The sequence below is a fragment of the Rhinolophus hipposideros genome, assembly GCF_964194185.1.
Source record: "Rhinolophus hipposideros genome assembly, chromosome: 24".
Classification (NCBI taxonomy): domain Eukaryota; kingdom Metazoa; phylum Chordata; class Mammalia; order Chiroptera; family Rhinolophidae; genus Rhinolophus; species Rhinolophus hipposideros.
Genome location: NC_138070.1, coordinates 30,027,982 through 30,172,160, shown reverse-complemented (window position 1 = coordinate 30,172,160; position 144,179 = coordinate 30,027,982). Strand labels below are relative to the sequence as shown.

The following is a 144,179-nucleotide window of genomic DNA, read 5'->3' as shown; positions in this document are numbered from 1 at the left end:
ACAATTCTCTATTCTACAGCTGAAATAACTTAACATAAGAAATAGCTGTTCACTCAATGTAAAACTTGCAAACCTGGTTCCACAAGGCATATTTCTAAAAAAATAATGAACCTGAAAAGGCTGTTGGGTAAGACGCTCCATCCATCTCGGTGCAATGGAAATGCCCAAGTCCACCGGAGCACTTTCCTCCCCCATTCTAGGCTCTGGAGAAACATCTCAGTGGGCCAATCTTTTTACTTCCCTCTTCATTACCATCATTATAATTGTTGTCGTTTCCTCATAAACATTCACGATTCATCATCTTCCCTCTTTAAACCTGATGTGTTGATGACACCCAAATGGCCCTGAATGTGAAAACTTCAATGACTGAAATATCGAGAAAAATTAGAAATAATGATAAAATTTTTCATTTCACCCCTGACAGCTACAGAAGACAAACCTGAGCTGCAGGCTTTGTGTGGATGACGGACTGGGGAGGAGACTCCTGGGAACCCTGTTGATAGCCAGCGTGTGCCTTGTGTGTTCCGTGTTTGTCCTGGGGCTGAACAGCAAATCTCTGTTTGGAAGGCTTTTTACTTCTTCACCAAAGCACACCCCCCACCTGTTCCTCTCCAACTCTCCACCCTAACAAGGGAGAGTTTGAAAATATAAAGTGTGTCCAAGAGACTGAAAAATGTTGTCCGGTAAAAAAACGAATTTTAACTTCTCATGAAAAATAATAGCAAATATTTACATATTATATAGCACTTACTATGTACAGATTCTAAAGTATTTTATAGATACTAATTGTTTAGCATTCAATACAATCCTAGGTATTAATAGTAAATGTTATCAATATCCCCATATAAGAAAACTGAGGTTTGGTGGCCTGACCAAAGGCACAAAGTTTTCAAATCATGGCACTGAAATTGGATCTCAGGTACCTGCCCCAGAGCTTATGCTCTTAACCAGCACCCTGTGTCCTCTCTCAAAATTGCACATTACTGACATTTTCTGAGAATTGGGTTTCCTGGCAATGATTTCGGTGAGGTTCTGTCTAAAGATAGAAGACAAAAACTTCACAATTCCTCTTCCAGCTTCAGTATACCTATAGACATTTAAAGCTGTTTTCAAAATACTACAAAAAAAAACGAAAAAACAAGCAAAAGACTAGTCCTTTCTTTTCTAGTATGCTTGTGTTCTTTCTTCCTCTTTGGGTAAAATTAAGGGAGAAATGAGAGGGGCCAGGGGAGACTGTTAAAGGCCAACATATAAGAAAAGAGTCAGACAGGGGAGCATCATGCATGTTAGGAATACAGTGAGGAGGGAAGTCTCTGCAGGACGGAATTCATGCTGGGAAATATAAGAAATGTGCTTAGGTGGAAAGATGAACTGGAAAAAGCTACATAGGGCCCTGTGCATCAGAGTAAAGTTAGGCAAGGTTTATCTATGGGACCAATGGAACAAGCAGAAGGAATGGACAAGAACCACATCAGAGCTATGTTCAGTCCTCCTTCCCTGACACTCTGAAACTGTTCTACCATGCCCTTGCACTTTGTTCTTAGAGACCTTGTCATTTCTTCTGCTTCCCAGAGAAACCCAGAACTCTCCAGGTTTCCCTCTTCCAAGCCCAGGCTGCTCATTAAAGAAATTTCCCAGAGCTGTTTGTCTGGGCTCAGCCATCACCAGCATACAGACCCTAAACAGAACCATGGTCCACAGCCTCTTGTCTGTCTGTCATCAGACTCCGATCCCTCATAAAGAATTTACTTCCACAGGTCCTCTCTCACTTCCCAAGGAACACAAGTGTAAGTGCTGGGCATGTTCACAAGTCTCTCTCTCTCTCTCTCTCTCTCTCTCTCTCTCTCTCTCTCTCTCTCTCTCTCTCTCTCTCTCTCTGTCACTCACTTTAGGCTCCAAAGTAATCTTTTTTCCACTCACTGATTAGTTAACAGACTGCTAAGGAGGATACATTTCAATTCATCTCTTTGCTAAGTCTACCTCTCTATTTCTGTACATTTAATCCCTTTTCAGTGGTAATCAGCTGCCATGAAGGTCTAGTGCAATGGGACAGAGAAGGAAGGGGACTCATTGTCACTCTTATTCACCCAGGATTTCGGCCATTGATAGTTTGGCCAGGTAAGGGAAGACAGAATGAAATCAGGCAAAAAGATGGGGTAAGTGTATGATAATCTTTTTTGTTTACCCACACTTATGGGATGGGAAAATAATGGGCATATCACTACCTGCCAAAGCCAAAGATAATAACGTCTCAATCAACCAGAAGTATATTAACCTAAATCCTCAATTAATTAGATGTTTTTCTTTTCCCCATTTTTGGCATATAAAGGCAAATAGATTGATATTAAAGATGTTTAAAAAAAAATCCCATGTCAAGTCATTGAGAAGATAAGACACAGATTGGGAGAAAATATTTCAAAAGATATATCTGATAAAGGACTGCTATTCAAAATGTACAAATGACTCATAAAACTCAACAATAAGAAAATGAACAACCCAATTAAAAATGAGCAAAGACCTGAACAGATACCTCACCAAAGATGGAAAATAATGCAATGGGAAGATGTTCTGCATCATGTGATGTCATCAGGGAAATGCAAATTAATGCAACAATGAGATGCCATGACATGCTGTCATGCAGGGGACCCTGCTCGCTGTGCCATGTGTCATGCAGGGTGGCTTGCGGGGTCTCAGCTCCCACTCCCCACATAAGAACGCAGGACACGGTGAGGCCAAAAAGAAACACCCACGGAGCCATAAATAGGGGAGTCAAACCAATATATTCTCGCTGGCGGCTGGGCTGGAGACACAGGAAGCAGGATCTACATAATCTTCAACCCGCCATCCTAACTGCATTCCGCGCTTGCCAGCCGCCATCTTCTTGCTAGCCCCCATTTTTCTGCTAGCGTAGCCACGGCAGTTATATTAGTGGCCAATGGCTTACGGGTTACAGCTGACAGCCAACTAGCCACAGCTGATTGCCATCTGATCACAGTTGATGGCCATTTACTACCCGAGCCAGCGCCTTTCTATGTGAGGCCGAGAGCCTGGAAACTGCTTTTTGGGGCTTTGTCCCCACACATGCCTATTACAATGGCCAAACTCCAGAACACTGACAACACTGAATGCTAGCCAGGATGTGTTGCTACAGGAACTCTTATTCATTGCCCGTTGGAATGCAAAGTGGCACAGCCACTTTGGAAGACAGTTTGGCAGTTTTTTACAAAAATAAACATACTTTTACCATACAATCCAGCGATTGAACGCCTTGGCATTTACCCAAAGAAACTGAAAACTTATGTTCATACAAAAACCTGCACACAGATGTTTGTAGCAGTTTTATTCATAATTACAAAAACTTAGAAGCAACCAGGATGTCCTACAATAGGTGAAGGGGTAAATAAACCATGGTACATCCAAACAATGGAGCACTAAAAATGCATGAGCTATCAAGCCATGAAAAGACATACAGCACACTTAACTATTATTACTAAGTGAAAGAAACCAATCTGGAAAGTCTACATGCCGTATGATTCCAACTATATGACATTCTCAAAAAAGCAAAACTATGAAGAAAATGAAAAGGTCAGTGATTGCCAGGGGGATAAATGGGTGCAGCAGAGAGGATTTGGAGGGCATTGAAACAATCCATATGGTGTATCCATGTCGTTACACCTTTGTCCAAACCGTAGAAAGCACAACACAAAGAGTGAACCCTGGTGTAAACTATGGACTTTGGGTGACAATGATGTGTCACCGTAGGGTCAGCAATTATAACAAAGGTAACACTGCAGGATGTTGATAGGTGGGGAGACTATGTATGTGGGGGAGCAGGGAGTATATGGGAACTCTCTGTACTTTCTGCTCAATTTTTCTGTGGACCTGAAACTACTCTAAAATATTAAGTCTACTTTCTGCAGAGCTTGAATAGCAAGGTTGAATAGCAAGCTCTGCAGAAAATAGAGATGATGCTTCTGAAGTACTGACTCCTGAATGATTAAATTATGACCAGGAATGAAGCAGCAAAGGTCACAATACACTGTAGAAAACTTTTTAAAAAGCAGTTATCTACTACTTTCCTAAACAGTTACTGAGGCACTGGAATAAGCTGTAAGGATCTTAAAATAATACATTCCTGACCCTGGCCTTGAGGTGGGAGAGATGGACCTGAAAACAATTATACTGAGAAGTAGTAGCAATGCCTCAATGCAGTAAATGTAAATTGCTGTGGGGGCCCTGAGGAGAGATGAAAATTAGCCTGGAGGAGACTTTTGGTTAATACTCAGTGAACCAGAGCTCAGTGAATCATTATTCATTGGTACCTTCATATATGTATGGGCATTAAGTGACAACTCTGCTGAGCATTGTACCAAATAATGGAAACAATAGTGAGTCAGATGATATAAATCTAACTGGTCAGGAAGATTACAGTTTAAAGGTCCTATATTAATTACTGAAGAACATGATATTTAAGCTGAACTAGAAATCCCTTTCCAAGAAGTCCAATCAATAATAAATAAAAAAAATTTGTATGCTGAAATCCCAGATAATTAGCATTAAGAGGAACTTTAGAGGTACTCTGTTACAGTGGTTCTCAAACCTAGTTACACATTAGCACCATATAGCAATCTTTTAGTAAACACCAATATCACACACTAAATTTCAGCCAGACCAGTGTTATCTGAATATCTGGCAATTGAAAGTGGGTATTGGTGTGTGTTTTTTTCAATCTGTCCAAGTGATTCTGGTATACACTGAGAATTGGAAAATGCCTACTGACCTAATCCTGTCTTCTTACTGATTACAAATCAATGTCAAAAGGTTGAAGTCAATATTTCAGAGATAGTCTTTTTAACAAAATCCATGACCCATCATGCAATTTAAGAACATTAATATTAGTAACATAACATTACTAATACCTGGCATCTACCTAACATACCCCTCCCAGCCCTGCTCCATCAAACAGTAACCACTATCCTGAATTTTATTATTGCCTTTTTTGTTAGTTTATGACATATGTACGTACTGTTTACCTAAATAACACACTGTTTGGTGTAGCTTCATTTTGAACTCCATAAAGAATGTATTTACCATATGTAGTTTTAGGACCTTGCTAATCAAAATGTGACCTGTGGACCAAGAATAGTAGCATCATCCAAAAGCTTGTTAGAAATGAACAATCTGGGGGACTAGCCAAGATTCATTAAATGAGAATCTTCATTTTAACAACATGCCTGCATATTAAAAGTTGATAAGCACTGTTCAAAAGACTTGTTTGTCGCTGAGATTTATCCAAATTGTTATACCTAGGGGCAGTCCTGTGAATGAGTACTTAGGATGTTTCCATTTTTTTATATTATGAAACATACTTCTAAAAAAAAAAAAAAAAAAAAAAAACTTCTGTGAACAATCTTATATGTCTCCTAGTGCATAGGTGAAGAGTATTTGTAGGATATATACCTAGGAGTGGGATTGAAATAAACTACATAAAAGGACATAAACTACATAAAAGTTCAATTTCACAATGACAAATTATTTCCTAACGTACTTTAAGTTTCACATACCCACCACAATGTGTAAGTTTCTATTAATTCACATCTTATCTAACATTAAGTATTACCAATTTCTTGATTTTTGCCTACCTGATAGAGATCATTATTATTATTATTATTATTATTATTATTATTATTATTATTATTTTCCCCCTTCTTCTGCCTCAGCAGGCCACAGCAGCCCACGGCAGCCCACGCCTACCTCCAGGGAGAGCCGTTGTTCACAATCTTAGCTTAGAGAGTGCAACTCACTGGCCCTTGTAGAAATAGAACCAGTAACCTCCATATTAGAAGCATGGTGCTCCAACCACCTGAGCCACCAGGCTGGCCCATAGATATCCTTATTTTGTCTTGATTTAATTTCTTTGATTTACTAATAAATTTAAAAATAATTTTTAATGATTTCTCACCATTCATATTTTCTCTTCTGTAGAATGCCTGTTCACTTATTTTGCTAGATTTGTTTATTGGGTTTATTAATGGTTTATAGTTTTTTATGTTTATAGATATGAATGTTTTTTCAATTACATGTGTTGCAAATAATTTCTGCTAGTATGTAGCTTTCTAATTTCTTCATCATGACTTTGATGTACACAAATTCTAAGTTCTACTGGAAAAAAATTCATTAATTGTTCTATCTTGGTTAGTGATTTTTATCTATTTTAAGAGCTATCTCTCTACCCTGAGGTCTGAAATATACTTGCCCACATTTTCTTCTAACAGTTTTAAAGTTTTGCTTTAATATTTAAGTCCTTAATCCAACTGAAATTGATTTTTTGTGTTCTTTGTACATTACAGTTCTTATGTCATTTTTTTGGTGTGGAAAACCAATTGTCCCAGAACTATTAGTGAATAGTCCCTCCTTTCCTCCAGTTTCTCTGAAAGCTTCTTGAGTTATATATATTCATCAATCTGATTCAGGATTCTCTGTCTTATTTCATTGGATAATTTGTCTACCATGGCACCAATACCACAAAGCCCTAATCACCACAATTTTATAATAAAACTTGATATCTGAAAGGGCAAGTCCTTTCACCTGATTCTTTTTCTTTAGTATTTTGGCTATCCTTGACCCATTTAATTTCCAAATAAATTATAAAATCAATCTGTCATGTTATACTCAAAACACAGTCAGGATTTTTATTGGAATTATATTATAAATCACTTTGAGTAGAATTGATATTTTTGTAGTATCAAGGATTTCTTTCCATGAATGTTGAACATTAATGTCTTTTAATCAAATTTTGTAATCTTCTCAACAAAGTTCTTACACATTTGGTTAGACTTATACCTAAGTGTGTGTTTTTTTAATTTTTGCTGACGTAAATTTTTTTTTTACTATTGTTTTCTAATGTTTTGTTGATAACATATAGAAATGCAAATAATTTCTATGTATTGTTCTTTCATCAGTCACTTAGATAAATCTTCTCATTCTTTCTAATAATTTGTCAATAAATTATTTAAGTTTCTATATACATGAGTCATTGTATATGAAAAATATAATTGTATTTCAGTTTTTCTAATCCATATGTGTGGCAGAGACTGCTAACTATAACATGTATGTAAATATATGTATTCATATGCATATATTTTCATATATGTTTTTTCATATAAACTTTCATATATTTTTTCACATATATTTTTCCATATATATATTTTCATATATGTTTTTCGTATTTTTTTCTCTCCCCTTCTTTTTAGTATTAGAACACTGAACTTTAGCTGGGATCACTGATACCTTGCAGCTAGATATGACCAAATGACCAAGTTCAGGGCATTAAGTTGTAAGCGGAAAGGGTACGTGAAACTTCTACATCATGACCTTAAAGACTGGGTGCAATCTAATTGACTGAGACTAGAATTTAGGGTGTGGCTGCATTAGAAGAGTCAACTGATTCTGCATCCCCAGACAATAGGCAATGAGACTGATACTAGTCTTTCTCAAGAATCTGCCATTAACTGTTCTTGCCAAGTAGAGAATGGGAGATAATACAGCAACAAAGATCAAATTAAGAGAGGTGCCTTCCAGGTGGCCAGTTGGCTCAGCTGGTTAGAGGGCAGTGCTCATAACACCCAGATCACAGGTTTGATTCCCACATGGGCCAGTTAGCTGCGCCCTCCACATCTACAGTGAGCTACACTCTCTACAACTAGATTGAAAACAACTACTTGACTTGGAGATGAGCTGAGCCCTCCATAACAAAGTTAACAAAAAGAAAAAGACTTGACTTGAAGCTGGTGGATCCTGGAAAAACACACTGTTCCCCAATATTCCCCAATTTAAAAAAATAATTAGACGTCATCAAAATGGCGGCGTGAAGTGGGCCTCTGTAAACCTCCCCTGGAATTTACAACTAATCGAACAACTATAACTCCCCAAAGGACTCCCTGCATAGCAGACAAGCAAGACGAAGAGGCCCACTACTGAATTCACCTAAAGGTGGGCGAATTGCACGGGCGGGGGAGGAGGGAAGGGAGAAGACACAGAGCGGTGGGGATGCAGGACGCAGACCTAGCTCAGTGCTCCGAGCTCTCTGCATCCTGGAACTACTGCAGCTGTGGGAGAGGGAAGAACTCTGACTGCTAGGGCTCCACTTATGGCCCACAGGGCTGAGGGGGCAGCATATAACACGGCTGAACCCAATGCTCACGTCAGAGACCTCAGAGAACAGACTGAGGGAAGAAGGCTGAAAACGGTGGTTTAAGCTCTCACTGCCAATCAGAGAATGAAAGCCTTAGGCACTGAGACTAGACGCCCCCTCCGTACCCTCCCAGAGCTCACCCCGCCCCCACCTGCCCGGTGCTAGAAGCAGAATAGTAGCAGCGTCAGATCAAAAGAACAGAATATTTGCTGTTCTGAGAACTGTGGACCTCAGACACAGATTCACAGGCTAACTAGTTCCAGCAAAGGGGAGGGAGCTGTGGAAGCAGGACCAGCTGTGGTGGTGTTCGACACCATTGCTCTGGGCCACCTCTCACAACTCATGCCGCCTATCTGGGCAGATCCTTGCAGGAGTAAACAGACTGCTGAAAAATACAGGCTCTGAATCTGGTGCAGGAAGAGCTTTGGAACTTCAAAAGTTCTCTGCATACCCACACAGACACTGCGCCCTGTGACCCAGGCGAACTATTAACAGAGGAGAAGCCCATCTCCCAGGGAATCCCCATATAGTGTGAGAAGCTGAAATAGTGCAGAGAAAACATAGCACTACCATGTGTGAGAGAGAAAAAAGCTGCAGTTGGAGAGAAAATAAAACATTCTACCAACAAGCACTGGAAAACAAAAGAAAGACCTCGTCCTATCAACCTGTTGCAGACGCCACTCCTGTAGATGTCTAGGAAGAGAAATAATAAATCAGTAATTGCCATGAATAACCAAGGCAACAAGACAGCTCAGAAAAAAAGTGAAAAGTCTTCAGAAAAGGAACTTAAAGATATGGAAATAGGTGACTTAAATGACAGAGAATTCAAGATTGCAGTTCTGAAAAAACTCAACGAGATGCAAGAAAACACAGAAAGGAAGTTTAATGAACTCAGAAACACAATCAAAAAACAACATGAGCATTTTACAAAATTGATTGAAATGTTAAAAAAAGAACCAAATAGAATTTCTGGAGATTAAGAACTCAGTAGAAGAAATTAAGAATGAAATAACCAGCTTAGGTAGTAGAGTTGACCAGATGGAGGAAAGAATCAGTGACATTGAAGATAGAAACCTGAAAATTACACAGATGGAAGAAGAAAGAGACTTGACACTTAAAAGAAATGAAAGAACTCTACAAGAACTTTCTGACTCCATCAGAAAAAGCAATATAAGAATAATGGGCATATCAGAAGAAGAAGAAACAGAGAGGGGAACAGAGAATATTTTCAAACAAATTGTTGATGAGAACCTCTCAAACTTGTGGACATAACTGGATCCTTGAATCCAAGAAGCAAATAGAACAGCTAATTACCTCAATCCCACAGGCCTTCTTCAAGGCACATTGTATTGAAGGTGTCTAAAATCAATGACAAAGAAAGAATCCTCAAGGCAGCCAGGGATACATCAGGATATACATTCTTTTCTAGTGTATATGGAACATTCTCAAGGATAGACCATATATTGGGACGTAAAATCAGCCTCACCAAATTTAAGAAGATTGAAATCATACCAAGCATATTCTCTGATCACAAGGCTTTGAAATTGGATATCAACTGCAAAAAGAAAGCAGGAAAAAACACAAATACATGGAGATTAAACAACATACTTTTAAAGAACGACTGAGTCAAAGAAGAAATTAGAGGAGAGATCAAAAGATACATAGAAACAAATGAGAATGTAAATACATCCTACCGAAATTTTTGGGATGCAGCGAAAGCAGTTTTATGAGGGAAATTTATATCACTACAGGCCTATCTCAAGAAACAAGAAAAATTCCAAATAAACAGCCTCATGTTGCACCTTAAAGAACTAGAAAAAGAAGAACAAGTGAAACCCAAGGTCAACAGAAGAAAGGAAATAACAAAAATCAAAGCAGAACTAAATGAAATAGAGAACAAAAAGACAATAGAAAAAAATTGCGTGACAAAGAGCTGGTTCTTTGAAAAGATTAACAAAATTGACAAACCCTTGGCTAGACTCACTAAGATAAAAAGAGAGAAGACACTAATTAACAAAATCAGAAATGAGAAAGGGGAAGTCATCACAGACACCACAGAAATACAAAGGATGATCCAAGAATACTATGAAGGACTATATGTCACAAAATTCAATAACCTAGAAAAAAATGGACAAGTTCTTAGAAACATATAGCCTTCCAAGGCTGAACCATGAAGAACTGGAAAATCTAAACAGACTGATCACCAGTAACAAAATTGAATCAGTCATCCAAAACCTTCCCAAAAGCAAAAGTCTGGGTGGGACCACATGGCTTCACTAGTGAATTCTACCAAACCTTCAAACAGGATCTAATACCAATCCTGCTCAAACTCTTCCAAAAAATTGAAGAAGAGAGTACTTCCTAACTCATTTTAGGAGGCCAACATTACCCTGATACTAAAACCTGGTAAGGACAACACACACAAAAAAAGAAAACTACAGACCAATACCTCTGATGAATACAGATGCAAAAATCCTCAACAAAATTCTAGCAAATCGAATACAACAATGCATTAGAAAGATTATTCATCATGACCAAGTGGGGTCTATGCCAGGGGACAAGGATGCTTCTACATCCGCAAATCCATCAATGTGATACATCACATAAACAGAATAAAGGACAAAAATCATATGATTCTATCAATTGATGCAGAAAAAGCATTTGACAAGATACAACATCCATTTATGATTAAAACACTTAATAAAATAGGTATAGAAGGAAAATACCTTAACATGATAAAAGCCATATATGACAAGCCCTCAGCTAATCTCATAATTAGTGGTGATAAACTGAGCCCTTTGCTCTACGTTCAGGAACACGACAGGGCTGTCCCCTATCACCTCTGCTTTTCAATATAGTGTTGGAAATCCTTGCCAGAGCCATCAGGCAAGAGAAAGAAATAAAAGGCATCCAAATTGGGAATGAAGAAGTTAAATTATCACTCTTTGTAGATGGCATGATGCTATATATAGAAAACCCTAAAGACTCCACCAAAAAGCTGTTAGAAACAATCAACGAATACAGTAAAGTTGCTGGCTACAAAATCAATGTACAAAAGTCCATTGCATTCCTCTATTCTAACAATGAAATTTCAGAAATGCAGATTGGGAATGCAGACTGGTGCAGCTGTTATGGAAGGCAGTGTGGAGGTTCCTCAAAAAATTACGAATAGAATTACCATATGACCCAGCAATCCCTCTCTTGGGTATCTACCAAAAAAATCTGAAAACATTTATACATAAAGACACCTGTGCTCCAATGTTCATTGCAGCTTTGTTTATGGTGGCCAAGACATGGCAACAACCAAAATGTCCTTCGATAGATGAATGAATGGATAAAGAAGTTGTGGTATATGTACACACGAATACTATTCGGCGGTAAGAAAAGATGATATAAGAACATTTGTGACAACATGGATGGATCTTGAGTGTATGATGCTAAGCAAAATAAGTCAGACCGAAAAAGCAGAGAACCATGATTTCACTGATATGTGGTGGTAAACCAAAAACAACAAAAGAACAAGACAAACAAATGAGAAACAAAAATTCATAGACAGACAATAGTTTAGTGTTACCAGAGGGTAAGAGGGGTGGGAAGTGGGAGATGAGGGTATGGGGGATCAAATATATGGTGATGGAAGGAAAACTGTCTCTGGGTGGTTAACACACAATGGTATTTATAGATGATGTAATACAGAATTGTATACCTGAAATATATGTAATTTCACTAACAATTGTCACCCCAATAAATTTTTTTTTAAAAGTATAAAAATTTAAAAATTAAAAAAATAATAAAAAAATGTTAAAGGAAAGGAAACAAAGTATCATCAAACCCCAAAAAAATTTTTTAAAAGATAAATAGCTTTAAAAGAAAAAAGAGTGTTGCCTTCCCACACCAGACTTTCTTTGTAAATAGCATCAATATAGCTATCACCAAGTTAATTGAGAGAGTTATAAACTGAGAGATTAATAATAAGGGATTTGACAGATGTAAAAACTACAATCTGAAGAGATTATTGAATGTGTTTATTTTTACATGGAACTGATTAGAAACTCAAAGATTGAAAGCTATTTAGTGTGTTAGTCATTATATTAATACAAAAACCAAAACCCTTGCCTTTAGAAATGTAAGGCTGTTCAATCCTTAAAGCCACATTTGGGCCTTAAGTCTGTACTAACAGGAATTGGGCTTGTGAAGATTGTGCAGTTCTAGAAAAAAGAAAAGGCATATTTTTAATACATATTCTAGAAACATCTATGAATAGCAGTGGAAAAAAAGGAAAAAGAGGGCAAAAGCAAGGAACAATAGACAATGAACTTACTTCCAGAGAGCAGAACCAAGGATAGCCAGCTGTGCTAAACAAGGAACCTGCTATACCACCAGGTAGGGATACTTCATCATTCATGGCCAGCAAGATTTGACCTTTTGTGTTCCTTATTCTTTGCTTTCCACGTAGGAGTTTTTATTCTAATTATCTTTTTCTTATTTGTATTAGTAAAGATATAGGCTAAGCTATTAGAGAAAAAAATACCAAAATTACGTTGATTTTGTTCTGATATAATATTCCAAAGAAAGTGGACTCTAAAAGGCAATGCAAGGTCTTAGGCTGGCAGGGTAGAGCTGTTATCATTAATACAAGATTGTGGTCTCTTTTCCTGAGTCTAAGTTGTTGTCAATTCTTTGCTAGCTAGAAGTCCAGAGTGAGCATCCTGTCTCTAAGGAGGTAACTCAGAAAAGATACACATATCACTTTTACATACATTGCATTGACCCATATTTGGCCACATATCCATGCCTAGCTGCAGGGGAGTTTAGAAAATGTGGTTTATAGCTGAGCTGTCATGTGCCCACATAAAACTCTACTATTAAAAGGAATAAAGGGAGAATGAACTCCTGGAGACATTAGTAGTCACATGAATACATTATTTTACTTTGCATGTGAGCTATTGGGATGAAGGTACTTTGCCTTTTATTTTTTCCATCAGTAAACTTCAAATCGCTAAAATAAGATTTGATAAAGAGGAACTGTCATTCAGATGATCTGAATTTTAAATGAGATGCATTAACTGTATGGGATTTTGGGTTATTAGAGAAGAGTTTTGCTCTGTGTGTAGAAAGTAGAGAACATGTGAATACTTAGCTGCCATAAGGGGGAAACTGTGGCAGTGTTCTCACTCAAGTCTATCAGGGAAAATGTACAAATACATTCATCCTAGCATTATTTGATGATATGATGTGGAAAGCAATTTCAGTATTCTACTCTGGGAGAGGAAATATATAAATATGATAGGTGCATAAAATACTATGTAGCAGAGAGCAGTAGTACATTATACACACATAAGAAATGTTCAATGTTCAATTTCAAATGTTCAATTTCTTACGTTGTTGACATAAGAAATGTTCAAAGCTATAGAAAAATTTTATATGAATTTATTTGAGCCAAACTGACAACACTGCTGGGGAGCAAAATCTCAAATGCTCTGGAGAAAAAAGTTTTACAGCTTCTTTTATGCATTTGGAAGGAAGATTACACGGAGGTGGGGGAAAGCAAGGTGGGAATTGGATTACAGAATAGTTAACAAGATTATGCGCTCTCTTGAGGGTGGTTATGACATATTTCAAAGGTATGTTAACCTAGATGCCCAGAAACAATGAACAGGGCTTACTTAAGGCAAAGTAAACCTTTTACTAAAGAAGTTATATACCTGGGGAGGGAGACCCAAGATGGTGGAGTAGATAAACACTGTGCCTGCTTCTTTCCATGAACAAATTAAAATTACAACTAAATTATAGAACAATCAACCTGGAGAAACATCTGAAGTCTGGCTGAACAGAAGTTTCATAACCAAGGATATAAAGAAGCCATATCAAGACTGATAGGAGGGGCAGAGATGCAGAACTGGCTAAGCCCAAATCTCCACGTAGTGGTTGAGAACTAGAAAGGATATCTCAGCTGCAGGTGTTCCTCCCAAGGGAGTGAGAGATCCCAGCCTCAAATCAGCCTCCCCAATCTGAAGTACTGGTGCCTGGCTGTGAAAAACAGTGGGGATTCTGACCATCTGGCTGGGATAGAAGGCGGCAGGAAACCCAGATGTCCTCTTAAAGGGCTTGCACACAGACTCCTTTCTTCCCTGGCACTCACCTTGGGCTCCAGCAGAGGGATAGTGCCCGGAGGATGTCAGAGACATGTGGGGGAAAGACTGAGTTTTGTGGCTTTGGGAGAAGGGCTGAGTTCGGTTGGCATTTTTCCTATGACAGGCCCTCCTCCCATGCAGCTGGCAGGCTGGTTCCATCTTTCCTGTGTTGAGACCTCCCGCTATGCTTACAGCCAAATCTGAATCTGATTGGTCTGTTGAGCTCTGAAGCTCCACCCTGCTGACTCACTGGGACCCCAACTCACCCAAAGGCCCCAATGCTGAAGGCACTTTCTCCAAGAGCAACCAGCCCCACCCACATTGTACTTTTTCTTGGAAAACTATCAGAGTCCGACAGAGCCCAGGTGGGCGGCAACTGTCCTTGTTGTGCTCTGAGACTTGCTGAGTAGCTCTAGGCTCAGCACTGGCACCAAACCAGAATTTACATTAACCTGGTGACCACAACTCTTCTCACTCCAGGGACTCCCTGGGACTCTGCCTCACCCAACGTGAATAGTGAACCAGGCTTTATCAGTGGCTGAACCTTAAGGAAGCTGACAGGTGGCAGCAGGGCTCAGGGTTTCCTGGCATTTTGCAGAGCTACCCTAGGCCTGGTACTGGTGGCAGACATCCTCGGTTTGCAGCATGCCCTCTCCCACATGCCTTCAGGGTTGAAATAGACAGCCAACAACTGCAGATCACTTTGTAGCTCTTACCAGGTAGTCCTCGGCTAGTCATGGGGATGCAAAGTAAAACATAGGGAATACAGTCAATAATATAGTTATAACTATGTATAGTGCCAGGTGAGTACTAGACTAGTGAGGGGGATCATTTCTTAAATTATGCAAAAATCTAACCACTATGCTATACAGCTGAAATTAATATAAAATAATGTTGAATGTCAATTGTAATTGAAATATTTAAAAAGAGAGGGAAAGGTGACGGGGAATAAAAGGTTGAAATCTCCAGATATAAATCAAATAAGTCATGGGGATGTAACATACAGCATAGAGAATATATTCAATAATATTTTGATAGCATAGTATGGCATCAGGTGATTGCTGGACTTATGGTGATCACTTATTTAGGTATGTAAATGTTGAGTAACTATGGTATATAACTGAAAGTAATATAATATTGTATCTTAGCTATATGTTTAATAAAAATCTTTAAAAAAATAAAATACATTTTTGAAAAGTTATATACCTAGGATGTGCCTACCATCACGACCTGCTCAGTCAGGAATTTATCATCAGATCACCCTGTGAGGTTACTGTCCATAGAACCCCTTTTTTTTTTCATGAAAACTGTGGTGGGGGAAAGAAATGACAGTCGGAGTCAAAAGAAAAATGTGGAAAATTAAAACAAGAGTACGATCCTTATGTATAGCAATGTAACCTGCTGTGAACTGCAAAGAATGATTAACTACCCTCTGCATCTGAGTTCTGAAAAGAAAAAAAACAGTGATTTATGAAAGAGGTATGGGAAACAAGTAAAAGTTCCACTGCAGAAAAAGATGGAGTGTGAAGAATCACAGCTACCCTCCGTCCTAAAATAAGACCAGAAAAATATATATGAAACAAACCTTACTGAGACATTGAACATTAGACAACAAAACAAAGTGATTCCTGAGAAACAAGAACAAACAAGGTGAATTCCACAATTGCCCTTTTAATGGCCTGAGGAGAGTTTACAAGCCAAACTGAAGGCAAAAACAGGTGATCTCCCTGAGTTGAGAAGATATAAATGGAAATCTGAAGGTCAAGATGGCTATAATTTGCAGGAAAGAGTACTGAAGAAGAGTAAGCTGGACAGAGAACTCCAAATATCCTCAGAGGATTCCTCTAAAATCTTCAACTGAGTACACATCAGCTCATGGAAGGGAGGCTACTACCCACCCAAGACCAGGGAGAAAAAACACACTTGAAAGGATTAAGGAAATAGTATCCAGCACTGACACAGGATGAGAATAGTACCTGCTGCCACTAACCAGACTAGAAAACCAAATAATTCAAAAGACGTTGGGCAGAGTACGCAAAAGGGTTTTGCCTATGTAGTAGGACAAAATTAGCCCTAAACCAAATATTGCTCAGGTCCCACCCCAAAGTGCTGAAACATTAGACACAAAAGGATCAATTGTTTCCAAGTAACTTACCTGTATCCTACAACATAGTTCAAGAATATTTGTAAGAATAAAAACTATCTAGCATATAAAGTAAAATTTATAATTGATGACATCCAATAAAAAATTACCAGCCATGCCAAGAAGCAGAGAAATATGCTAAATATATAACTTTTTAAAATCTCAATAAAAACAAACCCAGAAATAATGCAGATGATAGGGTCAGTAGACAAGGGCATTATTATAACTATATTCAACATGTTCCAGGAACTAGAGGAAATATTTAACATGTTAGAGACGGGAAAAAACATCTTTTAATTCCCAAATTAAACTTCAAGAGATGATAACTACACTATCTGAGATAGAAAATACCATTGGTAGGATTAATATTATGTTAGATATTGCAAAAGAAAATGTTAGTGAATTTGAAGACATAGCAACAGAAACTACCCAACACAAAACATGAGGAGGGAAAACATAAAAAGAAGAGCAGAGTATCACAGTGAGCTGTCTGGCAATTTCAAGGGAACGTATATAGTCTGAAAAAAAGGATGAAGGACAGAAATATATAAAAAATAATAGCCAAAAATTTTCCAAAGCTGATGAAAACTATAAATCCATAGATCCAAGAACCTCAATAAACCCCAAGCACAAGAAACATAAAGAAACTACAAGAAAGTACATCATATTCAAATTACTTAAAACCAGAGCTTAAGAGAAAATTTCAAAGCAGCAAGAGATATAAAGCATATTTTATACAGATGAACAAAGGTAAGGATGACAGCAGATTTCTCATCAGAAAAAATGAAAGCCAAAAGAAAGTGAAGCAATATCTTTACAATACTGGGGGGGGGGGCGGGGGGGGAGTGGGAAACTGTCAACAACCTTGAATTCCATACCCAGATGATATATCTTTCAAAAATGAAATAAAGTCTTTTTCAGGCATAAAAAATGTGAAAGATTTTAATACCAACAGAATGGTCACACACACACACACACACACACACACACACACACACACAAACACAGACACCAAATGTTAAGGAAGTCCTTTGGGCAGAAAAAGAATGATGCCAGAAGGAAATATAAATCTACACAATGAAATGAAGAGCACCAGATATGGTAACTACATGGGTATGTATAAAATATATTTTTATTACTTAAATCTCTTTAAAGGCAGTTCATTCCTTAAAGCAAAAATAATAAAATGTATTTTGGGGTTTACAAAATGTGCTGAAGTTAAATGTATGACAACAATACCACAATAGTCAGTATATTGTTGTAACATTCTCACTATATGTAAAGTGGTATAATGTTACCTGAAAGTAGATTGTTTACATTAAAGATGTACACTATAAACCTTAAATGAAACACACACAAAAAAATATAGCAAATGAGGCAACAAAAAAAAAATATGGTATCATTAAAATGTTCAATTAATCCAAAACAAGAAAGAAAACAACAGGAAAAGGGAAACAAAGAATAGATGGGCCAAACGAAAAACATAGCAAAACTGAAACTTGACAACATAAACAGTCACATTAAATATAACAAGAATATTTGGATATCCACATGGATAAATAAAGCAAGAACTAACTACAAGCTGCCTGCAAGACACCCATTTTAAACATCACACAAATCTGTTAGAAGTAAATGCATGAAAACTATATACCATTCTGTCATGCATGGTGTCATGTGGGGTCTCTGGTTCAGCTCCCCACAGAACGCAAGACATGCTGAGGCCAAAAAGGAACACCCACGAAGCCACAGATAGGGGAGTCACACCACCACACTCTCTGGGTTGGAGACACAGGAAGCAGGAGCCACACTATCCGCAACCTGTCGTCCATTTCTCTCTGCCAACCAACCACACTTGGGTGGGGACAGAGCCAGGAGTGCAGTTTCCAGGCTCTCAACTTCACATGAAAAGGTGCTCACTCAGGTAGTAAATGGCCATCAACTGTGATTGGATGGCCATCAGTTGTGGCTAGTTGGCCATCAGCTGTAACCAGTGAGCCATTGGCCACTAATATAACTGCCGTGGCTACGCTAGCAGAAAGTGGGGAGCTAGCAAGAAGATGGTGGCTGAGCTAGAAGAGCAGATTGCAGAGAGGTGGATGCTGCCAGAATATACTGGTATGACTCCCCTACCTATGGCTCCGTGGGTGTTCCTTTTTGGCCTCACCATGTCCTGCGTTCTTATGTGGGGAGTGGGACCAGAGACCCTGCGTGACTCCCTGCATGACAGCACCTTTCCACGTGAGGGCGAGAGCCTGGAAACTGCACTCATGGCTCTGTCCCCACACATTCTAACACTAATCAACAAAAAAAGCTGGAACACAGCTTGTTGTGTGGGAGACCCTGTTCACTCTACCATGTGTCATGCAGGGCTGCAGGTGGGGTCTCTGGTCCCGCTCCCTGCATAAGAATGCAGCATATGGCTAGGCCAAAAAGGAACACCCACAGAGCCATAGGTAGGGGAGTCATACCACTATAGTCTCACTGGAGGCTGGAGTCACACGACGTGTGACCTGCTGTCCGCTTTTCTCCCTGCCAACCAACCGACTCCAACCAGTGCAGCCACGGCAGTTATATCAGAGGCTAATTGGCTAACTGGTAACAGCTGACGGCCAACTAGCCACAGCTGACGGCCATCTACTACCCGAGCCAACACTTTTCCACGTGAGGCTGAGAGCCTGGAAACTGCTCTCTGGGACTTTGTCCCCACATATATGGTGATGGAAGGAGAACTGACTCTGGGTGGTGAACACACAATGGGATTTATAGACGATGTAATACAGAATTGTACACCTGAAATCTATGTAAATTTACTAACAAATGTCACCCCAATAAAATTAATTAAAAAAAAAAAAAAAAGAAAGGGATCTCATTACTCAAATTTGCAGCAGAGCATAAAAAAGAATAATGGCATAAAAATGGAAAATGAAGAACTGTGGGGACAGAGCCAGGAGTGTGGTTTCCAGGCTCTCGCCCTCATGTGGAAAGGTGATAGCTCAGATAGTAAATGGCCATCAACTGTGATTGGATGGCCTTCAGCTGTGGCTAGTTGGCCGTCAGCTGTAACCAGTGAACCATTGGCCACTAATATAACTGCAGTGTCTATGCTAGTAGAAAAATGGGGGATAGCAAGGGCGGAGTCTGGATTGCGGATCATGTGCTTCCTGTGTCTGCAACCCAGCCACCAGCGAGACAATAGTGGTATGACTCCCCTATCTATGGCTCCATAGGTATTCCTTTTTGGCCTCGCCATATCCGGCTTTCTTATGTGGGGACTGGGAGCTGAGCCCCCGCATGCCACCCTGCATGACAAGAACTTCTTCCCACGTCATTTTATAAGGCCACCATTTCACTGATATCCAAACCTAAGACCTTAAAAGAAAAGCAAACTATGACTATATATACTCGTATATCCCTCATAAATATAGCTGCAAAAATTCTTAACATAATTTTAGCCAATCAAACCTAATTATGTAAAAAAGAATAATACATTCCAATCAAATGGAGCTTGTCCCAAGAATTCAAGGTTGGATTAGCATTAGAACATTAGTCAATGAAACTTATCATATTAACAGACCATTTAATTATCTCGGCAGATATAGAGAAGTATTTGATTATGTGAATGTTTCTTTTATGAATCAACTGGATAGGCTATAACACTCAGATATTTAATCAAACACTAATCTAGGTGTTACTGTGAAGGTATTTTGTAGGTGTGGTTAACATCTACAATCAATTAATTTTAAGTAAAGGAGATTGCCCTTGATAATGCAGGTGGACCTCATCCAATCGGTTGAAAGGTCTGCAGAGAGAAAACTGAGATTTTCCAGATAAGAAATTCTGCCTGAGGACTACAGCATCAATTCCTGCCCGAGATTTGCCCTACAGATTTTGGACATGGCAGCCTCTATAGTTAAATGAGATAATTCCTTAAAATAAATCTCTTGATAGAAGATAGATGATAGATAGATACTAGATAGCTAATTTATGCATATAAATCTATTTATTATTCTATTCAGTTAACATATATTCATACATATATATTTATAATAATGTAATAAATCTGTATATATTTATTATTAAAATTATGTATGTGTTGGATATTTATATATATATATATATATATATATATATATATATAGAGAGAGAGAGAGAGAGAGAGAGAGAGAGAGAGAGAGAGAGAAACATAATCTTAAGGATAAGTTTTCTGAATTGGTCAGGGGGGTTCTAGAATTGGTTCTCTAAATCTGACTGTATTTAAGGGTATTAATGACTATTTCCAGACGTAAAGAAGACACTGATAATCTGTCACATGATATGGCTAGAGATATACAAATTATCATTTTTGGATACTCTTAATCAAATACTTATAAAAGGCAAGATTCTGTGGGACCATGTATTTGATACAAATTTAATTAAAATAGCAAGTATAATGAGGTTGGCTGACTGCTGCTAAATTCACTGGCAAAAGTAGAAAAGAAAATGATGAGTTCAGGGCTTCAAGTTCCCAGCTCAAGCTCAGCATAAATTAACTGAAAATGTCTATGTCATCCCTGAAAGAAAACTGTATCTCCTAGAGCTGCAGAGCTGAGATTTCTGAAAAGTACTCAGACTCTTATCCTGCAAGCAGCTGAATTACAAAGCAAATTGGATTCTTAACTTCATATGGCATATTGTGTTAAACTGAGGACATTGTCTGAAAATTGGAATGGAGACATATGGGCAGGTCCTGATGAAGCTGAGGATATTGAACACTTAAATTCTGTTGAGTCTCCTTTGCCAGTAGAAGCAGCCCTTCTACCCCCATGTCTGAAGAGTTTAACCTGCTTTGCCTGAGAAAACTATAATGACCTTTCCTGAGGTACATAGTTGCCTTGCAAAACTGCTGAGTTTCCTCAGGACCTACGCCCACGTGACCCCTCTTTGCTTCTAGACCTATAGCAAGATTCAAATACTACCATGCCCTGAATGGTGAGATACAAAGTATGACACGTTAGGAAGTATACTACACTCTAAAAGGACTACATGATTTTTCCAATTTATACACACAAATCTACGGAGCGTGTGTGGAAATAGATAGTAGGGATGTGGGAAAATGGTAGAAGGAACATAAAATTGGGTCAAGTCAAATTTATTGATATGGGCCACCTAAGCAGGGATCCTGAATTCAATGTCATAGCACCAGAGATTAGAAAGGGCTCTAAAGTTTGTTTGGTAGGCTGGCTGAAACATGAACCAAAAGTTGGTCAACACTAAATGAAACTGAAATGCCAGAACTGCCTTGGCATACCGTAAATGTAAGAATCCAAAGGCTTAACGAGATTAGAATGTTACAGTGAATTTACCATGTAAGGCCTGCTCAACCTCTGTGGGATGGTTCAAGTGACATGCCTTTCACCACATGGAAGGGAAATAAATTGTGAGGAGAGTCCTAGCATCCTTGCCAGTGGTCACTCTTCTCTTTAGACCCAAGCAGTGGGATCTACTGCCTCTGAATTAGAATACTTAAATGCAATGTAGATAATTGGATGCCAAGATAACAGGGGGTCAAGTGGTGACAAGGTGAGTATGGGTACCATAATGGACAGCAAGGTTAAAGTAGTAATCAGAATAATCTGACTCACAGAGACCTAGTTGATTATTGTCTCTAGAAGAGAAATAGATGGACAATCTACTAAATTAAGTGGAAGAGTTCTAAGTCAAGTGATCAGAAATCTAACTTGAATCACCAAAACAGAAAGTCATGCCCCTTTAATCAATTCCCAGACTCGAACAAGTGTTACCAGGGTGACTGCACACTAGGGCAAAGTAAAATAATCCAACTTTTGGGGATTATTTAGCATTGGCTCTAAACTGTCACTAATTCCACAGGACCGAAAATGTCATTGTGGCCCACCAGTCCGAACAGGAGCTTATGGAGGTCAGATTATCAATGAGGTTTTAGTTCAAGTCCATCGCACAATGGGGACAGTGAGTCACCAAACCCATCCCGTGGTTATTTCCACAGTTGCAGAATGGAATAGACGTGCTGAGTAAACAGCAAAACACCCACATTGTTTCCCTAACTTGTAGAATTAGAGCTATTATGGTAGGAAAGACCAAGTGGAAGCCACTAAAATAGCTTCTACCTAGGAAAATAGTCAACCAAAAGCAATACCACATTCTAGATGGACTTCAGAAATTGGTACAACCATCAAGGACCTAATGGGCATGGTGGTTCCTACCACATCCCCATTTGACTTTCCTATTTGGCCTATACAGAAAACAGATGGATTTTGGAGACTGACAGTGGATTATTGTAAACTAACTCAGGTGGTGACTCCAATTACACCTGCTGTTCCAGATGTTATTTTATTGCTTGAGCAAATTAACACATCCCTCATACCTAGTATGCAGCTATTGATCTGGAAAATGCTTCTTTCTTGATAACCGTTAACAAAGACCACTAGAAGCAGTTTATTTTCAGTTGGCAATATACCTTCGCTGTCCCTTAGGAGTATATCAAAGCTCTAACCTTTTGTCATAATTTAGTCCGCAGAAACTTGATTACCTTTCCCTTCCACAGGATATCACACTGTCCCATTATATTGAAGATGTTGATGAGCTAGTGAGCTAGAACTGACAATTATTCTAAATTTATTAGTAAGAAACTTATATGTCAGATGGTGGGATAATAAATACAATGAAAATTCAGATGCCTTCCACCTCAGCAATATTTCTAGAAGTCCAGCGGTACGGCGCTTGTCGAGATATCCCTATATATCCTAGGCACAATGCCTAGTGGCTCTCTTTGGATAGTGCAGATAACATAGTTCTTATTTGGGTATGTTACTCTGATTCATTTACCGAGTGACCCAAAAAGCTGCTACTTTTGAGTGGGCCCAGTACAAAAGAAGGCTCTGCAACAGGTCCACTTCAGCCATATGATCCATCAGATCGATGGTGCTTGAAGTATGAGTGGCAGATAGGAATGCTGTTTAGAGCCTTTGGGAGGCCCCTATAGGCATTTTCCCAAGAAAAATGAAATAACTCCATACAAAGACTTGCACACAAAAGTTCACACCAGTCATAAACACAAAACAATCCAATGCCCATCAATAGATGAATGAATACACACATTATCGTACATCCATACAATGGAACACTATTCAGCTGTAAAATAAAGGAATACACAATGGATCCACGAAACAATATGGATGAACCTCAAAATAATTATGCTGAATAAGAGAAGCCAGACACAAAAAAGTATGTTGTCTGTGATTTTATTTATGTAAAACTTGGGAAAATGCAAATGAAATCAGTGGTTGTAAGTGGGAGGGGCCTGGGCAATGCTGAGAGGGCAAAAGGAAACTTTTGAAGATGGTGGATGTTTTAGTTATTATTGTGGTGGTAGTTTCATGGGTGTTTACATGTGTATAAACTTATCAACTTGTGCACTTTAAGTATGTGCCATTTATTTTATGTCAGTTATACCTCAATAGAGCTGTTAAAAAATATTTAAGTATAAGAAAATAATTACATGGGAAAATGCTTCTATGTTTCCCATTCAGAGTAATATTGTAAGTTAAGGAAATACCCTCCTATCATAGTTTGTTATGAGGTTTTTTGCTTTATTTTTATTTTGAAATAACAAATGGGTATTGAATATTATTGAATGCTTTTTCTGCATCTACTGAGCTAACATGTAGATTTTCTCCTTTAACTGTTAATGTCATAGCTGATGTCTATGGAGTTTTTAATGTTAACCACTCTCACATTACCATTTACGGGTTCAGACAATTAAGTTCAAGAACTTGTTGCAGCGATGTTGCTAAACTTTTTTAACATCAGAGCGATTATTCATTATGAATTTGTACCAACTGGGCAAGAAGTTAACCAAGTTTACTATTTGGAAGTGCTGAAGAGGTTGCGTGAAAAAGTTAGACGACCTGAACTTTTCACCAACAATTCATGACTCTTGCATCAGGACACTGCACCATCTTACATGGCACTGTCTGTGAGGGAGTTTTTAGCCAGTAAACTAATAACTGTATTGGAACACCGTCCCTATTCATCTGATCTGGCCCCCAGTGACTTCTTTCTTTACCCAGAGATAAAGGAAATATTGAAAGAAAGACATTTTGATGACATTCAGGATATCAAGGGTAATATGACGATAGCTCTGATGGCCGTTCCAGAAAAAGAATTCCAAAATTGCTTTGAAGGGTGAATTAGGTGCTGGCATTGGTGCATAGCTTCCCAAGGGGAGTATTTTGAAGGTGATTGTAGTGATATTCAGCAGTAAGGTACGTAGCACTTTTTCTAGGATGCGTTCGCGAACTTAATTGTCAGTCCTTGCGCATGGTGCTGCATTTAGTTTACTAATACTTTAGGACATTTTTGCATCTATGTCAATGGTAGAGGCTACCCATAAATTTTCTTTCTTTCTCTGTTTTGTCCAAGATTGATTTCAAGTCTATATCATACTCATGAGTTACAAAGTATACATTTTTTATCCTCGTAAGGGCTTTATATAAGATTATATAAATTTGAAATTACCATAGTCCATTTGGAATGGGTTTGAGAGAACTGGCTGGTAAAACTACCCACATTTTTCTTCCTGCTCAACTTTTAAAATATTTAATTTTTTAATAGATATAGACATTGTATTTCTTCTTGAGATTATTTCATAATTTACATTTAAATTTTTTCATTTTATCTTAGAGTTTAAATTTGCTGTCATAAAACTATTTTATCTTCAGTCTCTCCTATATCTGTACTTATGTCTTCATTTTCCAACTTAATATTTTATTGTTTCTCTCCTTTTTATTCTCAATCAATTTCACTTGATTTTTTTTCCTTTCCTATTAGTCTTTTTGAACAATCAACTTTTTGCTTTGTTGATATACTTTATCTTATTAATACTTCTTGAATCTGTGGATTTGTGTTTTTATTCCAGTTTTAGAAAATTCTCTTGCAAAACACTCTTTATATGTTTCCTCTTCTTCATTCTCTCTATTATTATCCCTGGGACTCTAATTAGATAAATATTAACATTTTTATTCTATCCACACTTCTCTTAATTTCTCTTTCACATATTCTATCCCTTTGCTCTCTGAGCAGTTTAAGCAATTTCTTTAAACATATATTCCAGGTAATTAATTTCTCTTTGACTATATATAATCAACTATTAAATATAGTTATTAAGATTTTTATTTCAGTGGTGTAAGGGAGAAAAATTTTTTTCTCTATCCTCCTTTGTTATCTGGATGGTTTAAGAATTAAATTGACATTAAAAAGACTAACAAGGGAAAAAAAACATTTTAATTATGTACATATGCACAGGAGTTTCACAAAACCCTGAGACTCAAAGAGACAGCCAGATAATTGAGAGTTATATATAGTCCTGAGCTGAAGAAAGGAATAGGGGTTTCAGGCTTCTGGATGAGAGGAGGCAAATTCCGGGAAGCCAAGGGGAGGAAATGTACGGTAAATAAAGGTTGCCTTGTTATGCAGTTAAGAGCCTCTGTGGAAAAATGATTGACTCTGGGAATAGCTCTCTTCCTGGTATAGGTACATCTACTAATGGAAATGTCCTTTATAAGTGTAAATTTTCTTTACGAAATGAGAAATTTATACTTTATTTTATACAGTTATTTTACCTTTAGCTCAAAGTAATTCATATGCCAATGTGACATATTTTGGGGTGGCATGGTCTGAACCCTTTTAGTAGTATATTTTTCATTTATAAAAATTTTTCCTGGCTCTTTTTGGAATGTGTACGGCCATATTTGATAAACTGTAATTCCTAAGTCATATTTGCATTTCCTTTCTTTGGAGTTCATACATACATCTTCCATATTAAGCATCAAACAATTCCCATATCTATAGTCCTGACAGTCTAAATGTTGTTTGTCATTTCTTCCTATGCTCAGTTGGTTGGCTTGCCTTCCCATATACTTGATGACTTTTAACTTAGAGTTCATATTTACTCTATACTAAATTCATGGTAATTTGGAGCTTAAAATGAGAATATGTTCTTCCGAAAAGGATTTGCATCTTTGTCTTCTAGGAGCTAGGGAAAGCCACTAACCTGGAAACACTTCAAAATCCCCCTCAAGGATGGTGGGTAACAGGGGAGTCAAGGACTCAGTTCCACCTCCTTCCACTGGAACAAAGCTTAGTACCTGGGTTACTGCTAAAGACATCTGTCCTTACGGCCACCCTGCCTTTTCATCTGCCCACTACCCACTACTACCAGTTCCACCCTAATCTCTGTTTTCTGTTTTGTTTGGGGAGTCAGATAAGATTGTGTACCTTCAACTCATCACCTACTTCTTATCCTTTTATGAGCCTATTAGCTCACCGAAAAGGGTTTTCTATTCAGGATCTAGTTGTTTTGCAGTGGGAGGGTCTGTTAGAGCACTTAGTATCCTGTATAGCCAGACATGGAATTTAAGTCTAAATCTCTTTAACTTGCAATTCAGTGTTATTTCCATTTTTACATACCATGAAAACAAATCTTGAGAACTATTAAAACTATCATCCTTTTTTTCGGTATCCTGATTATCAAAATGTGACCTTTCAGATGACCTACCGATAGAAAAGACCTGTTATGGTCTTAATTGTTAAGACCTGTTATGGACTTAATTCATATGTTGAAGTCCTAACACCCAGTACACCTCAGAATGTGGCTGTATTTAGAAATAGGGCCTTGTGATGCCTAAGTTTATGTGTCAACTTGGTTGGCTACAGGGTGCCCAGATTAAACATTTACTGGACGTGTCTGTAAGGGTGTTTGTGGAAGAGTTAACATTTGAATCAGTAGACTGAGTAAAGCAGATTGCCTCCCAAATGTGGGTGGGCATCATCTAATCCATTGAGGGCCTGAATAGAACAAGAGGTAGAAGGAGGAAGGAGGAATTCACCTCTTTGTTCTTTGCCTCACTGATTGAGCTGGGACATCTCATCTCATCTTCTCTGGCTCTTGGACTGGTACTTTCACCATTGACTCCCCGGTTCTCAGGCCTTCAGACTCAGACTAAATTATACCATCAGCTTTCTTGGTTATGCAGGTTTCCATGGCAGATCATGGGATTTCGCAGCCTCACTGGCGTGAGCCGATTCCTCATAATAAATCCACATCTACATATGTACATATGTGTAGATATACATCATTATATATGTAATTCCCCATCCTACTGGTTTCTCTGCAGAACTCTGACTAATACAGGCCTTTAAAAAGATGGTTAAAGTTAAATGAGGTTAGATAGGTGGGGCCTAATCCAATAAGAATGCTATCTTTAAAGAAGGGGGAGAGACACCTGGGAGGCACACACACAAAGGCAAGGGCATATGAAAACACAGCAAGGAGACTGGCCATCTGCAAGCCAATGAGATGCCTCAGAAGGAACTAAACATGCCAACACCTACATTTTGAACCTCTGGACTTCAGATCCATGAGGAAATAAATTTCTGTTGTTTAAGCCACCAAGGCTATATTATTTTGTTATAACAGTCCAGAAAACTAATACAGGAATTTACTCAGTATTCCTCATATTTTTCTTAGTCCTCAAGTGATTTGTTTTTCTTGTCTTCATGGGAAATTTAACCCATCCTTCAAGGCCAACTCAAATGTCACTTCTGTGAAACTTTCCCTAATTCTCTGCATTCCCATATTTTGACATATTTCTTTTATAGCACTTTTTACATTGTGCTAGTGTCTGTTTCTTGTACTAGATTGCAAATCCTTTAAAAAGAGCAACCAAATCAACCCCATCTTTGAATTTCCAATTTCTAGCTTAATGCTTGCTGGATGAATGAATGGATGAGTGAATGAGTAAATGAGATACAACTTCTCCTTAAGATGCCATACTCCCTGCTGTCCTCTAGTGGCCATATGTTCTCCAGCAGAGTGTGGAGATGCTCCTGGCAACATTCAAGCTCTTCACAGCTTTTTTCCGATGATTTATTTTCCAATTTAGGCCAAATTTCCTCCTCTTATTTTGTATTACCATACTCTTCTCATTACATCATCTATCAAACTCCTGGTCTGTCTTCTCATTTACTAAGAACTTTTTTACCAAGACCACAGGCCTTCTCCCTTCCCTAACATCAGTAACTTCCAATCCCATGTACATCATCCTTCTCAAAAATGGATTCAAATTTTTTCCTCAATCGTAACATGTGATCCATGCCCTACGTCAGGAACTTCTTACTTGGCCACACCCAGATTTCATCATCACAAATATGTTTTCATCTCTAAATACTTAGGCTCTGTAGTAAGCTGAATAATGCCCCCGCACCCCAAGATGTCCACATCCTAATACCCAGAACCTGTGACTATGTTACCTTATACGGGAAAAGACTTTGCAGATGTGATTAAGTTATGACTCTTGAGATGGGAAGATTATCCTGCATTATCTAGGAGGGTTCAATGTAATCACAAGGGTCCTTATAAGAGGAAGGCAGGAGAGTCAGAGTGAGAGAAAGGGATGTGACAGCAGAGCAGAGATCACTGTAATGTGGGGTCACAAGCAAGGGAATGCAAGCGCTGGGAAGGGCAAGAAAACAGGCTATGCCATAGAGCCTCCAACCCCTCTTAGACTTCTGACTTCCAGAACTATAAGAGAATAAATTTATGTTGCTGTAAGCCAGTAAGTTTATGGTGATTTGGCTAGAGCAGCAATAGGAAACCAACACAGTCTGCAGTAGATGAATCTATAACCACAAACTGTTTTTCTGACTCATTCACTCTTCCAGAACACCTAACTCTCTTCTCACAATTGATTATATCTCTCCTGGTCATTTGTTTTCCTAGATACCAAGACATCATGATTTTAAGTTTCAACAGCTCTGTTCTCAGAATCTCAAGGTCCTAACCACTTATCCTTTTATTTCATCTACTCTGAAACATCAAATGTTGCAAAGGACCGACTTGCTGCTTTCTTCTCTCCTATACTGAAAATGCTAAATGTCACAGGAGAAAATAACTCAATATGTTTTGGTGTCTCTAAAAACTCATATTTAACCTCAGATACTCCCTCAGTCCCTCTTTATTCTTTTACATGATTTTCAATAGTTTCTTCTTTTAATTCTCATAGCAGTAATTCCAAACCCTCAATCTTCTCAAGTCACCTACCCCATCAGTAACCCTCTCTTTAGGCAAGTTACTTTGACTTCTGTTTGAGAGAAAATCGAGGTGTGGCATGAGCTGTCTCCAGCATGGCCTCTTGCTGCAGTCCCCCTTATTTTTATTGTCCCTGCTTGTTTTGTCACTGCTGCCTCTGCCTAAATGTCCTTCTTTACCTCCTCCCCTTGCTCTCGCTAACCTACATTCACTTGAAATAACTTTCTTCTTTTTCTTTTTCCAATTTAATGTTAATCTTTATTGGCACCACCCAATTCTCCAGCTGACCACCCCTGCTTTGTGTTCCCATTGTATTGTATAAACGTCTATTGCAACTATCATACCACACATGATAATGTTCAATTATATTTATCCATTTGTGTGTCTCTCTCCTTTAACCAGACTGAGAATCCCTTGAGATGAGTTACAGTGTCTTATTTGTCTTGTTATTCCCAGGCTTCTAGCACTATGACTATAATATTTTGAGAAAAAATAAGAAGGAAAGACCTATCGAGATACTACTGAGTGATGTGGCCAAATAGCCTCCCCCACCACATATGAGATGTGATCAAAAGATATGGTGTTTAAATTTTTAAAATGTATTACAGTAAAAAACACATTGTTATTAATCCCCTTCAAAATACTCCCCTTCGCTTCGAATATACTTATCCCATCGTTCTTGCCACTTTCTGGAGCAGCTCTGGAAGTCCTCTTTCATGCGTGTCCTTACATCATCCTCCATCATGACAATGCTCCGTGTCACACATTGCTTCTGGTACGGCAATTTCTGTCAAATAAAAACTTGACGGTGTGTCCTCATCCACCTTATTCACCAGATCTGGCCCCGTGTGACTTCTGGCTCTTCCCCGAAGTCAAAATGACCATAAAAGGTAAATGTTTTGAATCGATTCAGGACATTGAGGCAGGCAGCACAACTGAAGACTCTCATGAAAGAGGACTTCAAACTGCTTCAGAAAGTGGATAAGTGTGTTTGAAGTGAGGGGGATTAATGACAATGTCTTTTACTGTGATATTTTTTTAATTTAAATATTCACTATATTTCTTGATCATACTGTGTACAAACCATCACCACCACTAAACATCAGGCCTATCTCTCACCTCTTCCTAATGATCAAGCTGCTTGAAGACTGGGGTTTGACCCAGACCCCTAGGCAGAAATCCACACCAATCAAAATGGCAAGGGCACTGGCATGTTCATCTGAGATTCCTGCTGCATCAAATCCACTTCAGAATCAGGAAGGCACTCTTGGCTACCTTGGTGCTTCAGACCATCTGGTCAGGTGGCACAGTGCCCACTTACAAGGTCAGTTTCTTACTTTCTTGAACATTCGAGATTATGATGCAGAGCTTTTTGTAAAGAGCTTTTTTTTCTCTGAACTGTCATGGCAAGTCTTCAGAATCATTGTCAGTCCCTCCTTTATCCACTTCTTTATTTCAGTTCTCAATTAGGTAGCAGGAATATTTCTCCAGAACATCATTATGATCTTCTAACTGCCCCTGGGCACCATGGAATGGTCTGGGAATACCAATACAGGTAGTACCCACTTCTTATGTTCATTTTCTGTGGGAAGGAGAGCAGCAGTGAAGTGACCAGCGTTCTGCAATCTCAGAAATGCTGGAAATACTGACAAGCATTCTGGAATCTCAGGGATGTGCCCAGTCTGCTTCGTGGACACTTTGATCCTAAATCAAACTTTTTGCTTTAGTAATGACAGTCATTAATTATGTCCCACATCTAAATGATGGTTCTTTCTGCATTAAATTATATATATATATATATATATATATATAATTTACCCCAACAGTAGAAATAGAGATGAAAGTAGAAGCCGAAATATGCTTTTTGTTGGTACAATTTTTGGTTGGAATTTGCCTGAAGATCCCTTAAAGTATCTGGGACTAATACTATAATGATGAAAGGCTGCTAACAACATGGAGAATACTGAAAATGGGCAACCATAAGCAGCTCTATACAAATGAAGTAGGTCCAGTGCCAAAATAAAAAGTATAGCCACGTTGCAGACAGAACTCCTAGGTACCAAAGTGGGGAAAGAAGCCGGCTTCCAGGAAACCAAAGCAAACACAGTTACGCGTGGTCAGATATTTAATGTTCCTATAGGTAATTTAGTCTGTGTAGACACTAAAGGAAAATTTATTAAAATCAAAGACAATCAAATATAGGTCACATTCCAAAGGAAATATGAGAGGATTTTCTGAAAAGACATCCCTACCTCTGCCTTCTTTTCCTATATATTTGGGGAGGAAGGGGGGAAAAGAGGTGGAGGGGAATAGAAAGAAACTCTCACCCTTGAAGGTTAAGCATAAAAGCTTTCTCTATGAAGTCCCCCTTAACCACTGCAATCCACAGTGATCTTTCATTCCCCTGAATACCTGTAAGATTTTGCATTTTACTATATTTCATAGTGACTTACATTGTTAGCTAACCACTCACCATCCGAAAACTCCTCTCCCCCATTAGCTGCAAGGTCCTTGAGGACAAGGTGTGCTGCTCCACACTACCTATCACAGTGACTGAATACAGCATATTCTCAAAATATTTGGTTGCTTGGGTAATGCCACCAGCAAATAATTCCAAATCACAAATATGATGTTGCTATAGAGTATATGAAAATTAAGAAATCAATACATCTCTGTATGAACGTTTCATGCCTTGTATTCTGCAATTCCTGAGAAGTTCAGAGAGCTGAGTGTTGAGTACGGCGGGGGGTGGGGGTGGGGGACTGACGCCGTCGGGGGAAGAGGGATGAATACTAAAATGTGTCAGGCCATTGAAAAAATGCCCACGAGGGATGAAAATATACTGAATTATTGAGAGTTTTTCCTACGCAGTAAAAGGTGTTTTCTGGCTTCATTTAATAATTAGATCTGGAACTCTGAGTTTCTGCGAGTTCCCTACTTTGGAAATTTGGGCACACTCTTGGCGACCCGGCGCTCTGCACTCCATTCAGGTTCTGAGGCCCATTTGCGATAGTGCTGTAACGGCGGCTCCTCAACACCAGGGGGCGCCAGGCAGCACGGAGATCAGGCGCTGGGCCGCTCTCCCAGCACACCTTGCGTTCGCCCACCGCGACCCGGAAGTTGTCGCCGCGGGCCGCCGGCCGGCAGCCCTGACGGAATCCGGGCCGCGGAGCGCGGTTGCCCGCCGGGGCTGCCCCCGCCCGGCGGAGGGCTTCTGCGAGGCCAGCGGAGAGGACACGGTGGAATACACTGCATGCCGGGTCTCAATCAGGGCGCGCCGCCCCGGCGATGCGGGACGCGGCCCTTCCCGTCGCCGTGAGTGCTCGGGGACGGGTCCCTGAGAGACCCGCGCCGCCCTCCTGAGGCCGCGTGGAAGCTCTCCCGCGCGGGCGTGATGAAGGCCGCGGAGCTTTCCGCGAGCGCAGCGTGTCCTGCGGGAGGGGCTGGCGCGAGAGCCACGAGCGGCGCTGCTGCCGTCGCTTCGCGGTGACCGTGGGACGCGGAGCGCAGAGCCGCGGACGAAGAGCGCCCCAGGTCGTCTCGTTACGCCCTGTCCCCTGGCTCCGAGGTGAACTAGGACGAGGGCTGTCGTGCGGGGCCGCGCCTGGTCCTTGCAGCCATGAAGGCAGAGGCGTCCTCCTCGTCACAAACGCCCCCCGGCGCGCCCCGCTGTGGCCTCGGTAGCCGACAGCTGATGGCTCTGGGGTTTGTGGTCGGCTGGCTCTCCGCCGTCTACTTCCTGGCCCACGTGTGGCTCCTGTGCCTTCTGTGTGCGCTGCTGCTGGTGCTGGGAGGGTGGCTGGGCGCGGACGCCGTCGTGGGGGCGTCGGGCCGCCTGCACCTGGAACGCTTCGTCCCCATGGCCGTCTGCCCTCCAGACCCCGAAGCGGAGGCGCAGCTGGAACAGGAGATCAGCCGCACCATCCAGATGGTGATGCGGGACTTTGTGTCGTCCTGGTACCGCTCGGTGAGCCAGGAGCCAGCCTTCGAGGAAGAAATGGAGGCCGCCATGAGAGGGCTGGCCCATGAGTTGCGCAGGAGGATGGGCCTGGTGGACAGCCGTGCGCTTGCCCAAAGGGTCCTCACTCTGTGTGGCTGTCACCTGCAGAGCTACATGCAGGCAAAGGAGGCCACAGCAGGGAAGCAGAGTGGTACAGCTGAGCCCTCCCATCTCTGGGAGGCTTACTGCCAGGCTACTGCCCCCCATCCTGCTGTAGAAAGCCCCAGCGCGGAGGTCACCTATACGCGTGGCATAGTGAATTTGTTGCTACAAGGACTAGTTCCAAAGCCCCACTTGGAGACTCGGACAGGACGCCACGTAGTGGGCGAACTCATTACTTGCAATGTGATCTTACCACTGATCAGCAAGCTGTCAGATCCTGACTGGATCCACCTTGTACTCGTGGGCATCTTTTCCAAGGCCAGAAGTAATCCAGCACTCTGCCCAGCCAGCGCCCCAGAACAACCCTCAGTGCCCACATCTTTGCCACTGATTGTTGAGGTACAGAGTCTGCCAGAAGTGAGAGCCCCTTCTCCAGCAGCAGCCCCAGTGCTGCTAAACTGTAATGAGCCAGAGGGACCTTCACGCCCCTCCCCAGACGTGGAAGAAGGCCATGAAGCTATACAGGGAGATTTGGGTGCAGTGCCAGAAGAAAGAAAAGTAGGAAACAATTCATCTCATTTCCTACAGCCAGATATCCGAGGCCCTCTGTTCTTATGTGAAGACACAGAGCTGGAGTCTCCATTGTCTGAACTGGGCAAAGAAACCATCATGCTCATGACCCCAGACAACTTCCTCTCTGATGGGATCCAGGACGCCCTGTGTGCCCTAGGGGGTTCCCAATCTCTGGAGTGTAAGGATGGTGAGGGATCTGAAGGAATTGAAGGAGCAGAGGCTGAGGAAGGTCCAGGAACAGAAACAGAGACAGGCTTGCTGGTCTCCATGCTGAATTCCTGCCCAGAGATCCAGATTGACACAGCAGACAAGGAGGTACAGCCAGGGGATGTCACCTCTCTTACAACTTTACTGGCGAGTCCAGAAAGGACCTGCCCACCACGACCCTCATGCTTACAGAAGGACCTTACCAATGGTGTCAGCTCCCTAGATCCTAGTCTACCACAGGTTCTGCTGTCTTCCTCTCCAACTGGTCCTCTCAGCTCAGCCACCTTCAGCTTTGAGCCCCTGAGCAGCCCAGATGGCCCAGTTGTCATCCAGAATCTGCGCATCACTGGCACCATTACTGCTCGAGAGCACAGTGGCACTGGATTTCACCCCTACACACTCTACACAGTGAAGGTAACAGGTTTAGAACTGTGCTCACCCACTCTGAGCTTGGAATTGGTTTGGAAAGCAGAGTCAGTGAAGCTAGAGTAAGGGAGAGAGGCTACTTTTACTTTGTTTGCTATGAGTCTGAAGCTCATTTGTGAAGCAGAGTAGACTTCTAGCCAATACTCACACAAATCCTAGAACCTTAGGGTGGTCAGGATATTGAGGGTCATATTTTTCAGTGGTTCCCAATGTATGGAGCCTTGTCCAGAAATTCTCTTTCCAAACTTCTTCCTTGCTAATTTCTTTCTTTTTTAAAATACTGCTATCTTTTTTACTTTGTTTTAGGAAGGAAGGTTGTTTTTTCCCATACATATACTTGGAAGATGGAAAGTTCCTCATTCCTAGAGATGTTTAAGCACAGAAGTGGGAACTATTTTGTAGAAATGATGGATGTAAATGGGATTCATGTATCAGATGGCTGTTTTGATTAGAGCAGCAATTCCCTAAAATGGGCTTTAGAACAGGCTGCCTCCAAGTCTCCTGGAGAGTTTTGTGTTTTTTTTTAATCCTGGGACCCTGTTTTGGAAACTCTCATTTAGAATCCGTCGGACTCTGATCGGAATCTGCATATTTAAAAAGAAACCCAAGTGACTTTGAAGTGCAGCCAGATTTGGGAATTAATCAGTATCAGAGAGTGTCCTTCAAGGAGTAGAATATTCTACAGAAAGTGTTATAACTCCAAGATGCTCCAAGTTTGAGAGCCCCACCTGGAATTCCACCTGTCTATTACCTAGGCCTTTTACTGGTCTACTTTGCTCGTGTCAGCTCGTACCGAATATGTCTCTCTTTCTTTCTGGCTCTAGAAAATTTTAAAACATCAGCCTCAAGTCCCACCAACAAGGAGATTTTTTCTTCCATCACTTGCCCACAGTATAATGACCTCAACCAAATAATGGTAACGTGCTCCTAATGAGAACAAGAACATACATAGTTCTTCCACGGTATTTCATTGTATTTTAACTACTCAGTCAAAAAGTCTTACCCTGTACAAAGTTGCAGTTTTCATGCTGTTCAGGGTGTAGTCTCTGGGGGAGCATACAGTACAAGTTGTCTTTTACCACATACTGACCCTCCAAGCTATGAAGACAGCAAACCTTGACCCCCTACAACATCTCCAGTCTTCACATGACTTCTAATCATACAGATGATACGTACTTAGGGGGAAAAAAATTCAGTTTAGCTCCAAGAATAATAATTAATCTGCCCTGAGCAGAACAAAAACACGTGTCCTTTTAATGCATTACAGGCAAACAAATTATTTTTGTTCATCAGCTGTTTTGAATAATTTGTTCTGTCCCCAACTAATATAGATAATTACGGGTTGAATATAATGGCAAAATGGTTATCCCCTTATAACGTACAACCCCATAATTGAGGGGTGAAAGGGAGTATCATTTTTATCAGTGTTGTACCTTCTGTTTTGTTCCCTCTTTTTAGAATTCGAAAAACAGTTATGCAGCCATTTTTATAAGTGAAAATAAAGTACGGGAAGGAGCTTTGATATGGAAGGAGTGGAGAACAGTAACATTCAGTTTCTACTTTCTGGGCCATGTATGTTGGGAAATGCATCTCATTCCTTAATTCACCCACCCTTGGAATTTGAGTTGTTCATTACAATTTAGAGCAGCATTCAGATCTAGTACATTCGGGAACAGAATAAGAACATCTCCCTTCCTTTACCCCTGCTCGTCTCTTACTGTGTGGCCATTGAGTTGATGCAGTAAACAAATTTGTTCATTCAACAGTATGAGACAGCCCTTGATGGTGAGAACAGCAGCGGCCTGCAACAGCTGGCTTACCACACTGTGAATCGCCGCTATCGCGAGTTCCTGAATCTGCAGACCCGTCTGGAGGAGAAATCAGATCTACGAAAGTTCATCAAAAGTCAGGAGTTTCCCCAGCCCTGAACTGCCTGCTTGCTTTTCACATCTAGCCACCCTTATCTGAGAGGCTGGTGGCCTGTTGTTTTGTGGGGAGGGATGGAGGAGAAGAGTGCAGCATCAGGGGTCCTTTGTGCTCCCCCCATTTTACGTACATGTGTTTTAGGTTTTAGTGCTAGACAGCAGTGGTCACATTCTGAGGTATTCCTTTGCCACTGAATGCTTTGTTCTGGGGTCCCCTTTAGTTTGAGCTTAAGAAAGAAACTCACATTTCCACCTATGTCTATGAGATAGCATGAAGAGTTAAACTAACTTTTCCAGATTCATAGATTGATTTCTCTTAAATATTAGAATATTATCCAGAAATCCTTGCCTATTTTCCTTTAACAACCAGGCTTTTTTGTGTGTACCATAAACACATTGACAATAAGATATATAATAAAACTTAACTCTAAATATAAGCTAGTAAGCAGCTACTTTGTTTTTTTTTAAAGCTTATGGTCACCCAGATAAACATTTTAATGTCTAGCATAAATTGTGGATTTCAGTTAATGCATTTTTTAAATAACAATAGCTAATACTGATCAAAGCTTGAAATATATGCCAGGGTCTCTTCTAAGCACTTTACACATGTTAGCTCATTGAATTCTCATCACAGCTTATGACATAAATACTGTTATCCTCATTTTACAGACAAGAAAAGTCAAAGAAAGGTTAAGCAACTTGTCTAAGGTCATTACTATAGGATAATTAAAGCCTCAATGTAAACTTGGGCAACTAGACTTCAGGGCCCTCCTTTGTTTGGTGTCTTACAACTTGATATTAACAATAATGAGAGTAAGTTGTATTATATCCCTGGAGTATATTTGAAACTCCTGAAATAAAATCCTAGGGAAATATCTTCTTATAGTTCTTTTTTTCTTTTTACATAGATGACATGTTTTATGTGGAATAGCTCTCAGTGAATGTTAAGTGAATGAACTTTTGTTGTTTTTTTTAAAGATGTGAAGGGTCCTAAAAAGCTCTTTCCAGATCTTCCATTTGGAAACATGGACAGTGACAGAGTAGAAGCCCGTAAGAACCTCTTGGAATCATTCCTAAAGGTCAGCATCCTTCTGTTGGGGCTTTGCTTTCATTCTATCCACATACTTCCAAGCCAAGGTATAGAGATCCGGGGACTGGAATTTCTTTTTGAAGTCTTTCTTGTGTCTTTTGCAGCAACTCTGTGCCATTCCTGAGATTGCTAACAGTGAGGAGGTACAGGAATTCCTTGCTCTGAACACAGATGCTCGTATTGCCTTTGTCAAGAAACCATTCATGGTCTCCAGAATAGACAAGGTAACAGCAGGGCCACCATGCTCAGCCTTAGTTTGTCATCAGAGTGGAGGCAGTGCTTGAAAATTAAGGGCGGGGGTGGGGAGGGGCGGGGGCGTGAGGTAGCACAGAGGAGTCAGTAGAACATGGACTACAATTTTCAGCTAGACCTGTTCCCAAATATTGATCGGATCATCGATTTGCTGAGTGATAATGAGCAACTCTGAGGATACAGTACCGCTGACACTATAAGTATACATACATCCCCTGTGGATATCATGACATAGTTATTCTAGTGGAGGTATATAAGGATAGATCTATACCTCCATAGATAGGTGGGGGCCGGAAGGTCTGTTCTGGAGCTGAAGGTCATTCCCAGTATTGGTCACTCAGGAAAGAGCCCTAAGACAGGACACTAAGCTGGATTTAGATCGATGTAGTGATTCTCTGTTGGAGAACAGTATGGGAAGACTTGCATCTTCTTCAAGAGGCTATCTTAGGACCTTTGGAGATGGTAGGAGAACATTTGTGTAACTCATTGAAGCCTACAGGCAATGATTACCAACTGATTTTATAGTCCCTAAGGCAGACATCTGAGTTTTCTGTTTATCAAAAGATGGCATACACGTATGTTTTAAAAGGTTAGAAAACACTGACTCATTGGCAGAAGAGGGGTCTCTGTCTTCTCGTCTAGACTTCAGGAGATAAAATGATAACGTGGAATTTCACGTGGTAAGAGTTAGGAGACATTCAATGCTATGAGGAAACTAGAAAGTGATGCACAAGGTAAAATCGCAGAGTTCAGGCAGATGTGTTCTTTCATTGATTTTTCAGCATCTGCTTACTGATTGCCTGTTTAGAGACGTGTCCGGTACTAGTTGCTTATGATATAACAGTGAGCAAGACAGAATAGGACCCTCCCTACAGACTACAGTATTGTGAGCCTAGAAAGCAACTTATTTTCTAAGCTACGTTATGCACATTCATGCTACCTTCTGTGTTCTTTCCCTGGTTTGTTGTGCCTAGTCTTTTGTGTATTCTTACTCCACCACTCCAGCTGTGACTTAGCTGAGCTAGCTGTACTCCTTGTAGAGGGTTAACACAAGAGGAAGTTAAAGACATCATGGTGCTGCTCTGAGCCAGCAGCATTAATTAGTGAGAGACACCAAAGGAAAAGTAAGTGTTTCTTCAATATTTTAGGGTTTCATTTGTTTGTACAAATTTTCTTTTTTTAGCAGATATCTGTATGTCATTTTCCCATTTTGAAAAATAGAGATAATTCTTACTTTTCATTGAGGATTGTTTTAGTCTTTATGAGTAGAGAAGTTTATGTCAACTTCATATTTCTTAATCTTGACCCAAGTGAGTTTTGTTTTTCTTTCTATACTTAAAGAAGAGAAATTATTTAAATTAACTGGAAAAGCCAGTTTTTTATTCTGTGTGAATTACTGAGAATGTTTACATTATATATGCCTCTAGCCTGTATTTCTTATTTTGATAATCTTCACTCTCCATATATTCCTGCCTATATTACTTCTCCTTATTCACATCACGGTGAAAGGATCATCAGTTTGGAAACAAAATCATTCTTTTATGTACAAAGAAAGAAATTGAAAATGAAAAGCATTTCACTAGCTTGCAGAACTCCCAGGTTTTTATTTATCCTATTGTTTATTTCGGTTTCTTTTTCTATGGCATTGTTTGTCTTAACTCTGTGAGAAAAAAGATTTTTATGGCCGTAGAGAAAAGGGCGGATAGCTGGTGTCTTACTATACTGATGGCCAAGACTCCACTAGATAGCCTGGCTGTCTGCCCAACCTGACTGCATGAAGCACCATGACAAAACTGCTCATTCAGTGCTTTCTGTCTGACCCTGCACCTCTGACCCCTGCAGATGGTGGTGAGTGCTATCGTGGACACCTTGAAGACAGCATTTCCTCGCTCTGAACCCCAGAGCCCCACAGAGGAGCTGAGTGAGGCCGAGACAGAAAGCAAGCCCCAGACAGAAGGCAAGAAGGCTAGCAAGTGAGAAGCCCATCAGTTACCCTTTCCCATCTCTCAGGTTGATCCCCAATCCTCAGCTAAAGCCTGTCCCCAACCCTCAAGCCCCAGAAGACAGGAAGTGGATCATACTACTAGTTTTTATGCAATGCCCGACCTCAGACTCCTCAGTGCTCATCCAAAACCGGCCTGAGATCCTGCACAGGCAGCCCTGCTAAATGTTTGTCTTGCCATGGGAACCAAGAACCCAGACTGACCAGGATTTTTGACTAGAAGGAAAACTCTATAATATGTATATTTTCTATTTTCCTGGAAAATTGAGATGTTTCTCTCATATTAATAATTAAGTCTTACAACTGATCTCTGTTTGCCATCATTTCTGGAAATTTTGGTTTAGAAGTTGCATATACTAGTAATAAACAAGAAAGGACTAGGATGGGTACCTGCATGGCCCATTTTAGTAACTGGCATTGCTGCTACTCTCCAGCACCAGGGTCCCAGATGTTCCCTGGTAGTACTCAAAGCTAACACGTGGAAGGGAAGGCACCATACTTACCCTTACTGGAAACGTCGTATCTGTATCTGGACCATTATGGAGAGAGAGAGAATGTGGGGGCATGAGGGATGAAGAATGTATGTGTTTGTCTGACAGATTAACTGTCTGTGTTCATGTTTCACGAGCTAGCAATAACAGACTCACCGTTCTTAGCCTTTTCGGGTTGTGTGTGTCTGTCCGTCTGGCTGCCTATCTTTGTTTCTATGTTCATGTTTCACAGGCCAGCAATAACACAGTTCTTAGCCTTTTTTTACTGGGCCCATACATTGAAGGCGGACCGTGGGCCTGTGCTTATAAAGAACCCTATACCTTGAAACACTGAGGTTAGCTCTTGTAGTTCCTTCCCTGCTTTTATTTGGAACACAAGGGGAATAAGTGAATATGCAAAAAGGGTACTGACAACAACAAAAACCTTAGTCTATGCTACTTCTATTTAATCTTCAACATGTTTTTTACTGAGTGTGTAATATGTGCTAGCTATTCTTCTAGCCTATTGGAATATAAGAACGGTGACAGACTGGTTCCTATTTTACATTAGCAAACGCCCTCACAAATGCACTGTAGACATTGCTTAGTGCAAGATTTGTGCTATATGTTAAGAATTGCCAGAATATATATTTTCGGGGGGATTTCAGGGCCAGGTCTCTTCTGGCGACTCTGACCACAGTAAGCTCCCAGAGAAAGTATAGGTGTTCTTGTTTTGAGATACTAATGCTTGTCAGCCCTTTGTATGGGAATCTAGATCATGAATTACATTGTTTCTTTGTTGTTGTTGTTGTTTTCTATGCAAGGTCCAGACTGAGGTTCTCATCCAGTAAAATTGCTCCAACACTGAATATAACTGAAGCACATGAGAAGATACTCTACTGTCTTCAGGAAGGCAATGTGGTAAGAAGTTCCTATAGAACTCCTGGAATTAACAACTGGAACGTTGATCTTGCATTTAAGCACCTGAGACATCCTCCAAAGTCAGGAAGGACTTACGTGCCTAGTTGAAGGACTTACCAACATCTGGATCTCTCGTTTTTATTCTAAAAGTATTTTCTCCGAGTAATTTGTGATTCCTACTAGTTCTGGGTTGGTAGATTGGCTTCTCAAGGATTATGGGTATGGGATAATGGATGACAGAATGAGAACGAAAAACAGTTCCTGGAAGAGGTAATGCAAAAGTGTTTGCAGCAAGTGACAATACAAAGGCATTGTTTTACTTGCAATTTCAGTAAAAAATGAAAACTTTCCTAAGTTTTGGTCACAAAGTCATGTGGTTTCTATACTCATGATACTTTTACAGGGAAGGAACATGGAAAGCCTAAGTGCTTTGGTTGCTCTCCTACTTCCACATTTTTTTTGTGATGTACAGCTGGCTCTTTTTTCAGGAGTCAGAGATCCTGTCCATGTCTGGGATGGAATCCTTTATTGAAAAACAGACAAAGTTATTAGAAATGCAGCCAGAAGAAGATCCTGAACAAATCCCCAAAGAATGTGTGGATGGTTACCTGTCAGATGCAGCCATGCCAGCCCAAGACCTCAGCAACAGTGATCCAGGTAAGTGACAAGATCTCTGCTCCCACAGAGAAGGGAGCCAGGACACAGTCCACTTGGTACTTATAATAGTTAGGATTTGTCACTTTAATTTCTCTTCTGTTTAGCTAAGCAAGCCATGTTTTAAATACCAGAGTTTGATGTACTGTGCTGAGTGCTGGGATGCAAAGAAGTCCCCAGAGCTGAGTCAAGCAGAGGAACAGGACATGAAAACAGGGAGTCCCAATCCAGCAAGATAAGATCCGTGCTTATAATGTCATTATCTTGTTGAAGTTCTTTTTTTGGCATGCATTGGCATATCCTTGAACTACTCCCTTTATGCCTGTGGTACCGCTTTCCTAGTCACTCCCTTCTCAGTCCCTTTTGTTGGCTCCATTATTAGCCTTCCAGAGCTTTATTTTTGGTTTTGTTATTACTCCTCACACCGTGGGTGATTTCTTTCATATTATTGGCTTCAACTCTAATACATATGCTATGATATCTAATATTAGGTATTGTATTTCCAATTGCCTACTGGCAATCTCCATTGAGATATACCATAGGGCAACTGAAATACAACATGTGCAAAATGGAATTCATCTTTTTTCCTGAATCTATTCCTTCTGTTTTATTTATTGTCATAGCAAGTGACACTACCTAGTTACCCATGGTAGAGCAGGAAAGGAGAAGAGGTGAGGACACTGCTCTGTCCTTATAAGCATTTGAGGCAGGGCAGGTTTGCTTCCCAGAAGAATGCAAAGGAAAATTTAGGAACCCTGGATATTAGTACGTTTGCCGAGCTAGAATTTATAAGAAGAAAAAATTTTAATTCCACGAAGACATAGGTTTCTGCTGAAAATAAAGATCATAAAATCTTGGGTTCAGAAGGAAAATAAAAAGGCTTATTTCATCATTGTACTTCAACTTAACTATGTGAGAAATGGTGTTTGCAACCCCATCTCTTCACACATATCTCACTTGTTAAGTAAATGAAGTGTTTTCACACCAAAAGCATCAAAAAACCATGGAAATTATAAGAGGGAATGAGTAAAACAATATAATTCTAGCCCAAGTCAAGCCTGTAAATTTTGAACCTCATATCTCTATAGAGGAATAGTTTATACCTGAGCCTTTCTTCTAGCCGTGAGACTCAAGATGCTCATTGATAGAAAATTTACCATTTTCTTTAAGAGGACTTGGTGCCTTCTCTGCTCTTTATTTTTTAACTGTTATAACTAATTGTCACCACATGGTGGCAGCTCTATGTATGTTAAACCTGAGAAAATAATAGAATTGAGGAGAGTGACTGAGGTTGAGGATGGTGCTATTTCCCAAGGAATTAAATATCCCATTTCTGAGTAAATTACTAGAAAGCAAACATACCAACTCTGTGCCCCCTTGAAATACTGTGTAGAAAAAAGAAAATATATATTGGATGGGATTAAAGAAGAAAGTAGGTTACATTTTGAGCAGATGTATACAAGTCTGCTCATTCATGTTCTAAAGAATCCTTAAGGGAGGAGAGCTTGGGCAGGCCAACCAAGAGAATACACATTGGTCCTACTAACAGAATTATTTTGTTGATTAATGATAACATTAAACACAGCAGTAGCACCAGATAGCTAAGATTCATTCTAGAACATTGTGTATTCCTGGGAAAGTCTCCTGGGAGCCAGATCAGAAGTGACACAGGACACCCTGAGCAGAGGTAGAAAACAGATGCTTGCATCCATAAAATACATCTATTTAGGATACTTTAGCTTAGTGTGATTGTGAGCTTATTTGTGGCCATTCCAGTCTTGAAACAGGAAATAAATCAGAAATTGTCATGGCATTTTACGAAAGATGTAGTACTTTCCCTAAAACCGTATGTTATCTCAAGATCAAACTAAAGCTTCCTGGATCCCAACTCAACAGCTCTGTGTAATGGAGATGCTTTCAAAGCACTTTTTAAACAGGAGAATGAATCCCAAATCCTTTCCCAAATCTGCTGCCCACAACATTTCCATGATGCTTTGTAGAGGCGAGTAGAATACAAGTATGGAAGACTGGGCCTTGCCAGTTCCAGTTACTCACAAGTTCTGAGCACTTACTTGGAACAAAATATATTCAGCTCCTTGGGAGAAATACAAAAGAAACAGGAGCCAGGTAGGCAAAATAATTAAATGGAAAGTCTTTTACAAAGGTAAAAAATATTTAGTAAGTGATTAAGGAACATAAAAGAATTTTAAAGAAATACAGAGCCTATCACCGAACTTTTTAGACACAGAATAAACATCTCTTAACTTGATTTAAGAACTGAAGGATTACAAAAATATGCGATGAGATAAACAAGGAGCAAACCCAGTGCGTCGAAATATATTCCTCAACTCTGGGTCTCTTCTGAGTTCCTTCTGATGCCTTTTCATTCCCCAGGAACAGAGACAGAGTTAGCTGACACAGCCCTGGATCTGCTCCGCTTGCTGCTAATGGAACAGTGGAGATGGCTATGTACAGAAAACATGCAGAAAGTTCTTCATCTTATCTTTGGGACCCTAATTCAGAGGTAAGACTGGTGAGTTCTTCACATTGGACAGGTGTTGGCTGTGGTGCTGAATTATCCACTAGAAAGTGTAAGGGGAGAGTCCAGGAAACCCATGGCCATAAGGGAAGATAGAGTCTCTGTTATATGGGTCCAGGGATGAAGACTGTCTGGAGAGTATCAGAAAGCTTTGTTTAATCACCTTGTTGTCTAAAGTTTGCATGAGTTTGCTTCTGCAAGACTTCTGGTGTAATCTCCTAAGTTACAGGCACTGCCTGTGATCTCAAAATACTTCAGCTAAACTCTTCCTAACTCCAGGATCGATTCTCCACCTGTTATGCTCCCAAGCTCCTTCGCCTTGTTTCAGTGGACATTTCTTTTAAGTGACAAAATACAGTCACTATGACAATAAAAATAATAAAGAGAAGGAGAAAACAGGTGCTCTCAAAGATTATTTTCTCCAAAAGGGGTGTAAATATTCACAACTGAAGAAGTACTTACTGACTTCTTCAGTAAGGATGCTAAGGAATAGATGGATACTTGGATTTAAAACTTGGATTTTATAATTCAGGCTTTGTGAGTCCCAATACCACATGAATCTCCTGAAAGATTTGTACACAGATGGAGTTTTTAGCTGCTGACTTCCTAGTAAGCATGAAATTGATGCAAACTTGGCTCAACTGAAGAATGCCAGAGACACTGGCTCTGAACCAGACAGACACACATAGTGCTTGAGCTTTGGCCACTCTTTTTTTAATTTCTTTCTCATGAGACATCCTGTCAGATCACAAATTAGGAAGCCAAATCCTGACCTCTTCTGTTAGCATGTGGCTCATGCTAATAGGCACTCCAAAAATAAAAACTTATTTAAAAAAAAAAGAATTATGTATCTAGTCTACAACCTGTAGAAAACCCATTAACAACAAGCAGTTAAATCTCCTCTTCCGTACTCAAAGTTACATAGAACCAGAGAGGCTTAATCTTGAATCATAAAAAGACCAAGTAAAAGAAGAGGTTACATTTATATTTTCTGAGTGCTTATCATATGCCAGCACCTGACCTCTGTTTATATATATTTTCTTACAGCAGCCAAGTGAGGTAGGCTACTGCCACTTCTCTAATTATCTTGAACACACTGCAGTTATCAGGGATAGTACACCCATCTAGATTTAGATGCAACTCCTCCTTAAAATGTTACTATTTTCTAACCTCCAGCATTATCATCTCCAAGAAGATAAATTAATTTCTTCTGCTTCCAGCTTTGTTTACTCTCCTTGCTTCCTTAAAAGATCTGTATACATAACTGCCTTGAACACCAGGGACTGCTGCCAAATCATAAGTGTTCATTCTCTCCCCACCTCAGCCGCCTCCACCCCCCCACACGCCCCAACCCCCGCCCCCCAGAGTTTGCCTTGAGATATAACCAATGTCAGACAGGGGGAAAAAAAGGAGAGAGAGTAAATTCAACCTCATGACCCCTGCTAAGCCAGGGTTGGGAGAGTTCTGATCTGAGCCAGGCTTAATAAATCTCCCTTGATTGTTGATGGTGAGGAGAAAGTGGGGGAGGGGAGCTGAAGAGAAGTTAGATACCCAAAAAAGGCATTAAGTCAAAGGGTAGTCTTGCATGCATGCGCGCCTGACCTCGTATGTCAGCTTCTGTGCTGGGAACATCCAATTATGTAAGAAGGAACACTCCTTATTTGGAGTTAGAGACAAAGGGAGGGGAAGAAAGTGGAGGTAGCTGTGTAAGCAAAGGAGTAAATCCAACTTGTGCTCATATCGGGAAACAGAAGAAACTTGACAGTACCCCTGCATGCATCAGAATCAGGTTCAGTAAATTGGACAAGAACACAGACATAGATTAGGTTGGAGGGAAAGAGGAGAAATGCACTGTGCTCCATTGATGGTAGAAGGTTTTGAGCAGGAAGATCCAGCCAAGGTAAGAGGTAAGATTACTATGGAGTCCTGATACAGAGTCAAGGAATGAAAAGAAGCTGGACTAGTTCCCTCCCTGGATACCCAGAGCAGTGCCGTGATAAAAATATGAGCCAGGCCAGCAGTAGAGTAGTTGAATGCCACGTCCCGTGGCTCTGCCCTCCCCATGGCCCCAAGATGGCATCAGAGTCTGTGTCAAAAGGGCAGCAGACACATTCCTGGCATCTGCGTCAGGATTTCTTAGTTAGAGAGAGAGTAAGAGAGAGAGAGAGTATGTATGTGTGTGTTCGGGGCACGTGGAGATGGAATGTTTGACAAAAAGTAGGACAAAAAGAAGAAGTTTCTATGATCTATGGGCACAGTTAGAGTAGAAAAGTATGTTCAAGTCAGGGTGTATACAGAGAGGAAGAAGAAAAGAATGTGTCAGGATTAAGAAGTCCAACAAGCAGTGGACCCAGGAGAAGATTAAATGGCTAGCTCTGGACCTTATGCCAGGCCATGGAATCGTTTTCTTACAAAAGAGATCTCTCTACAAACCCTCTCCCAGGAAAGGTTTGTGGACAGAGTATGGGACCATTGGAGAGTGCTGTGCTACCAGGTGGGACTGTTCATCCTCCTTAAGGACAATTATGAGTGGATGACCATGAACTCTTGCCTCCACTATTCCCTTAGGTTACTCCAGAATTGTAGGTGTTCTCTGAGTGGACACCATTCAGGGGCCTTTTTTCTCTGGGCATATCTCTGTAGTAGGTGGATAAAAAGGGTCTTTTTGATATCGGTTGTATCTGAAGGGAAACTCCAGGCCTACCACCAAAACGGCACAAGCAATTGCAACAGGAGCTGACATTTATTAAATACTAACTATATCAGGTAAGCAGCTGTGCACTTTATATACTAATGTGCAATGCATTTCTGTGAGAGAAACATATGTCTCTCATTTTACAGGCAAGGAAAATGATATTCAGATTAAATAAGTGTCCCAGAATCATAGAACTAGTAAGTTCCACACCCAAGATTCCTCTTAAGTCATCCTGACCTCAAAACCTGTGTACTTGCTACTACTCCATACTGCCTCCTCGCTGTGCAAGCTTTCTCACTAAGCAGTGGCCACGACAATCAGCCTCACCTGAAAGTCCCTGTGCCTTATTCCCATCTAATCTCTCTTGCTTTCCATCGAACTGGCCTCGGGGATACATATATATGATGGTAGCATATAAATTCATTTCCATCTGCATATTCTGATTTCATTCTTAAAGTACTCCCAGGTCAGAGATTGTATAGTCTTCCTTGGGTATCTCTTCTGCATCCTATTCCCATTCAGAAAAAGATAATCCCTCTTGTCCTTTGGTAACCACTAAACTATTGTCTGTGTCTATAAGGGGGATAAGGGGAGTGGGGGGAGGGACATGAGGGTAAGGGGGATCAAATATATGGTGATGGAAGGAGAACTGACTCTGGGTGGTGAACACACAGTGGGATTTATAGATGATGTAATACAGAATTGTACACCTGAAATCTATGTAATTTCACTATCAGTTGTCACCCCCAATAAATTTAAAAAAAAAGAAAAAAATAATCAGAGTTAACATTCATAGTTTCTCAGGAAACACAGATTACAGTTTTTTTCCTTTGCTCCATAAACTTCTCTTTCTTTCAGTTTAGCTCTGGTACCTTGTAGTATCTTACATCTGATCTCTCTCTATGCCCAGCTTCTGTAGAAAACTGTACCTTTGCAAGAGCCCCAGATACAAAATTATCTCAAACTAAATCTTCAGTTTTTCCTGTCAGATTATTTCCTGGCCCTCTAATTATTGACTTCGCCTATTTTAATAGATGCTGAAAGTAATTTTTTTGTAGTGATGACTTTGCTCTGGTTGTATTGTGCTTCCTGGATAAAAGGAATGCTGCTCGTCCCATGTGTCTTGCACTAAAATTTGACAAAGGGAAGCTCTTGACTTCTATAAACTGGGCCAGGATGGGTCCTTACAGTCTCGCCTATTATATGACTGGCCTTCTATTATATTTTTGGGGTGTCACATAGTCTACACCCATCTTAGGATAAAGACATCATGTGTTCCCGCGTGTACTGACAGTTTCTGCTTGAATACATCTTTAACCCTTTTGCCGCAACAGTCGGATATATCAGAATGAATATATCCAAAATTTTTATACACAAACATAATGTCATTTATATACAAAGCAGCTCAAATTGTTAACTAAATGCATAAAATAGTCAAAATATCAACTTCTTGTTTTTTGTGGATTTCTGACACATTTTGCGGGGGGAAAACAACTGGAAATCAATTAACGCAGTGAAAGAGTTAAGGCTGTAACAGCTGGTGTTAGCTGACTGGTTGTGTGCCTGTGCATGTGTGTTTTGCACTTCTGTGTGTGGTGCCTGGCTTAAATTCTCATACACTCAGAGATACAGAATTGGTCATTGTAACAGTTAAGAAAAAACAATTATCATGAGGTATTTAAACCTCAGAAACTTTTTTTCCAAGTCAAGTTATTGGTGTCTCTTGCGCATCTGCAACTACTAATAGAAACTCAAGACAGTTTTTGAGCAGTTTCAGATTATGCACATCTTGAGAGCAGGGACTATGTCTTATTCCCCATTCTATGGCAAGCACCTAGCTGTATGCTTGGAAGGCACTTAATAAATTTGTGTCAAAGGAATGAACTTTACATGCCATTTCAATGGATTCAGTCCCTCTGCTCATCACTACTGAGAATCTCAGGGATTCTTAACAGTTCTTGAGGATAAGAAACTCAAATGTAAACTGAATCTCTCTTACATCCCTCCCCCACAGCTCTTCAATGGGATAGCTCCAATTTCCAGAGCCATGTTTGGGCCTGAGCAAAGAGGTATTTCCTTTGGGCCCTTCAGGCCATCTCCCATTCTTGTGGCACTCTCCCAAAGAACACAGTGCCCTCTTTCATCACGGGCCTCCTGCTTGAAGGCTCCATTTAAACATGTCCTCTCTGGAAGAATCTCCTGCTCTTGTGCCTTCTTGATCTCTTTCTTTCCAGATAGGGAAATAAGAACATGAGTTTTAAAGTCAGACAGACCCGAGTTCAAATTTTGCTTTGAGGCTACTATCTGTGTAACTTGGATCGAATCACTTAACCTCTCTTTGCCTTAAGTTACTCTCCAAGTGTGCCTAGCTCATGAAGTTGTTTGGAAGATAAGACATAATAAATGGAAGCCTTTTGGTGTATGCCTGGTGCATGATAGCACTCAATAAATATGAGTTCCCGTCCATCTTCACAAGCTCCATATTCCATTCCCTTGGAGACTCCTATTTGCTGGGGCAGTAACACATCTGATGTAGAGTAGATAATATGTTTATGTTTTAATGGGTTTTGGGAGTAATCTTTATAGTGAACTTGTTTTGGGATCTGTTAATAGCAAAGACCCTATGAGACAGAAAGTCTTTTCTGCATCCTTCAGATCACAGTGTCTCCCTTCATATTATCTATCTATGCACTTCAGCCTCTCTTACACACTTCTATAAAATCTCCCCCAGTCATATCCACAGCAGAAACGCAGAGTTTCTTCTGAACCAGGGAACTACCCCTTAACCCAGCTACTCCCAACCCTCTTGCTTTTCTTTCTAGGAAATTAACTATTTAGTTCTGGTTATGGTAGCCTCTTTACAAATATTTTTTGAAAAAATGTAAAATTTGATGCCTATGTGTACTTATTAAGTACCTGCTGTGTGCTAACTCTTCAGACCTAGTGTAACATTTTTTTTCTACTTTAAGGCCCTTTCAGCCTGAGAAGAGATAACCCATAGAATCAGTTAGAAATATTGAACAATATGAGGTTAAATGACACTGTATAGACCATAAACACAGTAAAAAAAAAATAGAAGGATTCTTTTATACATGTCATTTAGACTGGTTTAGGGTAAAGAATATTTCAGGCACTGACACATACTTAAAGAGAGGGATGGGCCATTTTTTCTACTTTTAAAATAAAAGTACCTAACCTTTAAATATATTTTGAACATTTTCAGTCAGCTTCTTTCTGAGTTTGTATATGCTTATAAGACAGATAAGGAGAGAGAGATCCTTTTGTTGTGTTAAATACATTACGAAAAGTCCACTAGGCTATTATTGCTGCTTGGGGGAGTTAAGATAAGAATAATTCTCTCTGGGCACCAGGAGGCGCTGCAGGATAAACAGTACCCACTCACCTTGGAGGGAGCTGAGTTTATTTTGTAATTAATAGGTCCTTGCCTTGGGGGGTGATAGTAATTAAAACCATTAATTCTCTTGCTCCAGGATTCAAAGGCTACTAGTCTGTCCTCTCTAGCGGTGCCACTGACTTTTAGAAAAGCCCAGTTTCTTTCATCTTTCACCCTTCTCCCCCTGTTCTGAACGGTCTTCAATACACACTTGCTTCTCTGAGTAAAGTGTACTGCCAGAAAGTCCCCTCTTTGAGTGTATTCCTATAGATTCCCGCTTTAGTTAGGAATTTTGTTTTAAAGATTTTATTGGGGAAGGGGAACGGGACTTTATTGGGGAACAGTGTGTACTTCCAGGACTTTTTCCCAAGTCAAGTTGTTGTCCTTTCAGTCTTAGTTGTGGAGGGCGCAGCTCAGCTCCAGGTCCAGTTGCCATTGCTAGTTGCAGGGGGCACAGCCCACCATCCCTTGCGGAAGTCGAACCGGCAACCTTGTGGTTGAGAGGACCTGCTCCAACCAACTGAGCCATTCGGGAGGCAGCTCAGCTCAAGGTGCCGTGTTCTATCTTAGTTGCAGGGGGCGCTGCCCACTATCCTTTGCGGGGCTCAAGGAATTGAACCGGCAACCTAGTGGTTGAGAGCCCATTGGCCCATGTGGGGATCAAACCAGCAGCCTTCGGAGTTAGGAGCAAGGAGCTCTAACCACCTGAGCCACAGGGCTTGCCCCCTAGTTAGGAATTTTTAAGTTCATACCATCCTGTGTGGTTACTTTGGTCTCTGAGTTTATAAAGCCCTCCATGTGGGCCTCCCCTGAGCTTGTCAAGTTTTGTATGTGGCCCCTTTTTCATCCACCAGGATAAGCCCCTCACCGCCACCTCCTCTCTCCCCTTGTTTTCTAACCACAGGTAGTTCCCCTAAAGTCCCCAAGATGTGGCTGCTCATGTTGTGTCCTTAGGATCAGGATAGATGTTCTTGTATTTGGAAAGCTTTCAAAATTCAGCTTGTAGACAGGAAACTGGAAACAAATGTGTTCAGGTAGTTCTTCTGCCCCACCTGTCCTTCATTTCCATGCTCCTCCCAATGTGTTTCCTGCTTTCTTACCTTCCATGTCTGCTTCTTATGTTTATCCTTTGTTCTCTTCCAGGCTAGTCTTTTCCAGCGTACTTTCGCCATTTTCACAGCATAGTTGTGAATTCTACCATGTGCGTATTGAAATACAATCCTTAATTCTTCTCCTCCAAATCATGGTTGAGCCTACTTTAAATCTGTGATCAGTACTAGTTGTAGAAGTTGGGGGACTGCCCATTCCAGTACAGCACATACTTATCACCTGTCCCTCCTCTCCTGTAGTGGTAGCTTTTGCCCAGAGATTGGAGAGCTTCCTGTGAGGTAAGTTGACGAGGAACAACAGGGGGTCTAGCTGTCAAGACAACCACTAAATCCCTGCCTCCTGCCCTCTTTTGTGTCTTGCTTTTCTTCCCAGTGCTGCAGCTTTAAGCAGTTCTCTGCCTCTCCCTGCCCTTTCCCCTCCTCCAGACTCTATACTCTTCTGAATGGGTGGCCATTTTAATTAGCAGAATAACTACCTGGTGACTGAGAATGAGCCAGGCTTGCACTTCACATGGGACCAAGCAAAGAAGGAAAGATTCATTTTTGATCCTGCAGTCCTTGCAGTGAAAGTTTGATTGTTTAATATATAAAGATCTAGTTTTCGGAAGGTTTTCAAAACAGTCTTCAAATTACCCATAACCCTATGGGATCGGTCCCTTGCCAGTCTTTTTAAACACTCATTACAAAAATGATTCACTGCTCTAATATTTACATCCTTGAGCCTGCTAGCAGTAGAGCAAGTTTTACAAAAGGGGAAACCGAGGCATGAAATGCAAAACTTGCTCAGGATTTTGCCATTGTTTAGGTCCATGAATCTGGAAGGATTAAGGGATCTTCCTCCTCTGACACGTCCACAAACACACAAGCACTCTGAAAATTGCCTTCATTTTTCTCATTTGATCTTGATAACTTGTGAAGATGACAAGGCAAGAATGAGCCCGTTTCATTAGAAAGTCAGAACTCAGAGAGTTCATTTCAGCTTTTAAGTGGTCAAGCCAGGTTCAAACGTGTTTGTGTTTTTTCAGTGTTGGTTTCACTTACTACAACACACTGCCTGTGAGAAACCTTTGTCGCTCTTGTGGATACCAAGTTTGTCTTTTTCCCAGACAGGTGTGAACCTGTTTTATGCTCAGTATTGGCGTGAAAACTGTGGTGGTCGCTTCCTGACAGAGGAATCTCTTGGGCTTGGAGCAGAGACATTGGCTATTCCGGAGACTCTGAGGAATTTGTTGGTTGTGAGAAAGACGTCCTGCTGCTACTTTCACTTGGATCAAACGAATAGCAGGCAGTCATCCAAAAAGTACTACTTTGATGCTGATTCGGCTAGCTTTAAAGTCTGTCAGCCCTGATTTTTCAGAGCTGGATTATGGTGCCTTGATAGCAGCATAGTATGGGGCCGAGAAAAGTTGACCTGAAGGTCTTTAGAGGCACGCTATATTTGCATAGTAAACTTTCAAATTGGAATCCTAAGGTTGTGACAATACTCAAATCTAAAACAAATTTCTAGCAATCTTCCTTTGTGATCAGTCTTATTTGTCTCATGAACACAGAACCCCCAAGTGTCTCCCTCTCTGTTTGTACTTGTTGGACTGGTAGCCGAACCTTTCCTTTTGGTCATTTTTTGCCCAAACATTCTGCTGCCTCCTTTTCTTCTTAATAATTTCAAGTAATGAGTTGGAATCAGTTTGAATGTGCTTCATCCATCAGGGGCACTTCCCAGAATACATGTGTGATTCATAGTCCTGATAACCTCTTTGCTTTTGTTTAACTTTCAATCTCTTCTATTCTGTGGGCCTATTTGCCAGGAAAACTGATGAAAACATAGGCTGCTGGCAGCTATCTCTCTTTTCTAGGATTTATGGAGTGTGCCAGACATGAAGCATGGCTGACCCACTCCCTTGCTTTCCACCTTTTTTCCTTTCCAGGGGTATGCATAACCAGGTGTGAATTGTAAGGATTATTCATGATGAATTCTTAGTTCTAGTTCAGCTGACTTATTACCCAGTGTACTTCTTGCAACATCCACCCACTGGTGTATTGGCAAACAGTTGAATTTTAATACTGGCCTGAACAAAAAACTATTAGGAAAATAACTCTGACAAATGTTTATATAAATACATATAAAATGCTAAATACAAAGGATATCTAGGTTGTTCACTGTTTCTTTAATCTATTATTGTCCTCTTTCGAAAGCACAAATATTATAATTAAGAGCTCACTATTCTGCTGCTGCGTTAAGAAAGCTTATTTTGAACTGTGTGTCATGCTTTAAGACCAGTGTTTGTCCCACATACAGCATTAATTCACTTAGTAACTAATGTTTATTGCTTACCTACTCTGTGGCAGACACTATGTTAAGTGATCAAAATACAAAAGAAAAAGACCCCAAATTCCTACCCTAGGAAATTTAATATTCTGTTGGACGTGCAGTCTTGTAAATAAGGACTTACAGTGTAAGTTAGAACTTTAAAAAGAACTTGATACGATTCAGAGAAGGGGCTAAGTAATCAATTATGAGGGGCCCAGGCAAAGCTTACAGAGGACAAGACATCCGAGATAGGATTTAAAGGCTGAAGGGAAGTTGAGAGCAGACATTGGAGAACAGAGCATTAAAGGCAGAGCAGTAAAATAATATGGTATTTGTGGTACTCAAAGAAGTCCGGTGTGATTAGAATCCATGATGAGCAGCAAAGTGGCTAGAGATTACTTTACACCAAAGAGGTTCCGAAGCACCAACTCATGCAGAGCCCTGTGAGCCATTCAGAGAACACAGAGTGTTCCCCATTGGGTGGGAAACCATTTGCAACATTTAAACAGGTGATGACATGACCACCTTTGTAACTGAAATAGTGCTGTAGAGGATTAATCGAAGGAAGCAAGGTTAGGACCCGGGAGACAAATTAGGAAAGAATTGAACTGATAGAAACGAAGAGGGATGAGGACCTAAGCTAAGATCATTGCTACAGAGATGGTAAAGGGATGGTGAATTCATGAGATATTGAGGAAGAAGGATCAACCAGATTTAATGATTGCTTTAAAATTATGTGGTGTTGCTGGTGGGGCATGTGGATTTGGATTAGGCACAAGGAAAAGGAGAAATCAAGAATGACCCAGTTTTCTATCTTGGATTAAGAAGCATAACTAATAAGATAGTGTAATATGTTCCTGAACAGTATATCTGAGTTGTGATTTAAAGTCTGCTGTTGCTCATTAAATCAAAAGATGATGATCTGCTTTTGTGTAAAAATAAATAATGACACATGAGGAAGCATGGGCTATATCTCTAATAATTTTGAGATTTTTGACAGAAAACTTAAGGAACTAGAGGCCCAGACTATATTTTCATCTTCTAGATAGAAGAAAGATCTGTCTTGGGAAGAAAAAGGAAAATGTGGAATGAATAATTAACCATGTAACTGGTACAAAGGGAAGGTTTTTTAAATTTCTGTACCTTGGCACATGATACTCACACAGTATACTCCCAACTACAGATAGAGCAAAACTCAAGGATAGTAGAAAATGTATACTTGGCAAGCGGCCCACCAACTCAGTGAAGAGGAAGAAGCTGAAAAAAAAATTGAGATAAAGCTAAAACTGGATATTATGGAAAACAGTTGAGAGAGAAGAAAACGGAGGTGGACAAGAGGTACTCGAATTCACAGGATAACATAACACAGTAGGAGATAAATAATAATACTGCTTTAATAAATAAATGAAGTAATAAATGAACTTAAAATTTTATAACACTTGAAGTTATCACTGAGAGTTGCGGAGTAAGACTTATTCATTCAGTAAATATTTGATAGCTTATTGCATGAATGGCACTATAATGGTAAATGCTGAGGAAGACATCAAAATGAACTAAATAAGATCCCTGCTCTCAAAACCTTGTAATCTTATTCTTTTGTTACAAGAAGCTCAACCAGTATGTGTTGAGTAAATGGAGTAAACAAACACATGATTTCAATGAGGAAAGAAAAGAATCAGCATCAAATGAAAATAGGGTAGTTAACAGATCAGATTGTAGATAAACATATATAAAAAATATAGAGAAGGGACATATACTGAGTAATACCAAACAATAGCAATAGAATAAGAATGGTGTCCAGTAAGCTTAAACTCAGAAGAAGCTGAAGTGGATAAATGTTAAGAGAAAAAAACTAAAACACTAACAAACAAAAACCTTAAAAACAAGAAGAACAAAGAAAATATAGGTAAATTGTTTGGAATAGATGATGTAGTATTAACTGGTTACACTGAGAAAACACTTTTTCATTTATTCAACAATGAATTGGTCTATTTTTTGCTAAGCTATTTAATTTCTCTTTCTTCCATCAAGGAAAATGATCTAACAAGAAGAATTGAACAAACATGATTAAACTAGAATTGAAAACTAAAATAGGAATGAAAATAAGAGAGCATTTAACCTGTTTTAAAGCTCATGTTCCTGATCCAGATGAATTATATTGCATGGAACTGAAAAAATTTATATTTATCATAAAGACATATGATCATTAAGAAAATAGCCATATGAGACGTGTTGGGTTAGAGATGGACAAATGTCATGCGGGTTGTTGGAAATTTCAGTAGCAGTTTATTAAATAGCTGTTTTGTGAACACTCGGGGAGGTAAATGGCGAGCTCTAGAAACAGTATGTGTTCAATGGGAACATGTCCTGCCTGATAAACATTGTTTTCTAAATTTTTGTAGCAGGATTATTAGATCATTATACAAAAGGAATGTATTGGTTGTTATACTATATATGGATTTCAACAAGTTTTTGCCATATTTTCATAATATCCATATGGACAAAATGGATATACAAGGTGTGATCAGAAAATATGGTGAATGTTAAAATTTTAAAAAGTTTATTATAGTAAAAGACACATTGCCATTAATCCCCCTCAAAATACTCCTCATCTCTTCAAACGCACTTATCCCATCATTCTTGCCACTTTCTGAAGCAGTCTGGAAGTCCTCTTTCGTGCATGTCTTTAGTTGCATTGTTGTGGCTGCTTCCATGTCCTGAATCGATTCAAAACATTTACCTTTCACGGTCCTTTTGACTTTGAGGAAGAGCCAGAAGTTGCACGGTGCCAGATTTGGTAAATAAGGTGGATGAGGACACACCGTAATGTTTTTATTTGACAGAAGTTGCCGTGCCAGAAGCAATGTGTGACACGGAGCCTTGTCATGATGGAGGCTGAAACCATTTGCCCATTTCACGTTAATGCATTGTTCGTGATCCATGATTTATAGAACATTTTAAAACACACCTTTTCTCAACCATAGTTCACATTGACTGCACCGAACAAGTTGAAACTTGTCACACACTGTTGTTAAGGTTTGATGCGCCACTTCCTGTGTTGAAGATCCCTGCCTTTCTGTCAGATGGCACTCGGCAGTAGCATTCACCATAGTTTTTAATCACACCTCGTATGTGGCCTAGACTATAGTACTTTTAAGTTATTTGTAGTTAGTTGAGTGTCTTTACCTCATAAGTATTTAATTTATGTCAATCTGGAGGGAAATTTCTAGTAATAGAGCATTGTTCTTGTTAATCTGTTAAATTCTTTCATCAGTAAATTTGCAACTAACTCTAATCTTAATACTCGGGATGACAGAAATCAAGATTTCAAAGATTTAGAAAGGCTAGAATGATAGTCTAAAACCAACAAGATGGAATTTAGTAGAAATAAATGTTATAAATCAGAATTTAAATTTTTAAAAAATTGCACAAGTACAGAAGGGCAAGACTAGGCTGAACAGAGGGGCATATGATTTTGTGTTAAAGTGTGTATATAGACTTAGGGTTCTAGTTGACTGCAAACTACGTATGAGTCGGTGCTTTGTTGTGTATGCCCAGAAAGCCAACAAAACCTTCGACTATATCAATAGAAGTATAGTGTCTGGATCAAGGAAGGCACTAATCCTCTGCATTCTTTGCTGGTTAGGGAATATCTGGAGGTTGTGTTTGCTTCTGGGCACTCTGTTTTAAGAGAGAGTAACAAAGCAACACACAACCAGGATGACGAATGGTTTATTTCTTTCCTTCATTCATCACACATTTATTGAGTGTCTTTTGTGCACTCAACTTTGACGTTGGTGGAATCGAGGTTATATAGATAGGGTATATAGAGGGAAGAAAGAATAGATGTGTTTAAAAACACAAAGTGTGGTCTGATGAAAGTGAGATTTGACTTGGTAACTTCAATACATCCTGTTAGCTCCAGCTAGGATTTCTGGGCAGGAATTCCTGCCCTTTCTCAGGAATTGTTTTCGCTTTCTGGTTCCCAAATCCCGAGATATAAACTGTTTTCTGTTCTCCACGATGAATCGTTTCCACAAAGTGACGGCCAATACTACCAACCACCTGGATTCAAGGAGCCGATTTTCCCAATTTCCTGACCAACTTTTCTCAGGATTCGGGAATGGAAAAGCGAAGAAAATTCCCGAGAACGGGCTGGAATTCCCACCCAGAAACCCTAGTGATAAATTGGAAAAATGTCTAAGAGATACATTGTGAGTAGTACGTTTATTTCCCATTGTGGGTATTACTGGGTTCAAGAAGCCGATTTTCCCAATTTCCTGACCAACTTTTCTCAGAATTTGGGAACGGGAAAGCGAAGGAAAAAAATCATGAGAATGGGCGGGAATTCCCACCCAGAAACCCTAACTCCAGTGGACAGAAGTATGAGCAATGACAGGAGTTACAAAAGGGAGATTTTGGTTGTCAGTATTTAAGAAGTATCACTAATGAATTGAAATTATCTGTTTCAGGAATTAAGCAGCTTCCCCAAAGTCACATTCCTAATTGGTAGTAGAGCTAAGATAAAGAGCCCGGTTTTCTAGGTTCAGAGGCCAGAACGCTAGGCTACACCATATTATACAGGGGATTTCTTTGTGAGGAGGTTACATAAGGATAACCTCTACATTTTCTTCCAACTCTAAAATAAAGTAGCCTCTTGCTATGAAATGCTCCTTTTTGGTTCTCAATGTTTTCATGTGTGAATTAATGAGATAGGAATGGATACCCTCTAAGATTCAACAAATGATTTCTTTTTTAAAAGATATTCATTAAAATATAGCTAGCATGCACTATTATATTAGTTTCAGGCATACACAATAGTTATTCAACATTTATATACCTAAAAGAAGTGATCACCATAAGTCCAGCAACCATCTGACACCGTACCACATTATCACAATATTATTGACTATATTCCCTATGCTACTACATTCCCATGAGTATATTGTAAATACCAATTTCTACTTCTTAATGCCTTAAACTTTTTCACCCTCAATTCCCCTCCCATCTATCACCCCAATAAATCTAGTATCCATCTGACACCATACATAGTTAATACAATATTATTGACTATATTCCTTATGTTATACCCTACATCCCCATGGCTTCTGTGTAACAACAAATTGTATGTCTTAATCCCTTGCCCTTTTTTACTAACCTCCAATCCCCCTCCTGGCAACCATCAAAATGTTCTCTGTATCTATGAGTTTGTTTCTGTTTCATTTGTTTATTCTGTTCTTTAGATTCCACATATAAGCAAAATCACATTGCATCTGTCTTTCTCTGTGTGACACTCTATGCAGCACAACATCAGGTCCTTCCATGCCACTGCAGATGGCAAAAACCCATTCCTTTCCCTGGACGAGCAATACTCCATTGTATATATGTACCATTTTCCCATTGATGGACACCAGGCTGCCTCCACATCTTGGCCATTGTAAATAATGGTGCAATGAACATATGGATGCACACATCCCTTCGAAATAGCACGTAGCATTTTGGGTTTCTTTGGATAAATACCTAGAAGTGGGTTTAATGGGTACTTCTTAGTCTCTTGTTATAGCCGTTGTTTTAAAGTCTGTTTTGTCTGATACAAGGATTGCTACCCCAGCTTTTCTTTTTTTTCATGAAATAACTTTCCATCTCTTTACTTTCAGTCTGTATGTGTCTTTCAATCTGAAGTGAATCTCTTGTAGGCAACATATGTCAGGGTCTTGTTTTTTTGTCCATTCAACCACCTGATCTTTTTTTTTTTTAATTAAAGTTTATTGGGGTGATAATTGTTAGTAAAGTTACATAGATTTCAGGTGTACAATTCTGTATTACATCATCTAAAAATCACATTTTGTATTCACCATCCAGTCAGTTCTCCAACCACCTGATCTTTTGATTGGAGTATTTAATCCATTTACATTGAAAGTAATTATTGATAGATATGTAGTTTTTGTTTTTTGGGTTTTTTTCGTTTTAACAAAGTCTCTTTAAGATTCGTTGTAATTCTGTTTTGGGGTTGATGAACTCCTTTAGCTTTTTTTTTTTTTTTTTGGTCTGGGAAGCTCTTTATCTGTACTTTGATTCTAAATGATAGCTTTGCTGGGTAGAGTAATCTTGCTTTTCATCACTTTGAATGTTTCAATCCAGTCCTTTCTGACCTGCAAAGCTTCTGTTGAGAAATCAGCTGACGGTCTAATGGGAGCTCCTTTGTAGGTCACTGCTTTTCTCTTGCTGCTTTTAAGATTTTCTTTGTTTTTAAACTTTGGCATTTTAATTGTGATGTGTCTTGGTCTTGGCCTCTTTGGGTTCATCTTGTTTGGGACTCTCAGTGCTTCCTGGGCTTATATATTTATTTATTTCGCCAGGTTAGAGAAGTTTTGAGTCATTATTTCTTCAAATAGGTTTTCAATTCATTGTTCTCTCTCTCCTCCTTCTGGTACCCCTCTGATGAGAATGTTGTTATACTTGACGTTGTCCCAGAGGTCCCTTAAACTATCCTCATTTTTCTTGGATTCTTTTTTCTTTTTGCTGTTCTGAATGGGTGTTTTCTTCTACCTGATCTTCTGAATTGCTGATTTGGTACTCTGCTTCATCTAATCTGTTGATTCCCTCTAGAGTATTCTTTATTTCTGTCACTGTATTCTTTATTTCTAACTGGTTCTCTTTTATGTTTTCTATCTCCATTTTTATGTTTCCTATATCTTCTTTGTAGAAGTTCTCCCTGAGATCACTGAGCATCCTTATAACCAGTGTTTTGAATTCTGTGTCTGGTAAATTGTTTGTCTCCATTTTGTTTAGTTCTTTTTCTGGAGCTTTGTTCTGTTCTTTTATTTGGGACATGTTTCTTTGTCTCTCCATTTTGGCTGCCTGCCTATTTGTTTCTAAGTATTAGGTAGGGCTGCTATGTCTTCCGGACTTAGTAGAGTGGCCTCATGTAGTAGGTGTGCTGTGGGGTTCAGTGGCACAGTCTTCCTGGTTACCTGTGTTGGGTACTCGAGGTATGTCCCTTGTGTGGGTTGTGTGTGCCCTCCTATTGTAGTTGAGCCTTCATTGCTGTTTGCATGTCAATGGTTGGGATTGACCCGCAGGCCGATTCTTTGTGAGAACTGGCTGTGAATATAGTGGAGGAGCTGTTGTGCAGGGGCAGACCCTAGGGGCAGGATTTGCTTTAGCAGGGTTTTAGTGCCTGCCCAGTCTGCCCTTAGGGTGTGTCATTTCCAGAGGCAGCTGGGTGATGTTCCAACCCCATCTGAAGCTGGCCACCAGGCGTGCCAGCCCCAGGGCCTCTTGGTAGGGGCCCCACCGAAAGCCAAGTACAGCTGCAGCATATGCCCTACCCACAGCCACCTGACATGAGCCATAAAGCAATCCACAAATGGCGACTGACCATGCTGGGCTTGGAGATGCCTCGAGAGGCCAAGCCGTGAACCAAGGTTGGCTGTCGCTAGTGCTGGGCTTAGTGCAGCTCAGCCAGAGGTCTGGGACATGCTAAAGCCAGGTGCTGCTTGTTTGGGTTTTGTGAACCTTTGAAAAATTTTAGGAAAGTCCTCAGCATGAACCAGGACAAGCCATTTATACAGAAAATCCACTGGAACCAGCTTGGGTAGGCCCGAAAGTTGGGTAAGGTGGGGGCTTAGGGAATCAGGGTGAACAAATTGTGTTAGCTAGGTTGAAGGAGACTCAGATATGGTGGCCACCTGTGTCTGCATGCCAGGAGAGGGGTGGCCCCAATAAAGAAACAATGACTTCCTCCAGTTTCTCCATCAGGTAGAATACTGCTCCTCCAGCCCTTACCCTGAATCCAGACAATTCAGTTCCTCCCTGTTATGTCCCTGGCACCTGTCTAACTGCTGCCCTAGCACTGTAGTTCAGAGCGAGTAACTCCATCAGCAAGTAAGTCCGTGCTGAGTCCCTTTAAGAGGAGTGCCTGGGACTCAAGTCATGCTCCATCTCACTCAGCCACAATCTCCTCTGGTTTTCACAGCCAGAAGTTACGGGTACCTCTCTCCCCAGCACTGAGACCCTGGGTTGGGGAGCCTGCTGTGGGGCTGGGTAGGACCCCTTGTTTTTCTGGAGGGGGTACGTCCACAGCCAAGTTATCCCTCCCGGTTTTAATGGTCACATGGGTGTGGGACCAGCCCGTTCTGTGTCTCCACTCCTTCTACCAGTCTCAAGATGGCTGCATCTGTTTGTCCTTAGTTGTAGGGCTTCGGTTCAGCTAGTCTTCAGGTGATTCTCAATGATGGTTGTTCTATAGTTTAGTTGCAATTTGCAATTTTGATGTCCTGAGAAGAGGTGAGCACAGCATTTACCTATTCTCCTATCTTGACTGGATCAACAAATGATTTCTTTAACTTCCTTCCTTGATTAAGAATGCTTCAATTCTTAACGCATATTTTATATCCATAACTTGTACATTGCTAATCAAAAACAAAAACTCTTTGTGGCTAGGGATAATAAAAGTATGGAACTCAGATTCTTAAATCGTGGTATTTAGGCACTATATAGTCTACCCTTGAAGCTCGTGTTTTAAACGTGGATTTGTGATTTAAAACAGAAATGTAAAAATCAAAGAAGAAATTATGTAGACACCATGAGCCATTTTAGATTTTACAGTAGTCGTTGGGAGAAAGAAAGAAGGGTATCTTGCCCTTGAAGTTCATTGCCTCCTCATTCTTCTCCCAATACAGGCAGGAAAGGATGGTGACCTAGATACACAGAGGACAACAATGCTGCACTTTCTCAGACACAGCTGAGAAACCTGGGTCTGGCTAGTTATAGGACTGAGAAGCCTAGAGCTGAGAGCTGCCGGGGGGGACTGTCTAAACACAGGGGTCTCTGGCAGGAAGGCAGAGGCCTGGAAAAGGAATCTGTTTTATCAGGTATGAAATTGGCAAAAACAACTGGTTTAGTGGAAAATGCCCTGGATCCACACCATCACCCTCCAGATCTCCTTTCTCTCTACCCCATAGATCGAGGCAACTGATTTAATGAGCACATACTCAAAGTAATGTACTAGGAGTGTGGTACAGTGTTCATGGTTTATGCCATTGTAAACATTTTACAGGGTGCTTGGGGGTAGGTGGGATGCAGAGTGTTTCCAGGAGGCTAAAAATGTGGCGTAGGCTTTTTTCCCCCTTTTGTTGTAATTCCTGATTCCCTGTACTATATCAATGCTTTTCAAACTTTTTTTAAACTTCAACCCACTGTAAGAAATACATTTTACACCATGATCCACATAACACCCACACATGGGCACGCACACATACACACACACGTATATCAGATATATATCCATATATACATACATACAAGGTCAGACAATTAAATTTTCGAACTTGTTGCAACAATGTTGCTAACCTTTTTTGATGTCAGAGTGATTATTCATTATGAATTTATACCAACTGGGCAAACAGTTAATCAGGTTTACTATTTGGAAGTGCTGAAAAGGCTGCATGAAAAAGTTAGATGACCTGAACTTTTCACCAGCAATTAATTCATGGCTCTTATATAATTCATGGCTCTTACATCACAACAGTGCACCAGCTCACACGGCACTGTCTGTGAGGGAGTTTTTAGCCAGTAAACAAATAACTGTATTGGAACACCCTCCTACTAGCCTAATCTGGCCCCCAGTGTCTTCTTTCTTAACCCAAAGATAAAGGAAATATTGAAAGGAAGACATTTTGATGGCATTCATGACATCAAGGGTAATACGACGACAGCTCTGATGGTCATTCCAGAAAAAGAGTTCCAAAATTGCTTTGAAGGGTGGACTAGGTGCTGGCATCGGTGCATAGCTTCCTAAGGGGAAGGTGACTAGTGATATTCAGCAATGAGGTATGTATCACTTTTTCTAGGATGAGTTTGCGAATTTGTCAGATCTCGTATATTAAACAGAAGGGTCCCAAAACATGAGATGCACTTTTATGTTTTCTAATCTATTTCTATTTATATATATTTAAATATCACAAACCACAAAGCTGATTATATGGCCTCTAATGCCATTCATCCCACAGTTTGAAAAATATTGTGCCACAACCACCAGTTTTTAAATGACTGTAAAAGTTGCCTGGTACGCTATATACAAAAGACCCTAAGTCTAAGGCAATGATTCTCAACTGAGAACAATTTTGTCCCTCAGAGGACATGTTATAATGTCTGGAGACAACATCATTGATTGTCACAGAACTAGTATGGTGGGGGTAGAGATGCAGCTCAACATTTTACAGTGTGTAGGACAGCCCTCCACAAAAGAATTAGCAGTCCAAGATGTCAGTAGAGCCAAAGTCGGAAAACCCTGCTCTAAGGGTAATAAAATAAATTGATACTTCTAATGTCCTATGTATCTATTTAGAATGATAGAAGCTTTAACCTGATTTTTCTTTTCTGCTTTTCTTTGACCTGTGTTTGGTACGTTAGGATGAGCTTGGAGTGTAATCACACTTGGGTTGTCTACAGAGGTACAGCCCAGTGGATAAAAAGGGTACAAGGAATGAGTCTGTTATTTTATTTCATTGAGACTGCACCAGGCATTTTTGTTAGAATATTTTTATTACTCTTAGGAATTATTTTCTGTGTTATGATTTCGCTGTCCTTTTCCCCCTGCCCTCCCCATTAAGCCATACTTAACTCAGGGCCCTTGCTCATTCAGCCATCGCAACTCTTAGAACAGTGAAGGGAATTTGGCTAATTAGATTAGACATGGTCCCTACAGTTTTCTCCCCTTCTTGTGAGATTTGATTCTGCTGTTTTGATGGATGGAAAGTGACCTTCTGCTAACCTTGAAGTGCCATCTTAAGCCCTAGTATTAAATTTTTATTTTTTAGCCACTGCTTCATTCCTCTATCTGTAGCCATTTCAGACCAAGTTCCTTTGAACATGGACAAGACATGCACTCTACATCCTTCCTCCTTCCACGTCTGGCATCAGAGAAGCTGTTGAATGTGTCAGTGTCAATCTGTTGTTGCCTTTTCTCACTTTATTGGCTATTTCTGGGCCCACTAGTAAGGCTTCCGTTTGCACTGAATCATTCAGAGATGGCCTAACCGAATAGACCTGGTTTGGCTTTTTTCTCTTCTTCTTTTCTTTGGGAAAAAGGTAGGATAGTAGAAAGAAATATATTTAAATCAAATATCAGAACTGGAATAGTAGTAGAAAAGAAAACCAATGCTATTTGAAACTCTTCTCTGCCGTATTTTAGCATATTTACCTCATGTGTCTTATGTCACATAAATAATAGAATTTGTATTTAGTGATTTCGTATACATAATTTATAATACATTTTCAGAACGGTGTGTGTGTGTGTGTGTGTGTGTGTGTGTGTGTGTATCCACCGTGAAACTTGGGATTTCTGTTAGCGTAATTGTAAGTGGCACCCATAGGTTTCAGAAATTGATGCTGGAATAGCTGTTATGCATTGGACTCCGGACACATAAATTTCATTCCTTTTGCTTCAAGAGAGCGGATTTCTTTTTAACCTTCTTATTCCTAGGTTAAGAATAGAAAGGAAACGTGTAGATAGAGAGATGAAGAGAACTAATGAGGAGGAGTTAAGGCATCAGTCTCTCTTTTGATTCTCCAGAGCCTGATCTCTCTGCTTTCTCTGCCCTAGCTCAGTTTCAGAATAAACTGACCAGGACCAAGGGAATTCATCAAGTTAGATAAAGCACTGGTGGTGTGTATGGAGCTTCACTTAGAGCAGGACGAGAGAATAAAAGGAAGGGAACATGGAGGTGTAAAGGGGGGAAGAGATTGTTGGATGAAGAAACCCCTACCCTCTTCATTGTTGTGTTACTGGTTCTGTGCTCAGTGTTAGGCACAGCAAAGGACATGGAATCCCTGAATGTGGCCATTTACAACCTAAGGAAGACATTGTTTGTAATAGTACAGCATGCCTTAGAAATGGTTCTACAGCTCATAGATTTTTTTTTTTGTATTATCTGTGGGGCAGGGCAGTTTGGGCAATGTTAGTAACGGTGGTGGTGATTTTCTTGGTTTGGGCTTTATCATTTTTTCCTTACAGATTGGGAGATTCATCATTCATGAAGAGATGCCGAATCTCACAAGTTCTGTGAACAAGAAAGATTTACTGCCCTAGTCTTCTCCGTGGGCTCGCTGGGGCTAAGAAACAAAACAGGCTAATTTCAGGCTAATGTCTAGGAGAAAGCTTGTTTTCTTAGAGGAGGAGGGAAGAACCTGGGCAGGAGGAGAAACCTGAAAAGAATGAATGTTTAAATCTGTGGTACAAGTGTTTGTGGTTTGTGTCTTTTACCTTCAGGGTATGAAAAATAATAAGAAAAACAAACTAGCAAATAGAAGCCACTTTCTAAACTATATTCCTCTATTTTAAACATGAAGTTTGTTTTATATCTGCCAGTTTGCACAAATTCTATTTCTTATATTCCTGGGACTCCAATCAGTTAGATGAGACCTTAGTACACATCATTCACCCTTAGGAAAAGTCACACAAGTATATGTGGCTTGAGGTAAAGCAGAGAACTAAGGGTAAGAGAATCTGATCACTTGCTTCCCTACAGAAAACTCAGGTCATTGTACCCTCTTTGGTAGCCCTCTTCTATAAACAGAAACAGGAATTCTTGCTACAGGATCCCTTTCATCAGGCGTCTAGGCTCGCTGAATGAACAGCCCTATAAAAAGGCAATGCAGCCCTAATAATACCAAATACTATCATGATGGCTATTTTGGGCAAGGGCAGCTTTGTACTGCTCTTGATCTCCATCGATGTCTGCCATTCTTGCCCTGCCATTACCTTTTAGACTTCCTATTCTTAGAATCATTTGTGAGCCGTGGACTTGGGGGACTGCAGCCCTCAAGGCTGGAATGCCTAGCTTGAGTGGAATGCAGACTGTCTGGCAGAGTGGAGGTTAAATAAAGTTTGCCTTGGCAGCCCCTCTGCTCTTGGATAGGTGACAAGTAATTCGGGTATACCATAGGAGCGACAGCATGAGCTGCCATGTGGTGCTGTACCAGATAGTCTTCCATGCATGGTTACACATGGTTGGTGGTCCATCCATACGGCCACAGCCATGCCAGTCTCAACCATGGTACATACTAAGGAGGCGTCGGTGGTCTTGAACTTCAGCTAGTAGCCATATTGCTCTGAAAAAAATGCAGGGACAAAGAAAGAATAAGGTGGAAACACCATGCAGGAACTGCTGACTTGGTATATCTACCCCTCAGAGTTATTGACTCATTTTTGAAATTTAGACAAAGGGAAATTTTCATTGTAATAAGAACAATTGCCAGTTAATCGACGAACATTTCCTGAGCACCAAGGGCACTGTGGGAATTATTTTTAGAGCTAAAAGACATAAAACTCTTGTGCTTATAATTTAGTTGGAAAAGTAAAGCTGTAAACACATGAGAAAATAATTTATATTCCAAAGTAAAATATTAGTTTCAATCCTGTGCTGTAGAACTAAGTGCCAGTATTAGATCGGAGGGGAGAAAGAGTACTTCTGGCTGGAGTGGTCAAGGATTTGGTGGAGGAGGTGGGCTTTAAACAGGTCTTGCCGGAAGGTGGACTTCTGCTACTACAAAGGAAAGGGCCTTGTCAGTGAGAGGACTATTATGAGCAAAGTGCAGATGTAGGAAATGCTCCAGACAGGTTACGAAGACGTGAAGACCAACTGGATATGGACAAGATGGCAAGGGAGAGGGATTTGTGTAAAATCATCAAACCCTTGACTGTACAGGCTGCATGCATGTGTTACTGAGAAGTTACACTGCTTCCCACTGAAGGAGAGTTGGAAAGGTGCAGCCTTGCCCAGAGACAGAGAGCCCTTTAGACAAAGTGAAATTTCCATTATAATTAGAACAATTGCCAGTTAATCAGCAAACATTTCCTGAGCACCAAGGCACTGTGAGGAATGTTTTTAGAGGTGTGACAGAATTCTTGTGGTGCTTATAAGTGTTGTGTTCTGTAAAACTCTTAATCCGATGAGTGGCTCATAGTGGCCACTCAGTAAATAACAATATCAGTATTATTACTCATCTTCAAGTTCTGTGATCCCAAGTTGTTGAACTGGCCTGGTTTAATTTGTGAGTGTTGGTACTAACTTTGCTTTGCCCTGTTTGGATCGCTCACATAATTTATACCTCGGAGTGCCCTTTCCTTCAGGTTTATCTGACCTGTCTTCTCTCTTCCACCACAGATGGCTAGAGGTGCAAGTAGCTAACCTAACCTGTCCACAGCGCTGGGTGCAGTACCTCCGACTTCTTCAGGAATCTATCTGGCCTGGTGGGGCTTTACCTAAGTATCCGCGGCTGGTAAGGACCCAGGAGCAGAAGCTGACTGCTGAGAAACAAGCTTTGCAGAGCCTCATGGGAGTCCTGCCAGGTAATTGGACAATGAGATTGATTATTCTAATAACTATTTCTTTGTGATCCTGCTTTGCCACCATTGCCCCACACCTTTCCCCATTTTCAAAGGGCCTTAAATGTGGCTAGACTCAAAAACCTGTTGACCCACCAATTCTCAGGCTAATAGGAAAATGATCATGGCTGCAATTTTTTTATCCCTCACCCAGGTGATGCTGAGGGAATGAAAAGGATGACTCTGACCAATCACAGGCACCGTGTTTCCCCGAAAATAAGACCTAACTGGAAAAGAAGCCCTAGCATGATTTTTCAGGTTGACATCCCCTGAACATAAGCCCTAATGCGTCTTTTGGAGCAAAAATTAGTATAAAACCTGGTCTTATTTTCGGGGAAACATGGTAGTAGGTGAGAATCCTGCAGATATTTGGGATTATAATCGTGGGGCAGATCTGGGGAAGCTCTGTCTACACCAGAGAGGCAGGTCTCAGAACCATTCCTACCAGATGGAGACTTCAAGTTCTCTGACAACTCAGAATTTGGACCAGGGAAGGAAATCTATGTCCTGCAGAAGCTCAGCCTAGATAAATTGGGGCCACTGAGTAAGGTGCATGGTCTGTAGCAGTAAATAAAAACAAACTCTGAAGCGGGTTTTTTTTTTATTTGCTTTGCACAGTTTTTTAGAGGACAGTTTGTCTATGACTGCTGTGTTCACCAGGGTACAGTAGTGAAGTCTCGGCTCAGGACAGTGTTATTTACTGTTAGTAACCTCTGTTCTCCAACCTAAGCCATTACATCAGAGGTACCTGCACTTTAGTGACAGGTTACAAAATCATTTCTTGAGGCCCATTCTTATTTAGACACCTAACTTAAGAAACATTTTTCCTTAATTTTTCTGTTTTCTGAGGATTTCTAGTTTGGCTGTATAGTTCAGAGGTATGCCAGAAATACTTATTTGAATACAGAGAGCAGATACCATGAGAAAATCTCCTTAGAATCTAAGCCTTCACTGGTAACACTAAAACCACATCTATATTTTCCTCTTCAGATGTCCTGGTAGAAATCCTTGGGGTGAATAAATGCCGGCTGAGCTGGAGTCTAGTCTTGGAGTCACTACAGCAACCCCTCATCAATAGGTAGGTGTGTCCCCAACATCAGCATAGCTGAAGCCATCTGTGGTCTCAGAGGTGCCCAAGCTTTCCAAGTGAACAACCCACATTGAGAAGAATGGGCCCACAGTCTTTCCTTGCCCTGGGCCCTGACTGCAGAGAGTGATACTCAGGTCCACACACACCAAGTAAAACCCACACACTACTGGCTCCTACAGGTTGTCGTGTGATAGGAAGCTAGTGTTGCACCAGCCTCTTCTGTGTTTGCATTTGGCAGAACTTGGTGCAGGCCCCCACTTGAGCTACTGAAAGTGCGCTATCACCCTGCAGGCTTGTTTCGTGTGCTTAGTGTTTCTTTCCAACATCTGCCAGCCCCTGTGAACATCAAGAACACCCCCTGGCCTGTGCGTTATAGGCCATATAATGATTTTCATCCATAGGTTCATGACCTCACAGCAAAGCTATGATTAGTGTTAGGATCAGGAATGGTCTTTGTTTTATATGAGGTAGACAGATAATGAGGTTGGACTTTGATAAAGCACCAGAAATGCTGGGTGAATACTCTTAGAATAATTCAGAAGAGCTAAGTATTTCCTGGCTGGTACTTTGGGATAGAACGCTTCTGAGAAGTACTGAGCACTTCCACTCTTCTCTCAAACCCTGTCCCAAAGCAGACGGCATCTACCAGCTCCCACTCCTCAAGGATCCTGGCCTTTGCCTCATTGTCTGTAAGGTAACCTGTACATCTATAGTCATGAGAAACAGCAGTAGTCAGAAGCTCTGAAAATTCTTAGTAAGTTGATATCACAGGGATTTTCTCTCCCTCACAGTTCTTCGGAGCAGTGGCAATGTGCTAACATAGCTGTATAAACAAATACAGAATTTTCTAAAATCTAGTCTCAAGTACTATTTGTACCTTCACTGGGATCATAGCCTTTTTTAGTTCAACAAATGTGTGTCATGTCAGTGGCTTCATCAAGCTATATCTGTAGTTGGGGGGTGGGGAGGGAAAATAAATGCCGTAAACAGAATCTGGTGTCTCCTGAGTGAGCCACACCTTCCTCTAAGTTGTGCCCATTTGTTTCAGGCATTTGATTTACTGCCTTTGGGACATCATCCTGGAATTCTTGGATCTCAGTGCTGCAGTTGAGGAGTCTGCCACAACCACCTCTGCCTCAGATACCCCAGACAACCCCAAGAGGATGGGTGTCTCCCTTTAGCCATAGGTTACTCACCCATTCTTCGAAGGTTTGAAAAGGAGTTACTCTGCCACTCCGAGACCAGTCAGGTGATGGGAGAATATATGTACCAATTGCACGCATGTCCATTGCCGTACTTTTTTTGTGGTGGTTAGTGTTGCTGGTGGGTAGATCTTGTTTCCTTTGAAAAAGGAATCTGTGAAGTAGAGGAATGAGCCCGTTTCCCATAAGATTGTTTGCTGATAGCCTGGCCCTGTGCATGCATGTACCTAATCTACCAACACACAAACTCTAGGTAAATCAAGAGAAAAAAGATAGCCAGATTTCCTTGGAGAAGAAGACAATCTTCTGAGCTCTCTGTTCCCACCAGGAAACGGAAAATTCATTCAGGACTGCTCTTGAAAGCCAAACCCCTGGGTCCTATCTAGGTTCCCAACAATTCCAGAAGAGGGAGGGACACATTTCTCAAAGGACTTCTTGCTCTTTGGCTGTTTTCTAGCACATCAGACTTATGAAGGATATCATTGAAGCCTGCTTCCCTGGGTGGCTACACTTTTCCTGTCCAGAAGACTTCAAAGCAGACTGCCAAGGCTGCTGGTTCATCCACCCAACCCTCCATAGCCTTTTCTGAAAGAGAGTTGCCTCACAGATTTTATTTAATTAGCTTTCTTCACAACCCCTCCCCCAAGAACAATTGAGTTTTGGCCTTTGTGACCTTCTCTCTGTCTTCCTTCAACAAAATCATATGACAATTTGCATGTTCAACTCAGTGCTTCCAAAGGGAAGGGAAATACTTGCACCATGGCTGAGAATGCACAAAGAATAGGAACCCCAGGAATGACAGGGTTCTCTCTTCACAAGTCGGGTGGGGAACTTTTAATCGGAACCAATAATATAGGCAAACTTGCAAGGAATTGATTGTCCCCATAAAGCTTTTTACTTCCTATTCCTTAAGGATCTAGTTAGTCTTTAGGAACACCAGTAATGAAGTCAGAGGTACGGTGTCAGGCTGCAGTGTCTATCAGAAAATGGAACAATTAGGATAAAGTGTTGGTAGAGAAGGAGGCAGAGGGAAAGTCACGAGGAAATGCTGCACATTAAATGCATGTGAATATGAGCTGACAAAAAAGGTTTAAAGGGTATCACTGCAAGACCTTTGCTTACCCCTCATGCTTTAGCACTCCCCTGTTAGAGCCTGCTTTCACTGAATTATGGATCTTCCCATTTAGAAGAGGGGCTTGGGGTTAACCTGATAAGAACAAGTGAGTCTAGAACAAGCGTCAACTTTCTCTGAGGCCCTGAAGTAGTTGATGGGCACATCATTAAAGTGGTTTATGGAAGAAAGTCCTGAAATCTTTTTATCCATCCCCACCCCCACCCCCAGACTTTTAACCAGAAAATGTGTGCGGCTGCAATTGAGAGGCTTTAGATATGTTGTTACTGCCTAAAGGTGAGGAGATGAAAGAAATATTGTCTCTTGGACCCTTCTATCTTCAAAATTTGATTGTTACAGTGACTTTATGACTCCAAAGTTCTACAAGCATCTTCCCACCTTAGACCCTCAAGGCAGAAGGATCTCAGCATGCCTGTCTTTGGGGAGTGTTTGCTGGGGTGTGGAACTGCAGAGATCCAGCTGACTTACTGGAGCTGACCCTTTACCTGCTTCCTCTAGGGCCAAGGTGCTCTGCAGGACAGGTGGAGTCCTGTTTTCTGCTACCTTCTCTCCCCATACTTAGCCACCTATTATGCTTTGAATGTCTGCTACTAGTTCTGGCTCAGAAGTGGTATAAAACCAGTATGTATGTTGACACACCAAAAATTCCTGTAGCTATAAATTTTAAGGAATCTGTTGATACTTCCAACCCAAAAGAAAACTTCCTTGTATTTCATGTTATATAAGAAACCCCACCCATAGTCTCTGCCCCCAAAAGATAAGGTGTCCTCATACCCTCCATCTACCCAGAGGGGAAATAATGGATATCGCCAAGGAAATCATCAAAACCCATCTGGCTTTGAAACAACCTGCCAACTTGTTACTTGGCTAACAAGTTCAGACAACAAGGGAGATCTGCATTTGGAAGAGAGCCATTGCTATCAAGAAAAGATACTCCCAGCTGAGAGTGATAAAAGGCAATGAAAAATTGGGCCTGCAGTGACCCAGAACATTTTTTATCTTTTTTTTTTTTTTTTCCTTTGGTCCTACCCAGTCCATTCGTTTTCCAACCACTGCTCTTTCTTTCCTCATCGCACCCAACAACAGTTGTTAGGTCCTGGGTGGAGTAAAAATATGTGTAAACATTGTCCATGGTAATAGGAGTTAGGAAGCTTTGGACTGAAATTAAACTAGGAAAATTTATTTTCTTTCATTAAATTAGTACCTGAGTAGGTAAGCCTCAGGGGTTGATGGATTCAGCAACTCCAACCTCATAAAGGGCCCAGATTTTTTCCATCTTTCTGCTCTGCTATTGTAAACATGTAAGTGTTCTCAGACAATCTCCCTTTATTGTTGCTTCAGTTTGAGGCATCACATTCATACAAAACAATATCTGTGAGAGAATAGGGGCATCTCTTTGATTTTTTTCTTTTAAAGAATGAGGAAACATTTTCCCAGAAATCCATCAAGAAAATTATGACTCATTGGCCAGAACTGCCCTCCCATAAGCCAATCCACTGACATTGAGAATGGCATTATGATTGACTTGCAATAGTACTTACCCCCCAAGAGAGAAGGTCACCCTCCAGGAAGGTTACTTACCTAAAAAAATCATTAGATGTTAGCAAGGAAGAATCAGAGAATGGATGGATGTTAATAGACAGTGTCTGTTACAGGGGTCATTCTGCCAGCATCATCAAATCCCCCATGATAGATAACTCAAAAATACCTGGTACTAGATAGGAGGTAAAGTCTGCCCAAGGTGCCACTTAAAGCAATTCACATATGGTAACCCACACATCAACCCTGTAAGGTAGGTTCTATGTCCCCATTTATACATGAGCCACGAGGCACAGAGAGGGTATGACTTGCCCACAGTCACTTGCAAGGAAGTGGCAGAGCCAGCTGTAAATCTTATTAAGTCTACCCTCAAGCCTACGTCATAACCATTATACTAACCTGTCTTTCTTCTAACAAAACTAAATGAGACCAGGTTTTCACTTTTAAGAAGCCCATAGTCTAGTAGATGAGCCAGCACACTTCTGATAAAGGACCAGAGAATAAATATTTTAGGCTTTATGGCCATATGGTGGTCTCTTGCAACTACTCAGCTCTTCCATTGTAGTGTAAAAGCAGAAACAATACATATCCAAATGATTGGCTGTGTTCCAATAAAACTACAAAAACAGGCAGCGGACCAGATTTGGCTCACGAGTGGTTTGCAAATTGCTTGGTCTAGGGAGAACAGTACTTAATCAAAATTGAGTGTGCATGTGATTACCGTGGGATCTTGTTCAAGTCCTAGTGTGCTACATGTTTAACAAGCTACCAGGTGTATGCCGAGGAGAATGCTGCTTTGCACCACTTTATCAAGGGGTTAGAACATGGACAACTCCAAGTGGGTGTGATTAATGCACTACTAAATATATAGGAAGGGCACTTCATTGAGATTGGGGGACCGTGGAAAGCCTGAGATAATACCTAAATTGATTCCTACAGGATTAATAAGTAGCCAGTGAAAGCATGGGGAGGATATCCAGATGGAGGAAACAATGAGCAATGTTTGTAAAGACAGAAAATAGTCACAAAAAGACTTTGGATGGTTCCACTTGCCTGAGGTACCTAGAATTGTCAAACTCAGAAACAGGTAGAATGGTGGTTGTGGGAGGTTAAAGGGAGGGAGAATGGGGAGTAGTTTTGTAACGGGTACAGAGTTTTGATTGCAAGAGGAAAAAGTTCTGGAGATACAACAGTGTAAGTATACATAACACTGCTGAACTGTACACTGGAAAATGGTTAAGATGGTAAATTTTATGTTATGTATATTATAATCAAGAAATTTAAAAACAAAAAAAGACATGGAGAGCTGCAAGTGGCAGAGCACAGTAGGAACAGCATAAGCAAGAGAGCGCAAGAGAGGCTGGAAAGCTGCGTGGAGTCAGAGGGGAGGGGCTCTGTCTGGCTTGGCGTGCTAAGGAGCCTGGGATTGTTTCACCTCTACACAGTGGAAATCGTTGAAGAATATTCCTGAAGAGGATTTTTCTTCAAGGTTGACAGCTTTTAGGAGCTTATGGGAAACAAGGTAGGGATGATCATACATGTAAATAGCTCAGTCCTACACCTGTGGATTTGACTGCTGTCTTAGTCACATTCTGACCCTTTAATTTCTTCAAGTCTGTTCCCACTGTTTCTTATAGATAAGTTGGCTTCAGGGGTCTATAAAGTAAAATGAACTTGAGATAATTGAGAGTTGATTGAAATCCTTGCTGTGCCACTTCATGGGCTGTGAGGATGTGGTCAGTTAACTTAGCTTCGTTGACAGTTAAATTTCTCTCTGAAAAAGGGACAAATACATTTCAACCACTTTGAGAATGGAATGGAATATAAGAACAAGCTTCATAAAGTACAAGTACTGTGCTCCAGAAATGTCAATGACATGAGCCCAGCCCTCTTCTGTCTGGGAGCAATTGGAGATGCCTTACTTCAGGTACCCATTCAGCCAAGCTGTCCTCTGGCAAGCCTTAAGTTCCACAGCCCCCTTCGACCTGTTTATTCCAGTCTTTCTTTGCACTGCAGCTAGATGTGTTTTCCCAGGATGAGGAAAGGAAGGTTAGCCAATCCTGCTGGATACAAATGGAAATGGGAACCAGGGAAGGAGTGGTAATTGGGGAGGAAAGGAAACCATGATGCCTTTGTAGTGGAAGGCCCAACTGGGCAAGCCCTGCCATAACTTGGCACTGCTGTTTCCTTTCCATTGGGAGTGCCAGAAATCACAGGGCAACAGTTGATTGTACTGCCTTTGCAAACAAGAGAATGAAACCATTGAAGGGTGAATTTCAGCTAGCAAACCTCCATCACTTCTTTGTGGTATAAAGAATGAGACATGCTGCTACAAACAAAATAGTATCTCTTAGGAGAGAGCCAATGAGGAGAAACTGCAACACATATTACTTCCACATCCTAAGACTTGTCTGATATTTTTTATTACACAAAGACAACAGTGGCTGGTCTAAGAAACAAAAAGAGACAATAAGTGAAAAGACAAAAGAAATAAGTGAAAAGTCATCAAAATTTTTTCCTGCTGTGCCCCAATAGCAACAGGGTTTGAAACTGAACAGCTCTGAAGAGGTGGAGGAAATTTGGGCACCAGCAGTCACCTTGGCAGATACACTGTGCTGTCCTCAGATTTGTGACCCTTCTTAGTGCCTCCCTATCACTTCTCACCTGTTTCTGGTCTGAAAGTACATTTGAACTCTGCTTTCTTGGAAGTGAAAGCAAGCATGTGATGAAACAAAGATCTACTGGCTTTGATGTTTCTTCACCAATATGACAAAATCTGGTTTCTCTACATATCCTGATTCTTCAAACCTTACCTGCAGGCACTGCTGTAGGGATGTGGAAGGTTGGAAGGGAACATTTTTTAAAAAAATACTATCAAGATGCAAACTTAGAAAACATTTCTTGAAGTTACATTATCTACTCATTTTGACCCAAAACAGACCTCTTTGTCACCAGTCAGTGTCTGTTTAGAAAATGGAAGCTAATTTTTATTAAGAATGTAAGTTTGGGGCTTATATATAAATCCACACTTTGACTTTTCCCCCCTTTCCCTTATGTTCCATGTCACTGTTGCCTCCTGTTATTATGAGCAATGGAGAATTGGTAATAATTACTCCCAGATACTTGGATTAATCCATGAGGGTAAAGACCAAGCTAGATAAACAGAAAAGTCTGCAATTGCCAATAAAGCCACTAACATGTCTTTAGAAGCTATGACTTCTCTGAACTAAATTGAATTGAATTTGGTGATCTGTAAACCTGGGTAAACAGCCCTTTTGCCTGTGTCCATCTTAAAGAATCATCCTGCCCCTGTACCTATTGAAAAGATTAAATGTTATTTAGCAAAATGTTTGCATTTCATAGACCTTATTAAGAAAAAAAATCCCCTTTATGTTTATAGCCTTTACAAATAACTCGCATGGAATCCAAATTGAGCAAAGTGATGGAAAGCCAGTTCCTTTCCAGTTTTATGTGGTTGTGTCAAAAGTTTACATCTATTAATCTATGAATGCAATAGTTCTTTCAAGAATAGCGAGGGCACCTTTCATTAAGGCTTCATATGTCTCTACGAAATGTAATCACGTGGGCTTGATTGGCAGTAGGACTTTTACTTGGTGACAATTATTATGGATATGGTTTCACAGAAATCTAGGGGCTTGCTCTATCTGCTCTTTCCTGCTTCTATCCTTTGGCCCATACTCTTCTTTGCACCTTCCTTCCTCTAGCTGTGCACAGGTGGACACCCTCTATCTGTCAAGGCCAATTCAAGTTCCATCTTCTCCATGAAGCTTTATCTGATTGTGCCAGTTAAAACTGTCTCCTTCCTCTGAGTTATTTACACTGCCTCTCAGATCAGTGTGCATATATATGAAGTCTTGAGTTAGTACAATTCTTTCAGGGCAGGGAACATGTCTTGTATCTCTTATTACCATTATATTCTTGTTTCTTCAATATAGTTGTATAGTAGGCACAAAATAAATACTGAAACTCATTTAATTAAAGATAATGCTTATTAACTTTGAGGAGGTAAAATATGTGAATAAATTTAGTAAAAAGAATTTGCTAGAGACAAAAAGTTTAGAGAGGGATGAGGGGGAGACAAATATTTTTAGGACCATATATCTCTATTCAATATCAAATGTCAAATGAAAGAAGTTTGTTTTTATACTTCCTATGCCAAAATTCACAGATTTATAACAGTACTGTTTGCAGTCATAAGTAGGTGGACCATAAGGTTGTAAAGTTGTATGCTTTTAAAGAAAATTGGTCCTGATTTCAAAATGGTTTTTAAAATTATTCAGTCACAAAAATACCCAACGTAGATTTCTGGTCAAGATGGTGAAGTTGATAAATGCTCTGCTTGCCTCCTCTCATGACCACATCAAAATTACAGCTAACTATAGAATAATAGGATAGTCATTAAGAATTTCCTGAAGTCTAGCTGAACAGAAGTCCTACAACTAAGGACATACAGAAGAAGCCACTTTGAGACGGGTGGGAAGGGTGGAGACACTGAAGGGGCTGGTCCCACACCTGTGTCTGGCAGTTAAAAATTGGGAGGAATATCTCATCTGTGGAAGTGCCCCTGGAGAAGTGAGGGGTCCCAGCTCTGTATGAGGCTCCCAATTCCAAGGTCTCAGTGCCGGGAAGAGAAGTCCCCACAACTGCTGTGAAAACCAGCAGAGATTGTGGCTGAGTGAGACAGCAGCAGGAGTCCCAGGCTTTTCTCTTAAAGGGCCCCCAACATGGACTTACTTTCTGGTGGACTGACTTGCTCTGAGCTCCAGAGATGGGGCAGCAGCTCAAAAGGCTCCAGGGACATACAGGGAGGAACTAAGTTGTCTGGAGTCAGGGTGAGGGCTGAAGGGGCAGCTTTCTTACAGAAAAAAGTTCTGGCAGAATCCATTGTTTCTTTGTTGAGCCCTCCCTGCTCCCAGTGTGCTGACGCAAGGAGCCATATTTGAGTCTTCATCAACCTGACTAACACCATACCTTTGTCCCACCCTGGTGATTCTCTGGAACCCTGCCCCAGCCAACTGGTGGGCCCACTCAAGCCATTCCAGTGGCTTTCCATCCAAACAGCATGTCTTGGCTCATGCTGCAGACTTCCCTAAGATAGGTCAAAGGTTCACAAAACCTAAATGAGCAGCACTTGGCCTTGATGTGCTCCATATCTCTTGCTAAATGGTCCTAAATCCAGCACTAGCAGCAGCCACCCTTCTTTCATGGCTTGGCCTCTTTCAGGTACCTCCAAGCCCAGCACAGGTGGCTGCTACCTAAGATTACTTTGTGGCTCATGCCAGGTGGCCCCAGGTAGGGATAAGCTGTGGCTGAACTTGGCCTGGGGTGGAGCCTCTTCCAGGAGGCTGCAGGGACGACACACCAGGTGGATGGCTTCAGACCCAGCCGGAGGACCACCCACCTGCCTCCACAGATGACACACCCAAAGGGTAGACTGGGCAGGCATCAGAGCGCTGCTAAAATGAATCCTGCTTCTTAAGGTCAGCTCCTGCACAACGTCTCCTCCACTGTAGTCACAGTCATTTCTCACAACCAATCAGCCCAAAGAACATTCCCTCCCATAAACATGCCAACAGGCACCAAAGCTCAACTATAATAGAAGGGAACACACAATTCACGTAAGGGATACAGCTGGAGCTCCTTGCTCAGGTGACCAGGGAGACTGCACCACTGGGCCTTACAGAAGACCTACTACATAAGGCCACTCTACTAAGACCAGGAAACATAGCAGCCCTACATACTAAACAAAAGCAAACACAGAGAGGCAACCAAAATGGAGAGACAAAGGAACATGCCCAAATGAAAGAACAGAACAAAGCTCAGGAAAAAGAACTAAACAAAATGTACACTAGCACTTTACCAGATGCAGAGTTCAAAACATTGGTTATAAGGATGCCCAGTGAATGTAAGAGTAAATGAATTCAGTGAGAACTTTTGACAAAGAGATAGGAAACATAAAAACGAAGATAGAAAACATCACAAAGAACCATTCAGAAATGAAGAATACAATAACTGAAGTAAAAAATACATTAGCAGGAATCAACAGTAGGTAAGATGAAACAAAGAATCAAGTCGATGAAATAGACATACGAGACCAAGAAGAGCAGAATCCCAAACAAGATGAATCCAAACAGGCCCACACCAAGACTCATCGTAATTAAAATGCTAAAGTTTAAAGACAGAGAATCTTAAATGCAGCAAGAGAAAAGCAGTTAGTTCATACAAAGGAGCTCCCAAAAGACTGTCAGTTGATTTCTCAACAGAAATTTTGCAGATCAGAAGGGACTGACAGAAAATATTCAAAGTGATGAGAAGCAAGGACCTACAACCAAGGCTAGTCTACCCAGCAAAGCTATCATTTGGAATCAAAGGACAGATAAAGAGCTTCCCAGACAAAATGCTACAGGAGTTTATCAAACCAGTATTACAAGAAATGTTAAAGGGAATTCTTTAAGAAGAAGGAAAAAAATATCAGAAATATGAATAATAAAATGGCAATAAGTACATATCTATCAACAATTACTTTATTTTTGAAAAAAATTTATTAAAAATATAGGTAAAATACAATATTATATTAGGGGTACACCATAGTTATTCAACATTTATACACATAAAGAAATGATCATCATGATATGTCTAGCAACCATCTGACACTGTACTGTTATCATAATATTATTGACTGTATTCCCTATGCTACATATTATATCCCCATGACTTATTTGTTTTATACCTGGAAATTTAGACCTCTTATTCCCCTTCACATTTTACCCTTTTAAAATTATTCAATTACAGTTGAAATTCAATATTATTTTATATTAATTTCAGGTATATAGTACAGTGCTTAGACATGTATGTAATTTAAGACAAGACCTCCCCTGATTAGTACCCACCTGGCACTATAAATAGTTGTTGCCATGTTATTGACTATATTCCCTGTGCTTTACTTTACATTCCCATGAGTATTTTGTAACTACCACTGTGTACTTTTTAATCTCTTCACCTTTTTCACCCTGCCCTCAACCCATTCCCATCTATCATCCAAACAAATGTAGTACGCATGTTGACTATATTCCTTATGCTACACCCTACATCCCTATAACTACTTTAATAACATATTTGTACTCTTAATCCCTTCCCCTTTTTTCACCCTCACCCCTAACACTCCTCCCATCTGGCAGCCATCAAAATGTTTTCTGTATTTATGACTTTCTTTCTGTTTTGTTTGTTTTGTTCTTTAGATTCCTTGTATAAGTGAAATCACATTACATCTGTCTTTCTGACACACCACTCAGCACAATACCGTCCAGGTCTATCCATGCTGCCACAAATGGCAAGAACCCATTCTCTTCCATGGTCAAGCAATATTCCACTGTAGATATGTACCACCTCCTATTTATCCATTATTCTATCAATGGACATCCAGGCTGCCTCCACCTGTTGGCCATTGTAAACAATGCTGCAATGAACATATGGATGCACATGTTCCCTCGAAGTAGCATTTGGGTTTCTTCAGATAAATAACCTGAAATGGGCTCACTGGGCCCTTTTTAGTTTCGTTATAGCCTTTGTTTTGAAGTCTGTTTTGTCTGGTTTAAGTATTGTTACCCCAGATTTTTGTTTTTGTTTCCATTTTCATGAACTATCTTTTTCCATCCCTTTACTTTCTGTCTGTGAGTGTCTTTCAACCTGAAGTGAGCCTCTTGTAGGCAGCATATGTAAGGGTCATGGTTTTTTATACATCCAGCCCTCCTGTGTCTTTTGAGAGGATCATTTAATCCATTTAAATTGAAAGTAATTGATATGTAGCTATTGCCATTTATTATTCATAATTTTTATCTTTTTTTTTCCATCATAGAGAAGTCCTTGTAACATTCCTTGTAATACTGGTTTGCTGATGATGAACTCCTTTAGATCTTATTTGGGAAGCTCTTTATCTTTTCTTCAATTCTAAATTGATAGTTTTGTTGGGTAGAGTAATCTTGGTTGTAGGTCCTTGCTTTTCATCATGTTGAATATTTTGTGCCAATCCCTTCTGGCCTGCAAAGTTTCTGTTGAAAAATCAGCTGACAATTTTATGGGAGCTCCCCTATAAGTTACTAGTTGCCTTTCTCTTGCTGCTTTTAGATTCTCTCTTTGTCTTTAACTTTTAGTATTTTAATTATGATGTGTCTTGGCATGGGCCTGTTTGGGTTCATCTTGCTTGGGACTCTGCACTTCCTGGACTTGTATGTTTGTTTCTTTCACCAGCTTAGGAAAGTTTTAAGTCATTATTTCTTCAAGTGGGTTTTCAATCCCTTGCCTTCTCTCTCCTCCTTCTGGTACTCCTACGATGTGAATATTGTTATATTTGATGTTGTCCCAGAGGTCTCTTAAATTGTCCTCATTTTTTTTTGGATTCTTTTTTTCTTTTTGCTGTTCCGATTGGGTGTTTTCTGCTACCTTGTCTTTCACATTGCTGATTCGATTCTCTGCTTCATCTAGTTAGTGTGTGATTCTTTCTAGTGCGTTCTTCATTTCAGTTATTGTATTCTTCACTTCTGACTGGTTCTTTTTTTTGTGGTTTATACACCCTTTTTTATGCTTGCTATCTCTTTGTTGAAGGTCTCACTAAGTTCCTTGAGCATCCTTATAGCTATTGTTTTGAACTCTGTCTCTGGTAGGTTGCTTCCCTCCATTTTGTTTAGTTCTTTTACTGGAGTTTTCTCCTGTTCTTTCATTTCAGATCTATTTCTTTGTTTCCTCATTTTGGCTGCTTCTCAGTATTTGTTTCTGCATATTAAGTTGATCGACTATGTCTCCAAGTCTTGGCTGATGGCCTTATGTAGTAGGTGCCCTGTGGGGCCCTAGCACAGTCTCCCTGTTCACCTGCTCTAGGTGCTCCAGGAGTGTCCCTTGTGTAGGTTATGTGTGTCCTCCTATTCTTCTTGAGCCTTGATTATTATTGGCATGTCAATGGGTGGGATTGACCTTCAGACTGATTGGCTGTGGGATTTGGCCATGTTCACAGCTTATAGGCTGCTATGCAGGGGGCTTACCCCACTGAGTGGGATTCGTCCCAGTGGTCTCTCGTGCCTGTTCCCTTTGCTTGTGCTGCTTGTGGGACTAATTGGGCAGTGCTCTGTTGTGGTCTGAAGTCAACCCCCAAGTATATTGGTTCTGGGGCCTTTTGGGAGGGGCTCCAGTGTAGGCCCAGGTCACCCACTGCCTGTGAGCAGGTGGCAGGAGCTACAAAGCTTCTGCAGTTGTTTACTGCCTGTGCTAAACCTGGAGTCACGTGGAAGAGGCCATGATGTGAATTGAGGACGTCTGCCACCAGTACCTGGCCTGAAGTAGCTCCTTAAAATGCCAGGACACCCCAAGGTCTGCTGCCACCTGCTGGCTCCCTTAAGGTTCAGCCACTGATAAAGCCTCACGTGGTAGGCAAATTGGGTAAGGGAGGGTCTCAGGGAGTCAGTAGAGTGGGAAGAGTTGGGGTTACCAGATTATGTAGATTCAGGTTTTGTGCCAGTGCTGAGCCTGGAGCTACTCAGCAAAAGTCTGAGAGCCCACCAAGACTAGTTGCCACCCACCTGAAGCCTGTGGACTCTGATAGTTTTCCACAAAAGTGTGCAATGCAGTGGGGCAGGCTGCTTGCTGAGAAAGTGTCTCTGGCATTGGGGCTGTTGGTTAGGGTGGGTTCCCAGTGAGTCAGCAAGATGAAACAGTGGAGCTCACCAGACCAATCAGATTCAGATTTAGCCATGTGTGGGAGGGCTCAACACAAGAAAGATGGCGTCCACCTGCTGGCTGCATGGGATGAGGCCTCCTCACAGGGAAAATGGCAACTGTCTTCCAGCCCTCACCCTGAGGCCCCCTAAGTCACTGTCCCTCTACTGGAACCCAGATGAGTGTCTGTGAGTGACTCTGTGTGCAGGTCCCTTAGGAAGACATCTGGGTTTCCCCCAGCTTTCCATCCCACCCAGACAGTTGGAATCCGGCACTGTTTTTCACAGCCAATTTGGGGTCTCCTCATCTCAGTACCAGGACTCCAGATGGGGAGACTGATGTGAGCCTGGGGTCCCTCACTTTTCCAGGGGGAACCTTTGTGGCTGAGATATCCCTTCTGATTCTCAACTGCCACATGGAGGTTTGGGGCCAACCCATTTCATGTCTCTGCCCATCCTACCAGTCTCAATGTGGCTTCATTATATCCTTAGTTATAAAACTTATGTTCAGCTAGCCTTCAGATGATTCTCCATGTTGACTGTTCTATAATTTAGTTGTAATTTTATTGTGTTCATGGAAGGAAGCACACACAATGTTTATCTACTCCATCATCTTGGGTCTCTCATCTATCAACAATGACTTTAAATGTAAATGAATTAAATGCTCTAATAAAAAGGGTGGCTGAATCAATAAGAAAACAAGACCCTTACATATGCTGCCTATAAGAGGCTCAGTTCAGATCAAAAGACACACAGAGACTGAAAATAAAGGGATGGAAAAAGAGATTTCATGAAAATGGAAACAAAAACAAAAATCTGGGGTAACAATACTTAAACCAGACAAAATAGACTTTAAAACAAAGGCTATCATAAGAGACAAAGAAGGACCCAGTAATCCTACTCCTGGGTATTTATCTGAAGAAATTCAAAACACTACATCAAAGAGACATGTGTGTCCATATGTTCATTACAGCATTACTTATAATAGCCAAGATATGGAGGCAACCTGGGTGTCTATCAATGGATGAATGGATAATGGATAAAGAACAGATGGTACATACGTACAATGGAATATTACTCAAAACAAAATCTTGCCATCTGCAACAACATGGATGGACTTAGAGAGTATTGTGCTGAGTGGAGTAAGTCAGACATATTAGGTCTGACAATTAAGGTCGCAAACTCATCCTAGAAAAAGTACTACATAACTCATTGCTGAATATCGCTATGGTCACCTTCAAAGTACTCACCTTGGGAAGTTATGCACCAATACCAGCGCCTAGTACACCCTTCAAAGCAATTTTGGAACTCCTTTTCTGGAACGGCCATCAGAGCTGCTGTCGCATTACTCTTGATGTCCTAAATGTCATCAAAATGTCTTCTTTCAATATTTCCTTTATCTTTGGGTAAAAAAAGAAGTCATTGGGGGTCAGATCAGCTGAGTAGGGAGGGTGTTCCAGTACAGTTATTTGTTTACTGGCTAAAAACTCCCTCACAGACAGTGCTGTGGGAACTGCTGCATTGTCGTGATGCAAGAGCCATGAATTGTTGGTGAAAAGTTCAGGTCGTCTAACTTTTTCATGCAGCCTTTTCAGCACTTCCAAATAGTAAACTTGGTTAACTGTCCATTTGGTACAAATTCATAATGAATAATCCCTCTGATATCAAAAAAGGTTAGCAACATTGTTGCAATAAGTTCACAAACTTAATTGTCTGAACTCGTAGGAAGACAAATGTCATATGCTTTCATTTATATGTGGAATCTAAAGAACAAAATAAACAAAATAGAAACAAACTCATAGATATAGAGAACATTTTGATGAGCGCCAGCTGGGAGGAGGGTTGGGAGGAGAGTGAAAAAGGGAAAGGGATTAAGAAGTACAAATTGGTAATTACAAACAGTCATAGGGATGTAGAGTAGAGTATAAGGAATATAGTTCATAATATTGTAATTGTATATGGTGTCAGGTGGGTACTAGATTTATCGGGATGATCACTTCATAAGTTGTATAAATGTCTAATCACTATGTGGTACACCTGAAAGTAATATAATAATATTGTATGTCAACTATAATTGAAAACTAAAACAATTATTGAAAAAGTAAATAATGATACCCAAGGCTCCTTAGTCCTTGACCTTCACCTACTCTCTCTCACTGGGATCAGAAAATAGAAAAAAAAATCTGCATGCAGAAAGTATTCTCAACTCCTTCCCTACCTAAGACACAAATTCATAAGAAATGCAATTACCATGAAGAGAAGGATTGATTTCTCTTCTGCTTGCTGACTTCTTTAGTTATTTTGGAAATCCTTTTGTCCAAGATTTAAAATTATTTATTTCACACCTTCTCTAATAGTTCATTAAGCCATGTCTAAGATACTACAAGGAAAATTCTTTCAAGAAAAGAAAGGATAGCAAATTCTTCCTTGTTATACAGGTGTTTGCTATCATCCCCACCACATTTGCTGCAGCAACTATTTTCCCAAACACAACAGATCAAAACTAGGCAGCTGCAATAAGAATGAAAACTAATGAATCTAAGACATCTGGATTAGCTGCAGGTCAATGTGTTGGCCATGTAGGGATAAAATCTGCTGTTATGGGGACCTGGATCGAGCCTCCAGGCCACGATTTGAAAGAAGGCAAAAGCAGGTAAAGGAGCAAAGGAGGAAGGAAGTTCAGTCTGAGAATGAAAACTAATGCATTTCAGGAAAAGAAGGAAACTCTAGACAGTTTAATGCTTGGGTCATATATTATCTTAGATAGGCCTGCATAAGAAGGGTCCCATCTGCTGTGGAATGAAGTCCACGCCTTGTGCCAGTGTGTGTTTGCACAATACATGACATGCAATAGTTTCTGGAGCCAAGATTGGTTCTATATCAACCCTGGGGCAGGTTGGTCAGTCTCCAGTGTAAACCTCTTTGGAATCAACCACTTATTCCAAAATAGAGCACCGGATAATTAACACCAGATCTGTTCCAAACAGCTATGTACATCCTACATATGGGTGAGGACCCAAAAAGTTTCCTTTTTGGTGATCTGTTTGGATGAGATAGAGAAAGCTGGTGCTCTAATATTTGAAACAGAAGTTGTCCCCAGGTACAGGTGTGTGTCTTGGTCAGATGTGGGCTTGTGAATGGCATATGGCATTTATAGGGCAAAAGCTTTTCTGGAAAGATAAGGGGGGAGATAAGTGTGTATTTGTGGATATAGTAGTGATAGGTGTGGTCTTAATGCTTGAACAGCAGGCCTATCTACTATGTACCTCCTTTTAGCAGTCTGGAGGGAATTGGGGCAAGAGCTTAGGTTTCAGCAAGCTCCACATACTGAGGTTTTCGATATGGAAGAATGCTCACTGTTGGGCTGGGATGACCTGAGTTCTTTGTAAGATTAGGGTTTCCGTGGGTTTTATCCAAGTGATAGAAATTTTCCTCATCTAGTATCTTTCATAGCAGGAAGCCTTGGACTAGTAGTTTGCCTCATTGAGTTCCTTCTCTATGTTTATTTCTGAAACTCTTTTCTTAAAAACAAAACTAATAACAACAGAAAAAAAGAAAACTTTTGAAAAAACTTCATATGTCTCTCATTTCTCCTTTTCTTGTGTAGCTCAAAATTGCTTTCACTCTGTCCCTAAATTGTTCTCCCCTGTAGTAGGTTACCAATCTTCGTGGGCTGACTTGACTGTGCCACTAGTCTAGTGGTCTTTTGAACCAAATAATATGGAAATCTACTTAAGGTTACATGTAAACCTTAAATATATGATATTTCTTGTCCCTGACTCCATATTTGATAGTCTATGAGGAAGATTGCCCTAGTATTCCCTTCTGTAAAATCAGAATAACCACCAACTCTAAGATTAAACATTTGGATAAATTCTTTACATGTTCCAAACTCTGCACATTATATAATGGACTAAATGTTTGTGCACCCCCCCCCCGCCCCCACCGCAAATTAATATATTGAAACCCTAGCACCTAAGGTGATGGTCTTAGAAGGTGGGCCTTTGGAAGGAATTAGATTTAGATGAGGTCATGAAGGTGGGGTCCCCATGAAGGGATTAGTACCCTTATATGAAGAGGAAGAGACACCCACAGCTTCCTTTTTCCTCACGTGTATTAAGAGGTCATGGGAGCACATGGTGAGAAGGTGGCCACCTACAAACCAATAGAAGAGGCCTTGGAATGAAACCTACCCTGCTGGCACCATGATCTTGGTCTGCTCAGCCTCCGGAACTGTGGGAAAAATATTTCTGTTGTCTAAGCCACCTGTCTATGGTGTTTTGTTATGGCAGCCTGAGCTGAACAAACAAATAGAAAATTTAGCCACGTCAATCTCTTCCCTCAATTTTAAATCCAGATTCTGAGACTCAGAATTTAGTAACTTGTTGAGCTTTCCATGGAAAACCTGTTGTAAAAAACAGTCCAGACATTAAGAAATATAAAACAGTTTCTGGAGATACTGCTAAAGCTTTTCTTTCCCTCAAATTACCTCTACAAGTTCAGCCTCCTAGAGAAACTTCCTAAAAACCGGTGAGAAAATACTGAGTAATTAATTAATGCTCAAGTGGGAAAGATGATGTGTAAAAGCAAAAAAAAAAAAAAAGCACCGTTGCTAATTGCTCCTGTTCATAGTTCTATATGGCTTTTACCTGCCTGCACTGATAAGCAATGTGTAATAAAGAAGTCCCTTTTTAAAAAATAAAATGTACTTAAAAATGATTATCTTAAGTGGGCTGGAGTTAGCACAGCTTGCTTGAAACATACCCAGCTGTCTTCTTGGAGAAGCCCATAGAGTAAAGCGTCTGTCCTAACCTGCCCCTCACAACATGCCTGTCTGTAAACCCCTTGAAGGCAGATTGTCTTGTTTACTATACTTTCTCCAGCATTAAGTACTACACCATGGCACCTTACTGTTTTCTATCACCTCAGGAATTCTCGGAAGCCTTGGTTATTTCCTTTTTCCTCTCCACCTTGGCTCATAACAGACTTTGCCTGCACACAGTTGCTTGATCCATAAACTAAGCTGGCAGCCTTTTTGTGTCGGTGAGTAACATTTTTCTTTCCTTCTGCTGGCTTGGAATCTTTGTCACCATCTAGCAATTTTTTTCCATCTTCCTACACACGCAATAGAGCCCACACCCCTCAAAGTCCCCATAACTAAACCAGATGACAGGAAGAACACCAAGTTCCATGTGAGCAAGGTGAAACGAAGCCTTAGGCTTTCGTCTCCTGCAGACTGCTCCTCTGCTATGAAAATATACCAGCTTCTCAGTCGGATACTGAAGGAGGGCCTCCTGAGCATGTTCCTAGCTGCAGCAGCCTCACCTGAAATTGGTGACGCTCTGAGGGACCTGTTGCCACAGTAACCAGCTCACGGCTTACTCTAATGACTTTGGAAACTTGCTGTCTAATATAAGGAGAACATGTCCCCAGAAGTAGACCCCAGACTGGCCGCTCTTAACCATGACTCATCGCATAAGCACATATTCAGCTGGAAACACTTGGTTGCTGCAGCAAAAAGGGCCTCTTTATCACCACAGGAGGACTCTGATGAATTCTGGCTTCAAAAAATGGTGTTGACCCCCCCCCCCCCAGAGACATACTCTTCAATCTCCAACCTAACCACTGGTGAAAGTTCCCCCCCACACACACACACCTTTTGATTACATTTTGTGTTGTGCATAATGCTAAACTAAAGTGGGAGGGAGCAATAACATCAAAGGATTTGAATTATCTTCCTGTCAGTGGGGGAGAGTCTCTGCCACCAGTTATATGAAGAGGGAAGACAGGGATGGAGGGGAGCAGAAAGTCAGCTTCATGGAGCTTTGTTGATATTTAATGATGCTAATTGACTGTTTAAGCTCACAGGAACACACAACACCCTAAATGGGTGCAGATTTCAGTCTTAAAGGGACGCGCTCCTTGACACAGGAATAGGCACACTTTTTTGCCCCAATTTGTGAGGGAAAAATAAGGATGCGCATTATACGTGGGTAGTACTAATTCCGTATCTATATAAATGTTTTTAATTCTTTTGTTTATGCTTATTAGTTAAATGTGTAACTCTAGAAATCAATAATGATATCCGTATGCAAAATAATACCCTGGGGGGTGGCCGGATGGCTCAGTTGGTTAGAGCATGAGCTCTCAACAACAAGGTTGCTGGTTCAATTCCCGCATGGGATGGTGGGCTGCGCCCCCTGAAACTAAAGATTGAAAATGGCAACTGGACTTGGAGCTGAGCTGCGCCCTCCACAACTAGATTGAAGGACAACAACATGGAGCTGATGGGCCCTGGAGAAACACACTGTTCCCCGATATTCCCCAGTAAAAAAATTTTAAAAAGAAATAATACCCTGGAATATAATAATCAGTTTTATTGAACTTATGATGAACTTGCAACGACAAAGAGTTCTTGGCCTTCTATGATGGGTAAATATCATAAATTTGTTACCGGTACATAAAATTTCTTATACCTTGTATCTAGTCTTGTGTTTTGTAATTATTTGTTACATAAATTTTCTTGTACATTATGTTAAGAAAGAAATGCTAGAATTCCTTTATAAGACAAAAACCAAGTACCTGAATGTAAACAAATAAAAATTTGAATTAAAAAATTAAAATGAAAGAGTTTTTTACTTGAAAGTCTGGGCAAAAAAACGTGGATGCACATTACACACAGGAGTGCATCATACACAGCAAAGTACGGTAATGGTATGCACGATACCCATACAGATTGCACCTACTTAACTCTTCAGGCGATAAAGGCAGAGAAGGAGCCATCTTAAAAATGAGTTTTTTAAAAATCTCCTGACATTCCTTGGAATTGTCACAGGGGCATGATATGGATCTTGAACAAATTCCCACTCACCCCAAACTCTCCCAGTGAAATGGGTCAGAACACACACTTGCCTGGGCATCGGAAAAGCTGTCTTTCAGTGGTGGGTCATAATGATGGTGGACCGATCTCTTCTTTTCCCTGGACTTAGGTTTCTTTCCTTGCAGACAGAGAGGTCCGACTGGATAATAAGTAAGACCTTGTCCAGGTCTGTAACATCAGTTAGAGCGTTAAGACTCTGTCTTTCTGCTCTTGGCCAGTTTCAGGAAGAGCGATGATGCTTTCTGATTGTTTACCATGAAAATGAATGATTAGATTTCATCTTGACTTGTATCTCAATAGAGATTTTCTTCCACTTCATTTGGGGCTCAATTTGAGGAAGGAAGAAAGAAAGCATGATAAAAGTGAAGAAGGAAGAAAAGACTTTGAGTGAGGCTTTCTGAGAAGAATGTCTTGCCTTTGTCTGGGCTCATAGGATAAAAGTCTCCTAAACTGTATTTTTCCTCTTTAAGCCTGACAAAATCAAAACTGATTAAGAACACCATACACCTTGAAGAATAAGCCACATACCCCAAATTTTCATGGAGTCCAAGGACCTATTCACCTCCAATTAGTCTTTCTCAGGATGATGGGTGTATTGATAATCAAAGTATACACCTTTTTTTCTCACTTTCCAGAGTATTTTTCACCAACCGTCTCATTTTATGTTTTCATCATTGCTCTGAAGAATGTAATACTTTATACATGTATAGGACTTTCTAAATCACAAAGTATTTCATATCCAATATCTTATTTAGAGCTTGAGAATCACTTTTTAAGGTAATTTGCAAATTTATTAGTGTCCTGATTTTACTGAAAAGGAAACTGAAATGCAGAGAGCTTGTCTCTTGTCCCAGATCACTCACAAAATTTTTCAAGAGGCAACAGCCCAGGGATTAAGAAATTGGCTTTGCCAACAAACAACCAGGTGAGAATCCCAGCTTTGCCACTGATGAGCTCTGTGTCCTTGGGTAAGTGATCTAAATAAAGTCTCTGTGCCTTAGTTTCCTCATCCGTTATAAATGTGAATAATAATGGTACTCTCCTCATAGAGACTGGGGTGAGGGAAGGAGCTAAAGGAGTTAATATATTTAGGATTCTTAGAACAACTTCCAACACACAATGCATAATAAAAATTTGTTATTATCATTGGCAGAGCCAAGACTGGGACATGAGTCTTCCAACTTCTAGCTCCATGATGTTTCTGCTGCCCTACCAGTATTATCCTTAATATACAGATGAGAACCTAAAGTCCTCAAAGTTTAAGTGAAAAGCTCATCCAAAGCCTTTCTGTTCATTAGATCTAGAACGAAGTTCTCCTGGAACTCCGTTTAGTTCTTTCAGCACTAAACCACGCTTCCCTTCATTGCTCTGGGTAAGGTATCGGCCCTCTTTAAGTTTTTAAAATTTATAAGCCAAACACTCTCATTCAATGTTACTGACAGCCTGAAGGCAGACTCTCCCACTTTTCTGGGGAAAGGGTCTTCTATCTTCAGTCTGAAGAGAGAAAAAGACTTAGGGTGAGTCATTGGGATGGGTGCAGACCTTTTCTTGCTCTTTGTCCACTGGAAGTCTCCCTTCCTATTGCAAATATTATCAGTGCCAGACCAGTCAACGTTGGCCATTTTTTAATGGCTCCCTGAATATAAGCCTTGTTTTCTGTACCTTCGTTATGTACTCCTTGAGAGTACAGACTATGCTGTGTGTAGGTTTGTATTCTCCATTGCATATAGCAAAATGCTCAATAAAAAGTAGGTACATAAAGAGTGTAGATTCGTGAGCTAATTGATTGTTTGATAGACTGATGGTGGGCTCTCCAAGTGGTTGACAATTGTCACTACCTTTTAGTTGCCAGTTCAGGATAGTCAAAGAACTTGCCTAGATGGCATTAGACAACACACTGTGATACCCTGGACAAGGGTAGAAGTTTCAGGAGTTGTCTGCTGTGGGGAGGGGCAGGGGTTGAGGAGGGGAGAAAGTACTCCCTGCACTCCTGCCAAGCCATCTGCCACAAGGCCTCAGAACCTGGTCTATGCTGCCATCTGACTGCATGTTGTGTGCACAGAAAAACACCCACCTGAACGGCTTGCCCTCTTGCCCACAGTCTGTACAATCAACCTCGTAGTGCATCCGAGCCAGACACGACCTTGTTCTCCAGTTAAAAACAAGTGAAAGTCATCCACCAGGGTCACTTGGCACCAAAGTCCTACGACAGAAGGGGCTCCATTTAAAGGGCAGCTCAAATCCAGGGGATTAAAATAAACCTGAAGGGTGTCGTTTTCTGATCCAATGCCTTTCCCTGTCGGGTTTGTGATATTTTAGCAAGAGAATGTCCCCTCACAGCTCAGGTTTCCCTGCTGTCACATTGGTCTTAGGCCTGGAATGTAAGCACTGGCCATTGAGGTCTGATGTAACTATGTCACAATCCCAAAATGGAGAGACATTATCTCATAGATGGTGGCAGCAGGTGGACACCAGTGTGCTGCTGGCAGGCACGGCTCAAAATCTTGCCCTGGGATTCGTCCCCATCCACAGTTCTCATTGGGCAGACAGCCTGAGGCCCCAGACTGCAATCTGTGCCCTAGTAAATTGGGGTCTTGCAAATCTTCACACCAGCAGGAAAATAAAAGCCGAGATGGAGAGAGGCTCGTTTTGGGACAAGTCACGTTGGTTTGCAGAAAGGTGATCCCTGGTGGAGAGACCCTGAAGCATCTGCAGGGTTTGATCAGAATGCAGAGCACAGCAACTCACATGATGAAAGACAAGGCGCTCAAGGCAGAGCTAAGCTGCCATCCTTAGCTGTGCCCATGGGGACAGGATTGCTTTACAGACAGCAGGTGGGGCTCTGTGGCCTGAGGTAACCATCTCTTTCAGCACTTGGAGAGGATGAGACCCCAAGAGGAAACCAGCAACCCTCTCATGGAGTAATAGAGGCATTGGAGTCCTAACCATTTCGATCATAAAGCATTTGGGATGAAGAGATGCACCTTTTCCTCCAGCCTTAGAAAGAGGGGTCCTTTCCTCTTTGGTTAGCCTGTCTACCACTTTTTTTCCTATTTCTCTGTTGTGAGCCGCTTTTGTTACAACCAAGCCGGTTTCCAGTTAGGCCCTGCCCAGTGCCACCTTGTCGCACTACTCACTGCCTCCTTGACTGACAAGCTTCCTCTTTTCAGTTCGCTCTTTCTTCAAGGTCCAGATTTGATTCCCCCCTGCTGGGCTTGGCGCCTTGAGCTTGGAAGCTCCTTCAGAACCGGAGTCTGCACCGTCCTGGATCGCGGCACACAGCTCGTCCCACCGTCCTTTAACGTCGCACATATGGTTCAGGGCGTTTGTTCCGGGTTCGTCAGCCCAGAAACTAGACTGTCTTTTATCCCTCGGTACTCCCAAGTGCCTAGCAACATGCTCACAACACTGACTCTTCCTTCAGAACGTATTAGCTCTCCGGTGGCAACCCTTCACACTTAGCATCAAAACGTAGGATGGAATCAAGTAATGCAAGTAACGGAGCCTCTCAGTCCCAGGTCTCCGTGTCTTCCTCCAACACACCAAGCTTATTTGCATCCAGCCTTCCTTCTTGCTCTTCCCTCTGCCTGGCAATGGTCTTTCCCTGGACTTCCAGGGGCTCACTCCCTCACTCCATTGTCTTTGCCCAAATGCCATCATCTCAGAGAGGACATGCCTGACCACTCTGTCTAAAAAATACCATCCTATAATCCTTATCCTGCTTTGTTTTTCTTCGTAGCATTTACTACCAGCTGCCATGATATTCTATTATACTATACTATATTACACTACACTATACTTGTATATCTTTAATTTGTGTGAGTGTGTGTGTGTGTGACCCCCATCAGACTGCAAGCTCCATGAGGACAAAGACGTCGCTTTATCCACAGCTTGTCCTCTGTTCCTATAGCAGTATCAGGAATGTTGTAGGCCCTCACTATTATTTGAATAAATGGATGAAAAAAATGAATGAGCAAATGAACATTTCTCTGTAAAGTAAGAACCATTATGTGTGACAATGTGACATGCAGTACCCTTGGGATGGTATAAGGTTTCCTTTCAAATAATCAAAGAGCATTAGAACTGTAAATGTCTTTTGAAAGTTCAACCTCCAACTGTACAAAGAAGGCAACTGAGTCCCAGAGAAAATAAATGGAATTAACACTTGGAAAGTTAATATATTTGACTTCTAATAGTTAACTCTTCCTAGCTGTTTTGAAGTGATAATTCATCTGAACAGATTTTTGAGCTCTTAATTTTCTACTGGTTTTAATTTTGAAATAATTTTTAATTAGAATTAAAAAAAAAATAAGAAACAATGCCAATGGCATAAAATTTCCCCCCTCCTTGCCGCCAAGTATTTTGGGAGACATTACTGAAAAGGAAGCATGGAGATGTTACCGGCACAGGGCTCCTTGCCACTCAGGATAGAAATCAAGAGAGTTGGTGAAACAGTTTGCAGAGAGAAAAGTTTATTAAAGTGAAAGCTTATGCACCAAGGGAACCTGCTCCGAAAGAGAATGGATGTGGCTCCCCAAGGCTTACAGGTACACTGGTTTTATAGGTTCTTGGGGTTAGAGGCCACTCTTTTCTCTTTCCCTTCTCCCTCCCCAAGGTATGTTGAGGCGGGTCCTGCACTGCGCCTGTGCAGTGCACCTACATGCTACTTCATGCATCACATGTCTCATTAGCATCTTTAATCTCCAACTAGGAGAGTGTTTTTTATTACGATAATGAGGGAAAGTTAGCCATAGGACAGGTCTTTTAACTAATGCGCAAGTACAACATTAGAAACTTTCCTTGGACCCGTTTATCTCTCCTGCGATTATAGTTCTATCAGCTCATTGTTGCTTACTGGATGGGGATGTGGCTCAAGGTTGGTTTCCCCAGCTGTAGGTTCCAGCTACGTGACTACCTTACATGACCACTGACTACATGTACTGATTTTGTCCAGAGTCCCGTCAGTAGCCTAGACCTGCACAAATATTGGCAAATCGTTTCTTCATTCTTCCCAACCTTTGTGGCTTAGGCAGGACCCTGTTGGACTATCTGCGTTTGGAATAAAGAGGAAGTGCAAGCATATGCCCAAAGCTAAGCTGCCACTGGGGCTCCAGGTCTTCAGTGCCACTAATGAGTGAGTGGTTCAGCTGCACTGTGTATGTTGGTGTTCATTAGATAACAGCCATTCCAGATGTTCCGTTTTTTAAAAAAAATTCTCCTGAGGGTTCTGAGAAAGTCCCACCCACCCAGTCAAAGCCTTTGGTCTCGAGGGTGACTGCCTCTTTGCTCTCTCTGTAAGATTATATTTGACAGCAATGAAAGCCAACAGTTCAACAGCAATAATTTCTTGGCAAGACAGATTGGCATGAGATTTGTCCCAAAACAAAATGAGCCTTTCAGGGAAGTGTATTTCATGTTGGGCTCATGTTCCCAGGACACTGAGATTCTTATATGGCTGCCGGAGGAGTTGAGGCTGAGACCCGCCAGGGCCGTCCATGATTGTCAATAACACAAGAGAGCTGAGTGAATATTAGGGGCTGAGTTGTTACTAACGGTTCAGACAAGGGTAATTGGCAACTCCTGGGGGAAAACTGGGGCCTGCTCTTGTTAAATGACCTTACTAGTGACTTCAGTCTTGGAGGAGGGGCGTGTGGGTCAGAATATCATCTCCTTTCCATTCCTTCCACTGTTTCTTCGCTATCCAATTCCTTTTCATAATTCTCCACAATTCTTTCCTCACCACCTACCACCGTTTTCTCTGCCACCTTGAGGAGCTCTCCGGATATTTTGTCGCCATGGAGCACGCCATGTTATCTATGCTTGAGAACTTATTACATCATATGCATCTGATACTCTGCATTCTAAACTGTTACAAAGCCTTACTTTCTAGTCTTGGTTCCAGTGCACAGGCCCACAGAATGACTCAAACATCAAAGATGGAAATGGCCCCAGGGCCTCTGTAAGTCGTGACCTAAGGATAACCAAGTCGCTTTTGAACTGCATCTTCCGAAAGCCCACAAGAGGGAGCCCAAGACCTCCCGCGGCAAGCCACAACAGGCGGCATCGAAGCCAGGAGGTGGCGCTGTTGCCTTAACCATCAAATTAGAGCGGCTCCAAATTGGGGCGGGCTGTGAACGTCCTTGCTGCGAGACCGAGAGCGCCCTTACGTGAGGAGAGTGATTTCTGGAGGATATGCTGCGCTGTCCCAGCCAAACATCGCCCCCCGCCCCACCCCTACCCCAAAGCAGCGTCAAGCTCCAGGCAGCCTGATTCCATGGAAAAGCTTTAGGTGAGGAGCCCGAACTCTTGGATTATAGTTCTGGCTGCAGGGCCACTTTGCTGGAGACCTTAAAGGAAATCATCTTAGTCTTTCTCCCCAGCAGCTTCCTCGACCTTCCGTGTGTTCAACCAACATAAATTAAGAACATACTCAGTCGGGCAATGTGGACTTGGGATGCAGGAATAAAAATGACAAATGACATCATTGTCCACAGGATGGGGAGAGGTGTGGGTGAACTCACAATCAGAAAGTCCCAGTGAGGAAAGGAGTGAGGGCTGGAACACGGGAGCACCCAGGAGGAGACTTCGTTCAGCCTGGTGGTGGTGGTAAAGGCTTCGTGGTGATCCCAGACATATCTCAGAGCAGGGTAGGAGGGCAGAGGGGCAGCCAGAGCAAAGGCAGCAAGGCAAGAAAGAGCAGGTGGATGATGGGCTCTCACATGAGGGAGTGATGGAAAGAAAGGGAGCCGACGAGGGTGCAGGCCAGATGATGGGGTTGGCAGGCAATGTCCAGATGTCCCTCTCCAGGTTTCATGGTCAGCATGCTCTGAAAAAGGGAGCACTGCAAAGGGTAGTGGGATCGAGAATATGTGTATTTCTTTATAGGTGCATAAATCTGCACTCGTTTGGAGATAAATAAGTAACCCCGAGGGTGGGGGATTGGGGGGGACACTGGGACAACCTGCACTCTGAGCCGAGTTTTCTTACCTGGGGTCCTTCATAGGCGCAGCTGTTCTCTTTCCTCCCCGACCAAGAAACGCAATAAACTCAGTAGGATATGGACTTGCCAAGATCTGAAACTGAACAACCATCTGTCTAGCAAGATAAGTATGCACATTAGTTAGTTATGCAAGATCATAAGTAACAACTTTATAAAGGCACATATTGTCATTTATTCATCAAACCAAAGGTACCCACCCATGATTGATAGATGAGGAACAAGAGACTCAGGTCACAGACTTTGTAAATGGTGGTGCTAGCATTCCCATCTGGGCCCTCTGATCTCCCTTCTTCCCAGACCACTTCTCCCTGGGTCCTTACGGAATTGAGTACTCAGCTGGGGAGGGCAAGTTCAGCATGCCTGCTACCCAGAGCGCTCACTCACTCTGTGACCTGGGGAAGGGGGGCTAACATAGCGGTTGATGATTCAGTGTGTCATTCACAGAAAGAAACATTGATCCCTGGTTTCAGTTTTCATTCTAAACCCCCTGTCCTACTAATCTGAGGGCCCACTGCTCACCAGCTCTAATAGAGTACACAGTGTGCCAGGAGTTCTAGATAGACTGGAGGGATTTTCAAGGGCACTACTCTAAGGGGCACTATGGCCAGGGCAGTAATTAGGCGGCCGAACAATGCTTGGTTGTTGGCATCCGGGTCAACGTTGCAGGGAAGGCCATTTGTGAGTGTGACTTGGTGTCCCCTTAGCTAAAATGGCATCTTTCCCAGACACTTGGTCTCCAGACAGAAGACAGTCTAAAAATTTCATTTTTTAAACTTTCTGGTACAGAGATTCTTTGGCAGTGTATTGAAGTTTATGGAGAGAATGTTTTCAATCAACTAAGTGGACTGAAGTGGTGTGTAAAGTTCTCAGAAGGAATAAAGTCCTCCAGTGACACAGAGGGAGTTGATGTCTAGCAGAAACAAGTGAAGGACCCCATCCTTGACATCTCTGGAAAGAAGTTAAATCCAGCAAGAGGACTGTGGGAGCAGACCATTAAAAAAAAAAAAAAAAAAAAAAAAAAAAAAGCAATTCCTGAGAATGGAACAAATGACAGGAAATGGTCTACAGAATAACATTTAAATTAGCATCAGATTTCCAAAGAGTCTTTGAGTTGAGAGCCTAAAGAGAGAATCTCTCTGAAGCTTGCCATCTGCGAGCGATGGTACTGAACCCAACGGAGGGGAACCCACTTGCTGTAATAGAAATAGCTCATGTCAAACTGGGCTCACAGCGTGTCAGCCGCAGGTTTCAGTGCTGTGTGTGAATCTACTCATGTAATCCTCCCAAATAGGGTATGAAGTATGAGGATTGCCCCAGGTTTACAGATGGGGAAATTGAAGAAAAGAGAGGTTAAAGAACTTGCCCAGCCCATCCAGTTAATAATGGGCAGAGCTGGGACCAAACCCAGGCAGTCTATCCTCCCAACCCATCTTCACAACCACGTTGCTGTTTTGCCAGCTCCAAGAACCAGTGGGAATCAGTAGCAGAACCAGAATGAAAGGCCTGTACCCCAGCTCCTAGTTCCTATTCCTTCCACCATCCCACTCTTTCCTCAAATAGGCCCAGAAAGTTTTCCCCTCAGAACCTTGGCCCTCACTGGTCCCTCTGTCTGGAATGTCCTTCTAGATTCCCACAGAGCCTGCTCACTCAATTCCTTTCCTGACCACCCCAAACAAAATAACAACACCCTCCTGCCCTCTGCAGCCCTGGAGTGTCCAACACCCCATACTTTGCTTTATTCATAGATACAGTTACCAGCATCTGCGACAACCTGTGTTCGTTTTAGGTGTTGTTTACTGTCTTCTCCTACGAAAATGAAAGCTCTGTGAAGGCAGTGTCCTTGCTTTCTTCAATGATATGACCCCAGTGCCTGAAACATATGAGGTCTGACAAGTAAGTTTGCAAACTTGTTGCAACAATGTTTCTAAACTTTTTTGATATTAAAGGGATTATTTATTACGAATTTGCACCAACAGGACAAACAGTTAATCTAGTTTACTATTTGGAAGTGCTGAAAAAGTTACATGACCTGAACTTTTCACCAACAATTCATGGCTCTTGCATCACGACAACGCACCAGCTCACACGGCACTGTCTGTGAGGGAGTTTTTAGCCAGTAAACAAATAACTGTATTGGAACAGCCTCCCTACTCACCTGAGCTGGCCCCCAATGACTTTGTTCTTTACTCAAAGATAAAGGAAATATTGAAAGGAAGACAGTTTGATGACTCAGGACATTGAGGATAATACGATGACAGCTCTGATGGCCATTCCAGAAAAAGAGTTCCAAAATTGCTTTGAAGGGTGAACTAGGCGCTGGCATCAGTGCATAGCTTCCCAAGGGGAGTACTTCGAAGGTGACAGTAGTGATATTCAGCAATGAAGTATGGAGCACTTTTTCTAGGATGAGTTCGCGAACTTAATTGTCAGACCTCATATAATCACAGAGTAAACATTTGATGACAAAGTAAATCAATAAATAAACAAATGAGCAAACGGTAAATAAATTTCCAGGCAAAAAGTAAAGAACTCAGGCGCTCTGTGCCACGTGCCAAAAGTTGTCCTTGGCTGCTTGTTACTGAGATGCTATCCAATTGTTCAGACCCTGCCTCCTCCAGGAAACCCGAATCTTTCCACCACCTAAGTTACTGACAAGATTCAGCCCTTCGGCCTTAATATCATGTTTCCAAAAAACTTCTAATAAACTGGACATACTTCTGAAAGGGAGGACATAATACGTCAATGAATTATCAACCCTTATGACTTTGGAATATTCTAAAATAATACACACACATTTTATATATAATAGATTCAAACCAAAATATAGCTAGCATGAATGGAGCACTTGGAACATGCCCGTCATAGTGCTCGGTACTTTACACATTGCACTAATTGCCAAAGACTTCCAGCTCTCTGCCTTTCTGACACCTGTGGGAATTGTACTTCCCAAACCCTTTGTGGTGGGGGGCACCATGTGACTGGTTCTAGCCAATCAGACGTATGTGGGCCTGTCACCCATTGAAAGTGCTAATGAGAGACCCTTCAGAGCACTCTTTCCTTTTGGCTTAGCCAACTGTCAATCTTAGAGGAAATGGCAGTGCGGTCAGCCCAAGTTCCTGAGTGGCTCTGATGAACAGAGGATCCTCATGTACCCAGTGTCTGCACAGCAGTCTTTTGAGGTAGTCTGTGCTGTCACCATTTTATAGAGAACAAAACAGGCTGTAAATTATTAAACAATGTCCCCAAGATTACACAGCTAGAAAGTGACAAAGCAAGGAGAGGAACATAGGTGTGTTTGATGCTAGAACCCATAACTTTTACCTCTTTCTCCCCAAATCTTCATTGAATACATAAGAAATAGGAAAATGGGAATGCCAGCTGTTTCCTGAAAACAGAAGCTTTTGTAAGGGCACTACAGCTTTAGGGAGACAAGCAAGCACTGGGATCCCAGAAAAATAGTTATAAAAACTGGTGGTTTAAGAGGGGAAGGTCTATTGGCAATATTTTCCATGTTCATATTGTTGCTGGTTGGAGTGTTAGAATCCTTGTTTAGTTTGATTCTCTCTCATTGCAGACTCATTCATCAGCAAGTCAAGAAATACACAGTGAAGTCTTGCTGTGTGCCAGGCACTGCTCTGAAGACCCCTAATGAATCCAGCACTCAGGCCCCTGCTTTAAGGACCTACAGGCTGCCCAGTCAATCCCACTCCCCTGATGTTTCTCCTACAGGAAGTGGTCATCGCTGCTGAGGATAATTGGTCAGCTGTTCTCTCTGAGAAGTATTGAAGGTCAGATTTCAGCCCCTCCCTCCCAGTATTCTTGATGCCATTTGGCACAACTTTTGAAACTTCCGTGTGATCCAATTTCTCATCTGCCCAGAGATCCACTTGCTCATTTTTGATAGGTGAAGAGACAGGAAAATGCATCTGAATGTACAACAAAAATTTGTGTTTGTAAATGTGAAAATGGGGGACTGGGACTAAAGAGACTGTTTCCACTCTCATTTTTAGCTTCTAAAAGAGGCAGGGTATAAATGTATTTCCACCGACACTGAAAATCATTAAGAGGGAGGGATGGAGAATCAGACACTGAAAAAGAGCCACTATAAATACTGTGACCAAACTGAATTCCTGTGGCCTGATGGCTTTTGAAAATGAACTGCTGGGCTGGGTGTAATTTACTTTCTCACAGACATGATTAGCAAATATGGGTGAAGAACTTGGAGTGCTTCTGAAGAAAGCAAGTATTGTGTTGCTGTTGCTGTTATTGTTGTCACTACTATTACTTCTATTCTGTTACATAGTTCCCTCTTGAGATTCTAAATGGACTTGTTTAATTTCCATTTGTTAGGTTAGTTCTTGTACCACTGCACCCAGAACCCAGGAACAACATTCTCTGGATCAGATGACTCCTCTGCTGCTTCTTCACAAAAAGAGTTAGAAGGTATTTGATGCCAAAGAAAGGGAAGGAGGAGGAAGAAAAAAGAAGGGAAAGAGAGGAGAAAAAGAGAAAAGGGGAAAGAGGAACAAAAGGTAATAACATCTCAATTACTTATTTCTGCTTAAGGACTTTGTTGAAGCATTGTATTTGTTTAAAAGAACAAATGAGGTATCATTTGTTAGAGAAAGTGGCCCTTGAAGCTCTCACTATAAATATCCTATAATAAGCAAAATTCTTGCTAGCCCAGAAAAATAGTTACCTTAAAAAGAAAAAGAACATTGACTACATAGAAGAGATTATTATTATGAAAATGGTGAGGACCATTCTCACACTTGGCATATATTTCCCGTGCCTTGGGTGATGGACCATTAGGGTTCACTCAGGAATGTCTTGGTTTTAGCAGTGAAGTCTTGCATGCCAGGAAACCCCTCAGTCCCAGGAAAACCAGGATGGTTTGTCACCCTACCTCTGCCTAAAATACCCTCCTGCCATGCCTCACCTCTTGCCTTACCTCTTGGTGAAAGTGTCACCAAGTGTCACCTCTTGGTGAAAGTGTCATTGCTCCTTCAAAACAATTTCTAGGAAGCCATCCATGACCCCTCAGGCAGAACATACTCTTGTCTCTGTATTGCCATGGTACCTTTTACATTATCCAACAATAGTATTTAATGACATGGACTTTGGTTATTTGTTTACCTCTAAAAGGTGCTTCTTTCTGATAGTCTAAATTACTTAAAGGTAGGACTCTTTCTTACTTTTGAATATCTGGTGCCCAAGTAAATAAATGTTTGAGGATTAGACGGATAATCCTCCGAATAAATTATAACGAATAAACAAAAGAGCAAAGGAATTTTGAGAAAACCATATTTTATACACTGCTAAACTTTGAAATTTCCTTGAGATTTTCCATCCCATACCAAACTACATGGATAGAAAATGCTGAAGGTCCGCATCCCATGAGGACAAACAAGAATGCTTGGAAACCAGAACTCCTGCATAAAAGCTTCCACCTTTGGGTTAAAACAGGTTTCTCCTCTTGCCTAGGATCTGCCCGAACTTGCATAAAATCATATCTCACATGCATCCAAATGAGTGGCCTAAGAACACATGACAATCACCTCAGCATTGAGATCTTGCTAAAATAATCCAAAGAACCAGCAACAGAGGAATGAATGACTGTGCTTCTACATGATAAATACCTCAGTTATGAGGATGAGAGTGTGTCCCAGGGCATCCTCTTATTTATAAGTAGTTTGGTCCCGAAAGAACTCAAGAAGAAGGTTTGTTATTACTGTTTGTTTGCAGTTGGAAGGTCAGGGTCCCATCTTCGGCTGACAGGAATTATTGCTGCAACTGTATCTAGCACAGGCTCTGGGAACTATATGGATTTCCTAAGTGTGGTCTTACATTGTTCTGTGAGAAGCGTGTTTCTTTCTGAGAGTCAGTGGAGGATGGAGGGATGGGAATCATGGTGGGCCCCTTTGTGGAGAGAGACAACTCGGACCTATGAAAGTATGTGTAACGAAAAGATCTGGAAAATGGTACAGTCTGGGAGGGGCGGAGTAAATGAGAGAAAAAGGGGTTTCTTTGTGGTTAGGAGGAGATAAGGCATCAGAGCTCAGAAAGAGAGGTCTTGAAAATAAACACTCAGAACATCACTTTAAATATCAGGGAGATGTTATGAAGACTCCGAGCAGTTCTCAGCTAAGAAGTAGCCATTATAACAATGAATTTATAGACTTAACCATGACATGGAATTGTATAATTTGTGGCCCAATTTCTTTTGCATGTCCCTGCCTTTTTGGTCTCTTTAGTTTATAAACTAAGGCCATCTTGTGCAAGGCTTTGAACCCAGAATTAAATTGAACATGAAACACACCTGAGTGTGAAAGAGAATAACTGTGCACAAATCTGAATGAGAAATAACTTAAAATCATTTCATAAATCTGTAACTGGAATAATACGTGAGAGGGGCAGAACCAACTTTCTGCCCATGTGTGCCCAGCACTGTGCCAGGTAAACAGAGGCATCCTGAAGGAACAACAGATTCCTGCTTTTTGTGTGTTATCCATGTGGCTGACCTAAGACGGGTGCTAGCAGAGATTAGTTTTCTCTAGGTTGTAAATCTTACACATGACAATATGCCAGTGACACAAAGCTGACAGGGACTGATAGTGTATCAGATTACATGTGATGTTGGACTGTGAAGAAAGGGTGAGCTCTGGCATCATACAGACCTGGGCTTGAAGTGTTGTTGTGTCCTTTTACTCCTGTATGATGGGTGTCAACCATTGAACTTTATAGAGCCTCAGTTAGCTATGAATAAAATGAGGATAACCAGACTTCTCACATACACTTTGTATAGGCACATAAGGGAATAATAAGACTCAACTGATAGCAGGCACTCATTTATTCCTTCCCTCTTCTGCAGAGAGGTATGGAATTCACAAAGACATTGAATTGTTTGCTGATTTCTACACCCACTCAGGCCACTGTCCTCTTCCTGTGACAGGAAAAGAGGGTTCTTGGCTTCATCTAGCAAAGAATTCAAAACGTGAGCCAATATAGAGTTTAAAGTAAAAATAAGTTTATTTAGCAGAGAGTAAGTAAGAAAACAAAGGCCACCCACCCCACAGACAGAATGGCAGCTTCTAATCGCTAGTGGAAGAGAGACTGTCCATCCCCAGGCTAGGATTTATGTATTTTCTGCTTCCACAGAAAATTCAATGGTATGGTGGGGAAAGTGAAGGAGGAATATGTCTCTGTGAGTCCCCAAATGATGTAGGGGACTTTTGAGTGAGTGAGTGCCGGGATCATGTCTCGTGAGACCGAGGAATGGAAACACGGACCCAAGAGAGGCAAAGAGTTTTAAAAGAAAATAGTTTATTGAAAGCAAAGGGTCAGAGCTCCCGAGTGGGAGGAGGTCCTGAATGGGGTGCCCAGTGACTGAGGCAAAAGCTCTTACTTTTATACCTTCCCTTGCCTATTTGGGGAAGAGGAGCTGGCCCCTTCTAATGAAATTCGTCTACTAGGTTTGTTCTGCTTGCCCATCCTGAAGGAATTAGCAAAATAATCCAGTCTTATCTATCAGATCTGCTCCATTTGTCAGGCCAAAAGGAATTTTATGATTAACCTTAAGGCATTGTTACATTTGGTCCTGGAGCTAAGGAGTGATTTCAAAACCTGGATTTTAGGATATGGCTGTCTTTGTTTATTCCACCAGGTACTTCCCTGTCTACCTAACACGTGCTAACTAACCTGTCTCAAAAGGAGGATACAAGAACAATGGTAAGTTTATCTTTAACTTCAGTAAGATGCAAGAATAGGTTTGTTTGTATCTCTTGTAAAGCACAGCCTGTTTTCTTTCCCTGGACTTAACTACAGGAATGATCACAATAGAATCTCTGATCTTTCAATAGTTTGCTCTGTGTTAATTGATTAACGTCTGCCTGAGTTCTGTGTCTTAGAGCACGTAGGCAGAGGGCTTGGAATCCAAACCTTTTAGCTTCTTTTTCTGTAAAAAGTGTCCTCATGTCCCTTCCCTATATTATTACCTAGATGATCTCTCAGCCTCTTCCGGTTTCTCTGACCCTGATCTTGTTGCCTCTACTCAGTCAGTCACTCAGCAGCCGAATGGCTTTTATTAAATCTTAAAAACGCTGTTTGAAACGCTTCAATGGCTCCCCATTCCCAAATCCTGAGTAGGGCTTTCAGAGGTCCTGCTTACTGCTCCCCCCTCAGCACTCACTGCCATAAACTGCTCCCTTACTCCTGAGGCCATGCCCCCACCCACCCTTCTGCCTCCAGTACCCTGAGGGCTTACATTCCTCAAAGGAAACACCTGTGCACAATTTGTCCCCTCATTCTGGATGATTTCTCACCTGTGTCTTCCTCTGGCCCTGTTTTTATTTGAATAACTCCTACTCAGTCTTTGGCGCTCAGTTTAGATATTCTAGCTCTCTCCGACCCTCTTATATGCTCTTCCTTGTACATGACTATGTACATACAACTGTCTTAACTTAATGTCTACTAAAAATGCATGGTTACTTTTCTTCAGCAGACCGAGCTCTAAGTGTCTGGGGACCGGGTCTGTGTCCTGTTTACCACTGCCTCCCCAGCCCAGAGACAGGCACAGAACAAATACTCAGTAAACATATTTTTTTTTTAAACTTTTTTTTTAGTTGAAGGGGTACAGGACTTTATTGGGGAACAGTGTGTACTTCCAGGACTTTTTTCCAAGTCAATTTGTTGTCCTTTCAATCTTAGTTGTGGAGGGCACAGCTCAGCTCCAGGTACAGTTGCCGTTGCTAGTTGCAGGGGGCACAACCCACCATCCCTTGCAGGAGTTGAACTGGCAACCTTGTGGTTGAGAGCTCAATGGCCCATGTGGGAATCGAACCGGCAGCCTTCGGAGTTAGGAACATGGAGCTCTAACCGCCTGAGCCACCGGCCGGCCCAGTAAACATATTTTTAACCTTTCTTGTTTGAAATACTGATAGACCTTTAAAAAGTTGCAAAAATAATACAAAGTTCCCGTATATTTTTCACCCAGCTTCCCCTTATGTTAACATTTTATAAAATCATAATAAAATTATTGAAAGCAAGACGTTATCATTGATTCAAACTCTTAACTAAACACATTACTTGAAATTCATCAATTTCCCTCTGTGATATTATAATTTATAATAGGAAATATGTTTTTGGTCTTCCCCCATTCCTAAAACAGAGCTGTAAAACTCTTGGAATTTCCTGTGATGAAACAAAGAAAAAAACGTGTTTTTGTTATGTTAATGAGGTCACTTTTAGAATGCTCCTAAGGATGGGGGAGAGGGGTGTTGGTTGCACCAGGGAACCAATCTTGTGATTAGAGGATTCACACTTTCAGCTACCCTCACCCCTGCCTCATCTCAAGGGAAGAGAGAGGGGTTAGAGATTCAGGTCAGTCACCAAGGGCCAATGATTTAATCAACTCATGTAATGACGCCTCCATATGTAATGCCCATGTAACGAAGTCCCCATCTGTCATGAGTGGGATATGACTATCAAAGTAGCAGTCTCATACACATTTGTGTCTTTCCATAATGTCAGACTTTACTAGAATAAAGCCATGGATCTATTTCTACTGACTCAGTTTACCACGGGTATTAACCAAGGCTCTGTGAGAGGATAGCTTCCAATAATCGAAGTAAAACGGTTTCACACAAGAAGGTCACACAGGTCTGTAAGCAATAGAGTTAGGCAAGGTGAACAGAGTCTTATGAAAGAAGGATGAGAGAGGTAGTCCTGCGTTCAGTGAGAGTCCCTAAGGTGCTAGCTAGGGTGCTTAGTGTCGGGGCGTCAGGCCGGGCTGGTGAGACCATCAGGAAGCAAGGCGTCAAGCGCTCTGTCTGGGAGAGTGCAAATGCGCCTGTCAGCTCATTAGTTGTGACTTGGGCGATGAGCCATTAGAGAGCTCTGATTTTATGCTCAAGACTGGGTGCGGTGCACCCATCTGTAGTCCAATAAAGCCATCCAGATTGTCATACTCCACCCTGCGTCTGTAGTTATCTGATTTGGGTGATCACTGGGTACGCTGTTCAGGGGATGCTCTGGCATGACTGTCACTTGATGACTGACATAACTACCGAAATTATTAGAGTTCATTGTGTGTTCATAATTAATGTCTACACACCATCAAAACCCAAAGGACAGAGTTAGGAGAGCTTCTGGGTTGGTGAACACGAGGAGGTGCTGGGAGGGTGGAGCAGCTGGAGAGGCCAAGGAAGCTCTTCACTATTTCCCCATAGTGCTGTGCATCTCTGCCATCTGATGATTCCTGAGTTACATCCTTTTACGATAAACTGGTAGGTAAGCAAGTGTTCCTCTGAGTTCTGTGAGCCACTTTTGCAAATTAATGGAACCTAAGAAGGGGGTCCTAGGAACCTCTATGGGTCAGAAGCACAGATGACAACTTGGACTTGCAATTTGTGTCTGAAGCAGGGGAGGGAGCAGTCTTGTAGGACTGAGCCCTTCACGTGTGCGATCTGATGCTCGTTCTAGGTAGTGTCAGAATTGAGTTAATGGCTTGGTGGTGTGGAGAAAAACACATCGGAGTTGCTATCAGAATCAGAGCCACTAATGTCCTTTTTCTTGCCTGGGGCCCCATCCGGGATCCCACACTGCAGTTAGCCATAATGTCTTCTAGTTATCTCCAATCTGTGAGATAGTTCCTCAGTCTTTTTTTGTCTTTCATGATTTTGACTCTTTCAAGAGTTCTGGTCAGTTATTTTATAAAATGTTCAGTTTGGGTCTACGATGTTTTCTTGAGGTTAGATGGAGGTCATGTATTTCCTGCAAGAATATGACAACATGCAGTTTTGTCCCCCTCAGTGCATCCTATCGGGTGGTACATGATGTTCGTGTGACTTATCACGGTGATGTTGGCAGTGATCACTTGGAAAGGTGGTGTCTGCTACGTTTCTCCATCTATTTTTCCCTTTGCAGTCAGTAAATGTGTGAGGGATACTTTAAGATCAATAAATCATTTTCAATAAATCAATGAATATTGGAACAAAGGGCTGAATCTGAAGACAATTAAAAGACTTGTAAATGTAAATTCTGTGCTTACTTAAAAAAAATGTAGCATAGAGAATAAAACAAGGAAAATAAGACAACAAATGAACAAATTAAAAGCCACCATCTAAATAATGTTGAGAAGAGAGCAAGCTGAGTTATATGTTTATGCACCCAGCCCATCTTCATCACCTCTTCTTTATCACATACCATGTATTTATATTTTAAGAGCAATTAAATTGGTTTTCAAGGGTGAAGTGATGCATCAGATTTTCACCTTATGGTAGAACAACAGTCTTTGTGGAAGATATGACTCCACTGTGTAAACAAACAAAAGTCAGTTCAGAGAGGTGAACAAACAAATTCTGGTCTATTGGAAAAGGCTAAAGGAGTGGAAGATGCCCAAATTAAAAGGGCAATGCTCAGGAAAGTGCAGAGTAGTTGTCTTAGTCAGCATGGGCTGCCATAACAGAATACTGTAGAGTGGGCAGCTTCAACAACACACATTTATTGTTTTCACAGTTCTGGAGGCTGGAAGTCCAAGGTCAAGGTGCTGGCTAACTTAGTTCTTAGTTCTTGCCAAGGGCTCTCTTCCTGGCTTGCAGATGGCCATCTTCTGGCTGTGTCCTTACATGGCAGAGAGAGAAAAAGAGCTTTCTGGTCTCTTCTTATAAGGACACCAATCCTACAATAAGTGTTAGCATCCCAAATTTAAAGAAAGGTGCTAGGCCAAGAAATTTTTTTCTGCTTGTATTAGCTTATCATCCACCTCCAGATGACAGGAAAGATTAAAAATCCATTGGGGGGAGCAATAATGGTGAGGTGTATGTAGAATAAAAGTTGTATGCTGAAGTGCCCTGCTACTGCTTAGGCCAACTGAGATAGGCTTTAAGAACCTCCCAACGGGTTTGATATGTGTCTCTTGGAATTAGGGAAGATTGTGGAACTGGTATCTGACTCATATTTGGAAGAAAGTCTGAAGGAAAGAGACTATAGCTTGGAGGTGGGGAATGACTGTTTTGGCAGAACTAAAAGAAAGCTGCATTAAAGTGAGCTATAGCAAAGACAGAACAAGAATATGTGTTTTCTAAGGTCCAAATATCAACCCCAAGGGAGAACCTGGCCATGAAACAGCTTGAAAAACTTCTCTATGCAAGGGGGTCACTGAAGTGGGCGGTGCAGGATGTGACCCTAGAAGAAGACTGGTGACCCACCAGCCCTGGGCTGAGAAAGTGTCATCAGCAGCCAGCCAAGGGAGGGAAATGCACCCCATCAGAAAACTGTAGTTAAAGTCCGCAGCGGGAGGTGTTCAAAGAGACCTAGAAAAGTGCCAATGAGACAAAGAGTTGGCACTTGGGCTCTCCACACAGAGGGCACTTAGGCCAGATCACATCTGTATTCGTCAAGAAGAAAGACCTCTTCTGCCTACCGCCTTTCTCCCAGAAGGAGCTAAGGACAACACGAAGAGTGAGGGGTTTGAACGGACCAGCAAGGACGACAAACAGGAGAAGCAGTCTCTGCGGGCTTCCCAGCCCCAACCAAAGAGAGCTTGGTGTTTGATAAAAGATGGCACTAGGCTTATTAATATCTGAAAATGACCAGAATATGCTATAGGATCTGTAGGAAGGAAGAAGGAATTGAAAAAGAATTTAACACTAAGTGGAGAAAAAAATAAAGTTCATTTCTGTTTGTACTCTATCAAGTCCAGTCATTCAGAAACAAAACAAAACGGTTACGCACAGGGGTGCTTACCTGTACATGCGGCCCTGCACCTAGAAGGGTTCCATACTTGGTTTAACATTCTGCTGTCACCATCTTGAGATTCTGTTTTTTAATTTCAATTATAGTTGACGTTCAATATTATATTTTGACATTATTGATAAGTTTTAACAAGGGGTCCCATGTTTTCCTTTTGCACTGGGCCTTGCAAATCATGTAGCCAGTTCTGGTTACATACATAGCAGGGAATTAGGCATGTGCTATGTGACCCCAAGGGCTACTATGGGACCAAGCAATAGAAGGTAGAAAGAAACCGATTTTTCCTCCAAATTAGGAAGAGTTTTTTAAAACTCATGGCTGCCCAAATTGGGATAGGCTGGGTAAACACGTAGAGCTTCTGATCACCAGGATCCTTACAGCAGAGGAGGGTCAGCTACTCGGCAGGAATGTTGGAGACACAATTGAAGCTTTGGACTTTGTGGCCTAAAAATCCCCTCCAATCCTGGGGTTATCTAACTCTGATTAATGAATCTTCTTCAAGATGTCTACTTTACCAGCTTCACCAGGAAATGAACTCACCAGGGCTGAAACCAGGTAAGAGAATTTTCATGTTCAGCCTACAACCCCTCTGCATTTGGGAGTTTCACTGACTCCCTGGATTTCTGTTCAAATTGTGAGCTGTTGTTTTCCTTTATGAGAACATTATTGCTGTTACTCTCTGTAGTTTCGATCCTTCTAAGTTGGATCTTATTATGGCTGGCCCACTATGACTCTTGCTTCTAAGAAAAAGTCCTAAAAAGTCTCAGAACGTATCTTGGGCTTAAAGATGCTTTCACTCATTGTCATTTTGACAAGGAAGCATAAACAGACATGACAAATATTGATTAAATTTAACTTTAAAAATCTACATGTGTGTTTTGATTATTGTCGTCATCATTATTATTGTTATTCCTGGGGAAGATGGTTCTAGGAGAAGAAGAGAAAGTCAGCTGCTTTCTGAGATCTTCCACATATATATAACTGCTTAGGCTGGAAAGTTCATCTTTTCTACTCCATTGTTATGGAGCTAGTCTCTGAAGCCACAACTTGAGGCCTCGAAGCTCCACTACAAAGATCCATCATTAATGACAATTCTGGGACCGGGAATGCATAGGAAGTGGGAATTCTTGGTCATGCTCAGTAAACCCATTTCCCTGCAGACTCACTCCTCCTACACATTGGAAAACTTTGAGCTTCTTTCATACCACATTTTGGCCTTGACCTTTCTAGCACTTAGCCTCCCTACAATGGGGTCTATGTATCTCCACACCCAAGCACAGGCCCTCTAATTATAGCCATCTGTTAAGCTGTCAGGAGAAATTTCCAGCTCAATCACGTCTTTATCAGACTGGCTGCCAATGGGGTCAAGTTAGGCGTCAAGTCTGACCTGCCCAGAGCCCCTGTCATGTGCTGGTCCCCAGGCTCACTGGAGCCTTTGTGACTAGGCAGGCCAGACAGCCACCTGGCTGTGCCCAGCTAAGTTCCCTGTCCCACTGCATCACCCAGACAGGGCGAAGCCAAGAGAGACAGTGGGGCTGACCTAACTCAGGGCCTTCTCTCTGGCTTTATCCTTGGGGAATTTTGTGCATAAAATTTATATGGGGTTGTAAAAATCCTAAATTGGAAATGGAGCCTCTACTGAACAGGGAGGAATCTGGTGTAAGGGGGAAAAAAAAATTCTTCAGTTTGGACCTGCTCTCAGAGACTATAGAAGCATAGAATTTTATCATTGCCAAGGAGTTAGTGATCATCTTTCTAACCCTTTATTTTATACATCAGTGAAAATGTGGCCAAGGGACTTGCGTTTTACTTTTATTGCTGAGTCTGGTTTTCTTGAATTTCAGGTGAGCTCTGTAACAATGAGAGAAACCCACGTTGTTCATCCGTGACCTCCTATTATTCTCTAGTTGTTTCATACAAGTATGGTTTATCTCTCATGCAAGATCATAAAATTATTTCTTCTCTATTCCCCACAGAAAAGTACTAGCAAATAAAGTATTTGCTGAGAGTTAGTTTATGTTCTTTATTCATTTTTCTGTTTGAGTGTGTTTCCGTGTGTCTGTGTCTCCCTGAGTAGATTATAAACACTATGTGCAAATTAAAATAGAACCACCAAATTTTATTGCTAGTTCTGCTAATCCATTTAAAACATGAGAACACTGAGATCAAGAGAAATAAAGTTACTTTCACAAGATTACTCAACTAGAATATGATTTAACTTCAGATCCATTTATCGCTCAGTGTTCTTCCCACAATGCCTACTTGTTACCTACTGGTTACAATGTATTAATAGATAAATGTTGAAGGGCCGAAAGGAAACAAGATATCTGAGCAGGTGAGGTGATTCTGCCCTTAACTGATAACAGTATCACTGTTATTAGCAATACCTTAAATATGCAGAGCTGTTGGAGTATACAAAGATAAACACTATTAAGAGTTCCTTGTATATCCTTCAGTAAACAAAAACCAGAAACAAGGCCCCCCTATATGCAGTTTTGCCTAAATAAAAGGAAGTTTGCCATACCCATTGCTCTGTACTTTGCTTATTTCACGTAACAGTATTACTTAGGGATCTTTCTATATCAGCCCATGAAGATCTATTTTATGCTTTTTAAAAGGCACTTATAGGTTTTGGGGGGAAGGAGAAAAAAAAGACACTTATAGTTGGATCTACCATAACTTATTTAACCAGTCCCCTGCTGATGGACAGTTAAGCTGTTTCCTGATTTATGCTAAGAAATGTGTATTTTTAACAATCTCCCCTAGAGGATTTTAAGGAACTAGTTTGATGTCAGATCAGCATTTTGGAATCACCAATTGTCTTAATACGCTTATTTTAGCAGATGATAAAACTGAATTCCAGAGAAGTTTGGGAACTTCAGTTATTTAGGGGCAAAACCATAACTAGAACCTGGTGTTCCTGGGTCCTCTTCCACTATTTATTACACTGCACTTGGGCCACTTAAGGGTCCTGGGCATCCTTGCTTTGATTATTTGTAGAAGTCAACAGCCACCACCAGCCTCATCTTCAAGGAACACCCAATATCCGGCAACCCTCAAGGCCCAAAATGAGTCTTTGTTAAAAGAACTGATTCATCCAAAGATTCTCACCATGGTTTAGATTTTACTAGCCCAGAGATCACTGAGTTAAACTTCTACTTTCAGTAGATGGACCAAAGTGCCTCGAATAAAGACGTAATTCAATAAAAACATAATACTCTCATAAAATTGAATATTCTCTGGTTCCCCAATGAACTCCAAAACTTATTAGATTTCTTCTGCAGATGATGTGAGATGGGTTGTTTTACCTAAACTAACCCCATTATGCCTTTAAAAATACGTTATTATTTAAATGTTTATATTTCTTTCATCCTGCAAATGTACAAAAGAGCAAGTATGGTGTTTCGGGGAAAGAAAGAGTCTGTGGAGGGAGTCATTGCATTGGGAGATTTAGGTCATTCATTCAAGAATTAAGAACAAAAAGCAGATTGGAATAGCACATGTTTAGCTCAGGAATGGTCCTGGGCAGTGGCTCCTTCTGCAAATTGCCACATGAGGAACTTCCTCACAGAATGAGTGAAAGGGGTTGATTAGGATAAGAACTTAATAGGGGTGAGAATCTGAAAGCTACACTGACTTTTCAGGCTAAGGGCTTTTTGCTTATTTGTTGTGAAGAAGCAAATAGAATGCCTTTATTAAACAGCAAAAACCAAAGTCTCTAGTTTGGTCTCAACAATGAAAATAATGATATCTACCTGCTGAACACTTGTGCTGAGGACACGGTTCTCAGAGCTTTACATGATCATTATTAAACACGTTAGAACAATCTAAGACACAAATAAAACACTCGAAACTTCTGGGTATGAATTTCTTAGTGACTTCCTAACAATTCCCATGTGTCCTCAGGGTGTGTTCCACTGTAGTCTTAGTTTTGGGTGGAGGTCTAGAACTGTGGTCCACCTTGCACCACCTCTCAGCCCCATTGCAGACACTGGGAACTTCTCTTTGTACACCATTTCCAACAATCCTACTGTGGCCCATACTCTGATTATGCATGTCTGTAATCCTTCAATGTGGGGTAGAAAAGGCAAGCAATATGTCAGGACACCAGTGGTTGTCCATTGTTTCTTCTGAATCATCCATGGGAAACCAGAAGGTCATCTAACACAGTCTTTTGGGCCAGGAGACATGCATTCTCATCAAAGGGCTGTGGACTCCTGGCTCAATCCTTGTGTGGCTCCCCAGCACCAGTGAAGGACAGTGCCGGCAGACTGAGGCTGGCCAGAGTCTTGACCCTACCCCTGTCCTTGTGGTCACTCCTGGCCTGGTGTTCCATTTTGAGTCAGACCAACCTATCTTCCTGGGGGGTTCCATTTTGAGTCATACCAACCTATCTTCCTCTCTCTCTTTCCCTTTCCCTCAGCTGATCTTCCCAAGAGCAGCTTTTGTCTAACTTCGAGGTGCTGTTTTCCGGTCCTTTTTCATTCTCTTTCCAACCTGTTTCTAAGTTTTCAACTTTAGCCACTCCTTTCTTCCAAGTGAGTTTTAAGATTGTTTTGTCTCCTATGAGTCTAAAAAGACAATTTTAGAAGACCAGGAATTCCATTGTACTCTGTATTTTCCTGTGTTAACTTTCAGACTTAAAGTAAAACAACAACAACAACAACAAAAGATTCCTGTGAATAAACACCATGTCATTATTCTGTACAAATTCTTCCCTGCTTTGCATGCTCTGTGACCTTCTCCATAGTACATCTCTGAACTCAGAAACAGGAATTTCTATTTTAATAAAATAAGGTATTCTCAAAGGCCAGGGAAATCATTGTTTCCTAACTCATTAGGATTTCTCTGCTTGCTTCTGTGGCTTTTCTTTTAAACTGAAATATTCAGCCTCTGTTCTTTCTCTTTGGGGAGTGTTCAGGTAAAAAGGTTCTACCTTTCTCTCTTAGCCTTTGTTCATCTCTGCCTCTTAATATATTTGGGAACCTATGAGGAAAATATAATATTCTATTGATTTACTGGTTCATTCATCTAGTGTCTTCCAATAAAAACTGTGACTTCCCGATAATTAAAGCTCAAGAAAAGCATAAACACCTTTCCAGATTTTCTTGCTTCTAGATCAGGATTCAGCAAACTTTTTCTGCAAAGGGTTGATAGTAAACATTTTAGGCTTTGCTAGCCATACATTCTCTGTCACAATTACTCAGTTCTGCCCTGGTAGCATGAAAGCTGCCATAGAAAACATGTAAACAAATGGACATGGCTGTGTTCCAATACAATCTTATTTGTAAACACTGGTGGTGGGCCCTAGTTTACCTGTTCTAGATGATGAGGAGTAGGATGAAAAGGAGGATATCGGTGATCAACTACAATTAACATTGATTGCTTTCTCTGTGCAAAATACTGTGCTAAGTATTCTATGAGTAGTATTTTATCTCCATAGTTCCATGGATTATATACAGTTCTCATGCCCGTTTTATAGTTGAAGAAACTAAGCTTTAAAAAGGCTAAACAATTTTTCCTCCCTCAACCAACTAGTAAGTAGCAGAGCCAGAAACTCTGATCTGAGATCAAAGCTCATATTTTCTATCACTCAGCTGTGCTATAAAGCATACGTGCCCACTGTTTAAAGCTTTTTGGTTAACTTTTCTTAGAAACTATTTCTAAACACATTGGGAAAGCTTAGTAAAGTCATAGAATTCAAGATTGATAGAAAGATTGAAAATAATTTGATCTGCTTAATCCAAGTAGAATTTGGGCTGTTGAGATATTGAGTTGAACAAACATTTTTCGTGCCATTGCTATGAGCCCCAAATTGCAATAGTGATTTGAGGAGGAAACAAATAGACTATAGTTGCCTTACCCCAAACACATTTCGAGTCTTTGGGGACAGGAATATTTCCTCCCCTTTTGTCTCTTAGAGTCCATCTTGGTTTGAGAAACCAGACAAACAACTGGCATTGCTTAAGTAAGGCAACCAAAATTTATTTGCAATTGTCTACAGCCACAAATGTGTTTGCCTTTCCAACCTCCTATGTTTAATGTTTTCATATGGATTATTTTTTCACATGGAATTTCAAGCGATCTTAGAAAAAACTCTTCTCCCAAGATTTGAAGCCCTAAGTCCTGACAACCTGTGCCAGAACATCTTAACCAAGATGTTTACCATTAAATATCCACCACAAGCAATCATTGCCAGAGCTGTCCCACACTCTCTAACCCATTGTCTCCAGTTATCCTACGAACAGAACCTCTCCTCTCAACCTCTCTCCTTGTACTTAGCCACGCTTATACAACTACAGGGCTTTTTCATGGTCTAGTGGGGTGGGCTACTTAAACAGTACAGAATCACATGAGGAACAATGAAAGCCTACTCTCATAAAGTTAATGGCTTGTACTAGTTTGTACCTCTTTCAGTTCTAGAAAATGTTCTCTCTGTTGTCATCCATAAAATTTACTTTCTCCTTTATCCCCTCTCCTTACTCCAAATGAAATGCCTTTATAACTTCCTTCCCTTCCAAATACCTCTGTTTAATTGTTTCTATGCCTCATTTGCACTAAATCCAAATGGAAACCAGCCTATGGTGGTGTTGCTTTTCCCCAAAGGTCAAACCTCACACAGATGTTCATCATGAGCTACCTCTAGTTCCCAGCAGCTGCCCAGCATTTATCTTATGTTAGTGATGTTCTCTAGTTACAGAGCCCAAAGAGCTTGCTGTTCAGCCAAAAGAAATCCCAGGGGGAAAGAGTCAGAATGAATGGCTGCACATTACATGCAGGGTTCCAGGGCACCTCCTTTGTATTGCAAGATTGCAAAATTTCCCTTAAAGAAGCTAATGCAAATCAGTGCCGAGTCACCAATAAGACCCATAGCTGTTGGAGAACCCCTGATATCCTGTTTCCTTAACATAGGGAAAGTCATCCTGAGAAGCTCAAGAATGTGCTAAGGACTTTCCTCTGGGATTGAGATATATATATATCTCTGATAATCAGCCGCTAAGAAAACAAGGGGAAAACTTATATAACAGCAGTGGTTTGGAAAAGCATGGGATTGTTTCTGTGTTGTAATAGTACTGAGACTTTTTCTAAATGGAAAAATTGACAAGGAAAAAGGAGAGAAGGGAAAGAGAGAGGAGGCAGAGAAGAGATGAGAGTCTACATTTACACTGTTGAGTTCTGTTTGGTAGAACCACACCTGTACATACTTATGAGGCTGTAGCATGACCCCCACGCTATCAATACCCTTCACCTTGCCCAACCCACACCAGCATCCGCAGTCATGAGAGAGCACTACTTAAGCCAACTCACATCCACCTTGACCAATGTCAGAGTCCACCACTGCTCTACCTACAGTGTAATGCCTCAGAGACAGACAGAAGTCCACTAGACCCAGGAAAGGCAACGTTATGGGGGAGTCGGGGGAGGAGTTAGGGCCCCCAGGGGCAACTCTTTACAACTAATAAATACTCTGGGCTCCCAGCTTTCCTGGGAGTGAATGATTCTGTATTCTTCTCGGGAGGTCTAAGAGAATTAAGCCCCCAATGTCCACAGCAGCAGCATTGATGCAACATTCTTAAATTGGCTTTTTCTTCTGTTTCTCACTCTCTCCCATCCTTCATTTTTGCAACTTGGAATTATCTCCCAAACAAAATACCTGTATAAGTGTCGTGTCTCAGGCTCTACTTTCAGGGAAACTGAGTCTTTTCACAACTGCCTGTCCAGAATGAGATTTTTTGGATCAACCATGGCAAAATCACCACCTGGTCCAGTTGCACTTGGATAGAGCTGCTTAGTATTTGGGAATAGCAGTTGGAATTGGAAGAGCTGTCCTTCACAAAGCCCCTGTCAACATGTGCTCATTCTTAGCTTGTCGCTCCTGAGCAGCATAAATGCGGCTCATGAAAAAAACTCAGCTGTTATTACACATACAAGGAGACATAGTTTTTGACCCTCTTGCCTACCTTCCTTTTAGTCTATCAAGGATGTCCAGCAGCCAAGGGCTACTAAAATAAGTCATAAAAGTGATAATGGAGAGTGACATCAGCAAAATGGCAGACTAGGAACCTCCAAGCCCTTGTTTCCTGTTTTCTCATGCAGACATCAAAAGACAACCAAAACATTGGATAAAATAATGAGTATGAGCTATGGAAAAAACAGCCAAAGGTCTACAGCAACAAAGCAAACACCCAATCAAGAAAAGCCACATCCAAATAGAAAATTTTGCGGTATTTTTGCTGGCCCTTCCCTCACCCTGTGCCTGTGGTGGCACGGTCTTGGTCTGCAGGAGGTAGCAGTTCCCAGCCCTCTCCCTTGAACTGGAAGGAGCAGAGCTGACCTTATTTGTAATGTTTTAACCTATCTGGGGGCTTCCTGACTGACTAGATCCTGTTTGGCCTAAGGCAGAGAAAAGTGGAGTGCTGCTTGGAGAAGCTACAGGGGAAATACAGACCTGCAGATGTCTGACACAAGGCACCGCAGGTAAAGACACACAATGCAGCATCAAAGGTCCCAAGGAGAATCGGAGGTGAGACTCCTTGTGCAACTAAGACATTTATAAGCATCTGTGTACATGGAGGAATTGAAAAGCCACATACAGAGGCCCAGAAAAGATACATGCTAAGAAAAGATCTGAGAAGACTTTCAGCTTTCTCCTTGGGCTGATCCAAAGGCTCAGAACAGACTGGCTAATTACCTAAGGACTTCCCCAGCACAGAGCCAGTCTGCAAAGACTGGAAGAGGTAGTCATTATTTCAAATGCTCAATTTTCTTTTTCTTTCTTTTTTTCTTAATTTTTATTAAATTTATTGGGGTGACATTGGTTAGTAAGATTATATAGGTTTCAAGTGTACAATTCTGTATTACATCATCTGTATATTGCATCGTGTGTTCACCACCCAGAGTCAGTTCTCCTTCCATCACCATATATTTGACCCCTTTTACCCTCTTCTACCATCCCCCTTTACACTCTGGTAACCACTAAACTGTTGTGTGTGTCTATGAGATTTTGTTTCTTTGTTTATTTGTCTTATTCATTTGTCGCTTTCAGTTTTATATTCCACGTATGAGTTAAGTCATATGGCTCTCAACTTTTTCTGTCTGACTTATTTCACTTAGCATGATAATCTCAAGATCCATCCATGTTGTTGCAAATGGCAGCGTTTCATCTTTTCTTAGGGTCGAGTAATATTCCATTGTGTATATATACCACATCTTCTTTATCCAATCATCTATCAAAGGACACTTTGGTTGTTTCCATGTCTTGGTCACCATGAGTGATGCTGCAATAAACATAGGGGTACATATATCGTTGCAGATAAATGTTTCAAGATTTTTGGGGGATAGATACCCAGAAGAAGAATTGCTGGGTCCAATCGTAATTCTATTCTTAAATTTTTGAGGAATCTCCATACTGTTTTCCTCAGTGGCTGTACCAATTTACATTCCTGCCAGCAGTGTATAAGTGTTCCTTTTCTCCACAAACTCTCCAACACTTGTTATTACTTGTCTTGTTAACAATAGAGATTCTAACAAGTGTGAGGTGATATCTCATTGTGGTTTTGATTTTCATTTCCCTGTTAGCTAGTGAAGTTGAGCAGTTTTTCATATATTTGTTGGCCATTTGTATGTCTTCTTGGGAGAAGTGTCTGTTGAGGTCCTCTACCAATTTTTTCATTGGATTGTTTGTTTTTTGTTGTTGTTGAGTTTTATAAGTTCTGAATATATTTTGGATATTAGCCCCTTATCAGAGGTGTTACTTGCAAAAATCTTCTCCCATTCAGTTGGTTGTCTTTTTATTTTGTTGGTGGTTTCTTTTGCTGCACAGAAACTTTTAAGCTTGATATAGTCCCATTCCTTTTTTTTTTTTTTTTAGCTTTTACTTCCCTTGCCTTTGAGGTCAAATTCATAAAATCCTCTCTGAACCCAACGTCCATAGTTTACTACCTATGCTTTCTTCTATACAGTCTATTGTTTCAGGTCTTATGTTTAGGTTTTTGATCCATTTTGAGTTAATTTTGGGATATGGTGACTGATAGCAGTCTAGTTTTATTCTTTTGCACAAGACTTTCCAATTTTTCCAGCACCATTTACTGAAGAGGCTTTCTTTTCTTTATTATGTGTTTTTGATTCTTTTGTCAAAAATTGTTTGCCCTTATATGTGAGGGTTTATTCTGGATTCTCAAATCTATTGCATTGGTCTGTATGTCTGTTTTTCTGCCAATACCATACTGTTTTGATTATCATCACTTTGCATTATAAATTGAAGTCAGGGAGTGTGATACCTCCAGCTTGTTCTTTTTTCTTATGATTGCTTTGGCTATTCAGTGTCTTCTATACAAATTTGGTGATTATTTTGTTCTATTTCTTTTAAAAAAAGCCTTTGGGATTTTGATGGGGATTGCATTAAATCTGTGTATTGCTTTGGGTAATATGGCCAATTTTAACTATGTTGATTCTTCCAATCCATGAGCATGGAATGCCTTTCCATTTCTTTGTGTCTTCTTCAATTTATTTTAAAAATGTCTTACAGTTTTCAGTGTATAGGTTCGTCACATCTTTCATTAAGTTTATTCCTAGGTATTTTATTCTTTTTGTTGCAATTGCAAAAGGAATTGTGTTTTTTTTTTTCATTTCTTTTTCTGAAATTTCATTGTTAGTATATAGGAATGCATTGGATTTTTGTACATTGAATTTGTATCCTGCAACTTTACTGTATTTGTTTATTTCGAATAGTTTCTTTGGTGGAGTCTTTAAGGTTTTCTATATAAAGAATCATGTTTTCTACAAAAGGTAATAATTTGACTTCTTCTTCATTCCAATTTGGGTGCCTGTTATTTCTTTCTCTTGCCTGATTGCTCTGGAGAAGGCTATGTTGAATAAAAGTGATGAGAGGGGTCATCCCTGTCTTGTTCCTGATTGTAGAGGAAAAGCCTCCAGTTTTTGACCATTAAGTATGATAGTAGCTGAAGATTTGTCATAAATGGCCTTTATTATGTTGAGGTATGTTCCTCCTATACCCATTGTTCAAGTGTTTTAATCATAAATGGATGTTGTGTCTTGTCAAATGCTTTTTCTACATCTACTGAGTCAAATGCTTTTCCTGCATCTATTGATATAATCATATGGTTTTTATCTTTAATTTTCTTTAATTTTGTTTATGTGGTATATCACCTTGATTGATTTGTGTATGTTGAACCATCTTGTGCCCCTGGAATGAACCCCACTTGATTGAGATGTACAATCTTTTTAATGTATTGTTGTATTCGATTTGCGAGTATTTCTTTCCCCCTTCCTCCACCGTCCCCGACTCTTCTAGTTCAAGCCATTGTTTCTCGGTCTAATTGGGACACAACTCCCTGGCCCATGCTGGTATTATGAGCCTTGCACTCCCCCCTGCTGAGGCAGTCAGTCACTGGTCGTCCAGTTGGCCACTCACAGCAGCTCACGGCAGCTCACGCTGACTTCAGGCTGCTCACAGCCACCCAGTTCCAGGGAGAGCTGTTGTTCACAATCTTAGCTGTAGAGAGTGCAGCTTACTGGCCCATGTGGGAATTGAACCAGCAACCTTGGCGTTATGAGCACGGCGCTCCAACCACCTGAGCCATTGTGTCAGCCCAATTTGCTGGTATTTTGTTTAGGATTTTTGCATCTGTATTCATCAGAGATATTGGTCTGTAGTTTTGTTTTTTTTTTATCTTATCATTACCAGGTTTTGGTATCAGGGTAATATTAGTCTCATAAAATGAGGAAGTATTACCTCTTCCTCAATTTTTTGGAAGAGTTAGAAGACAGGTATTAAATCATTTGAGTGTTTGGTAGACTTCACTAGTGAAGCCATCTGGCCCTGGGTTTTTGCTTTTGGGGAGGTTTTGGATGATTGTTTCAATTTCTTTTCTGTTGATTGGTCTAGTTAGATTTTCCAGTTCTTCATAATTCAGTCTAGGAATGTTATGTAGTTCTAAGAAATTGTCCATTTCTTCTACGTTATTGAATTTGGTGGCATATAATCCTTCATAGTATTCTTGCATGATCCTTTGTATTTCTGTGGTATCTGTTGTAACTTTTCTTTCATTACTGATTTTGTTTGTGTCTTTTCTCTTTTTTTCTTAGTGAGTCTAGCCAGGGGAGTGTCAATTTTATTAATTTTTCCAAAGAATCAGCTTTTCGTTGCATTATTTTTTCCTATTCTCTTTTCATTCTCTCATTTAATTCTGTTCTAATTTTTATTATTTTCCTTCTTCTGCTGATTTTGGGTTTCATTTGTTCTTTTTCCCCCTAGTTCTTGAAAATGTAATGTTAGATTGTTTATTTGGGATTTTTCTTATGTCTTGAGACAAACCTGTAATGATATAAATTTCCCTGTTAATACTGCTTTTGCAGTATCCCAGTAATTTTGATGCGGTGTATTTTTATTCTCATTTGTTTTTATGTATCTTTTGATCTCTCCTTTTATTTCTTCTTTGACCCAGTCATTCTTTAGTAGCATGTTGCTTAATCTCCACATATTTATGGTTTTTCCCTCTTTCTTTTTGCAGTTGATCTCCAATTTCAAAGAATTGTGGTCAGAGAATATGCTTGGTATGATTTAAATCTTCTTAAATTTGCTGAGGCTAGTTTTGTGTCCCAACGTATAGTCTATCCTTGAGAATGTTCCACATGCACCAGGAAAGAATGTATAGTCTGGATTGTAGGATGAAAGGCTCTGTAAATGTCAATTATGTCCATTTGATCTAAAGTGTCATTTAAGGCTGATATTTCCTTATTGATTTTCTGTTTGTATGATCTACCCATAACTGTCAGTGGAGTATTTAGGTCCCCTACTATAATTGTGTTTTTGTTAGTTTCTCCCTTTAGTTCTGTTAGTCCTTGCTTTATATGAGGTCTGACAATTAAGTTTGTGAACTTGTTGCAACAATGTTGCTAACCTTTTTTGATATCAGAGGGATTATTCATTATGAATTTGTACCAACTGGACAAACAGTTAACCAAGTTTACTATTTGGAAGAGCTGAAAAGGCTGCATGAAAAAGTTAGAGGACCTGAACTTTTCATCAACAATTTATGGTTCTTGCCTCATGACAATGCACCAGCTCACACAGCACTGTCTGTGAGGGAGTTTTTAGCCAGTAAACAAACAACTGTATTGGAACACCCTCCCTACTCATGTGATCTGGCCCCCAATGACTTCTTCCTTTACCCAAAGATAAAGGAAATACTGAAAGGAGGACATTTTGATGACATTCAGGACATCAAGGGTAATACGATGACAGCTCTGATGGCTGTTCCAGAAAAAGAATTCCAAAATTGCTTTGAACGGTGGACTAGGCGCTGGCGTCGGTGCATATCTTCCCAAGGGGAGTACTTGGAAGGTGACTGTAGTGATATTCAGCAATGAAGTACGTAGCACTTTTTCTAGGATGAGTGCACAAACTTCATTCTCCAACCTCATATATTTTTGTGCTCCCTGATTGGAAGCACATATGTTGATAAACATTATGTCTTCTTATTGTATTATCTCCTTTATCATTATGAAATCTTTGTCTCATTACTGTTTTTATCCTGAAGTCTGTTTCATCAGATGTAAGTATGACTACACCCACTTTTCTCCGGATACCATTTGCTTGGAGTATCAATTTCCATCCTTTCACTTTGAGTCTATATTTGTCCTCACAGCTGAGCTGTGTCTCTTGAAGGCAGCATAGTTTTTCCATCCAATCTGCTACCCTGTGCCTTTTTATTGGTGTGAAAGTTCAGTCTATTTACATTTAGGGTGATTATTGATATATAAGGATTTCCTATAGCCATTTTATCTTTTGTTTTCTGGCAGCTTGGTGTCTCCATTGTTTTATTGTCCTTTTGTTTCTGTCTGTTATTTTAGTTTGGTTGTATCCTATAATTTCTCCCTCTGTTTCCTCTTTATTTATATGTCTCAGTTCTGAATTTTTTTTGTGCGTGTAGTTACTATTAAGCTTATGTAAAAGAAAGTTTCATATATTCAGTAGTTCTTTTTATTCAGCATGCATCTTATCTCCATTCCCCTTTGCAAATTCAGAAATTTACCCTCCCTTTTTAGGTTTATGTTGTTATAAATCCCTATTTATGCTGGGAGTTCATTTCTGAGTTGCCATAGCAAATTGTCTTCATCTTCTCTTTTTCTTTTTTTATGTTTTTATCTCCTTTACTTTTATGGTATGTTTCAGTATGTAGTGCCATATTCTGTGTAGAGGTTGCCATTTCCTGCTTCTGCCTCTCTGTTAGTTATCTTACTCATAGTTTTTTATCCTTTTGTCTTTTTGTTTCAGGCAGAATAGCCTCCTTCAGTATTTCCGGTAATGCAGACCTTGTGGTGGGAAATTCCCTCAGTTTCCATATATCTGGAAAGGTCTTTATTTCTCCTTCATATCTAAAGGATAACTTTGCTGGATATGTTATTCTTGACTGGTAATGTCTTTCTTTCAACAGTTTGAATATTTGATTCCACCCCCTCCTAGCTTGTAGAGTTTTTGCTGAAAAATCTGATAGTAATCTAATAACCTTTCATTTGTAGGTTACCATCTTCTTTTTCCTCACTGTCTTGAGAATTCTTTCTTTGTCATTAATTTTTGACAGTTTCAATATAATGTGCCTTGGAGAAGGTCTTTTAGGATTGAGGTAATTAGGTGTTCTTTTTTCTTCTTGGATTCTGCACATGTCCCCCTCATGAGCTATGCTCAGCTTGGTGTCTTTGTCTGTAATCTTTCTCCACTATTATCTGCTTCAAAGCTCTATTTCAATATTCAGGTCAAATGTCATCACCCCTGTTCCCTACCAGATGAAATTGGTAATGCAAATTGGTGATAGTTATTTTTCCCTTCTCTGTACCTATACTTTGTTCCTTTGTTACAGAATCTACACTATTTTCTTGGCCATGGATCCTAGTTAGTTGGGCATCCTAATCCTGTGTCTGCAACCAGTCCTTAGAGGCAACTATCTTTTCCAATTTCTGTTGATATGCTCTAAGACCACAGTGTCTAGCATAGTCACACCTCACTTTCCACATTCAATGCTCTTACATCCAACATCCCATGACTCTGGATGCTGGATCCAAATGGACTTACTTTTTATTTCCTCAAGCCTGTAATCATAGGATGTGGCTTGAGAGAGAGGCAACAGGGTCAGTGTTGACAATAAATCCTTCATTAAATGGGTAAGGACTTTCTTCTTTTCCATTATACTTGATAAACCCTGAAGAGTGGAATAAATTGGAGTTCTGTTGTAGGACTTTGATATTTATCACTACATCTGACCCTGTGCCTTGGGAAACCCTGCTTTTGTCTCAAAAGATTGAACGTGACCAAAGAAGTTGATACATTTGCTGGTCATGGTTTTTGGATGTTGCTCTCCAATTTGCATTAACTTAATATACTCAGAGCAAAAAGAGAAATCTTACCAATCACTTTCAGCTCAGCTTCACTTTCTTACAAAGCCAGATAGAGTTAACTGGATTCATCCTGAATACAAAAAAACCAAACCAACAAAACAAAAACCAAAAAAAACAAAATAAACAGCAACAAAAACCAGGCAGCATTGTGTCCCTTTTTCTGTCTTTATCTTCTTAATATCAAACCATTGTTGAGCACCTCCATGGGTCAGATTCTGCCCAGGGCTTTGGAAATACCAAGATGAGTATCAGTTTACTGGCTTCAAGGAGCTGTCACTTTCATAAAGGGGAAGTCAGGTTATACAAAGAAACAGCTGACGCGGGATGACTCTGACCACAGAGACATGTAGAAGATGTTGCAGGGACACAGAGGAGAAACGGATAGACTGTTCTTGGGGGTTAAGCCTGGTGGATAGGGAAGGCTTTAGAATAGGAAATGTTTGAAGTGAGTCTTGAAGGATTAAATGGAGTTAAGTGGACTAGAAGGATGGCATGTGAAGGAAAGGATAGAGCAATGCATGGGCTTGGCACTGTTTAAAGGAACTTTAGCTAATTCCCTATGACTCATGTTTTTATAACAGCTTCAAATACATTATTCCTACAACAGCCCTGAGGGGCAGGAAGCATGATCATGCCCACTCTACCGATGGAGGATTTGAGGAGAAAACAGATTAAATGATTTGCTCAAGGTTACATTGCTACTTAGAGACTACACTCACTGAGTTTCTAGCCTAGGAGGAAGGGTGTATTGAATACCCGCTCCCAATCCTATGCTCAGAGCAAAAAGAAATCTTTTGACACTTAAACCGAACAGCTCTGCTGAAACATTGCATTTCCTCTTGTGAACCAAAACAAAACTCAGACCTGAAGTTATGTTTCTACCACCACCACCCCCTGTCCCCATGTCTTGACAAGACATGGTATCTTATTTCTAACGGGAAAAGAAATGCTTATAAACAAGACTGCAAAGGCATCTTAAGACAACAAATCACTCATAAAAAGGGGAACATTCTGATGAGTTAAGTGTAAATGAATCAGAAACATATGGATTCAATCTATTTTAAAAGGCTCAGTGGAGTTCTGAGTGAAGGGCAAAACCCTTGGAGGAGATTATATTTGGGGATATTTCCAAACCCAGGGCCATTAGTTCTTTTCAGGCCCAGAGCTAGGCTGGGGTGAATCTCTAAGGAAACCAGAGGACGACAACCTCAGAAGAGGCTAAGGGGCATTTTATACCAAGTCCTTAAACCCAGATTCAGAAATTTTTAAAGTGGCATGCCTCCTAGAAACACCTTTCCTGAACATGTCATTCTGGCCAAGGGCTGAAACACCAAGTCTAGCCAACAATATCTCCTGAGAAACTCAACTTCCACAACTCCAAAAGGGTATAGAGGTTGAACTGAAACCTTTCATCTGTCCCAAAGATTCTCTCCCTTTGGACTGAAGCCTCTGACTTTAAACAACGTCCAGGCCATGGCCTTGGAAGATGAAATAACAACCGTGCTCCTCTTTGGCAGTATCTGATGGGAAATGAATATGCACAGAAATATTGAACATGTTCAACAAAACAGGAAACAACATAAGAAAAAGAGAAAGACCAGACTCATCAGTCTGGTTGGGTTACATCAGCCATGAAAATAAACATAGGCCAGCAGGCCTAGATCCCAAAGAGATCAGGCTGGTTTAATAGAAATCAGGCCACGAGCAGGTGTGTTTCCCTGGGTGTAATAATTTTGGGGGCTCCCCTCTGCTTCATGCCTTTTCTGGGGTCCCACGTGGGACAAAAGGTCAACCACCAGGGAATTTGGGCTCAGAGCCCACTCAGGGTTTGCTGGGCCTCCATTCTTTACCGACCCAAGTGTCTTCTTCCACATGAAAACCCAGCCTGCTCTATGTTGCTGATTTTTCTCTCTCTCACAGAGGTGTTGCTATGGAAACAGGCCTTTCTCACCCACCACTGATTGAATCAAGTTTGGGGAGGGGGGAGGACTAAGAAAAATGAGCAAGTGGAACAGTATTCTCCCCAAATGCTGCCTTAAATTGAAATCATCTGTTCTCACAGCCCAGCCTCCCCAGTCCCCAGGCCACACCCAGGCAGCTGTGAGGGTGGGCGGGGCGGCCCTCCCTCACTGACAGGGTGGAATGGCTGCAGTAAGGTGATATGCTGAGAAGAAATTCACCCTGGGCTGCTTTTGTTCAGCTACCCCTGCACCCCTGTCGTCAGCTTTCACACTCAGCATGGGCCTCACTGGAAACCATGGCCTGGCCTCTGAGTCACTTTCTCCCAGTGCCATAGAGATAACATGGGAAGCTCTGGGCAGGGCTGCTTGGAGAACTGGGGAGCTGGGTCTCATTGGCATTTTCTATGGCCCTGGAAGTCCCCATGACCACCCCTCTCCAAGGCAAGCCTTTTCCACTCTTGCCGATACCTTAAATCAGTCATCTTAGAGATTTATTTCTTTAGCTTAAAACTTGGATACTTATGGCAAATAACTGAGGTGAGACCAAGTATGAGCATCTTAACATGAAGAAAGGATCAAAGAGAAGAAGGAAACCATGGTAACAGGGTGGCAGGATAATGGGATGACACTGTGGAGTAAAGGCAGGCAGGAATGGTAGGAGTGAGGCTGAGAACCTTGGAAATACACTGCATTCACTTCCCATGTCCCCCACCCTCATCCCAGACCATTCTGGAACTGAAATAGGAAGAGTTCTGGAACCATAAGCATTCCCCCACCCCCTGACTCCTCCCCACAACACAAACAGAGATAGGCATCATCAGTGCCAGTCAAGGCAGATTTGCCTGTGCCAGGACTGCGGGGAGACAGACCTGTTCAGAGGAATTCAGGAGTGTAATGGAGCATGGGAATCAGAAAAGACCAAAGATGTCGCTATCATCTCCTGCCGGGTCTCTCAGCTTAAGTACAGAGCCCCAGGACTTCTCTAGCTCCAGACCTTTCTTCAGCTGGTCCTGCCTTTGCAGGGAGGGCCCAAGGTGTCTGAGGAATTTCTTTAGATACAGGGCTGAGCTCCCTGGACTGCAGAGCCTGTGGGGCTGCCTGGGGTGAATGGCCAGGCTGCTCAGTCTTCCTTAGCCATGCCTCAGTTTCCATATCTGTTGCCATTGTGCCAAGAGTCTGCTGCACACAGCAGGGAGGACAGCTCCAGGAAAGAATGCTGTTTGGCAATGTTATTCCTTGCACAGATGGCCGCGACTTTGGCTGAATCTGGCCCAGCCTCCCAGGAGAGAGATGCTTCCGGATTCCAGTTACCCTTTCCCTCAGCACCCCAGAGTCTCCAAATCCATCAAACGGAGTGGATGCCTTTGGAAGTAGTACCTTGTTGGCTGATGTTCTCAACAGGCCTATCGATGTATAAAAAGGTGACTAGGACATGAATAAAGGATTACAATGGGCTGAGGTGCAAAGGAGGGGACAGAACTTGGTGTGGGCTTCTTGCCCAGCTTAATTGTTTTCATCTTCAAAATGATTCCTAACAGCTGGGCTGGTGATCATCCTGCTCGTGTTCCACGGGCAGCTCAGGGATGAGGGAAGCCAAGGACTTGGCAGAGGATCTGTGAGGCCAGTGCCTGTGGCACGTGAGCTCAGTGCAGGGGGAAAGGGTGAGAGAGACGGGAGCTTTGAGGAGGAAGGGGTGAGGGAGAGCCAAGCTGAGTACGGGCTTCTCTGTCAGTGTATTCTCCCTCCAAATGACACCCAGGACAGTCACCTCAGGCCCTTCTCTAGACAACTGACCTGTGAGATACCCTAGATTTTCTATTATATTGGGCCAGCAAGGCCAAGGGCAAACTCCAAATTCCCAAGGAGATTTCGTAGTGCCTAGAGCTGTATTCTGGTCTGTGGCCCCCGGTGGCTGGTCCAACCTTGACAGATCGTCTGACCAATGCCAGCTTTTGGTCACAAGAGGAGCCGAGTAGTGTCACCCAGGCTTACTGGGCATTTGCAGTCCATCAGCTCTTAAGAACTGCACATTTCAACCCCTGGACAAGGCGCTCTGTAAAGAGTGGGGCTGGGGCTAGCAAACTGCCTCAGGGTGGAAGAGTTCTCAATGCATCTGCTAGTTCCTTCTGAGCTGTCTTGATGACATGATTTAAATAATTTTAAAACTCCCTGAAGTGTAAAATAGTTGACAAATACCAGCGTGAAGTTAAGCACTAGAGAGAAGAAGCCCAAAGCTAAGGTCTTAGCCCACCTACAGTAGAATTCCATCTGAATTTCAGCCATCCATTCAACTCAATCCTATTGTCTCCCTCAGAGCAATAGCAAATGTGCTGCTGTTGTAATTACTCTTCATTTCATTTAACCCTTGAAACAATCTTATAAATCAACTCCTATTTTTATTTTCATTTAACAGATGAGCACACTCTGAGGCCCGGAGAGGGCATTTAAGTTGCCTAAGTCACCAGGCTAAATGGCAGAATGGGGATTCGAAGCCAGGCAGCCTGGCTCCAGGCTGTACTCTCTTGACTAGCGATTGAGCTAGTCTGTCTACTCTGGCCAAAGTACCGTGCAGGGTTACATGGGGGGGTTCAGATAAAGACATCACATGGTCATTGCCTCCAGAGAATTCACCATCACCGAGACGTGAACAGCCTTTCCACACTGGTCTGGACAAATCTCCTGCCTGGGCTGAAGTCTTCAATCTCTATACGTGTTTGAGTCTTTGAACATCATCATCAGGACCTTCTCTTTTCCACGCACGTCCAATCCCTACAGATACTAAAATCCTACCTTTAAGTCTCAACCTATTCTTCCAGATGGGCCAGCCACATCTCTTTCCTAGCCTGACCACTACTCTGAAGTAATAGAAAGAATTAAGCAGTCCTTGCCAAGCTGCATGACAAAGATGTTGTGTGCAGGCCAGAGGACACAGTTGAGTGAGGCCTGCCGCCCGTGCTCCGGCTGCAGCCCCAGCCAAATGTGAACCAGGTCAAACAGCAGAGTAAGAGGACATGTTGCACCGCCTGAGCCCGTTTGGCCCAGCTCAGCCGGCAGGGTCACCCTAGGCCATCCACTTGCAAACAGGTCATTTGGCATTTTAGAGACTTCCCGACTTCACTTGCATGAGGGTTTGGGGGATGGTGCTTGGCATTTGTTCTAGAACCCATTCCATCTAGGATGGTCTGTTATAAGTTAGCAAAAGTCAAAGAGAGTACTTCATCAAGAGCTTGCACATTAATTAGTTTCCAATAAAGTTTGAGTCAAACAGGGCTAGACGGAGCCTGATACCAGGGTGTTAGAAATGCACAGAGAGGGCCCAAGAGGCACCGGGTTCCTTCTGGAGCATTAAGCCCACTAGGAAGGGCTATTAGAGGCCAACACAGGATGTGGACCAAGAGCCGGATTTCCTTCCTGGGGTGGGGGTGGAGGAAATCATTAAAAAAAAAAACAAAAAAAAACAACTGCTGCATTTTGGAGACAGGGAGTTGGAGAAGATGTTCTGTCAGTCTCGCTGTTCACTTCCAGCTCTAGAGCCACTGAAAGTTTTTCTAAAGGACCATCATCTCTCCTCTTCCATAGAAGGCCCCTCATCTCAGGGATACCAGGGCATGGGGTGAGGACAATGGCCCTTATGAACCTCCTATAATAGCACCTCGGCTCTGGACTGAGGAAATGCTGCTTGGAAAAAAATGTAGTGGCTTTAGCAACTTGGGGCATACTGTGCATGAGGCAGAGAGGCATGATAGATCAAAGGTGACAGGAAAGACACCCCTTCCTTTTCTGCAATCTGGCTTGGTTCCTAAACCTCCTTCGGGCTTCAAGTCTCTTCCAAGAGGGAAGCCAGCCTGCGCTAAGGCAAGACTGTGCTGGTACAAACCCTGCACCACCCAAAGCGGAAACAACCTCCAGCAATGGCTCCAGAGTAAAGGGCACTAACACCCAGTTATTCCCTCCCATCTTCCTTTGCAGTGCCCATCCCTGCCCTCACAAGAAAAAGGGAGATGCTTGGGTTCTGGCAGGTTCCAGGAGGTGGCAGCTGTGTGCAGAATCTGGCCCAGCACACAGGTTTGGAGACAAGCACCTCACCAAAAGGCTGCCCAGGAGAGTGGAAGATCAGCTCGCAGGCCATTGTGAAATACAGGGAGAGAGCATAACCACAGTGCATGGAGAGTGCCTTCTTCTGAGGGGCTTAGAGTCTGTGTCCTGGAGTGGCCATAACCAAGCTCAGCCAACTTCCAGAACAGCAGTCAGCCCACTGCTGTTAGCACTGTAATTTCAGGCATGGCCTGGCCTTGTGCCCTAGAGACCCAGAGGGTAGCCCCACATTACCTGAGCAATTTTAACTTCCCTTCTGATCCACGCACCTTTCCCAGAGGGCATATTATACCATTCTTGTCACACACCTCACCCACTGGCATTTAATTCTGGCCTCTTCAAACTGAGGAAGGGAAATAAGAATTGAGAGCTCAGAGTAGCTTCTAAAAATGAACAATACACCAGGACAAGGACAAAATGTGCTTTCCAGGATCTCAGAAGCTTGTGCGATTTTCCTGTCTGTAAAACATCGGGCACTGTTTTACAGAATCACTAAGCTAAAACTCTCAAGCCATGGTTTTTCAGAGGCAACAAAGAAGAGAAAGGCCTTGGGAACTATTCTTTTCCCTACTCCCCGGAAAATCATATGTGAAAGGAACCCACAAATTAAAAATAAGTAGTTGTGGTTTTTTAAAAATAAAGTTGCTTCATGTTTCACAGAACCTCAAAATATTAAAATCAGAGGGGACACTGGAAATCACGTAGGCACACCTTCCATCCAGTGCAGCCATCAATTCTGCAGCATGACCAGCAGGAGGGTGCAGATACGACTTGTTTACCTCCAGGGGCGGGGAGCTTATTCCTTCAAGGGGCAGCTCATGGATTTCTGGACAGCTCTATGTCTTTGATAAATTTTCTCTACGTTAAGCCCAAATTAATTTTACTATTTTTTTCCAGCCAGCATTGCAAACTGTGCTCTCTGGAGTCACTATAAATACCTCCATCACTTTCCCCCTAATACATCCTTCAGATTTTTGAAGATAGCTGCAACATGCCATGCCCACTGGTGCCTTCTCTTCTCCAGGCTAGATTTGTTGGTTTGTCAAACAGCCTAATTTCCTAAGCCGTTAGCTGCTTGGATCTTTTCCATTTAAGGGCAGTTTTGGGCAGTGTCGTAATTACTATTGCTCTGCCTTCTCCAGCTGCATCCATCCACACCTTCTGCTGTGACCCACTGTAGTTATATTTATAGACCAGCACCCTCTGCAACTGGCAACTCGGGTTCAGCCTCCATCAGGCCCTGGGGGAGGAGTTAGTTTCCAGGAGTGGAAAGATTTCCCTCAGAGTGCCTTTCCTCAGAGAGGCAAAGAGGACCAGGAACTGTGTGAGGAGAAGGAACCTGCCTGTCTATGGACTGCTGTGTCCCTAGTAGCTAGCACATGGCAAGTGTTCATACTTTCTGATGTGTGAATGCATAAAGGAATGAAGGGAAGCAAGCTGGAATCAGGTGTAGAGATAGAGAAACACTCCACAGATCAAAAGACTTTACCTCAAACGTCCCAAACTCCCTGCTCGCATCCCAGAGTCCCTCCAAATCCAACACACTGGCTTCGAGGCTCAGTTCTGCCCACGGCTATGCACACCACCCTGCTTCGATCTCTCATCACCCTATTAAATTACCATCCCCTTCTCCTCACACCCAAACTCTTCCCATTTCCTTTTCCTGTTCTGCCCATCTTTAAAAGTCCTAGGATATTCTTCTCAGACACAAATTCCAAAGAGAGCCAGACAAGAAGAAAAAATCGTAGAAGACTTTATATTGCTGATATCCTTTGGCTCTGGACTGATTTGGGAAGGACCCCTAGCAAATGCTCCTTGCCCGGGGGGCTCCATGGACCGGGGCTGTCTGGGGGACTGCCTGGGCTGTGTCCATCTGCACAGAAATCTCTAGCACTGAGGCCTGGCTCGAAAGCCTCCTAGGCCTATGTTGTTGAACAGCACAAGAGGTAATTGATCTCTAAGTGGGCAGTTTCACATTTTAGTTTTCCTCTTTGGAATTAAAAGAAAAAGGAACGCTGGCCACCACTGACATATAAAGTCTGCAAGCCTCTGCACTGAGTCTGTCTACACATAGAAATAACTCCCCAGGCTTCCCTTCTCTATCACTACCTTTGGAGATAAATGCTAATAAAGTATTAATAACTGGCTTTGCTCTGCTGACACATAAGGGATGACTTTCTTTAGAAGTCCTTTGTGCTCACTGCTGCCAAACCCATTTGAACTGTGATCGTTAGTGACTTCTCTGCCTGCAACTCAGGCCATGGCGGATTTCTCTGGGAGAGTCTCCATCTGTCACGTCCTCTTGGTGGAGAGCAGCTGTCTGAAGCTGGGGCGCAGGAGCAGGAGGGATATGCTTCATTCGCCCTGGGCCAGCAGGGAACGTGAGGTTGGCTTTGGGCTTCATGTGTGCCCAGCTGGGAGGTGCCTGACAGCAGGGTGATGCTGGGAAGGTGGATAGGACCCATGCTTCCCCTTCCCCAAGCAGGGGAAGTCGTTCACGTGCCCTTATTAGGGATGGCAGAGGGATGTTCACAGAGAGGGAGAAGGTTGAACTGGGCCTGAAATACTCTGAAGCCCTTGTGGAAAAGGCCTGGGGAAGGGGAGGAATGCTCAGTGACTGCTGAGTTATTTTCTGTTCCTTTCAACTTTCAAATTGCTGGAAGCACTTGGGATGGTGAAACCTAAAGGAGTAGAAAGCTTGTGGAAGAGGGTGTGAAAAATGTGGGGGAGACAGAGAGACAGGCAGAAAGATGAGGAGAGACAGAGAAAGCTACAGAGGGAGAAAAGAGACTGGAGAGAGGAGAAGGTTGAGGAAAAGGAGGAGTGAGGACAAGGGGAGAGAGACAGGAAAATGCGGGGGGGGGGAGCAAAGGAGACTGAGAGAAGGCATAAAGAATGGACTATCTTGAGGGGAGAGAGCTTAAAAACAGAAACGAGTGAAGAATAAAGGGACTGATTTCCTTCTTTTTAAAGGCTGAATATGTCCCATTTTGTGGATATATAACATTTTCTTTATCCGTTCATCTCTTGGTGAACATTGGTGCCATTTGCCACAGCATGGATGAACCTGGAGAACATTATGCTGAGTGACATAAGTCCATCACAGGAGGAAAATACTGCATGACCCCACTTATATGAGGAATCAAAATAGTCAAACTCACAGAACACAGTGGTTACCGGGAGCTGGGAGGGTGGGGATAGGGAATTGTGGTTCAGTGAGTATAAAGTTTCAGTTATGCAAGATGAATTAGTTCTAGAGATCTACTGTACAGCACAGGGCTTAGAGTCAACAGCAATGTATTGTGCACTTAAAGATGTGTTAAGAGAGTAGATCTTATGTTGCATTCTCACCGCACACACAAAACAATCAAACAAACCAAGGGACACATGGAAATTTAGAGGTGACAGATATATGTCTGCTACTTTCATATTGGGTAATGGTGTCAGAGGTACATGCAATATGTCCAAACTCAAACTGTATGCATTAAATAATGCAATTTATTGTAGATCAATTTTCCTCAAGAAAGCTATTTTTAAAAAAGAAGAAGAAAAGGACTGTGATTAAGGAAGGCAGCCTGCATCTTTTGAGAGAAAGGTTAAAAATTGGCCGCTCTACCTATGAAACTCAGACACATTCCTGGATGTAATTTTTCCAAATCATAGACCCCTCTTCCTCACCCCCCTTTTTCAGTCTTAGTTGCCAAAGAGTTTAAAAGTCAAATTTATTGCTTAAGTTTTGTGATCTGTTCAAATCAGGTGACTGAAACATCTACATCTGCTTCTTTGAGAGAGTCCTGCAAGCTTTAGCCTCAGATGTCTCCCCCTACATTGCGTTTCAGGCTCTCAGCCAGCCAGTCTCTCACATCTTGAATGAAGGGCAACACATACACTCAAAGAACCAGGAAGAGAAGTTCTCCCAACCCATGTGGTCTCAGGAAGAGAATAAGACATATTCTAGGAAAGGCTTGACGGAGAATGGACTAAGGAGAAGAGAAAGGCCTGGGAAGACAGGAGTCTCGGCGGAGCAGATTTCCAGACGTGCAGCAACCAGAGAGATCAGTGAACAAATTAGGATTTTTTTGTAGTTGTCATATTACTTTGATTTATTTTTAATTACCTAATATTTTTAGTTGGTAACACAAGAACATGGTATAAATTTCCACAGGTCCCAAAGGGTATGCAATGAGAAGTCAATCATTCTCCCAGACTTGTCCTAAAACTACCATCTCCCCATGCTCCTACCCCTCAGGCAAATGCGGAGACACTTTCTTATGTCTCAGATGGTGTGGTTCTCTAAGAAGCTTGACAAGGGGCTCTGCCCATCCGAGAGATGGGGTTAGAAAGGCTTCTCTGTGGCAGTGATGCTTGAGCTCCAAAGGGAGTTTGCTAGTGAAAGAAGGAATTGCATGTGGTAAGGCCTCACAGTTGGTGCAGACACAGAACTTTTGATGAAATGGTAAGCATATAGGGTGAACCATTTGCAGAGAGGGAGGTGGGGGTGGGAGAAAAAGCAGGAACAGTGAGCAGAGCTGTGCAAAGGCTATAGAGTATTAGGATTTGAGATCTTTATCCATAGAACTGATTTAAGTCGCGATGGTTTGGAGGGTATATGATCCATTTTATATTTTGAAAACACAATTACTGTAGCTCCTGTGTAGAGAAAAGCAAGAAGCCAGCATCAATGGGGGCAAAGCAGTTAAGAGATTATACGGGAAACCTTGGATGCCCTGTCTCATGCCTGTTCAGCCATGACCATGGCAGACACTCCCATATGGGCTTCACCTCACCTCACACAAATAGCCTCAACCTCAAGTACAGGGTTTCTCCAATGACACCAATGCCAGGGGAAACTGTGGATGCATGTGCTGGAATGACCTGGGAATGCAGGGGAGTTCATGCTTCCAGAAGTAACCCATAGCCATTGTAGAACAGGAGCCAAGGGATAAATGCTCCTCCTGGGCAATCTATAGGATACACTCTTCAGAAAGTCCAGAATGGGTCCTAGGTGCCCACAGTGGCGACCTCACTTATGTAGTCTTATCTTGACTTTCCTTCTTTTCCCACTCTGCCTGTCCCCAACTGCTGATCCCAGGATCACCTCCTAAATAAACAACCAGCACACAAGTCCTTGTAGGCAGCACTTTCTGAGTGTATCCTAGAGAAGATGGAGGCAATTGCAGTTGGCTAGGTAAGAAATGACAGATGCTTGGCCTAGGGTGGCTCCCCGTAGGAATGGACCAATTTGAAAGATATTTGGAAGGTTAGGCAGGAGTCTGATGCAGCCATGTTCTCCAACACCACTCTCTTTTATACTTCCTTGACATTCAGTGTGCAGTTCACACTCGCAGCTCGTGGTAGGTCCAGGATAGAGGTCGTGGGCGGATGTGCTGCAACCCTGTGTCACAGCTGTGCAAATGACCACCATACCTGGAGACAGAGCACAACAACCACTGCACAACTAAAGGAACAGGAGATGAAGATAGCATTTCCAGGCAGTCCTTAATCTAGTTGAGTTTATAATGGAGCCTTTGGCAGATATCCCTGGCATGAGTGTCTCCCATAGGCAAGACCGCATAGCCAGGACCGTTGTAGTAGAGGCAGAAGTAGCAGTGTAAGTGGTGGGAGGAAAAAGATAAGTAGTAATGGCTGTTCTTTATGGAGCCATGTACATTTATGCCCACACCAATCCTGTGAGGTAGATATCATAACTCCTACTTTGCTGATGAAGAAATGAAGACTCAGAGGAAAGGTAATCTTCCCAGGGTCACCTGAGTAGTAAGTGATAGAACAAAGACTCACCTTTGCTCCAAACTGCTCCAAAGGTCATGCTTTTAACAACCATCTCCTGAAAGCCCCCTTTTAAATTTACCTCTGTGGCAAAGCTGCAGGGGAGCCCTGAAAGAGTCCAGCCATCACTGTTTATGCTGGATTGTCAGATTAGTTGATTAACAATTAGATTCTGTTAGTCAGTAAAGAGGCTCCAGATGACACGATGGAAGTAGAGAATGGAAATGACAAAGAGTGTGTCATCTTCTGTCAGCCTCGGCACACAAGATGGACTAGAGGGAATACTGGATGTCCCTCATTAATTTATTTAACAAACAGCTATATCAATTCATTTATTCCTTATATCAACTCCACGATATAGGTTCCACTATTATCCCATTTTTCATAGATGAGGAAACTGAGGCAAAATAAAATGGCTTAATTACTGGCCCAGGGAGATGTGGTCAGTAAGTAGCAGAACTGGGGTTTTAGCCCAGGAATTCCAAAATCTGTGTTCTTACCATTCCATGTTGCTCCTCTTTCATCGATTCACTCCACACACATTTTTGGGTGCTTGCTCCATGTCAGGCTTTAGTTAGATGCTATGAGAGTGGAAACTGGGCAAAATACAAGAATGAATCACTGTGATTTCAGCCCTCAAGTAACTTATTCTCCCATAGATATTAAGCATTTCCATAAACAATCATGAGAAAATGTAGAAAGTGACAAATGTCTAATGAAAAAAACCTGATAAAATGTTATGGGGATTCAAAAAAGGAGAGAGATTCCAACATGGGTGAATGCAAAGGGACGGTACATCAGTTTGTTTTTGTTACATATCAAACCATTCCACGATTTAGTGGCTCAGAAGACACCTATGCATTATTTTTCACAATTTTGTTGTGGGCCAGGCAGCTCTTCTGTTTGGCGTGGGCTCAGTAGTGCTGGATGATCTAGGATGGCCTCATTCAACTGTCTGGGATTGCTAGGACAGATGAGACTTTTCCTCATATGACCACTTGTCCTCTAGATATGTAGTCTGTTAATAGCTTCACTTTCCTCAGAGAAAAAAGGCTCCTAACAACAGGAGGGAGAGAAATCCCTGATGCACATGTATTTTCTGGCCTTTTTTGGTCTTAGCTGCCTCTGTCACATTTGTTCCCCTCACCAAAACAAGCCACATGGTCAAACCCAAGATTGCAGTGGTGGAGAAATAGACCCCACCTTATGATGGGAGAGCTGCAATATCACATTGCAACAAGACATGATTAGAGGGATGGGAGGGATGTGTACTTCTTTTTTTTTTTTTTAATCATTCAGGATCAGAGAAAGCTTTACAGAAAGGATTAGCCTTGAAAGATGGCTGGGGTCGAGGCATGTGCAGATTTCCTTTATGTGGAGAAAAAATACCCAAAGAGGTAAGAGCAGATGGGTCCACAAGGACTGGCAAGTGCTTCATTTGGGCTAAAAGGAAAGTTGGAAAAATCAGTTGGAACTGAATCATTGAGGGGATAGAGTGATTTTCTTTTTTTAAGATCTTGGATGGTATCCAATGGCTTTCGTAGAGGTTGAGCCCTGCTTTCAGGGCAAAGCCGCTCTAAGAGAACCTGCTCCACCTACAGGCTTGGTTGCTGTGGGGGCACATTTATCTTATTCCTGCAGTGCCTCTACCATGCTGGCCTGAAGGGCAAGCAAAGGACCTATGGTAGCCAATCTATAGGCTGTCACAGCTCTACCGTGGCCTGTCCTGAAAAGGTAAATTGGGATGTGGTAAACTGGGGGTGGGCCATTGGGGGGCTGAGATATTAGTGGCAGAGTTGAAATGAAGGGCATTGAGTTTAAGTCAAAGCTGGTTTATTTAAAGCCAGCTGGTAGAGAAAAGAAAGGGAACACAGGACAAGAGAGAAACAGACACAAAGGGAGAAGACTGTGTTCCTTCGGTCCTGATGATTTTCCCATCCACAAGTAGGTACATGAGTACTTGTTTTCTCTTCATGTGTTGAATGGGTCCCCGCATCAGGTGATGGGTGATTCTCTCCCTGACATCCCTGGCTAGAACATGGGTTGAACAAAACTTTAAACAGAGGCAGGGTGGCCAGGGATGGAAGTATATCTTGATCAGTTTACAAAGCAGAGTTGGATTCCAAATGGGGTAGGTACTGTGGACTGGAGTTGTTCTTAAAATGAACTGTTCTTTCTCTACTTCCCCCAGCTAGCGATTAGACATGTCATACAGTGAAAACTGGCCATCATATTTTAAGAAAAATTTTGTGATTAGGTGAAGTCTTGAAAGCTTAAGGAATGTTAGTTTGAAGTCTATTTCTTTAGTCATTATTTCTTTCACATATTTCATCAAATCTCACTCTAATTGTTAAAGAAGCCAAAAACCATTCCATTGTGCATTATTCCCTTTGGGAACATTGACCAAGTACAGCTCCGCAGTAGCACAGGAAAATATATTTCCCTGGAAACCAGAAGTTACACAATAGTCCTAGCCCTCCAGAGCCTCATGAGGGGTGGGAGTTGAAATACCCATTATATTAAAATCTGATTATTCTGCTTTTGTATCACCTTTTTGCTGTAAACAAGGGCCAGTCAAGCTGCCAGAGCAGAGAACGACGCAGATACAATATGATGTGTCAGCCACTCATGTTTCTCTTTTATGAGTTCAACTTTTATAACTTTGCAGTCAACCCACTGACAGACTATAAAACTTGGCTTATTGGAAACAGATATATCAAGCATGAGACGTCACTTGTCAGTGACTGATCCAGCCTCTTTAGGACATGAGTTCATGCTTAAAGAGAAAGCCATTGGGAAATCTAAAAATCTGTAGGCACCTGTCCTGGGTCACCTTAGACACTGCTCCTTGTGGTAAACACCCATGCTGAGTCCTATCAGAACTTGCATGATATTTATGGGTTACGATCACAATCTGACTGCTTACGAATCTTTTTCCAGTAGAATTCAGAGTTCACTAATGCAGCCAAATATTCCTCTCAAATATTCTAGTCTATTTGTGGCAACAGAAATGTCTCCTCTTTTGGGAATCCAGAATGCTGGCATCAGGGACCAGCTTCCACTTCAAAGGAAGAGTGTTCAAAGCAGATGCTTCTCTGGACTTGAGCAGTAATGGGAGGAGTCTCGTATACTGATTTTCATGCATATTTGACTGTACCCCGCCTCTGTCTTACCTTCACTGCATGCTCAGAAACCACTTCAGTCCCCACATTGGCCTCGTTATGCACAAATGGGCTTTGAGGTCTGTAGATGGAAAGGGCTTGGGGAGTCTCCCTGTTGCCTCAGCTTTGTTCTCCTTTGGGGTGTGTCTCAGTTTTGTGCATGATTCTTGTCCCTCATTATCCAGGCATTCAGCTGCAGATGAGAAGCGACTCAGTGAAGTTTTCATGATGCAGGCACCGCTGGAAAATATGTCTTCATGGCAACCCCAGCGTTACCTCACCAAACAACATTTAGATATTACTGACCACAGAAGCACATTTTTAAATGCAGAGCAAGCATCAGCTATGTCTACAAAGCCAAAAAGTATTTTTGTTTGTTTGTTTTTGATGTTATATCCCTCTGTTCAGAGTTCTTAAGATAACGTCATATATTTGGGGAGCATTTTTTAAATGTAGACAGCATTTTCCCCTGTGCCTCTGCCTCAGCACACAGAGATTTCTTTCCTACAAAAATAATAGGGGTTCTTTTAGGGAACTAGTGTCATTATTCATCTCTGCTCTCGTCACTGCCTGCTTCCAAAGAGTTGTTTTCATGTTTTGAATCCAGAATTCATATTTTCTCACAGCCTCAACAGGATCTGGCCCACACAGGACTTGATTGGGGTTGTACATGGGAAACCCAGGAGCTTAAGGTGAGAGTGGGAATGACTGACTGCTGACATGGTGACTTTTCACCCCTCCAGACTGGGATCATTAGTTTAGGGCACATGTGTGGCTAGCACTTCTTTACTTCTACTAGCCTTCTGGTAATTATTGGGGATGACATCTTCTGTCCCTCTGCAGCTCCCCAAAGAGCTAATTTAATGGTTGAGAAACATTGGAGGAAAAAAAGATTCTTTTACGTCAGTGGTTCTCAACAAAGGGAAAAGGAAGGATTTCATCATCTGGCAATATCTGGAAACATTTTGGTTGTCACAACTGGGAGGGAGATACTGGTGGTATCTCGTGGGTAGAGGCAGGGGTGCTGTTAAACATCTTACAATGCACAGGACAACCTCTCTCCCCCCCCAAAAAAAAATGATCTAGCCCAAAATGTCACTAATGCTGGGGTTGAGAAACTGGAAATCCAGCAAGGCATGGATTCATAGCAGTTTAGACCTCTAGGATTATCATCAGAAGGGCAAACAATGGATTATTTATTAACTGTATGAATAAGTGCCTCTAAATGTATTCACTGGAGAACTCTAATACACAGAAGTACTTTCTCGTGACTGGGAGACTTTACAGTGTATGTTAATCCCTCTGGACAGCCTTTTCTTCTCTAAATTATGATTACAGTTTATGTTGTCTCACACTGCCTCTCTATTGTTAAAATTCCTTTCTGCACAATTCATACGAACATAAACCCTTCCTTTAAGGTCTAACAAATTAAAGAAAAATAGATTCTTTATTTAAAAGCAATATGTTTATTTCTGATTGATATATCTCTGTTTCTCTCTGGAAATCTCAGAGACAACAGGTGGAACAGGGGTGGAGTGACCATCAGGAGCCCATTTTATGGCCACTTCTATAATCTACTGTTCATCCTTAATGAGCATTTCTTTGCTATCAGTCATCTTCTAGTCATATGTCCTAGAATTATTACCTAAAATGTGACTCGTATACTGTATAAATATAGCCAAAATTTTTATGTTTTCCTCACTGATGGAAATAGAAAGCAGCATGAGAGGAGTTTAACTCCTGGAATCCACCAGCACATAAGCCAGCAACACAGATCATACCAGACAAGTTCTCAGAGTAAATTATTCCATTTCTGTCACTGGCTTTCTTACCAGGACCATTTTTCTTCCAAAGCATGAGTGGTTAAGTCATATCAAGGCAAACTTAGGTCAAGATTACAAATATGTATGCCCGCTTGCTCACCGTCATGGGGAAAGATGATGTAAGGCTATGGGAAAAAACTTGCTTAGTGGGCTCTCAGTCAAGACAGAGTGGGCTTGACCAAGCATTTACTGGTTTAGGGTTCCATGTCAACAAGATGGCGGTTCTCTGAAAAGTACACTGATTGAAGAGGATGATCTAGAGTGTTCACAGAGCTTCTCCAGTTCCTCATAATTGTTACATTTAAGAAAATGTTTAAGGTGTTAAAGCAAAGAAAGTATTTTAGGAGCTGATACAGATTCATTAAAAAGTTAGGCATATACACAAAGAAAAGTGATCTCAAGAAACTATAGCCTCTGGGGATGAGGCTTATCATGTGGATACAGCATAGGAAAGTCTCCAGCATCTGTACAACTCTAATATTTAGCAATGCCACCATGAAATGAGCAGCAGGCTTCCTGGGGATCCAGAGCATACATCAGCCTTTGATGTTTGGGGCAGAGTCTGGGCCTGACAAACTCACCCTCTCTGAGTGCACCACACATTCTCACTCCCCAAGACTCAACTTGATTGGTTTATTTCATCACCTGAGCAGAATTTGTTCTTTGATTCCACTGTGACCCAGGCAGCAGGGTTAGTTTCACTCAATTCCCCTCTTATAGCTACTTCCTACAGAAAGAACTTCCTGGGCCACTTTCCTTTGTAGGCAGCCAAGAGTGGGGCAGGCCTTTGGTGGTCCATGGGCTTCTCTGCAGGTCAGGCTCCAGTTTACGGGCTTCATCACTCACGTTCCTCATTCCTCACCTGATCTGCTGTTGCCTCCATCAGTTACTCTGCAGCCTAAGTCTGGAAGAATAGAGCCCATTTTTAACAGAGGGAGAACTTTTTGCATTTCCTTGCAGAGCCTGTCAGCAACTTCGCTGCACAAGGCCCTGGAGGAACTGAGCTAGCCCTTCTGTTTAGGAAAGCCAGCAAATCTTTACAGATGTTTTCCTGAGAGCTGTTCTGACCAGGGCTCAGGGATTTAGCCCTGCCTGGTATCACATAGCATGGGGGAGGTAGGGAATTCTCCTTGGGGAGCAGGAAATATATTACATGACATCAAAATGTAAGTGTGTTCTTTTTGGATTAGGCAATGTTTTTCCCTTCTATTTTTCTTTATTTAACCTTATCACTCAGCTCCTTTATTTCTCTCCCCTCGGCCTTCCTTGGATCCCAAGCTTGCTCTGGCCCTGCAGGATCAATTCCGCTCATTAGGTGCGCTTTGTGGCATCACTTCTAGCCCCTCTCCTCTCTAACCTCATCTAAGTCTTGCTAAGGTCTTTACTGACCTTATTTTCTTACCTGATGCAGAAATCCTACTCCATCTAGATTTTCAGGTTTTAGACCTCTGACTTACAACCAAAGAGATCAGAGAGAGTTGGGTGCATAGTTCACAAGCACCAGAATGACTTTCCTTGCTGCCTGACGCCCACTCCTGTGTCAGCCAGCGTCAGCCTCCCTCTCACTTTTTCCTTCTGAGCTGAACTTCTGTACCAGGACCTGCTTATAGACAAACATCTGATAGGCTTCAAGGAATGAAATAGACTCTCCACACCTTGTCTTTCTTTAATAGTGTCTGAGGTATTTCATTTTATAATTTGAGATGAAACTTGAAGTACAAGTACCCCTGGGAAAAGAATACCAAACTAAAAAGTCATAGCGAGGCCTGAACGGCTCAGGGTCTCACCTCAAATCAGAGATTTTGTTTGTGTGTGTTTGAATGCCTATGTGGGTTTAGCTTTGCATTTCTGTTGGGAGACGGGTTGTGGGGAGTGGAATGAGAAGAGCAAAGAAGCACTGTGTACTTAAAAAGGAAAGACCAATGGGAAGACAAGTCTTGTTTCTTCACAATTTTGGTCATCTCTGCTTAACCCTCTCCTTC

General features: G+C 41.4%; 1 protein-coding gene across 4 annotated transcripts; it reads left to right on the top strand.

Moving 5' to 3' along the window:
* The first annotated feature begins 32,684 nt into the window (after window positions 1–32,684).
* Window positions 32,685–89,934, top strand: SNX19 (sorting nexin 19). 4 transcript variants are annotated; one of them, XR_013992447.1, is made up of 12 exons: window positions 32,699–34,872; window positions 36,651–36,789; window positions 37,788–37,888; window positions 38,004–38,123; window positions 39,994–40,124; window positions 41,448–41,544; window positions 42,033–42,201; window positions 44,593–44,722; window positions 68,415–68,599; window positions 69,626–69,713; window positions 70,774–70,974; window positions 88,253–89,934. XR_013992447.1 is itself a non-coding variant. In XM_081036533.1 (11 exons), exons 1-11 carry the CDS (start codon window positions 33,196–33,198, stop codon window positions 70,904–70,906), a joined length of 2,970 nt encoding a protein of 989 aa, XP_080892659.1. In that variant the 5' UTR covers window positions 32,685–33,195; the 3' UTR covers window positions 70,907–76,941. The 4 variants fall into 4 exon arrangements, 2 of the variants coding, with proteins under 2 accessions (XP_080892659.1, XP_080892660.1); XR_013992448.1 differs by lacking the exon at window positions 88,253–89,934 and adding an exon at window positions 71,385–72,226; XM_081036533.1 differs by lacking the exon at window positions 88,253–89,934 and having other exon boundaries at window positions 32,685–34,872; window positions 70,774–76,941.
* Window positions 89,935–144,179: the final 54,245 nt, after the last annotated feature.

Coding starts and splice junctions, on each gene's coding strand:
- SNX19 (XM_081036533.1), top strand. CDS start 33,196: ATGAAGGCAGAGGCGTCCTCCTCGTCACAAACGCCCCCCGGCGCGCCC. Junction 41,545..42,032: donor GTCTTCAGGAAGGCAATGTG/GTAAGAAGTTCC, acceptor CTCTTTTTTCAG/GAGTCAGAGATCCTGTCCAT. Junction 69,714..70,773: donor CAGCAACCCCTCATCAATAG/GTAGGTGTGTCC, acceptor CATTTGTTTCAG/GCATTTGATTTACTGCCTTT.